At 49.6% G+C, this 142884-nt stretch overlaps 1 protein-coding gene and 3 non-coding genes across 4 annotated transcripts; all 4 read right to left on the reverse strand.

Annotated features, from left to right (window-relative positions):
- Positions 1 to 7090: 7090 nt before the first annotated feature.
- TRNAS-GGA (transfer RNA serine (anticodon GGA)) lies at positions 7091 to 7162 on the reverse strand. Its single transcript has one exon. It is a non-coding gene; the product is annotated as a tRNA-Ser (tRNA).
- A 6054-nt stretch (positions 7163 to 13216) lies between these two features.
- On the reverse strand, positions 13217 to 98025 carry SMAD6 (SMAD family member 6). Its single transcript, XM_060260362.1, has 4 exons — positions 97401 to 98025; positions 87480 to 87536; positions 79782 to 79859; positions 13217 to 13988 (listed from the first exon to the last, which is right to left on the reverse strand). Exons 1-4 carry the CDS (start codon positions 98023 to 98025, stop codon positions 13447 to 13449), a joined length of 1302 nt encoding a protein of 433 aa, XP_060116345.1. The 3' UTR covers positions 13217 to 13446.
- On the reverse strand, positions 23900 to 23971 carry TRNAA-UGC (transfer RNA alanine (anticodon UGC)). The gene has a single exon. It is a non-coding gene; the product is annotated as a tRNA-Ala (tRNA).
- Positions 78855 to 78926, reverse strand: TRNAP-GGG (transfer RNA proline (anticodon GGG)). The gene has a single exon. It is a non-coding gene; the product is annotated as a tRNA-Pro (tRNA).
- Positions 98026 to 142884: the final 44859 nt, after the last annotated feature.

Below are 142884 nucleotides of genomic sequence, written 5' to 3' on the forward strand. Positions count from 1 at the left end.
ATAGAATCTAATATAACTCTAAGCCAATGGAGGATGTTCTCTCCCCCCCCCCCCCCTTTATTTCAGAGCAACCCCAAGCTGTTGCCACAGCAGAGATGCTCCTTGGCCGATACAGCCGTCAATCAAACATGGAGGAGGGATCAGTCCAGAGGTACGGGGTGATTTCGCTACCTTTTATGACATAAGGATCTCGAGGGAGGGAGTCCCGGGAATGGGGGAGAGGGCTGGGCTTTAAGGTAGGCACGGTGGTTTTGGAAACAGGCAGCTGTTACACTGGCAGAGAGGCAGCGTGATGTAGCGGTTAGAGCAGGGATTGCCAAATGTTTTGCCCCTGTGGGCACCTTTGGGATTCTGGCAATGCGGTGGGCACAGCTGCAAAATGGCTGCTGCAAAATGGCTGCCGCAGAAGGCAGAGCCAGCCACAAAATGGCTGCCCTGACTTACCGTCAGTCACACAGCAAAGAGCCTTGCGGCACTGTCTGCCAAAGCAACGTTTGCAAATATCTGTGCAGCCAACCAAATCTCCAAATGGCCAATCAAAAGCCTTGCTGGGCAAAGCCCCACCCACTTTCTAAAAACACTTGGTGAGCACCACCAGCAAAAGTGTCAAAGGGCAGCATGGGGCCCCTGCAGCCTACGTTAGGGATCCCTGATCTACTGTGTTAGCACATATACAAAACCTATTGCAAAATTGGCGCATTTTTAGTTACCCTGTAAGCGGGGAGATTATGGGAAAAACCGTTCTCTGCCTGCGATCCTGAACAGCCGTGGCCAGTTAACAGTGCAATCCTAAAAAGGGTAACCGCCCTTCAAAGTCCATCAAAGACAATGGGCTTAGGAGGGCAGCAATAACTGCACTGGAATTATTGGACTAATGTGCAATGTGTAACCTGGATAAGGCAGGTTGTTATTATTATTATTCTTACATTAAATTTCTATCCCGCCCTCTCCGCAAGCGGACTCAGGGCGGCTCACAACATTCATTTACACAATTAAAATCAACAAAACATCATTACAATTAAAATTTTTAAGAAAGCTATTTCATGGTGCTGTATCATTACTACATTGGCGGTTCTGCTTTTCAGACGGTGATCCCCGAGTACTCTAACTGATGTCAGGTTGCAGCTCTCTCTCAGTTAAATATCGAAGGCCTGTCGAAACAATTCGGACTTACAGGCCCTGCGGAACGCAGAGAGGTCCCGCAGGGCCCTTATGGCCTCCGGGAGAGCATTCCATAATTCTGGTGCTGCCACCAAGAAGGCCCTGGCTGCCAGATCCGGACCATTCTGAAGAAGAAGATGATGATGACATTGGATTCATATCTAGGGTTGCCAAGTCCCCTGTGGCCTATGGCGGGAGTTTTCGCGCACTCAAAGTAGCATGATCATGTCACTCAGAAGTGACATCATTGCATTGGCGATGTCGCGCGCCGGCTGCTCTAGGAGTTTCTGGGAAAACTCTATGGTTTTCCCGCTCTAGTAATTTGGGAGGGAAAACTCTATAGAGTTGTGGGGCAGCAGGTTGGGAACCTCCACGGTGGGAGAACCCCCGCCCGGCCTGGGAACTTGGCAGCCCTATTTATATCCCACTCTTTACTCTGAGTCTCAGTGGCTCACAATCTCCTTTACCTCCCCCACCCCTACAACAGACACCCTGTGAGGTGGGTGGGGCTGAGAGAGCTTTTACAGCAGCTGCCTTTTCAAGGACAACTCCTATGAGAGCTCTGGCTGACCCAAGGCCATTCCAGCAGGTGCAAGTGGAGGAGTGGGGAATCAAACCCGGTTCTCCCAGATAAGAGAGCTCTGGCTGACCCAAGGCCATTCCAGCAGGTGCAAGTGGAAGAGTGGGGAATCAAACCCGGTTCTCCCAGATAAGAGAGCTCTGGCTGACCCAAGGCCATCTCAGCAGGTGCAAGTGGAGGAGCGGGGCATCAAACCCGGTTCTCCCAGATAAGAGAGCTCAGGCTGACCCACGGCCATTCCAGCAGGTGCAAGTGGAGGAGTGGGGAATCAAACCCGGTTCTCCCAGATAAGAGAGCTCTGGCTGACCCAAGGCCATCTCAGCAGGTGCAAGTGGAGGAGCGGGGCATCAAACCCGGTTCTCCCAGATAAGAGAGCTCTGGCTGACCCAAGGCCATCTCAGCAGGTGCAAGTGGAGGAGTGGGGAATCAAACCCGGTTCTCCCAGATAAGAGAGCTCTGGCTGACCCAAGGCCATTCCAGCAGGTGCAAGTGGAAGAGTGGGGAATCAAACCCGGTTCTCCCAGATAAGAGAGCTCTGGCTGACCCAAGGCCATCTCAGCAGGTGCAAGTGGAGGAGCGGGGCATCAAACCCGGTTCTCCCAGATAAGAGAGCTCAGGCTGACCCACGGCCATTCCAGCAGGTGCAAGTGGAGGAGTGGGGAATCAAACCCGGTTCTCCCAGATAAGAGAGCTCTGGCTGACCCAAGGCCATCTCAGCAGGTGCAAGTGGAGGAGCGGGGCATCAAACCCGGTTCTCCCAGATAAGAGAGCTCAGGCTGACCCACGGCCATTCCAGCAGGTGCAAGTGGAGGAGCGGGGCATCAAACCCGGTTCTCCCAGATAAGAGAGCTCTGGCTGACCCAAGGCCATTCCAGCAGCTGCAAGTGGAGGAGTGGGGAATCAAACCCGGTTATCCCAGATAAGAGAGCTCTGGCTGACCCAAGGCCATTCCAGCAGCTGCAAGTGGAGGAGTGGGGAATCAAACCCGGTTCTCCCAGATAAGAGAGCTCTGGCTGACCCAAGGCCATTCCAGCAGCTGCAAGTGGAGGAGTGGGGAATCAAACCCGGTTCTCCCAGATAAGAGAGCTCTGGCTGACCCAAGGCCATTCCAGCAGGTGCAAGTGGAAGAGTGGGGAATCAAACCCGGTTCTCCCAGATAAGAGAGCTCTGGCTGACCCACGGCCATTCCAGCAGATGCAAGTGGAGGAGTGGGGAATCAAACCTGGTTCTCCCAGATAAGAGAGCTCTGGCTGACCCAAGGCCATTCCAGCAGCTGCAAGTGGAGGAGTGGGAATCAAACCCGGCTCTCCCAGATAAGAGAGCTCTGGCTGACCCAAGGGCATTCCAGCAGGTGCAAGTGGAGGAGTGGGGAATCAAACCCGGTTCTCCCAGATAAGAGAGCTCTGGCTGACCCAAGGCCATTCCAGCAGCTGCAAGTGGAGGAGTGGGGAATCAAACCCGGTTCTCCCAGATAAGAGAGCTCTGGCTGACCCAAGGCCATTCCAGCAGCTGCAAGTGGAGTGGGGGATCAAACCCGGTTCTCCCAGATAAGAGAGCTCTGGATGACCCATGGCCATTCCAGCAGCTGCAACTGGAGGAGTGGGGAATCAAACCCGGTTCTCCCAGATAAGAGAGCTCTGGCTGACCCAAGGCTATTCCAGCAGGTGCAAGTGGAGGAGTGGGGAATCAAACCCGGTTCTCCCAGATAAGAGAGCTCTGGCTGACCCAAGGCCATTCCAGCAGCTGCAAGTGGAGTGGGGGATCAAACCCGGTTCTCCCAGATAAGAGAGCTCTGGATGACCCATGGCCATTCCAGCAGCTGCAAGTGGAGGAGTGGGGAATCAAACCCGGTTCTCCCAGATAAGAGAGCTCTGGCTGACCCAAGGCTATTCCAGCAGGTGCAAGTGGAGGAGTGGGGAATCAAACCCGGTTCTCCCAGATAAGAGAGCTCTGGCTGACCCAAGGCCATTCCAGCAGGTGCAAGTGGAGGAGTGGGGAATCAAAGCTGGTTCTCCCAGATAAGAGACCTATGGCTGACCCAAGGTCATTCCAGCAGGTGCAAGTGGAGGAGTGGGGAATCAAACTCGGTTCTCCCAGATAAGAGTCCGTGAACTTAACCACTACACCAAACTGCGCTGCAGGGAAGGAACCATATTAGAAACCGGGATTCTTCCTGGGGCCATAAGTTATCATTGGCATTTCATCTGAACATGGCCCTCTGAAACTAGAGAAGAGGTCCTCGTGCCATTTCTTAACCGAAGAAGATTCACTTGCTGGATCATTTCCAGGCAGGTCCGCCAACCTCCAGGGGGGAATCTGGGATTCTCCCGGAATTGAAATGTACCTCCACGCTACGCAGATCAGTTCTCCTGGAGAAAACAACACTTTTTTTTAGGAGGGTGGGCTCTGAGACCCAGCTGTGGTGCAGCGATTAAGAGTGGCAGGCTCTAATCTGGAGAACTGGGTTCAGTTCCCCCACAGGAAACCGTCTGGGTGACCTTGGATCAGTCCCAGTACTCTCTGAGCTGCTCTCTCAAGAGCAGTTCTCTTGGAGCTCTCTCAGCCCCACCTCCCTCACAGGGGGTCTGTTGTGGGGAGGGGAAAGGAAGGAGATTCCTGCCCCTTCCTCAGGCAAATCTCCAGTATATCTCCAGGCCACCCCTGGAGATTGGTAACCTTATGCATGGTGCGGCCTCCCCAAACTTCCTTCAAAGGATCTTGGATGGATGGATGAGGTTAGGGCGGGGGGGGGGGTCAGGTCACATAGGAGGGGGAGCAATACTCCCTCTAAGCTAGGGATGTCAAACGTGTGGCCCAGGGGCCGAATGAGGCCCCCACAAGCAACTGGCCGTCGTCTGCTTCCTTCTCCCTCTCTCTTGTTTCCTTCCGCATCTTAGCTTGCTTTGCCAGGCTTGCTCAATCGCACAGCAGAGCTATTGAGCCAAGCCTCTCTTCCTTCTACTGGCTGAGGCTCCTCTCCTTCCTGATCCCCTGGGGAAGGAAGGAAAGAGCCAGAGCTTCCTTTGCCCAGTTTTCTGGGTCACACAGGAGAGATACAAAGAAAGCACCAAGACCAACAAGTGCTAATATTTTAAGCATGCTTTAAGTTTTAAAAGAATCTGTAATTGTGTCTGTGTCCTTTATAAAGTTTCTCTCTCTGCTACCTAATCTTCAATAGGAACGCACACGGCTCAGCCTGACCTGGCCCCACAAGATCTCATTTATGTCAGATTTGGCCCTCATAACAAATGAGTTTGCCACCCCTGCTCTGAGTTGTCGAGTCCTGTGAGCAAAAATTCTACTCTGTGAGCTCCTGCATCAATTAGTTTGCTCTGGGGCCATTTTTCCGGAGCTCGGGCTAAAATGAGCTGGAGGCTAAAAAAACTGTGAGTCAGCTCACACTAACTCAGCTTCGAGGGGACACTGGAGGGAAGCTAGCCGGGGGCGCCTCCCGTCTCCCCTTTCTTCCCAATTTGAGGGCAGAGATGAAGGAGGAGCTCAGAGGCCACGACACCTCCACACCCTCCCCAGCGACGCAGGAACGACAACGGTAATGAAACAAATACACGGGGGTCATTTCTGTCTGCCAGATGTCCTCACAGTTCACGCACCACGAACGGGCTTGTATGCCAAACCTTTGTTTTCTTTAAAGAATCAGTTCAAGTCCTCTCTCCCTTCTTTGTAGTTTCCTGAGTTTAAGGGCCCCATTTGAAGTTAATAATTTATTAATCCTTCCCAACCAAAGGGAATAAATAAAATGCACCTGTGCTGAAACTGAAACTTGGTTTGGGAAGAGGCAGATGGTCTTTTGGCACTGCCGGAGGACTCGTGGAAAGACCCAGCAGCGGCATGGCTGAAATGGTGTTGGAGCCTGTCTATGCTTGGAAGTCTTCATGGCCACACACACACATGTGCGCGCACACATGCACTGCTTTTAAGGAGCCCCTCGTGGATTCCTGGGAAACTATAGGACTGATTTTGCACTAGACTCGTTGTGGGCGGAGAGCCCTTTTGCTCCTGGCACTTCTGTCTGTTTTCGAACAAGCTGCCCCTGAGTTGGCACGCCACTTTTCTGCAGCAAGCGAGATCCTCTTACAAATGGTTTCTGCTTGCCATGGAAAAGTGGCGCACCAACTCACAGCTCTGGGGCAGCCTGTGTGAAAACGGACAGAAGCGCCAGGAGAACAAGGGTTCTCCACCTGGAACAAGCCCTAGTACGAAATCAGTCCAGGTCTTGCACAGAGAAGAAGAATTACAGATTTATACCCCGCCCTTCTCCCTGGAACAGAGCGGCTTACAATCTCCTATATCTTCTCCCCCCACAGCAGACACTCTGTGAGGTGGGTGGGGCTGAGAGGGCTCTCACAGCAGCTGTCCTCTCAAGGACAACCTCTGCCAGAGCTATGGCTGACCCAAGGCCATTCCAGCAGCTGCAAGTGGAAGAGTAGGGAATCAAACCCGGTTCTCCCAGATAAGAGTCCGCACACTTAACCACTACACCAAACTGGCTCTCCTCATCAGTGCAGAAAGAAATAACTACTTCTTACATGAGGCAGCACAAATGCTGATACATACATTTATTTCCAGTCTTGAGAATGCGACGATCTTTCCTTTTAGTTTTTAACAGGGGCTTGTGTCAGGAATTGTGTGTTGCAAACTGTGCTGAGATGTTCTGAGAAAGATTTTTTAAGACACTGGGGGTTGGCACTATGATTCCTATGAGGCTATGTGAGTATGCATGCATGCAAATTCAGACTGAGGTGGATAGTTCAGGAAACAAGGGTGGACACAGAATAGCACATGTGGACAATGAAATAGTAAGTTTCATCTCAAAACAGTTTTGGGAGCGTAGTCATGTTGGTCTAGCCAGTCTGGTGTAGTGGTTAAGAGTGCAGACTCTTATCTGGTAGAACCAGGTTTGATTCCCCACTCCTACACTTACAGCTGCTGGAATGGCCTTGGGTTAGCCATAGCTATTGCAGGAGTTATCCTTGAAAGGGCAGCTGTTGTGAGAGCCCTCTCAGCCCCACCCACCTTACAGGGTGTCTGTTGTGGGGGGAGAAGATATAGGATAGGGGTGGCCAACAGTAGCTCTCCAGATGTTTTTTGCCTACAACTCCCATCAGCCCCAGCCATTGGCCATGCTGGCTGGGGCTGATGGGAATTGTAGGCAAAAACATCTGGAGAGCTACCGTTGGCCACCCCTGATGAACATATGAACATATGAAGCTGCCTTATACTGAATCAGACACTTGGTCCATCAAAGTCAGTCTTGTCTTCTCAGACTGGCAGCGGCTCTCCAGGGTCTCAAGCTGAGGTTTTTCACACCTATTTGCCTGGACCCTTTTTTGGAGATGCCAGGAATTGAACCTGGGACCTTCTGCTTTCCAAGCAGATGCTCTACCACTGAGCCACCACCCCTCCTGATATATATCCCTGATATAGGAGATTGTAAGCCGCTCTGATTCAGAGAGAAGGGCGGGGTATAAGTCTGCTGTCTTCTTCTTGAGTTCAGAAGCACCTTAGAGACCAACACAGTTTTCAGGGTATACATTTTGGAGGGCCAATGAACATATGAAGCTGCCTTCTACTGAATCAGACCCTCAGTCCATCAAAGTCAGTCTTGTCTACTCAGACTGGCAGCAGCTCTCCAGAGTTTCAAGCTAAGGTTTTTCACACCTATTTGCCTGGACCCTTTTAGTTGGAGATGCCGGGGATTGAACCTGGGACCTTCTGCTTACCAAGCAGATACTCTACCACTGAGCCACCGCCCCTTCCTTTGTCTTGAAAGCTCATGCCCAGAAAATCTTGTTGGTCTCCTAAGGTTCTGGATTCAAATTTCGTTCATCTCAGAATGTCAAATTTAAATAAAGAACAAGTTCTGTTAGAATGGGGGGCTGTGGAAGCAGACAGGAGACAGCTGTGGCATGGCAACACATCTGGTTCAGAGGATTGTTGCCAGCGAGTAGGGCGAGAGCCAAACCAGGAGCAACTGGAACCAAAAAGATGCCGTTTCTGGACCTTACCGATGGCTTCTTTAATTGCCTAATTCAGAGGAGGGGGCGAATCGGGGGTCCTTCCTGCGCCCTCCTCTCCATCCGTGCAGAAAGAGATCGCTATCAACAAAGAGCCGGCTTTGTAGGCAGATTTGGTAATGCGTTTCAGATGTTACAGTAAAGCCTTCATTAAAAGGGGATTTGGTGAACTTGCTCGTGGAAGCGGGGCAGCGAAAAGAGTGCTCGTTAAATTGCTGTACTGGGGGGGAGGGGAAGAGAGAAGCTTGTAATACCAATCAGGGGAGAGAGGAGGAGATTCTGGATCTCCAGTGACCTAGAGGAAGAAGATGATGATGATGATATTGGATTTATATCCTGCCCTATGCTCTTAATCTCAGAGCCTCAAGAAACTCAGAGCGGCTCACAATCTCTTATATCTTCTCCTCCCACAACAGACACCCTGTGAGGTGGGTGGGGCTGAGAGAGCTCTCTCAGAAGGTGCCCTTTCAAGGACAACTCTGTGAGAGCTCTGGCTGACCCAAGGCCATTCCAGCAGCTGCAAGTAGAGGAGTGGGGAATCAAACCTGGTTCTCCTGGAAAAGAGTCCACTCACTTAACCACTACACCAAGCTGGTGTATTGGGAATGAGCAGAGAAGAAAGGCAAAGAATCCAGGTCGAGGACCTCAAAGGAGGGAGGGAGGGAGGGAGAGAGAGAGAAAGAAAGAAAAAGAAAGGAAGGAAGGAAGGAAGGAAGGAAGGAAGGAAGGAAGGAAGGAAGGAAGATGGGGAGGGAGGGGGGAGGGAAGGGGGAAGGAAGGGAGGAAGGGAGAGGGAGGGGGAAGGGAGGGAGGGGGGAGGGAGGGGGGAAGGAAGGGAGGGAGAGGGAGGGGGAAGGGAGGGAGGAAGGGAGAGGGAGGGAGATGGGGAGGGAGGGGGAAGAGGGAGGGAGGGAGAGGGAGGAAGAAAGATGGGGAGGGAGGGGGAAGGAAGGGAGGGAGGGAGGGAGGGAGGAAGGAAGGAAGATGAGAGGGAAGGGAAAGGAAGGGAGGGAGGAAGGAGAGAGGAAGAGGGAGGGAGGAATAGGGAGGAAGGAAGTTGGGGAGGGAGGAAGAGGGAGGGAGGGAGGAAGAGGGAGGGAGGGAAGGAAGGAAAAAATGGGAGAGGGAGAAGAGGTGGAAAGAAAGCAACTTTAATGTGAAATGCATTCTCCAAACTGCTGGCCAATGGGGCTGGTGAGGGCATCAAGAGCCTCACAATATGTGTGAAAGAGCCACACATGGCTCCTGAGCCACAGTTTGGACACCCCTGACTTAGGGCAACCCAGCAGAGTTTTTAAGGCAAGAGGCGAGCAGGGGGGGGGGGGTTGCCCTTGCCTGCCTCTGCGCAGCAACCCAGGTCTTCCTCGGGGGTCTCCCATCCAAGGACTAACCAGGGCAGACTCTGCTGAGCTTCCAAGCTCTGACATATAAACAAAACGAAAGCATCACAGAGAGAAAGAACTGTGGGGTACTTTCCAGATGACGTGCCATGCAGTTAATTCCTCATCTCTTGACATCATGTAGTGACTCCAACCCTATATCTGATCTCCAACACCCCAACAGTATCAAGTGGTTGTCTGTATCAAAAGATCCAGAAGAAGCAATGGGGAGAGGCACTTCCTTTTTTCTAAGTGGAAACAGAGATTGTCCACCAGAGCTACTAAAGCCTTTGCAGTCCCAAAGCCGAGTTTGAATCCAGACATAACCAGGTCCAGAGCTGATGCGTCACCCTGGGATTTCCAGAAAAGAGCAAGAGTCCAATAGCAACTTAAAGAGTAACATAATTTGTGGCAAGATAGCTTTTATGAGCAGCCCCGTGGCGCAGAGTGCTAAAGCTGCAGTATTGCAGTCTGAAGCTCTGCTCACGACCTGAGTTTGATCCCAGCGGAAGCTGGGTTCAGGTAGCCGGCTCCAGGTTGACTCAGCCTTCCATCCTTCTGAGGTCAGTAAAATGAGTCCCCAGCTTGCTGAGGGGAAAGTGCAGATGACTGGGGAAGGCAATGGCAAACCACCGCATAAAAAGTCTGCCGTGAAAACGTCATGATGCAAAATCACCTCACTTCTTCAGATACCTGAAGAACATCTGAAGACCCGGGCAGTGACCCACGAAAGTTCCTGCCCTGCCAAATGTCTTGTGAAGCCTTTGAGGCTCTTTTCTGCAGCTAAAAACAGATGATCTTGATCTTTCTCCAGGTTTTTTCTGTAACTGCTCCATCCCCACCTATTCTGAAGTTTGATCCGGCTTCCCAAAAAATTATATTTATGCTTCTAACCCCCAAAAGTGGGCAAAGAATCAAGTGTGGACTTGCATACTCATCCTCAAGATACGTGGTCCTCATCATCAGAATGTGTTACTTCGCTCGCAAGGGCTATGGATTATTCCATTTGTTCCAAAAGCTGCTCAGAAATCAACTTTGGGACCGAAATATATGACGCAAAGAAGCGCAGTTCACTGATGCAATTGCAGAGCCGTTAAAAATTCCAGTACTGGACAACATCTACACGCCTTATCCTGATTCAGACCACCAGCTGAAGGAGGAAGATGATTTATACCCTGCCCTTTTCTCTGAATTAGAGTCTCAGAGTGGCTCACAATCTTCTTTACTCCCCCCTCCCCCCCGCAATAGACACCCTGTGAGGTGGGTGGGGCTGAGAGAGCTCTCCCAGAAGCTGCCCTTTCAAGGACAACTCTGCGAGAGCCATGGCTGACCCGAGGCCATTCCAGCAGCTGCAAGCGGAGGAGTGGGGAATCAAACCTGGTTCTCCCAATTAAGAGTCCACACCCTTAACCACTACACCAACACTGGCTCTGTATTGTCTAGTCAGACCAGCAGCACTTCTCCAGGGTCTCAGGCTGAGGTCTTTCACATCACCTGGGCCTTTTAACCTGAGATGCTGAAGACTGAACCTGGAATCTTCTACATGCCAAGCAGATGTTCTGCCAGCAAGCCACAGCCCCCTCCCCATACTGTGTTTGTGGCAAAGTTCGCGTTTAGGTTTTAGCAGGAGCTGAGCTAAGTTTCCTTAAGATTCCAAATAGAAAAAAGTTTTCGTCCAGCGGCACCTTTAAGACGAACAAAGTTTAATTATACCCAGAATTAAACTTTGTTGGTCTTAAAGGTGCCACTGAACTCATACTTTGTCTTGCTGCTTCAGAGCAGGGGTGCCTACACCATGGCTTGAGAGTTACTTGTGAATCTTTCATACAGATTGTGTTTCTCTTAAAGCCCCCACCGCCCCGTTGAGCAGCTTTGCCTGCCTGCCTTCCTTTCCTCCCTCCCTCAAACATCTGACATTCAAGTCTTACAGCTCTCAAACATCGGACATTTTATTCTATGTGGCTCTTGTAGGAAGCAAGTTTGTCCACCCCTACTTCAGACCAGATGGCTACCCACCTCAATCTGTCTTCTCAGATAAATGAACTGTTTCTGGGCAACAATAACTGGTATTTTAATACGACCAAAGAGATAGATGTTCACCAGTCTTCCTGACCATTCCAACGTCTTTGAGGAGAATCCCAAGACAGGAAAATTCCCAGACTCCTCTGACTTGCCTGATACATTTCCATATTACAGTGTAAAGGTCTCAATGGTTCATATTTTCTCATCTCCATAATTTGCAAATGTCACATTAAAACGATAGCTATATACACCTCAGCTGTGCAATTTCTGTAGGATGCCTGATGAAATATAAGAAGTGAGGAACATGGAGGGAAAGGCAGGACAGATTTTTGTTACGACAAATTAACGTTAGTCCACTGTGCTGCCAGCCGTAACAGAAAGTCCAGCTCTGGAAACCACGCAATCTGCAAACGCAGACAATCCTGGAACACACAAAATAACCCTTCACCGGTTTTTCAGATCCCTGGCAACTGTTCAAATGTATAATCACTATCGGGGTGGAATTCTAGCAGGAGCTCCTTTGCATATTAGACCACACCCTCCTGATGTAGCCAATCCTCCAATAGCTTACAAAAAAAGAGCCTTGTAAGCTCTTGGAGGATTGGCTACATCAGGGAGTGTGTGGCCTAATAGGCAAAGCAGCTCCTGTTAGAATTCCACCCCTGATCACTATAAATATATAACCTGAGAAAACTGTGAAATATATAAACGGTAAACCTTGGTGTTGTTTTAATGTTTAACATCTCTAAAATGCTCCGATCAGACTGGCGGAACATTTGGGAAAATGTGACGATGGAAAACATTAGGCTCGCTGATCGGACAAATGCTTTTGCTGCAGTTGGCCAGATTCTGGATGATGCATTCAAGAGCCAGGAATAGTTCCTTTTCTTGAATATCACCGTTTGAGGAAGAGGAATGGAAGGTAAAGGGGTTGGACTGGGGGGGAAGAACTGGCAGAGATGCAAATATGCAGTTGCTGCTTTGGAACCTCTTTGTACGATTACAGAATGCCGGAACATAAGAACATAAGAGAAGCCATGTTGGATCAGGCCAACGGCCCATCCAGTCCAACACTCTGTGTCACATAAGAACATAAGAGAAGCCATGTTAGATCAGGCCAATGGCCCATCCAGTCCAACACTCTGTGTCACATAAGAACATAAGAGAAGCCATGTTAGATCAGGCCAATGGCCCATCCAGTCCAACACTCTGTGTCACACAGTGGCAAAATTTTTATATATATATAAAATCAGCTAACTTAGCAATTATATATATATATATATATACACACACACACACACACACACACACACACTGTGGCTAATAGCCACTGATGGACCTCTGCTCCATATTTTTATCTAAACCCCTCTTGAAGCTGGCTATGCTTGTGGCCGCCGCCACCTCCTGTGGCAGTGAATTCCACATGTTAATCACCCTTTGGGTGAAGAAGGACTTCCTTTTATTCGTTTTAACCTGTCTGCTCAGCAATTTCATCGAATGCCCACGAGTTCTTGTATTGTGAGAAAGGGAGAAAAGTACTTCTTTCTCTACTTTCTCCATCCCATGCATTATCTCGTAAACCTCTAAAATTCAGAGCTGAGAATTTTTAGTTATAGTCATGAGCAATGTTCCCTCTAAACTGAGTTAGCGTGAGCTAGCTCAGTTTTTTTTCACAATTTTTTGTCTTAGCCCACAAAAATGGCCCCAGAGCAAACTAATTTATGCAGCAACAACATTAAAACAACTTTCATGCCAGTAGCTCACAAAGTGGGATTTCTGCTCACAAGACTCCACAGCTTAGAGGGAACATTGGTCATAAGAGGAGCCCGGTCGTTGGCTTTCTTTGGAAAAAACACGATTTGGGGGGAAACAGCTATAATGCAAATACTTTATTATCAATGAGTGACTGGCTGGGATTAGCTTTTTGTCTGGGTATTTGGTACTTTAGGGGAAAAAAACTATACAGCCATAGCAGGGCGCTATTCTTTTGCTGTATGATTCCCCCCGCCATCCTTTAGGTAAACCCCCCCCCAAAGATCTGTATTGAAAGACTTATAAGCCAAAGTGCATTTTTTTTCTTTTTTTGTCCATATATAGAATTGCACCGTACATAAATAATTACATTGTAAAAATGACTCCATAATTACAAGTATAATATATATATATATTTCATATAATATATAAAACTTTTATATTAAATCTAGGTAGATGATAATTTGGGGGACTGTCTCGTATGGGGCGGCGGTGCTCCTCCCTCCGAGGCCCACCGCTATCTGTTGTTCCGGAGCAAAATTTCCAGCCAACATGGGCAAGAGGTGATGAACTGTCTAGAGTAGCTGGGCCCCCAGCCCTTGGCAAAACTAATCCGGACGCTGTTCGGGTCGTAAGGCCCGTCTGGGTATTCCAGGTCAGTGGAGTGCTGCAAGAGGCAAGACTTCTCGTAGTCAAAGACCTTGATCGAGTAACCTGGCATCACTTTGCGCACCATCAGTGTCCGACAGTTGGGAATGTCCAGCGTCGGGGAGTTGATGAAGATCGGGTGCTCGCTGCGGTTGTACGCCCACACGCCATCCGGTTCTTTGCTGAGCAAGATCCCGTAGCCGATCTTACTTCGAGTCCTCCGGACAGTCTCGCTCCTGTTATCCAGGTTTAGCTGTCCCAGGCAGAAGCCGTTCCCTTGAGGTAGGTCATAAAAGATACTGACAGATTGTTCGTACACGGGATAGAGGCGCCCCACGCGAGTCCGGTGCTCCCAGTAAGCGACGCTGCACCAGTGGCTTCTCTGAATCGCGTCCGGCGATAGGCTGCCGTCTAGGGAAAAAGAGACACCAAAAAAAGGCAGTGTGCTTAAAAACAGCCAAAAGGAATGTAGGCTTCCAGTCGCTGCTCCCCAAACGCTATTTTTCCCATGCATTTACATTGCTTTATTTTACATCTCGCTTTTCTTCCCAGTTGGAATTTCAAAGTGGCTGAGAACATTATTCTCCCCTCCTACATTTTCTCACAACAACCCTGCCAGGCAGGCCAGGCTGAGAGTTTGCAGTGGGCCCAAAGTCACCCAGCCAGCCTCCATGGTCGAAGAGGGAATTTGAACCTGCGTCGTCCAGTGTCATAAGCCTGCCACTCTATCCACTACACCAGGGATCCCCAACCCCCAGTGAGTCCTGGAGCTCAAAGGAGAGAATGACCCATTTCTCACTAGGCTTGTTCCGGTCTCAGTGCCCTTTCACCCCTGGCGCTTCTGTCCGATTTCGCACAAGCTGCCGCGGGGGTGCAACTTTCCCCACCCATTTGGTGTAGTGGTTAAGTGTGCGGACTCTTATCTGGGAGAACCCCACTTCTCCACTTGCACCTGCTGGAATGGCCTTGGGTCAGCCAGAGCTCTCTTATCTGGGAGAACCAGGTTTGATTCCCCACTCCTCCACTTGCAGCTGCTGGAATGGCCTTGGGTCAGCCAGAGCTCTCTTATCTGGGAGAACCAGCTTTGATTCCCCACTCCTCCCCTTGCAGCTGCTGGAATGGCCATGGGTCAGCCAGAGCTCTCTTATCTGGGAGAACCAGGTTTGATTCCCCACTCCTCCACTTGCAGCTGCTGGAACGGCCTTGGGTCAGTCATAACTCTCACAGGAGTTGTCCTTGAAAGGGCAGCTTCTGGGAGAGCTCTCTCAGCCCCACCTACGTCACAGGGTCTCTGTTGTGGGGGAGGGGGGAAGGTAAAGGAGATTGTGACCTCTCTGAGACTTTGAGATTCAATATTGGGAGGGATATAAATCCAATATCATCATCAGAAAGCAAGCAGAAACGGTTTTCAGAGGATCTTGCTTGCCACGAGAAAGAGGCGGGGCAAGTCACAGTCCCATGGCAGCTTGTGCAAAGTTGAAGTGCTGGGGAGAAAAGGGCTGTGAGATCAGAACAAGCCTCGAGAAATCGGTCAATGTCTTCTTCCCCTCCCTTCTCCTTCCAGCCTTCACTGAAACGGAGAGTTACAACAACTTGATTCTAGTCCAGTGGCATCTTATTAGAGAACAACCTGATTTTCGGGGTATAACCATTTTATTATATAATTTTATTTTAAAATAGAAAAACAATACATGAGCAATGAAAGGAAGCCCTGTCACATATACATATTTGTGTACATTTGAAAAAGAGAAAAATGAATAAAATATTTACCATAAATGTAAACTTGAAAGTATCTCCGGGATTTCTTTATAAATTTGCAAAATACTTTAAAATTGGATACCAAATCGCAAAAAAATTGTCATTTCCTATCTCCACTTGTTTTTTATTCAAATCAGCTAACTTAGCAATTATATCTATCTATCTATCTGTCTGTCTCTCTCTCTCTCAGATCTTCAAGTGCCAAATATTTAAAGGAGGAGCAATTTTTGACTTCCATTTATGTGCTATTGCTAATTTAGCTGCAAAGATCAGAAGTGCTATTCTCTTATTATTAACAGGAGATATTTAAAGTCCTATCCTAAGGCTTAAAAGAACAAACTCTGGTGTCAAGTATAATGTCAAAACTGATTTTATCCAATATCTATCTTGGGGTATAACCTTTTGAGAGGCAAAATTCCCTTTGCCAGACACAGAAGAGTAGAAATGCAGATTATTTCCATACAAGATCAGTAATAAAAAGGATAAAGATTTAAAAAATAAAATAAAGACTAAAATAAGGGGCAGTGCAATGGTCTCAACTGATTGTAGATTTTAAAAAATCTTTATCCTTATTACTGTGCTTGTAATCCAAATAAACTGGAAATGAAATGGTACCATAGAGTTTTCCCTCCCAAATCGCTAGAGCATCTGGGGAAACCACAGAGTTTCCCCGGATGCTGCTAGAGTGGCTGGTGCATGATATTACCAGTGCAATGACATCACTTCTGAGTGACGTCATCGCGCCACTCGTGCAAAAACAGCCCGCCCCCTCCGCTGGGGACTTGGCTACCCTAACATATGGCACGGCTCAACATGGCCCGACAAGGTCTCATTTATGTCAGATTCAGCCCTCATAACAAATGAGTTTGACACCCCTGAGATGATTTTGAACTCCTTCTTTTAAAACAACAGCAGAGAAAGACACTAAGATGTCCGATAATGGATTAGAACACAGGCCCCAACCTAGTTCCCTTCAGGAACCTGAAGCCTGGGTCTCGTCCACTGCCAAGGGCGCTGAGCACCAAGCGCCTCCCTTCGGCTGGTCGACACTGCTCCAAGTTCCCTGCTTCACCAAACAAGCCGCGCCTCAGAAGACAACAACAGCTGCCCATCCAGACTTGGGTTTTGTCTGGCTCCAGCCCCAGTTGGCTTCCTGGGCCGGCATTCAGCTCCCTGACAGTCGATGGCCAGGAGGTGGCCTCCCGACCCCGCTAGGCCTTCGTGCCGTCAACTCCGATTAACTTGCACGCATGCTGATGCCATCGTTTGGCTGGGCTGCCTCCACTGACTCACCAGATTTCAAAAACAGAGGCCCAATTCCTCACCCTCTCCCGCCTTCCTTCTCAGATTACCCTGGCAAGGGAAGCAGACCTCACTGGCCCAGGTCGCATAGGTTTTGTTAAAGGGTTCCACTTGCGTCGCCCTTGCACAGTTTAAAAAGGAACCAAGCAGGAGTCCAGTTGCACCTTTAAGACCAATGAAGTTTTATTCACAATGTAAGCTTTCGGATGCACGCACACTTCATCAGATGATGGGATGGGGGAAAGGGTGAGAACGGAGCTCCCCCCTCCCAATTCTCACTGCCGACAGTGCGAGGGGCTCAAAAACTGCCTGTTCCAAGGGGAAGACTCCACATTTGTAGATCGCACAAGTCCTTTCTCTGTGAACAGCAGTCATGTGGAAAAGTTCAGGAGTTTGACGAAGTTCGAGTCCAGTGTAGGGTTGCCAGAGGCAGGGGATCCCCTGCTTTGGAGCCCCCCCACCCCCGCTTCAGGGTAGGGTTGCCAAGTCCAATTCAAGAAATATCTGGGGACTTTGGGGGTAGAGCCAGGAGACATTAGGGGTGGAGCCAAGATCAAGGCTGTGACAAGCATCATTGAACTCCAAAGGGAGTTCTGCCCATCATATTTAAAGGGACGGCACACCGCTTCAATGCCTTCCTTCCATAGGAAATAATGAAGGATAGGGGCACCTTCTTTTGGGGTTCATAGAATTGGACCCCCTAGTCCAATCTTTTTGAAACTTGGGGGGTATTTTGGGGAGAGGCACTAGATGCTATACGGAAAATTTGGTGCCTCTACCCCAAAAAACAGCCCCCCCCAGAGCCCCAGATACCTGCAGATCAATTCTCCATGATTTTCTATGGGAATAAATCTCCATAGGGAATAATAGAGTTCCCAGCAGACATTTCCCTCCCCTCCCCTCCCCCCGCTTTCTGATGACCCTGAAGTGGGGGGAGGGCCTCCAAACCGGGGGATCCCCTGCCCCCACCTGGGGATTGGCAACCCCGCTTCAGGGTCATTAGAAAGTGTGGGGGGGGAGGAAATCTCTGCTGTGCACACCATTATTCCCTATGAAGACCGATTCCCACAAGGAATAATGGAGAATTGATCTGCCGGTATCTGGAGCTGGGGGGGGGGGCTGTTTTTTTTTGAGACAGAGGCACCAAATTTTCAGTATAGCATCTGGAGGAAAGGAAAGGTCCCCTGTGCAAGCACCAGTTGATTTTGACTCTGGGGGTGACGTCCCATCACGACGTTTTCACGGCAGACTTTTTTATGAGGTGGTTTGCCATTGCCTTCCCCAGTCATCGCCACTTTCCTCCCAGCAAGCTGGGGACTCATTTTACTGACCTTGGAAGGAGGGAAGGCTGAGTCAACCTGAGCCAGCTACCTGAAACCAGCTTCCGCCGGAATCAAACTCAGGTCATGAGCAGAGAGTTCAGACCGCAGTACTGCAAACCTGACCGCTCTGCGCCAACGGGGCTCTGTACATAGCATCTGGAGCCTCTCCTCAAAACAGAAAGAAAAAAAATCCATCTCCCACTTTTTCTCCAAGGAGCTCTGTTGTACTGGCTATCCCCATTTGATATCCTGAGGGTGTCTGTCCCGTGTTCACACGGCGAACTTTACAGCGGAGTGCAGACTGGATTTAAAACTCTTACATCCCACTAGATTGCAGGTTTTGACATCTGAAGCATATCTGCTAGACTAAGCAACCCTGGCAATGGTAAACCACCCGATAAAAAGTCTGCCAAGAAAACGTCCTGATGTGACATCACCCCATGGGTCGGTAAGGACTTGGGTGTTTGCACACGGGGCTATCTTTACCTTTTTCAGCAACCCCAAAGGTTTGGGAACACTAGCACCCCTGGTGAGAGAATGCCTGCTTATAGCACATACATAAGCAAAGCTGCCTTACAGCAAATCAGATCATGATCAGTATTGTCTACTCAGACTGGCAGCCGCTCTCCAGAGTCTCAGGAAGAGGTCTTTCACCACAATTATTACCTGATCCTTTCAACTGAAAATGCCAGGGGTTGAACCTGGGGCCCTCTGCCACGCAGATGCTTTACCACCGAGCCAAAGCCTTTCCCCAAAAGTTTATAACATGCACACAGCTGCATTATACTGAGTCAGACCACTGGTTCATCGGGGTTGGTATTGTCTACTCAGACCGGCAGCCGCTCTCCAGAGCCTCAGGAAGAGATCTTTTGAATCCAGTTGTTTAACTGGAGATGTGTACCCGGGACCTTCTGCATGCCAAGCAGAAGTTCTGCCAGTCAGCCACAGCTCCTCCTCAAAATTCCATAACACACACACACACACACACACACACAAAGCTGCCTTATACTGAATCAGGCCCTTGGTTCATCAAGAAGGAGATGACGACTGTAGATTTATATCCCATCTTTCTCTCTGAATCAAGAGTCTCAGAGCGGCTTACAATCGCCTTTATCTCCTTCCCCCAGAACAGACACCCTGTGAGGTGGGTGGGGCTGAGAGGGCTCTCACAGAAGCTGCCCTTTTAAGGACAACTCCTATAGAGCTATGGCTGACCCAAGGCCATTCCAGCAGCTGCAAGTGGAGGAGGGGGGAATCCAACCTGGTTCTCCCAGATAAGAGAGCTCTGGCTGACCCAAGGCCATTCCAGCAGCTGCAAGTGGAAGAGTGGGGAATCAAAGCCGGTTCTCCCAGATAAGAGTCCGCGCACTTAACCACTACACCAAGGTCAGTATTATCTACTTTGATCGGCAGCTGCTCTCCAGGATTTCTCATCACCTGCTACTTGATCCTTTCAACTGGAGATGCAGAGGATTGAACCTGGGACCTTCTGAATGCCAAGCAGATGCTCTACCACCAAGCCACGGTCATTCCTGTTCAAGCACACGGTGCTAGCTTAGACTAGAGCGGTGGAGAGCTTCAGCCCATATTAGCTTCAAAGGAATACTTGGCTTGACTCCATATTACAGGAGGCTTCCTCCAAAAGCCATTTCTCCCCTCTAGTCTAGCATATGAAACTTTTGGGATGGGCCGATGGGTTGGACAGGGAAATAAGTGGGTGCAGAAATCCTAATATGTGACAAATCAAAGTATTCTCTTATCACTACCCATAGCTCCCCCTCTCCATACTTCCCCAAGAGCACCAGAAACCTAACTCTTTTCGTCAGTGAATCCCAAGAAGTTCAGGATCCCAACCCGATCTCCAGCTTCCAAGCCAGGCAGGCAGTACTAGCCCATCCTGCCAAGCCTGAACTAGCAATTCAATAAATCACACAGTGCCACTTAATGTCATAGGGTGACTGGGAGTTCTGGTATTTCAACAGCCTCTGGAAGATGAGAACTACATTGAGCTAGCTTAGAAAGGCAGGATAGAAATATTGTAAAATAAGTGAAGGACTAGACAAGACAAAAGACCTTCAACTGAACTCTGCGTGTAGCTCAAGAACACCCCCGCTCTCTTACAGGCATTCCATCATTGTTTTCCTAAGCTAGTCTCCAAAAGGACTTTGCACCAAAGTTATCCAATACCAGGGCAAAAAAGGAAGAGGAATCAAAATTTGAGAAGAGAGAAAATGTGGTTTTCTGGACTTTTGGAAGGTTAGACAGGATCCCAAAACATGTTTCAAAATAGGCATTGACAAAAGGTCCTTTATGCAAGCACCAGTCGTTTCCGACTTTGGGGTGACGTTGCCTTCACAATGTGTTCATAGCAGACTTTTTACAGGGTGGTTTGCCATTGCCTTCCCCAGTCATCTACACTTTCCCCCCAGCAAGCTGGGTCCTCATTTTACCGACCTCGGAAGGATGGAAGGCTGAGTCAACCTCGAACCGGCTACCTGAAAACCCAGCTTCTGCCGGGGATTGAACTAAGGTCGTGAGCAGAGCTTAGGACTGCATTACTGCAGCTTTAACACTCTGCGCCACAGGGCTCTTGACAAAAACGACAAGCAAAACAGCCTCTCTGCTTCAAGGGGATGACAAACTTAACTGGTTGTGTCTTCAAAAGGATGATGTTTGTTATGGAACTTTTGGGGGAAAGGGAGTCCACCTCCAGTTTGAAGTAAATTATGCTCTGCACTGAAACAGGAAGTGAGACTTGGGAAAGCTTTCTGAGAAAAGGTGACTGTTTCTATGCCATTTCTCTCTCCCACTCCCGATGCAAAATAAAAGCGTTCTGGATTCGGTGCCATTCTTTCAAGAACGCAAGAGAAGCCATGTTGGATCGGTCAATGGCCCATCCAGTTCAACACTCTGTGTTACACAGTGGCCCAAAAACCCAGGTGCCATCAGGAAGTCCACCAGTGGGGCTAGGACACTCTACAAGCCCTCCCACTGTTGCCCCCCCCCCAAGCACCAAGAATACAGAGCATCACTGCCCCAGACAGAGAGTTCCATCAATATGCTGTGGCTAACAGCCACTGATGGACCTCTGCTCCATGTGTGTTTGTATATGTGTGTGTGCATCTATGTACACACACACACACACACACGTTTCCCAGCATGTCCAAACAAATCCAGAAGAGATTAGCTTGGTCAAAAAGCAAGCACCCTGGCCAGCCCAAACTAATCACCAGCTGAGAGGAAGGAGGCAAAGAGTTGCTCCATTTCCTCCATCTAATGTCGAGGATGAATCTGCTTTTGGCCCCTGGAGCAGCAGAAAACGGCAGTCTATCACTTATTCCGCCACCCCAACCTTGTCAGTTGCAGGGGTTGCCACCTCCAAGTTAGGAAATTCCTGGACATTTGAGGAGAGTGGGGTTTATGGAGTGGAGAAGAAGAAGAAGAAGAAGATGATATTGGATTTATATCCCGCCCTCCACTCCGAAGAGTCTCAGAGCGGCTCACAATCTCCTTTCCCTTCCTCCTCCACAACAGACACCCTGTGAGGTAGATGAAGATATTGGATTTATATCCCGCCCTCCACTCCAAAGAGTCTCAGAGCGGCTCACAATCTCCTTTCCCTTCCTCCCCCACAACAGACACCCTGTGAGGTAGATGAAGATATTGGATTTATATCCCGCCCTCCACTCCGAAGAGTCTCAGAGCGGCTCACAATCTCCTTTCCCTTCCTCCCCCACAACAGACACCCTGTGAGGTAGATGAAGATATTGGATTTATATCCCGCCCTCCACTCCAAAGAGTCTCAGAGCGGCTCACAATCTCCTTTCCCTTCCTCCCCCACAACAGACACCCTGTGAGGTAGATGAAGATATTGGATTTATATCCCGCCCTCCACTCCAAAGAGTCTCAGAGCGGCTCACAATCTCCTTTCCCTTCCTCCCCCACAACAGACACCCTGTGAGGTAGATGAAGATATTGGATTTATATCCCTCCCTCCACTCCAAAGAGTCTCAGAGCGGCTCACAATCTCCTTTCCCTTCCTCCCCCACAACAGACACCCTGTGAGGTAGATGAAGATATTGGATTTATATCCCGCCCTCCACTCCGAAGAGTCTCAGAGCGACTCACAATCTCCTTTATCTTCCTCCCCCACAACAGACACCCTGTGAGGTAGATGAAGATATTGGATTTATATCCCTCCCTCCACTCCAAAGAGTCTCAGAGCGGCTCACAATCGCCTTTATCTTCCTCCCCCACAACAGACACCCTGTGAGGTGGGTGGGGCTGGAGAGGGCTCTCACAGCAGCTGCCCTTTCAAGGACAACTCCTGCGAGAGCTACGGCTGACCTAAGGTCATTCCAGCAGGTACAAGTGGAGGAGTGGGGAATCAAGCCCGGTTCTCCCAGATAAGAGTCCGCACACTTAACCATTACACCAAACTGTCTCTCCGCACCAAACTAGAGGAGGAACCTCAGCACGGTATAACATTACAAAGTTCACCCTTAAAAGTTCACCAAGGGAAAGATACCTAGGTTAGCAACCTTCCACAACACTTTTCACTTATGGATCAATTGACCCAATATTACAGGCACATTTCTACTTTCCTAGTATGGTTTGGGTTTGCAGCTCTCTCCACCCTGATGGTTGGTACAGGTGGGCAGCCATGCTGCCTTTGTTCTGAAGCAACGGAACAAAGTTGGGAGTCCAGTAGCACCTTTAAGACCAACAGAGTTTTATTTAGAATGTCAGCTTTCGTCTGCTAGAAGCACACTTCATCAGACAATGAAATGGGGTACAGCGAGCACTGTTATATATAGCTTGTGGGTAGGGTTAAGCATGCAAAATAGTACAAAGTTAGAATCCAACGGCGAAATGGTGAAATTAACAAACTGAAAGGATAACAGTTTGGTCTGGATAGTGTAAGTTGTGTGGGAAAACAGAGAAAGGCAATAAATGTGTCGGAATTGGAGAATGGAGAATTGCAGTAAATAGAAAGAAAAGGAAAGGTCCCCTGTGCAAGCACCAGTTGTTTCTGACTCTGGGGTGACGTTGCTTTCATAACATTTACACGACAGACTTTTTATTGGGTGGTTTGCCATTGCCTTCCCCAGTCTTTTACACTTTCCCCCCAGCAAGCTGGGAACTCCTTTTACCGGCCTCAGAAGGATGGAAGGCTGAGTCAACCTGGAGCTGGCTACCTGAATCCAGCTTCCGCCAGAATCGAACGCAGGTCGTGAGCAGAGAGTTCAGACCGCAGTACTGCGGCTTTACCACTCTGCACCACGGGGCCGCTGACAGTAAATGAGGAGTCTGTTAATGGCTCTATTTCTCCTCAAGGCTGCGTTAAACTGAGAATGTATTTTTCTCTGACGGCTAGAATGCACAATGCACATCCCGCCCGCCCTGGTCTTGGCCAGCATCCAGTTGTCCTAAGGAGACATAAAGCTGCCTTACATGGAATCAGTCCCTTGGTTAATCAAAGTCAGCATGGAGACAACGTCTGTGCTGTAGCAGTCCTGAGTATGCTGTCCAGGTCATTTCAAGTGTGTATCTGCAAGCTGCAAACCTATTTTAGATTTACTGACATCCGTTACAGAAGTCTCATGGTTAATGCTTTGAGCCTAAGGCCCAAAGGAAAACATGAAATGGCTGGGGCATTGTGAGTTTTTGCACATATACTGCTTCATGTGCTGGTCAGCCAATGGAGAAAACAGAGGCTTTGCTCTGTAGCTCCTGTGTGATTGAGGAAGCCTAGCAAAGCAAACTGTGATGCAGAAGGAAGCAAGAGAGGGAGAAGGAAGCAGATGAAAGTCAGTTGCTCACAGGCCTGAAAAGAGCCCTCCAGGGGCCTGATCTGGCCCTCAGGCCACATGTTTGACACCCCTGCTCTAGGGTATCAAGAAGAGGTCTTTCCAATCACCTGTTTTCTGGTCTTTTAACTGGAGATGCCAGGGATTGAACCTGGGACCTTCTGCATGCAAGGCAGATGCTCTACCACTCAGCTACAGCCCCTCCCTTATTTGCCACACTGGCCCAAATCTTGCTGGTCTACGTCACTTTTGTCTACTCAGACCGGCAGCGACTCTCCAGGGTCTCAAGCTGACGGTTTTCACACCTACTTGCCTGGACCCTTTTTAGTTGGAGATGCCGGGGATTGAACCTGGGACCTTCTGCTTACCAAGCAGATGCTCTACCACTGAGCCACAGCCCCATTCATGGCTCTCCAGGGTCTCCAGCTGAGGTTTTTCACGCCTCCTTCCCTAGACCCTTTTTAGTTGGAGATGCTGGGGATTGAACCTGGGACCTTCTGCTTACCAAGCAGATGCTCTACCACTGAGCCACAGCCCCATTCATGGCTCTCCAGGGTCTCCAGCTGAGGTTTTTCACGCCTCCTTCCCTGGACCCTTTTTAGTTGGAGATGCTGGGGATTGAACCTGGGACCTTCTGCTTACCAAGCAGATGCTCGACCACTGAGCCACCGTCCTTCTGTTGTGTATGTAGACTAATGTTTCATTTCACTAGTGTTCCTGCCTGGCTCATTGGAGCCTTTAGGACTGAGCTTGGGAACAATGGGCAGGAGGATCCAAATCCCTGCTGCCCTGCTCCAATCAGGGTCCCCCTGCTGCTATGAATGATCCAACGGCATCCTAGCGTGTGAACCTTGAACTGTATATAGCTGGCCCCATTGGCCCAGTTCAGCAGTCTTCTAAGTTCAACCATTACCATGCTGTGACTCAATCAAGAGCTATGAGCACTGCAACCTCGTCTCCTCCTTGCATTGAACCCACCATGTTATAGTTTCTCTTTTGCAATGAGCCCAACTACTTAACATACCTGAGCCCTACAAGTTGCAGCTGGAAGGCCTCGCTATAAAACCCAGCCTCTGACACTGAGCCACTGCTTTTCAAAGCTCTGGCGGAGCGAGCGGAGGGGGGGCGAGTTATCTGGCGGTGGAAATTTTTACCAGAGGCATGCCCCCCCCCACCAACTCGCTCCCCTCCAGAGCTGCCCTCCCCACGGCGGCTTCGGACTCACAAAGCCGAACCAGCAGCACAGGGCAGGGGACGAATGGGGAGTTTCCTTTCCAAACTCCCCAAGCGCTTGTTTGTACAAGCCCACCCCTTTGGAGACATACCTGCCGGGCGATGTAATTTTGAGCTCGAGTTTGCTCTCCCGCCCCTTCTCCAGTGCTCCACCTCCCCCTTGTAAATTTTCTTGAGTCAAACGCAGGGAGAAACCTGACTCCGGCTCATTTGCGCGTGACAGAGAGCACAGAGGGCAAGGTTGCCAGCTCCACGTTGGGAAATTCCTGGAAACATAGGAATAGTGCCGGAGGAGGTTGTTCAGAGAGGCGTAATGCTGCAGCATCCACACTGCGAGAGCCAGTTTGGTGTAGTGGTGAAGTGTGTGGACTCTTATCTGGGAGAACCGGGTTTGATTCCCCACTCCTCCACTTGCAGCTGCAGGAATGGCCTTGGGTCAGCCAGAGCTCTCATAGGAGTCATCCTTGAAAGGGCAGCTCTGGGAGCTCCCTCAGCCCCATCTACCTCACAGGGTGTCTGTTGCGGGGGAGGAAGGTAAAGGAGATTGTGAGCTGCTCTGAGACTCTTCGGAGTGGAGGGCAGGATAGAAATCCAATATCTTCATCTACCTCACAGGGTGTCTGTTGTGGGGGAGGAAGGGAAAGGAGATTGTGAGCTGCTCTGAGACTCTTCGGAGTGGAGGGCGGGATATAAATCCAATATCTTCATCTACCTCACAGGGTGTCTGTTGTGGGGGAGGAAGGGAAAGGAGATTGTGAGCTGCTCTGAGACTCTTCGGAGTGGAGGGCGGGATATAAATCCAATATCTTCATCTACCTCACAGGGTGTCTGTTGTGGGGGAGGAAGGTAAAGGAGATTGTGAGCCGCTCTGAGACTCTTCGGAGTGGAGGGCGGGATATAAATCCAATACCTTCATCTACCTCACAGGGTGTCTGTTGTGGGGGAGGAAGGGAAAGGAGATTGTGAGCCGCTCTGAGACTCTTCAGAGTGGAGGGCGGGATATAAATCCAATACCTTCATCTACCTCACAGGGTGTCTGTTGTGGGGGAGGAAGGTAAAGGAGATTGTGAGCTGCTCTGAGACTCTGAGATTCAGAGTACAGGGTGGGATATAAATCCTTCTTCCTCCTCCTCTTCCTCTGCTTCTTCTCAGCCCTCTTCTCCAAGGGAACTGATCTCTGGAGACCAGATGGAATTCCAGGAGATCTCCAGGTCCCTTCTGGAGCTCGGCAGGGTGTCAATGCACCTGCGCTTGCAACTAAAACCTCCCCCTGAAATGAAGCTGAAAATCAAATTCGAAGGGAGCATCGCATACGTCCTTTTCAGGGCCGTCGCTGAAGTTTTTCTCTGAAACGTCCCTTCTGCCCCAGAAACTGGGAACTGGATGGGGAAGCATGCCAAAGTCCCATATAGCCATCGAGCCGGACAAAATCTGCCACCTCCAGCTGCAGAGCCAGAGGTGTGAAGCTTTTTCTGTCTTGAAAAGTCTACGCATTGTTATGCTAATTTTTTTTGCAGGAGAATCTGCCTTGTGGTAAATCATCTCATTTTTAAAAACTTCCCTTCCAGCCCCAGCAACCGTCTACACTCTTCCTTCCCCCACTGTGAGCCGTCTTTTGTTAGCTTTATCTCTCCGCTGCTACTCAGGAGGTGGCCTGGAGCCAGGGTGCAGTTATTAATTAATCTTGAGGGTGCAAGCTGCATTCCTGGCCAGTCAAACCACTTCCTCTGCCGGCCGAGACAGGGGACATGGCTTGGGCCTGCCAGCTCGCCTTCTGCTTCTGAACAAAAATGGAAGCCCCAAGATGCAGGGAGAGACATCTGCAGAACAGTGCCCACACTGAAATGGGTTGCAATTAAACCAAAAGAGTTTCCAACTCAACATTAGGAAGAACTTCCTGACGGTTAAGAGTGGTTCCTCAGTGGAACAGGCTCTCCCTCCTTGGAGGTTTTTAAACAGAGACTAGATGGTCTTAGGGAGGGGCTGCGGCTCAGTGGTAGAGCATCTGCTTGGTAAGCAGAAGGTCCCAGGTTCAATCCCCGGCATCTCCAAAAAAGGGTCCAGGCAAATAGGTGTGGAAAACCTCAGCTTGAGACCCTGGAGAGCCGCTGCCAGTCTGAGAAGACAATACTGACTTTGATGGACCCAGGGTCTGATTCAGTATAAGGCAGCTTCATATGTTCATGGTCACCTGACAGCAATGCAGATCCTGTGAATTTAGGGGGAGGTGTTTGTGAGTTCCCTGCATTATGCAGGGGGTTGGACTAGATGACCCCTGGAGGTCCCTTCCAACTCTATGATTCTAACCCCAACCCTTTTCCATATCTACCTCTCTCTCTTATTAAAGTATTTCCTAATGGAAATCCCACTATTCAAAATTAAAACAAGGACCGAGAAGTGACCTAGAAAGCTTAATTCTGGAATGCCTAGATTTGAATATGTATGGTATGCCAAAGTTTATTGCCCATAGTCAAAGGCCATTACCACCTAACACAGGGGTGCCAAACACGAAGCCCATGGGCTGAATCAGGCCCTCAAGCAACTGTCTCTTGTCTGCTTCCTTCTCCCTCTCTCTCTCTTGCTTCCTTCTGCATCTCAACTTGCTTTGCCAGGCTTGCTCAATCCCACAGGAGCGACAGAGCAAAGCCTCTGCTTTCTCTGTTGTCTTCCTCCCCACCCCTCGTCCCCTGAGGAGGGCGGGAAAGAGCCAGAGCTTCCTTTGCCCAGTTCCCTGGATTCTGTGGGAGAGATACAAAGAAAGCACCTTTAAGACCAACGAGTGAATGTTTTAAGCACGTTTTATTTTAAGGGTTTTGTTTAAAAAAAAAAAGAAAAGCTTTAGTCGTGTTTCTGTGTCCTTTAGAAAGTTTGTATCTCTTGCTACTTAATCTTAAATAGGTACACACACGGCCCGGCCCAAGAGCCGACAAAGTCTCATTTATGTCAGATCCAGCCCTCATAACAAATGAGTTCGACACCCCTGATAACAGATACAATATAATTGCAAGCCTCCACATGAAAACAACCTGAGAGAATTGTGACTACCGGCAAGTGCACACGGTGGAGGAGTGGGGAAGCAAACCGCCACTCTTAACTGCTACAAAAAACTGGCTATTTAGCCGAGAGAGGCAATATGGTGAGATGGCCCAGAGGACAGGGGATCAAATACAGGGTGACCAGCCTCTAGTCTAAGTCAAGAGCCCCGTGGCGCAGAGCGGTAAAGCTGCAGTACTGCAGTTGGAGCCCTTTGCTCGTGACCTGAATTCGATCCCAGCGGGAGCTGGTTCAGGTAGCCGCTCAAGGTTGACTCAGCCTTCCATCCTTCCGAGGTCGGTCAAATGAGTCCCCAGCTTGCTGAGGGGAAAGTGTAGATGACTGGGGAAGGCAATGGCAAACCACCCTGTAAAAAGTCTGCCGTGAAAACGTGAAAGCAACGTCACCCCAGAGTAAAAAATGACTGGTGCTTGCACAAGGGACTGACTACCTTTACCTTTTAGCCTCTAGGTCAGATGGGGCCAAACTTGTTTAATGTAAGAGCCACAGAGAAAAATGTTTGAGAGCTGTAAGAAAGGAAGGAAATGGGGGAAGGAGGAGGGAGGGAGAGGTGGAAAGAAAGCAACTTTAACTTGAAATGCATTCTCCAAGCTGCTAGCTAGCTTGGCTTGGAGAAGCGATTTAAAGAGACAAATGCCTTCTCCAAGCCAGCCAACAGGGCGGTAGGGGCTTCAAGAGCCACGCAACGTGTGAGAGAGCCACAGTTTGGCCTCCCCCTGCTCTAGGTGGCAGCTGGAGACCTCCAGACGACAGAGATCAGTTCCCCTGAAGAAAATGGATGCTTTGGAAAGTAGCTTGTGTGGCATTTACACCCCACTGAAGTCCCTCCCCTCCCCAAATCCTGCCCTCTTCAGGCTCCACCCCTGCCCCCCTTCCAATTCCAGGTATTTCCCAACACGGAGCTAACAACACTAGATCAAATGATTTCTTGGCAGCACTGGGGTGGGTGTGGGGGAGTGGAATCTTCTCCAAGCACCACTTTTTTGCAGCCATCCTGAGCCCCCTGAAGGAGAATAATAACGTGTGAGAGCCAGTTTGGTGTAGTGGTTATGTGCGCGGACTCTTATAACGGAGAACCTGGTATGATTCCCCACTCCTCCTCCACTTGCAGCTGCTGGAAGGGCCTTGGGTCAGCCAGAGCTCTCTTATCTGGGAGAACCGGGTTTGATTCCCCACTCCTCCACTTGCAGCTGCTGGAATGGCCTTGGGTCAGCCAGAGCTCTTTTATCTGGGAGAACCGGGCATGATTCCCCACTCCTCCTCCACTTGCAGCTGCTGGAAGGGCCTTGGGTCAGCCATAGCTCTGGCAGCACTGTCCTTGAAAGGGCAGCTTCTGTCTCTCAGGCCCACCTACCTCACAGGTCTCTCTCAGCCCCACCTACCTCACAGGGTGTCTGTTGTGGGATGGGGGGGGGGGGAAGGTAAAGGAGATTGTGACTGCTCTGAAATTCAGAGTATGGGGTGAGATATAAATCCAATATCATCTTTTTTCTTCTTACTCCTCCTGCCACGCTGATAAAACAGAAATGCCAAGCCATATCCCGCGTAAGTGGTGTGGAGCACCCCCAGCCTCGATTTAGGAAATGTGAACGGTCTTAGGAGTTGGGAATGTTCCGGACAAGGGTTCATTCATAGCCCCGGCTCCCATGACCTCCATCCACCAAGGCCTCAGAGCAGGGCAGGTGGCAGAGTTAATCCGCATCAGCTGCACCAAGACGCCCAGAAGGGAAACAGAAGCACGGCTCCGTTTTGCTGTCTGAAAGCGGCAGGGTTGGAGGAGAAGCCCTGCGACTGGACGGGGGCAACACTGAGACAATTCCTACTTTTAAAAGGTAAAGGTAGTCCCCTGTGCAAGCACCAGTCGTTTCCGACTCTGGGGTGATGTCACATCACGTCTTCATGGCAGACTTTTTACAGAGCGGTTTGCCATTGCCTTCCCCAGTCATCTACACTTTCCCCCCTGCAAACTGGGTACTCCTTTTACCGACCTCGGAAGGATGGAAGGCTGAGTCAACCTGGAGCCGGCTACCTAAGCCAGCTTCCGCCGGGAATGAACTCAGGTTGTGAGCAGAGGGCTCCAACCGCAGTACTGCAGCTTTACCACTCTGCGCTCTTACTTACTACGGTTTATTTTCCGTACACCCCCCTCTCGCTTTTTGGAAGAGGAGGATGAAGAGCAGAGAGAACGACTGGGGCAGAGGAGGCAGGCGGCAAATCAACCGGGGGGGGTCTCTCTTTCACCGTGGCAGGCCGACAGGTTTGTGAGAAGTCCGGGGTTCCCCTGCACAAGCTGGGACAGGCTCCCGAAGCTGTTAACAAGAAAAGAAACTCTCCGTTTTGTGTTTTAGAAAAGCAGGGCAACAAAACCCAACCCCCCCAAAAGCTGGGTTAAATCAACATCTGCAAAAGATATCCCCACCGAACAACATAGCAGGATTTCATTAAGTAAATTGCAACTTGGCAAAGACTCTGAGAGGGGGGGGAAGGAGGGGGGGGCGGAAAGAAAGCCGCAGTCAGGCCTGTAATTTTCAACTGGGCTGCAAGAGAGACTGCGTTTCCAAAGCTGAAATTTTAAGAGGGGGAAAAAAAGAAATCTCACTCCCTGGCTTCTGCCGTTCTCACCTCCGAGAACCACAATGTTTGCAGGTAATTATACCATTTAGGAAGAGTCTCCCTGCTGGGGAGATAAAGGGGGGGGGGGATAAGGGGAGAGGAAGAGGTCTCTCAAAAGACTCCATTGTAATCTAGAATACAACTCCCCAGGGCGCAATGCCCAGGGGAGGGGTTTGCCCAGAGTGGTGGGCTAGCTGCCGGCTTGGTGGCGTGCAGGCCTGGCGCATAGAAAATCTGAAAATGCAAAAAAACCCCAACCCCCAAAAAACCAGTAAAACAGAAGCTAGTAACAGGAGTGATGCCCCAAGATGAGTGGCCGTGCCAGTCTTCCTGTAGCTGCAGTCCAAGCTCTCTGCTCACGACATGAGTTCAATCCCAGCGGAAGCTGGTTCAGGTAGCTGGCTCAAGGTTGACTCAGCCTTCCATCCTTCCAAGGTCGGTCAAATGAATCCCCAGCTTGCTGTGTGTGTGTGTGTGTGTGTGTGTGTAGATGGCTGGGGAAGGCAGTGGCAAACCACCCCGTAAAAAGTCTGCCATGAAAACGTTGTGAGAGCAACGTCACCTCAGAGTCGGAAACGACTGGTGCTTGCACAGGGGACCTTTCCTTTCCCTTTTTTTAGCAGGAGAAAAGAGCAAGAGTCCAGGAGCACCAGAATTTTGAAGTCCCTGCTCGTTTCTTCAAAGTTTGGACACTGGTTCAATTCCTTTGCCTGCTCCCCACAAGCAATGCCACCAGGCTGGGAAATCTCTCATGGTTTGGGGGGTGCAGCCATGAGAAGTCAGGTTTGGGGATGGGAGAGACCTCAGCAGGGTGTGGCGCCAGTTTGGTGTGGTGGTTAAGTGTGTGGACTCTTATCTGGGAGAACCGGGTTTGATTCCCCACTCCTCCACTTGCACCTGCTGGAAGGGCCTTGGGTAAGCCAGAGCTCTTACAGAGCTGTCCTTGAAAGCGCAGCTGCTGTAAGAGTTCTCTCTGCCCCACCTACCTCACAGGGTGTCTGTTGCTGTTACTATTTGCAATGAAAGCCAGTTTGGTGTAGTAGTTAAGTGCATGGACTCTTATCTGGGAGAATCAGGTTTGATTCCCCACTCTTCCACTTGCACCTGCTGGAAGGGCCTTGGGTCAGCCATAGTTCTCATAGGAGTTGTCCTTGAAAGGGCAGCTGTAAGAGCTCTCTCGGCCCCACCCACCTCACATGGTGTCTGTTGTGGGGGGAGAAGATATAGGAGATTGTGAGCCGCTCTGAGTCTCTGATATATATAAATCTGCAGGGATATAAATCTGCAGTCTTCTTCTTCCCCTATGGAGTCCACCCTCCATAGCAGCCCATTTTCTCCAGGGGAACTATCTGTGGTCATTTATAGTAATTCCAGGCCATACCTGGAGGGTTGGCAACCCTAAAGCACATTCTAGCCCAACCAGGAGTTCTAGATGGTGAAAGCCTCCCCTTCCAGTGACTCAGCAAATACTCTCCACCAGAAGACCCAGCGCTTGCAGAAGGAATAAACACATGTGCATTCTAAAATAAATCTCTCCGAACTGCCCAGTTGCAGTCGGTAGATACGAGCTTCCCCCCTCAACACAGCAGCCTTCCAACTTCGAGTTAAATGGTGAACTGGGAAGACCAAAAAAACCCCTCCAGCCCGCAGCTCCAATTATTTGCTTAGACAGGGCTTGGCTCCTTGCAATTTTCCTGGCACTCGAGAGTACGGTCTGTTATTTTGGAAGACTCTCCTCTGTATACAGAGCCTGAGAAACCAGCGAGCTGACTTCCTCCGTGGTCTAAACATCCGCATGCCGTCCTTCTCTGGATAAAAACTGCGCGCTGCAGGAAATGGGACGAGAACCCTCAATAACTCTGCGCGCAGAGAACAAACAGGCAATCTCAGCAAAAAAACCCAACAAAACAACAACAACAACCCAGAGCTACAAACTGGAGCCTCTTGAAATCCGGCCACCAGTGGCAGCGACCAGGATGCAAACGTCAAAAGCCAGCTGCTAACGAAGTATCTGACGCACCTATTCGACTCTTAAGAATCTTGACATCTTGTCCTGGCCTGAAAGGACACACACCTAGCATTTGTGGAGCTGCACTGAACAGGCCAAATGTGGTGATAGTTATCATAGCAAAACTGGGTTTTGCAGAGAGGTCCAGGGTGTCATGAGTTAGCCAGGGCTCAGCAATAGCGATGACTCCTCAGGAAAAGAGAAGCCCCGTGTTACCAACCTTGAGTCAACTGAAGCTGACCAGCAGGAAACAGAGCTGCAGTCTTCTCAGGATGCAAAGCCAACAGCTGGTGAAGAGCCACCAACACCCTCCTCCAGCCATGGTTCAGCAGGTGAACCTCAGTTGGCCATTCCCAGCCCACCAGTATCACCCACCTCCTTAGAGCACCACAGACAAAGACTAAAAACAGAGCTACAGACAAGACAGCAAAGTGCACGCCTCCTGGCCTGACGCCAACTGCTTCCTGATAACGAAGATGAGTACCTGCAGAATTCCTTCTGAGCAGCTGGTTGCCAGCCTGACCCTTAGGCATGGGGCTATAAAAACAGCCAAGACAGGCTGCTAGGTGTGGATGCAATATATACCTTAGGTGCTCAGCCACCAACTCTGCCTTGCCTGATTCTTGGAACCTGACTTGGAACTTAACTCTGCGTCGCCTGACTTCGGGAACTCTGACCTGGGACTGAGTGACCCTGTCTTGCCTGACCCCTGGCACCTGAGACTCCGAGCCTGTAAGCCAGCACAGTTTGTGTCCACCGTACTTCAAAACAGCATGGACGATGCAGCTGAATCCTTGACTGATTTGGTTACCGCTCCCAACATGTGTGATCCCTGCTGCCATTTCCCCAAGAAAATACTCAATAAGTCCTCCAAAGGAGCTTGGAGGGAGTCATGAAGAATTCCCTGCCTTTTTGGTGTAGCGGTATAGAGAGACAGTTTGGTGTAGTGGTTAAGCGTGTGGACTCTTATCCAGGAGAACCGGGTTTGATGCCCCACTCCTCCATTCGAAGCGGCTGGAATGGTCCTGGTTTAGCCACAGCTATCGCAGGAGTTGTCCTTGAAAGGGCAGCTGCTGTGAGAGCTCTCAGCCCCACCCCCCTCACAGGGTCAGGGTGTCTGTTGCGGGGGGAGAAGATATAGGCGATTGTAAGCGGCTCTGAGTCTCTGATTCAGAGAGGAGGGTGGGGTTTAAACCTGCAGTCTTCTTCCTCTTCTTCTTCTAGTGCAAACTATATATCAGGGGTGGCCAAGCTTGCTTAACGTAAGAGCCACACAGAATGGACATCAGATGTTTGAGAGTTGCAAGATATGAACATCAAACGTGGAAGGAAGGAAGGCAAATGGCCAGGGGAAGGGGGAGGTAGAAAGAAAGCAGCTTAAATGCATTCTCCAAGCCGCCAGTTGGCTTGGCTCAAATAAGTGATTCAAAGAGAGAAATACCCTCTTCTAGCCAGCCAATAAGGCAGTGGGGGCTTGGAGAGCTTCACAATGTGTGTGAAAAAGCCACGTGTGCCTCCTGAGCCATAGTTTGGCCACCCCTGCTATATATGAAGCTTCAAGCAAGGGATATCGTCAACTTCAAACTGAGCCTCTTAAAAGGGAGAGCTGCCAAGTGGGCGATGCCACCACTTCTTTCCTCCTCTCCACTCCTGACAAATTTCTCGGACTTTGCTACTCACACGAGTACTGCGTTAACTGATCCCCAGAAAGCTGAGCGAGCCAATCTTGCATCAGGGAAAAGGTTCCCTACCTGACTGCACCAAACAGTTCCAGCGATTGGCCCAAGATTTGGGTTGGAATGAGGCTACCCTGCTCAACCAACACCTGGAAGAGTTATCGGAAGAGGTGCTGGGCAAAGAGGGATCTACAACGAACCTTTTTGCAACTCAAGTGCCCACCTGATGAAGTTAAGAAATAGATTTAACAAAGCCAGAATGGTACCCCGAGAAAACCTGTTGCAAGACAGGCCCAAAAGAGACAATCACAGATCACCACTAGTGGTCACATACAGTACTCAACTTAAAACAGTTCAACGCATCATCAGTCACTTACAAGGGTGTCAAACATGTGGCCCAGGGGCCAAATCAGGCCCCCGGAGGGCTCCTATCAGGCCCCTGTGCAACTGGCTCTTGTCGGCTTCCTTCTCCCTCTCTCTTGCTTCCTTCAGCATTTCAACTTGCTTTGCAAGGCTTGCTCAATTGCACAGGAGCTACGGAGCAAAACCTTGATTTTCTCCACTGGTTGAGGATCCTCCCCCTCCTCGTACCCTGGGGAGGGAGGGAAAGAGTCAGAGCTTTCCCTGGATCCCATGGGAGAGATACAAAGAAAGTACCTTTAAGACCAACATTTGCTAATATTTTAAGCATGTTTTGTTTTAAGATTTTTTTAAAAAAAAATCTTTAGGCATGTTTGTGTCCTTTTAAAAGTTTATATCTCTGCGACCTAATCTTAAATCGGTACACACATGGCCTGGCCCAACATGGCCCTCAGAATAAATGAGTCCGACACCCCTGCTCTACTGGATAATGACAACTCTCTTTCACAAGCACTGGGGGACAAACCTTTTCTTGTGCACAGACAGCCACCGTGTCTTAAACAGCTCCTCAACCACAATAATACAACTTCTAATCCAAATATGAACACTGGTGCCAGAGTTTGCAATAAACCGAGATGCCAACTTTGCAGCCACGAACACCTAGACATCACAATCACTGGACCTAAAGACATCAACTACACCATCTCAGGATCATTCATTTGCTCATCTTCTAACACTGTCTATGCTTGCTAAATGCCCTGCAGTTCTCTACATAGTGCAAACAGGTCAAACCCTATCCCAAAGGATAAATGGACAAAAATCTGACATCAAGAATCACAAGACTGAGAAACCTGTAGGGGAACACTTCACCCTTCCAGAACATTCAATGGATGACCTCAAAGAAGCTTTTTTATTGCCAAAGGAACTTCAGGAACAGTAATTGCAAGTTATTACAACACTCAGAACAACTGAATCCCCAGGACTTAATAGGGATACTGGTTTCTTATCTTGCTACACATGCTAACATCATTAAGCCCTTACATCTGTATTCTCACTAATCCCCCAGAAGGGCCATATGGTCACCTTTCTTTTATTTCTTATTAGTAATAACAGATTAGGAGATTGTAATGTAACGTAATGAAAAGCAGAATGTTATGTTATTTGGAATGCTAGACTGAAATTTATTTCTCTGGTTCAGGGATAGGCAGGCCTCGGATTCAGCAGGAGCTCACACAGCAGCACAGCTCCTGAACCCTTTTGAGAGTTCCACCTCCTCCTTCCCACCTTGTCCACTGAATCGTAAGTGCAGCTGCATAACAATTCCGGATGAGCTCCACCACCTATTTTTCCACAAAATGACCCTTGGAATATAACCAATCACTCCACTGCAATGAAGATACGGTAAGGTCACACCCATGCTTGAAAGGAGATGGACGGAGTGGAGTGGCAGTCTCAGTTAATTACTCTCAGCATTCCACAATTAACACTGGTATATTTACACATCAGTCTCCGATTTTGACATACTTATTTCCTTCACTATGTTTCTCCCCAGAATTAAACCCAAACAAATTATAACCAAATCAACTAAGCTTGTTAGCCCTGTTTGATCCTTGAATCTGTTAAATGTCTTCATTATGCTGATTTATTGCTCATAATCTATCTATATGTATGGACTGGTAATTTCCATTCCGTTGTATTTGAAGAAGTGTGAATGCACACAAAAGCTTATACTTTGAATACCTGGGTCTTAAAGTTGCCACTGGACCCAAACCTTGTTCTGCTGCTTCAGACCAACACAGTGACACACCCCTCCCCCCCAAAAAATCTATTCCATGAAGAGTCTTTTTCCATGCATAGGAGGGCTAATGCCCTGTTCTGCCCCTAGATGTCGCTAGTGCATAATTTGCCTAGTGTAGACCTCTTTAGAGGCAACACGGAAGAAATAAAAATAAACAAAAGCTTGGGTGTACTTAGTTTGCTTAAATGGATTAGGATACTTCAAAAACAGTTCTACTGGCAGCAAGATCTAGGCTTACCAAGGGTGAGAAAAGCATACGCAGCTCAAGGAGACTCAGCTGAAAAATCTTGCACATTCTCCATTAAGTTTGGCCTCCTAATAACGCTATGAGGGAGGTCACAGCTGTTCACGGGTTGGGTCCAGATGTTTCTGCAGGCCCACCTAGGGGAGCATGATTTTTCCAGATCCCACCCCCCCATGGGAGCCTGAAAAGCCCCCAAAATGCTGTTCTTGAGGAAGAGTACCCATAGAAACAAATTCCAGGGGGCACACTGGGCTTCCCTGGGAGGAGGAGACAGGAAAACAGTGCTCTCTGGGTGGAAAGCCTTACACCCCCAGACACGTCTAGCCTGGATCCAAGCCCTTGAGAGCCCGATGCTAAAAGACAGCATTTTGCCCAAAGTCACACAGCAAACCCGCAACCAGGGGTAGAATTCTAGCAGGAGCGCCTTTGCCTATTAGGCCACACACCTCTGATGTAGCCAATCCTCCAAGAGCTTACGAGGCTTTTGTTGGTAAACTCTTGGAGGACTGGCTGCATCAGGGGGGTGTGGCCTAATAGGCAAAGGAGCTCCTGCTAGAATTCCACCCCTGGCCGTAGCAGAGGCAGGACTTCAAGAGGGGATTGGATAAAAATATGGAGCAGAGGTCCATCAGGCAGGCTAGCTCTCAGTTCAAGGGTGGAGCCTATTATGGCCACTGGGACTTTTCCCAGTGGACCAGTGACCTCTCCCATACCGGGGCTGGGCCACCCATGACAGGTGGGCAGTGCTAGCCCACCCAGGCCTCACATGGCAAGGGGAAGGCTTTGCCTGGGCCCCTGGGAAGGCAGGCAGCCCCCTCCTCCTCTCTCCCTCCTTTGTGTAGGCATGGCCAAGGCAAGCTGGACTGACCTCTAAAGCCCTTTATGGTCAGGGGCCTGCCTATCTATGGGACCGCCTTTCTCCGTATGTTCCCCAGAGAGCACTGCGTTCAGGGACACAAAATCTACTGTCCATCCCTGGACCAAAGGAGACTAAGCTATGCTCTACACAGAGTAGGGCCTTCTCGGTGGCAGCACCAGGAATGTGGAATGCTCTCCCGGGGGGCCATAAGGGCCCTGTGGGATCTCTCTACTTTCCGCAGGGCCTGCAAAACTGAACTGTTCCAACAGGCCTTTAAGATCTAACCGGGAGAGGACTGCTGCCCCACATCATTATAGAGCCATTGGAAAAGAAGAACTCGCTTCTATTGAAGTGGTAGAGCACCACATAATGGATTTAAATTGTAACTGTATTTTATTGGGTTTTAAATTGTAAATGTAAGTGTTGCTAGCCGTCCTGAGTCCGCTCGCGGAGAGGGCGGGATAGAAATTTAAGGCAAATAAACAAATAAAATAGTGGATTTATATCCCACCCTATACTCTGAATCTCAGAGCGGTTCCAATCTCCTTTACCTCCCCTCCCCCACACAAACAACAGACACCCTGTGAGATTTATACCCCGCCCTTCTCTCTGAATCAGAGACTCAGGGCAGCCTACAATCTCTTCTCCCCTACAATCTATATCTTCTCCCCCCACAACAGACACCCTGTGAGGTGGGTGGGGCTGAGAGGACTCTCATAGCTGATCTGGAAGTTGGGTGTTAAGCCAGAATGCCTCTGGCAATAACATTTTACTTCCGGCCATGACCATGCGATGCGTGTAGCCAGGAATGGAAGTAGATCCCCCTATGGCCATAAGGATAATTGGGAGTTTTTCATCCCAATCTCTGCCTGAGGACTTAACCCTTTTGCGTAAGGTTTCCTTAATAGTTCTATTAGTCCGCTTGATGGCACCTGGCACTTGCAGGTGTCCGGCAATATGAAATCGCTGCTCTACTCCGAGGGCTTTGGTCATCATGGCTTACACAGCAGTTGCCCTTTCAAGAACAACCTCTGCCAGAGCTATGGCTGACCCAAGGCCATTGCAGCAGCTGTAAGTGGAGGAGTGGGGAATCAAACCCGGTTCTCTCAGATAAGAGAGCTCTGGCTGACCCAAGGCCATTCCAGCAGCTGCAAGTGGAGGAGTGGGGAATCAAACCCGGTTCTCCCAGAGAAGAGAGCTCTGGCTGACCCAAGGCCATTCCAGCAGCTGCAAGTGGAGGAGTGGGGAATCAAACCCGGTTCTCCCAGAGAAGAGAGCTCTGGCTGACCCAAGGCCATTCCAGCAGCTGTAAGTGGAGGAGGGGGGAATCAAACCCGGTTCTCCCGGATAAGAGTCCGCACCCTTCACCACTACACCAAGCTGGGGACACAGCCGTCCCCCAGGGCCACTTCCCTGACACCGTCTGTCCCTGCCTTTGCTTGCTGCCACACGAGCCAGCACAGGTCCCAACTTCAATCACCTCCCTCCACACTGTGTCTCCTTTGTATCAGCATCCGAGAGAGCAGAAACAGACACCTGTATTTGCAGAGTTCTTTCAAAAGGGCCGGAAAACGTAACAAGCCGATTGGCAGGGAGAACAGACTGGCCCCTGTGCAGTCCCCGGCGCTCCGAGTCAGACGAAAGAAGCTTTGAGTGTCCGGAGACCGTTTCCCCTTTTTTCCTCCGAGCCGGGCGGATTCCAAGAACATCACTCCGATGGCAGGGGGCACTAGGTTACCACAATATATAAAACACGAGCAGTGCCCAGAGAAATGCGCGGAATGCCAGAAACACTGGAACGATTTAGCCCGAGAAAACATTATGGGAGCGCATAATCGAAAAGCAGGCCTTTCATCTCTCTCTGCACTGAGAAAGCCTTCCAAGTCTTCCCCCAACTCTTTTTCTTACACTTCATCATCTTGCAAAGGGAAACAAAGTCGTAGTCTACAGGGCAAATAAACACGGTCGCGCTCCCCGACTGCAGCTTTTTCATAAAAAAAATTATCTCCCCCTCTTTTTTTTAGCTTTAAACTTGAATAATGAAGATGCCACATGCTACTTGAGACTACTGGCATTTGCAAAAAAGGGATCGGAGGGCACCCAGTCTGACTGAGTCAATTGCTCCAGATGGAAACCTCACCCGGTGCAGACGTATCTGTAGATGTAGCATCTTTCCCCTTTGACACACATGATAGCGCAGTCGTGGAAAAATGTCTCTCTGACTGTTGCACCCCCACTTTGCAGTTCTCTGGGGAAAGCAGGGGTTTTCTGCAAACAAATCTTGTGCGGCAAGTTAACATGACCTGGTCAAACGCTGCAGGGGAAACTGAGAGCCATTTTGGTGCAGTGGTTAAGAGTGGAGGCCTCTAATCTGGAGAAGCAGGTATGATTCCCCACTCTTCCTCTGCATGCAGCCATCTGGGTGACCTTGGGTCAGTCATGGCTCTCTCAGAGGTCTCTCTCTGGAGAAGGAGAAATTGGATTTATATCCCGCCCTCCACTCCGAAGAGTCTCAGAGCGGCTCACAATCTCCTTTACCTTCCTCCCCCACAACATACACCTTGTGAGGTGGGTGGGGCTGGAGAGGGCTCTCACAGCAGCTGCCCTTTCAAGGGCAACCTTTGCCAGAGCTATGGCTGACCCAAGGCCATGCTAGCAGGTGCAAGTGGAGGAGTGGGGAATCAAACCCGGTTCTCCCAGATAATAGTCTGCACACTTAACCACTACACCAAACTGGCTCTCCGGTTTGGTGTCGTGGTTAAGTGTGTGGACTCTTATCCGCTCCTCCACTTGCAGCTGCTGGAATGGCCTTGGGTCAACCATAGCTATCACAGGAGTTGTCCTTGAAAGGGCAGCTTCTGGGAGAGCCCTCTCAGCCCCACCCACTTTACAGGGTGTCTGTTGTGTGGGGAGAAGATATAGGAGATTGTGAGCCACTCTGAGTCTCTGATTCAAAGAAAAGGGTGGGGTATAAATCTGCAGTCATCTTCTTCTCAACCCCACCTATCTCACAAGAAGCTGATTTTTCCCTTGATTTGCTTCCAAGCTGAAGGTAATCCAAAAGCATAGAGATTCCCTCGGGTTCCCCCCTGTCCTTTTGCCACCCATTGAAGGTCACTCTCTCACCCACCTCAAGGTCATTTTGTCCACTCTGTACCTTCCCCCACCCTCCCCCCTTCATGTTGTTAGCCGCCTTGAGCCTGCTCCGGCGGGGAGGGCGGGATATAAATAAAATTACCTACCTATTGGTGCACAAGCTCCATTTTCTCCTTGTTTTTTTTTTTTTACAAGCAGCATGAGTCTAGCAATATGAGTCTATTGCTAGACTTGGATCACTGAATAAAAAAAATCAAAATGATGGGAGGAAAGCTTAAAAGGAGCTGCATGAGGTTCGGTTCCCTGCTGGTATTGAATGGAAAGGGGTATCGGAGAAGAGGCAAACAACTGTGTCCTCAATGCAAAAAAAAAAAAGGACTTCTGTGCTGCATGCAAACAAAATAAGGGGGAGGGGGATCTTCAGTGCAGAATGAAAGTGACACGAGATGTAAAGAAAGAGAGACACATGCACACACACTCCAATGGGAAGCCAAAACTTTGAAAACATTTTCCCTTTCATGCTTTAGTGAACAAAGTTTGGGGGAGGAACCATTTTGGCAGTCTCCGGAAGCCTAGCAATAAAACGGTGGTTTAGCCACAAGGACCTTCTGCAAACGCTGAACTTAAGAATCACTTGGAATCAATCTGTTTGGAGGACAGAGTGCAATCCACACAGGACAGGCTCTAAAAAAGCGCCAAGATCACGACCAGCAGGATCAAATCAGAGGACCACAGAGAGAAAACCACTCACATTTGCAAGGAAGGGCAGGAGAGAAGTATCACTACGCAGCTGTGCTTGGGCATTCGTGAAAGTACCTCCCCTACTTTTTCTAAGTTTAGTGACACAAAACTAAGAAAGCTCTCCAAAGATTCTGCCTGAAGACTCTTTTCCCTGTACAGACCATGGTGGAGTTGCAGCCAACTTTACACAGGTGAGTGTACACACGCACAGCCAACTATCACAGCTTGCAATGTCAGTATCAGTGGGTTCTTCCGTGCATTCTATACACTCAACATGTTCCCCCATATTATGAGACTGTGCCAATCTTTTCCATTTTTCATACTGGCCGATAACACAGCAGAGAATCTCCCTTGTCAGTTTCAAAAAAAAAAAAAAAAAAGAGTCTGGCCAGTTTCAACACTGCTTTTTCCCCTTTGCCTGGGTTACTTTCTCTTCCCATTCCTGCAACAAACTAATGCTAAAATGCATGTGCAAAACCTGAACCGCAAGGATTTAAATGGAAGGCTATTGCACCGCTGCAATACAGCAATTGCGTAATTTAAAAAAAAAATTGGACGCCACCCACGACACATCCCGAGTGACACTCAGCCTCAATTTAGAAAAGCGTGTTTTTAAAATTGTACCTGCAGAATAAATACACCAGGGGAAAAAGAATGGTGTGCAAGACAGACACATAATCTGAACTCAAGATTAAAGGCTTACTGCTTTGAAATGTGCAATAAGATGCGCATGCATAATGAGCCCCTGTTGCATTGCTTATTGAATGTCCCCCTCAGGGCTTTTCTTTTTTGGGGGGCAGGAACTCCTCTGCCTATTAGGCCACACGCCCCTGATGTAGCCAAGAAATTAAAGCAGAAATGAAAAATGCAGCATTGGGAATGCTTTGCCTGTTGAATTGCCACCTGCCGCAGCGTCTAGGGGCATAAATAACTGTCCAGTTTTATTTTTTTATTGCCCAGTCTTAGAAGTTTAGCAAGTTACTCCCCCCCTCAAAGAAGGAGAAAATAAGAGGGTAGGTCTCACCTGATAAGACAGCCTGTCATAGCTGTTAAGAGTCCCGCCTCACCACACACACACACACACACACACACACATAGATGACCTGAGTTCTCTGATTTAAGCCACTTTGCATGGGGAAGGTTGGGTGCCAATGTATTATTATAACAAAGCAGGAGTCAAGTACCACCTATAAGACCAACAAACTGTTATTCAGAATGTAAGTTTTCGTGTGCATGCACACATCTGAAGAAGTGTGCATCCACATGAAAGCTTATATTCTGAATAAAAGCTTGTTGGTCCTATAGGTGATACTTGACTCCTGCTTTGTTCTACTGCTTCAGACCCAACACAGCTGGCCACCTGGATCTATCTAAACATATATTATATGCAAATAAATGCCAGCTTTTGACATTATTTTTTCCACTGTCATTTTGAGAACACCAGGCAGGAGGGATAAAAAAGATCCAAAACAATGGACTGAAATTTTGAGTTCTAAGACCAGAGACTGCAGCTTACGGGGGCTTGGGATGAAACCAAATATATGAACATATGAAGGTGCCTTATACTGAATCAGACCCCCCCTCGGCCCATCAAAGTCAGTATTGTCTACTCAGGCTGGCAGCGGCTCTCCAGGGTCTCAAGCTGAGGTTTTTCATGCCTACTTGCCTGGACCCTTTTTAGTTGGAGATGCCGGGGACTGAACCTGGGACCTTCTGCTTACCAAGCAGATGCTCTACCACTTAGCCACAGCCCCATTCATGGCTCTCCAGGGTCTCAAGCTGAGGTTTTTCACGCCTACTTGCCTGGACCCTTTTGAGTTGGAGATGCTGGGGATTGAACCTGGGACCTTCTGCTTACCAAGCAGATGCTCTATCACTGAGCCACAGCCCCATTCATGGCTCTCCAGGGTCTCAAGCGGAGGTTTTTCACGCCTACTTGCCTGGACCCCTTTGAGTTGGAGATGCCGGGGACTGAACCTGGGACCTTCTGCTTACCAAGCAGATGCTCTACCACTTAGCCACAGCCCCATTCATGGCTCTCCGGGGTCTCCAGCTGAGGTTTTTCACGCCTACTTGCCTGGACCCTTTTGAGTTGGAGATGCTGGGGATTGAACCTGGGACCTTCTGCTTACCAAGCAGATGCTCTATCACTGAGCCACAGCCCCATTCATGGCTCTCCAGGGTCTCAAGCTGAGGTTTTTCACGCCTACTTGCCTGGACCCTTTTTAGTTGGAGATGCCGGGGACTGAACCTGGGACCTTCTACTTACCAAGCAGATGCTCTACCACTGAGCCACCATCCTTCCCTTTAATGGCTCATAAAAAAAAAATCTGCAAGTTAAGTTATATTGGACAGGTACGCAGGATTCTAGAATCACCAGTCCGCAAACGGACAGGCAGACAAGGTTTTTCCAATGGGACCAAGGGGAGTAGTTGCCAGAAACCAAAGTGTACGCCATGCACAGTTTCATAATGATGCACTAAAGCAATCGCACAGGGGACTCTTTGTGACTGATAGGGAGACCTCGTGTGCACGGCTGCCTAACAAAGGACTCGCAACCACAAAGGCAGTATTTATTTGTGATTATTTGGTTACTTATTTACTTTGTTTACACCCCTCCTTTCTTTTCGGTGGGGCCCCAAAGTGGCTGAAAAGTGCGCGGGCTGCAGAAACTTTACTGATGATTAACCCACATGACAAAGATCAGCCATCTGTTGCTCTGAATGTAGATTCAGGTGGGCTGGTCAAAAGGCCCTCTGAGACGTGACGGGACTTTCATATGCACACCCAAATTACTGGGAGGTTGCTACCACCATGATACTTGCTAACAGGTCCCATTTTGGGTCGGAGCTCACGGGAGTGGCGCTATGGACGGACCCTCTACATTTTATTGCACTCTTTCTTCACCCCCCCCCCCCAAATACTTGCTTCTGGGCTCCATTGTTCAAACCCCCTGTGAGAATTTTGCTCCACTCTAAAATCTGACAAACTTTCTAATGTTTTTCCTCACACAAATAAGGGGGAAATAAGCAAAACAAATAAAGCAGACAGATAGAAATCTACCTCGCGCCACTGTGGCCACATAGGAGAAAGTAATTGAAAAAGAAGACGACTGCAGGTTTATACCCCGCCCTTCTCTCTGAATCAGAGACGCGGAGTGGCTTACAATCTCCTATATCTTTCCCTCCCACAACAGACACCCTGTGAGGTGGGTGGAGCTGAGAGGGATCTCATAGCTGCTGCCCTTTCAAGGACAACTCCTGAGATAGCTATGGCTGACTCAAGGCCGTTCCAGCAGCTGCAAGTGGAGGAGTGGGGAATCAAACCCAGTTCTCCCAGATAAGAGAGCTCTGGCTGACCCAAGGCCATTCCAGCAGCTGCAAGTGGAGGAGTGGGGAATCAAACCCGGTTCTCCCAGATAAGAGAGCTCTGGCTGACCCAAGGCCATTCCAGCAGCTGCAAGTGGAGGAGTGGGGAATCCAACCCGGTTCTCCCAGATAAGAGAGCTCTGGCTGACCCAAGGCCATTCCAGCAGCTGCAAGTGGAGGAGGGGGGAATCAAACCCGGTTCTCCCAGATAAGAGAGCTCTGGCTGACCCAAGACCATTCCAGCAGCTGCAAGTGGAGGAGTGGGGAATCAAACCCGGTTCTCCCAGATAAGAGAGCTCTGGCTGACTCAAGGCCATTCCAGCAGCTGCAAGTGGAGGAGGGGGGAATCAAACCCGGTTCTCCCAGATAAGAGAGCTCTGGCTGACCCAAGGCCATTCCAGCAGGAGCAAGTGGAGGAGTGGGGAATCAAACTCTGTTCTCCCAGATAAGAGAGCTCTGGCTGACCCAAGGCCATTCCAGCAGCTGCAAGTGGAGGAGTGGGGAATCAAACCCGGTTCTCCCAGATAAGAGAGCTCTGGCTGACCCAAGGCCATTCCAGCAGCTGCAAGTGGAGGAGTGGGGAATCAAACCCGGTTCTCCCAGATAAGAGAGCTCTGGCTGACCCAAGGCCATTCCAGCAGCTGCAAGTGGAGGAGTGGGGAATCAAACCCGGTTCTCCCAGATAAGAGAGCTCTGGCTGACCAAGGCCATTCCAGCAGCTGCAAGTGGAGGAGTGGGGAATCAAACCCAGTTCTCCCAGATAAGAGTCTGCACACATAACCACTACACCAAACCAGCAGGAGTCCTCAGCATGGTGCTCTTGGGTACCCATTCCTGGGGCTGGCCAAGTGCTTTTAGAAAGTAGGCAGGGCCAGAAAGTGCCCAGTGAGGCTCCTGATTGGCTGCCACCACCGCATAAGGAGCATTCCTGAGTGACTTAAGCTGCGGGCAGCCATCTTTTGCCCATGACCACCACGCTGTCTCAGCATTTCCAAGGTTACCTGCAGGCTCAAAAGCACCAGGGACCCCTGCTCTGGTGTGACTCCACTCGTGCTGCCTAGAAGCCAAGCCCTGGGGTGGATCGGGGGCTTTTAAACCCAACTGGCCATTCATGGGAACACAACCCGGGACAACGACCCATCAGGGTCGAGGCCACAAGCAAAACTGTGGTCTGGTTTGCCGTTCCCTGACCAGGGAGACCTTAAGAGAGGAGCTGTTCATTCATTTCGCGCCCTCTTCAGGGTTCACGGCCAATTCAATTTTCCACTCATTTTCACAGTGGGGGGAACGGCATGGCGTGTTTTCTTTAAGGAACAGCCGTTGCGTGTTGTAATTTGACCTACATTGTGGGAGGGGGGGGGAAGAAAGGAGGAGTGGGGCAGAGAGGAGGGCAAACTCACGGGATTCCAGGTGAAGCCAAAAATAACCCCGTCTCAGGTTTCCCTTCCAAACCGAGAAACACGTTGGCTGTTTTCACGTCGTCCCTTTCCAGGTTTGGGTAGATCAGAAGGGCAGAGGCGAAGGCGCCCGATCGTCAATGTGGTGTTGCGGGTAGAGTCAAAGGCTAGGAAGACCCTGGGCGACCCAGGTTCGAATCGCTTTTTCAAACATGGAAGCTCGCCGGCTGCCCTTGCGCCTATCTCAAACTCTCAGCCTGGCCTAATTCACAAGGTTGTTTTGAGAGAGCAGAGCCGGGGAGAATGAGGAGATACAAATTTTAAAATGCACACGTGAACAGCGTTCCCTCTCAGCTGAGTTAGTGCGAGCTAGCTCACGGGTTTTTAAGCCTCCGACTCACACATTTTTGCCTTAACTCAGGAGAAATGGCCCCAGAGCAAACTAATTTACGCAGTAGAATTTTTGCTCACAAGACTCCACAGCTTAGAGGGAACGCTGCACGTGAAGTGCATGATCTCACAGGAAATGGCTTAAGAGCTCTTGCCCGTTTTGCTGGATCAATGTCCCAGATGAAGTGAGGACTTCTAGTGTCCTGGCCCCACTGATGGACCTTCTGATGGCACCTGGGGGTTTTGGCCATTGCGTGACAGAGTGTTGGACTGGATGGGCCATTGGTCTGACCCAATATGGCTTCTCTTGTTATGTCTGGGGCAAGTGATGCTCTGTATTCTTCGTGCTTGGGGGGCACAGTGGGAGGGCTTCTAGTGTCCTGGCCCCACTGATGAACCTCCTGATGGCACCTGGGGTTTTTTTGGCCACTGCATGACACACAGTGTTAGACTGGATGGGCCATTGGCCTGATCCAACATGGCTTCTCTTATGTCTGAGGCAAGTGACGCTCTGTATTCTTGGTGCTTTGGGGGCACAGTGGGAGGGCTTCTAGTGTCCTGGCCGCACTGATGAACCTCCTGATGGCACCTGGGGTTTTTTTTGCCACTGTGTGACACACAGTGTTGGACTGGATGGGCCACTGGCCGGATCCAACATGGCTTCTCTTACGTTCTTGACGTTTGGTCTTTTGGGCTCATTGTCTCCTAAGTTCCACTCAACATTTTACTAAAAACAACAAGCAATATATATATTTAAATGCTGCCTGACCTGGGGGAGCGAGTCTGGGGCTATCGCAGAAAGAATCCCCGTTTACTTCAGCATTCTTCACCTGCCAATCCCAGCAGAGCTACAGAGCGCAGTCTCCATTTCCTCCATTGGCTGATCAGCACATGAAGGGAGGGCCCCGCTTGCTGCGAGGTCAAGAGAGGCCAGACCGCAAACCAATCCGCACGTATGCAAAGGCCGGAGATCCATCAAGGCTGCGCTGCCAGAATTGCACAAAGCAGGATGCCAACGGGGGCTTCTCTTCCCTTGGATAAACAAGCCACGCTAAGTGGAAGTCTGAGACTCAACACAATTCCCATTTCCCAGTTTCTAATTCGTCCGTCACCCAAACAGGGACCGATTGCTTAGCGAGGGGGGTGACCCTCGGGGCCGCCAACAGCCAGGTGAGTAAAGGGAGAGAGGTCACTCGTAGGATAAAGACAGCACTGAAAAGGAATCTTGTGGGTTCTGCAGCTTTTGGCAACTTATCGATGCATCAGAAACGCTTTGATATTATTTCTGAGCTTTTACCTTTGGTTGAGATAAGCGGTTGGAAAGGTAGCCCCCTGAGCAAGCACCAGTCGTGTCCGACTCTGGGGTGACGTTGCTTTCACAGCGTTTTCACGGCAGACTTTTTACGGGGTGGTTTGCCATTGCCTTCCCCAGTCAGCTACACTTTCCCCCCAGCAAGCTGAGGACTCATTTTACAGACCTCGGAAGGATGGAAGGCTGAGTCAACCTCGAGCTGGCAACCTGAAAACCCAGCTTCCGCCTGGGATCGAACTCAGGTCTTAAGCAGAGCTTAGGACTGCAGTACTGCAGCTTTAACACTCTGCACCACAGGGTTCTTCTGGGTAGTGAAGGGTGGGGTGTAAATCCAGTCTCCTCCTTCGTCTTTTCCCCCCACATTAGGTGGGTTTCAGTTTCCAAGAACTCTCCAGTTGCCAACTCTGGGCTGGAAAATTCATGGAGGTCTGGATGTAGAGCTTTGGAAGCGTGAAGTTTAGGGGGAGAGACAGAGCTTCTGAAAAGACTAATGCCACTCTCCAAAGCAGCCTTTTTTCCAAGGGAACTGACCTCTATGGTCTGGAGATCAATTGTAAATCTGGCAGATCTCCAGGCCCCATCTGGAGGTTAAAGGCAACACAACTGAAGTTATAGTGACCAAATAACTAAGGATGTATTGAAACAAAATCATACAAATATGTTCAATAGAAGACTAAATAGCAAAAGGAAAGGAAAGGTCCCCTGTGCAAGCACCAGTCATTTCCGACTCTGGGGTGACGCTGCTTTCACGTTTTCATGGCAAACTTCTTATGGGGTGGTTTGCCATTGCCTTCCCCAGTCTTCTACACTTTCCCCCCAGCAAGCTGGGCACTCATTTTACTGACCTCAGAAAGACAGAAGGCTGCATCAACCTTGAGCCGGCTACCTGAACCAGCTTCTGCTGGGATCGAACTCAGGTCGTGAGCACAGGGCTCCGACTGCAGTACTGCAGCTTTACCAAGCTGCAGTACTGCAGCTTGGTAAAGGGGCTGCCAGCCTGAGTAGACAAGACTGACCTTGATGGACCAATTCATGCGTTCCCCTCCATTTTCTTCCTGCCAAACTATACAAGGGATGGGCCACTGGCTAATTCCTGCTCTGGAAGCCCTCCCAGGCATCAGGCACACCTGAATGCCACAAAAACTCCTGGATACATTCCTATCAGGATGAGAAAGAAAGCAATCTGCAGCCTTCGAAAAAGAACCCCTCTGGGTGCTACATCATCTCTGATTTCTAGAGAGCTGGAATCTCCCACTGACGGCTCTGCGAAAGGGACTTTCCCTCCCTTCTAATCAATCTATAGCTGTTGAACCCCAGTCAAAAACCTGCCTTGTGTTGTTTTTTTTAATTATTATTATTTCTTACTGAGTCAGAGTGCCAGCTTGTACATGCAAATGAAGCACAGAATTCCACAAAAGATTCCAACGCACAAAACCCTAGCTTTGGAAATTCTCTCGCTCACGGACACACGCACTCTCTCTCTCTCCCCCCCTCTTTTTGCCCAAGGGAACATGTGTTTACATAAATGTGAAGGGGGGGTGGGGAGAGAGAGAGAGAGAGAGACGGCACGGAAAAGAGTTTGTATTTCAAAAAGCAAGAGGCCCGAGAGCAAAGTGAAGCGGAGAACTGAACGGCTGCCAGGCGACATTAAGAAAGCAGCGAGGAACGTGCAGCGGGGAATGCCAGTCTGAGAGTGTGTGCCGAGGAAAAATTCATTGTCACAGCCAGGGTTGTGCTTCTTCTACAGCCTGCCTAAATAAGCGCTGGGGGAAGGAAGCAACAGGAGTGATGGGAATGGTGGGGTGGAGGGTGGGGTAGCAGGATTACAAATAAAAGTTGGCCTTTACCCAGCGACTGTCTGGCACCCTAAGAAAGGCTGTCTTCTGGTCTCCCCCCCCCCACACTGATAACATCACCGAGTCACATGGGAGGCACCCAATTCGGCGCCCCCAGAAGGCCAGCGCCCTAGCCGATCGCCTAGTTTGCCTAGGGGCAGGGTGGCCCTGCCTTTACCTCTGCGTAAGGAATGTCAGGAAGGGAAGACTCATGGTGTCAGAGGGCACAAAGTATCACATTTTTTTATTATTATTTCTTAAAACTTTTCTCATAATTTTATTAAATTTAAACGAAGTATCTCAATTCCAGGGCTTTCTTTGAGCAGGAAGGCAGTTTTGACCGGCTTCGCAGCAGGGGTGTGCGGCCTAGTATGCAAATGAGTTTCGTGCAGTGGTGAAGTGTGCGGACTCTTATCTGGGAGACCAGGTTTGATTTCCCCACTCCTCCACTAGACACCAGGACACTAGAAGTCCTCCCACTGTTGTCCCAAGGATCAAGAATACAGAGCTCCAGATGTTGCTTCAATCCCCTCTTGAAGATAAGAACAGAAGAGAAGCCATGCTGGATCAGGCCAATGGCCCTTTCAGTTCAACACTCTATCCCACAGTGGCCCAAAAAAACCCAGGAGGTCCACCAGTGGGGCCAGGACACTAGACACCCCCCAAACACCCATAATACAGAAAGAGCATCACCGCCCCAGACAGAGTTCCAATGATACACAGTGGCTAATAGCCACTGATGGACCTCTGCTCCATATGCTTATCCAATCCCCTCTTGAAGCTGGCTACACTTGTAGCCACCGCCACCTCCTGTGGCAGTGAATTCCACGTGTTAATCACCCTTTGGGTGAAGAAGGACTTCCTTTTGTCCCTTCTACTGCTCAGCAATTCCACTGAATGCCCACGAGTTCCTGTATTGTGAGAAAGGGAGAACAGCACTTCTTTCTCTACCTTTTCTATCCCGTGCAGAATCTTGTAAACGTTCCAATGCATGCCTCTTCACAAGTCAAAGAGAGAGAGAAACCACTGTCGCGCTGCCGCCGCTCTCACTTCTGTGCCCGGGGTAATCTCATATGGCCCAGGAGAGAGGCGAGGGGCAGCCAAGGATCGTCAGGAACAATAAGAGTTCTTCAACAGTGGAATCAGCTGCCAAGGAGGATGGTGAGCTCCCCCCTACTGGCAGTCTTTAAGCAGCAGCCGGGCAAACACCTGCCAGGAATGCTCTAGGCCAGGGGTGTCAAACATACGGTCCGAGGGCCAGATCAGGCCCTCAAAGGGCTCCTATCAGGCCCACGAGCAACTCACTGTCATCGGCTTCCTTCTCTCTCTCTCTCACTTCCTTGCGCATCACGGCTTGCTCTGCCAGGCTTGCTCAACCTCACAGCAGAGCTACAGAGCAAAGCCTCTATTTCCTCCATTGGCTGATCAGCACATGAAGCAACTTACGTAGAAAACTCGCCATGCCCAGCCATTTCATGTTTTCCCCTGGGTCGTAGGCTCAAAGCTTTGCCCATGAGATTTTTGTAATGAATGTCAACAAATGAAAAGTAGGTTTTCAATGTACAGGCACGGACCTGGGCAACACCTGAACAGCGTACTCAAGATTGCTACAGCACAGACATTGTCTCTGATGCAATCATTCAGAACCAGAGGTGACCGTTATCAGATATTGCTAAACAATATGTTGCAAGAGTGCCAATCTTTTAAGTTTTTTTTAAAAAGCTTTTTGTTTGTCTGTGTCCTTTATAAAGTTTTATCTCCACCACCTGGAATTACATTTATGACAAACGTGGCCCGGCCCAACAAGGTCTCATTTATGTCAGATCTGGCCCTCCTAACACATGAGTTTGACACCCCTGATTCTAGGCTGATTCTGTATTGAGCAGTGGGGGGGTTGGACTAGATGGTCTCTATGGACCCCTCCAACTTTGGGATTCTGCAATTCTATGACTCAAGTCTCCTGAAGCCATCTGGGGCCCTTGGAAGAGAGGCAGCCTCTCAAGCCAGGGAGGTTCTTACCCAAATTCCACGCAGCCACAGCCAAGCTCTTTCGCCCGGGCCTCTTAGAAGCGCACGTCTCAGCTCTTTCCACCACACCTGAATCAAATTTCAGACCGCCAGATTTCTATCGGTGGCGCTGAAATGGAAAACACTAACGGCACTTTCGAATACGTGTGTCTGCAATTATCAGAAAGCTCGGCTGCAGAGAAAGGAGGGGAAAGGCGATGTGGAGAAAGAGCATGAAACGTTTCTACTGAAAAGAACGAGCCACCCATGCGCTCTCTCACGCTCCACCTGACTTTTTGGTAAACGGTGTCACAAACGGGGGCAGGGCAAGAGAGAGCGAGAGGCAGGATTAAGAATGGGGGGCTTCAGAATCAGAGAGCATTCACACAGACCACAAAGAGGAGAGTGAAACACAAGCTTGTACTCCCATTTAGTTCAGATATTACACGAGGGCATTTAGATTCAGGTGGCCAAACTGCGGCTTGGGAGCCGCACGTGGCTCTTTCATACATAGCGTGCGGCTGTCGAAGCCCCCACTGCCCCATCAGCTGGCTTGGAGGCGGCATTTAAAGTTGTTTCTTTCCACCTCCCTCTCCCCATCTATTTGCATTCCTTCCTTCCTTGTCTTGCAGCTCTCAAACATCTGATGTTCATGTCTTGCAGCTCTCAAATATCTGATGTTTATTCTCTGTGGCTCTTATGTCAAAAGCAAGTTTGGCCACCTCTGGTCTGAAGCAACAGAACCAAGTTTTCTGTCCGGTGGCACTTGGAAGACCAACAAAGTTTAATTCTGGGTGTAAGCTTCCATGTGCATACACATTTCAGAATTGACCTTCTCGTGTGCATGCAAACAAAAGCATAGATCCCGAATTGAACTATGTTGGCCTTTTATTTTATTTTTTTTTATATTTCCTTTATTAAACCCATAGTGTTTTCCCATGTACAACAATCATTAACATAAAACAAAGCAAAAACCACAGAGAATTAACATGTCATTCGTACATAAAGAAGTTATTTGTGGATTATATCAAAACTTAGAAAAAAGACTACTGTCTACTTTAAAGTTAAAAAATATAAATAGTATAGATAAGTCATTATATAACTATGTTGGCCTTTAAAGGTATCACTAGATTCACAATGCTGATTGGTGTGAATCGCTGAATGCAAGCCGCTCCACTAACGGCAATTATTTAGGATACATCAAACCAGGATCTGAAACTATGCTCTGAACTTAATCCCAATGCACTGTACAGCTCCACACAACACACAGGGCGAGGGTATCCTAGCTAACCTGTGGCTACGCAGGCCACAATCTCAGCCAAGTTGGAGCAAACCAGGATTCAAATGACCATCTGCAAATCAAATTCTAGTTTCACAAACCAACCCTGGTTAAGACAGTTTGGAGTAGTGGTTAAGTGCGTGGACTCTTAACTGGAAGAACCAGGTTTGATTCCCCACTCCTCCACTTGCAGCCGCGTGAATGGCCTTGGGTCAGCCATAGCTCTTGTAGGAGTTGTCCTTGAAAAGGCAGCGGCTGTGAGAGCTTTCTGTGCTGTGAGAGCACTCACAGGGTGTCTGTTGAGGGGGGGGGGAAGGTAAAGGAGATTGTGACCACTTTGAGACTCAGATTCTGACCTGCATTGTTCAGGGGGTTGGACTAGATGACCCTAGAGGCCCCTTCCAACTCTATGATTCAGAGTATAGGGCAGGATATAAATCCAATATCTTCTTAAGAAAAACCATGGCAGCATGTGATGTCTGAACCGATCCTCTGACTAACTCAGCTTTTGTTCTTTAACCGCAGCACATCAAAAGCACATTTCTACCCTGGTTGCTAGTACGAGCTTGAAAACATGCAGGCAACGAATGCATCTTAAAATTCCTTGGTTCTCCCCAGGGCAATAAAAACTGGTAACTGCAGCTCTACACATATTCCCTATTACCTGTCCATCAGCTCCCCCCACGCACACCAATAACATTTCCTTTCTTTCCCTTCTCCACAACCTTTCCCTCCTGCGGCAGAATCTTCCAAACAAGGTGAGATCCCAAACACTTTTTTAAAATATATCACACAGTAAACACTGTACACAAACTGTAGACATTGTTAGAAAGGATATTTTAAAAATAATAATAATAGTTTTAGATCAGGGTTGTCAAAAACGCAGCCCAGGGGTTGAATTAGGCCCCTGGAGGGGGTCCTATCAGGTCACGAGCAACCGCTTCCTTCTCCCTCTCTCTTGCTTCCTTCTGCATCGCAGCTTGCTTTGCCAGGCTTGCTCAATCACACCAGAGCTATGGAGCAAAGCTTCTATTTTCTCCATTGGCTGAGGCTCCTCCCTCGAGGAGAGAGGGAAAGAGAACTTGCTTTACCATGCTCCCTCAGTCGCACAGCAGAGCTACTGAGCCAAGCCTCTCTTTCTTCTATTGGCTGAGGCTCCTCGGGGCAAGAGTTGTCAGTTATCAGAGACTGTTAAATAAACAAAATATTGCAAGCGTGATAATGTTTTTGACATGTTTTATTTGAAGGGTTTTTTTTAAAAAAAATCTTTGTGTTTGTCTGCATCCTTTATAAAGTTTCTCTCTCCACTACCCTGCCGTTGCGTTTTATGACAGACGCGGCCTGGGCCGACAAGGTCTCAATTATGTCAGATCCAGCCCTCCTAACAAATGAGTTTGACACTCCAGTTTTAGATGAAATCAAAACCGCGGCTGCCAATAAGGGACTTCCGTGCTTGCATCTCAGTGCTTGCGCCAGTGAGAGGCACGCCACAGTGCCTGAAGTTGGCGGCTGACAAGCCATCGAAGAATAGAGATACAGGCCAAGTGGCAACCGATTACTCCAGCAGTGCCAACTGAAGACAGCTGCCTCTGGGCAAGGCGGAGAAGCAACGGGCACAAAAACCGCGTGGGAGGTAATGCTCTCGCGAGCGACAAGAAACCATTGTGAAAACATCGATCAGTGTGCCTGGTTTGCACAGTAGAGAGGCTTCCTACCTTCAGGGAACGTTTTCCACACAGAGCACTTGCTCTGGGACTATGACACATTCCTAACGGCTTCTCGTTACCCACGGTGCCATTTCAACTAATGCCCCATTCCTCAGGACAGCCCATCTCCATTTTCCAGTGAGCATGAAATGCTCTACGGATGGAGCCCATGTCAAAAGAACATAAAAGAAGCCATGCTGGATCAGGCCAATGGCCCATCCAGTCCAACACTCTGTGTCACATAAGAACATAAGAGAAGCCATGTTGGATCAGGCCAGTGGCCCCTCCAGTCCAACACTCTGTGTCACATAAGAACATAAGAGAAGCCATGTTGGATCAGGCCAGTGGCCCCTCCAGTCCAACACTCTGTGTCACACAGTGGGCAAAAAACCCAGGTGCCATCAGGAGGTCCAACAGTGGGGCCAGAACACTAGAAGCCCTCCCACTGTGCCCCCCCAAGCACCAAGAATACAGAGCACCACTGCCCCAGACATAAGAGAAACCATGTTGCATCAGGCCAATGGGCCATCCAGTCCAACACTCTGTGTCACACAGTGGCCAGAAAACCAGGTGCCATCAGGAGGTCCATCAGTGGGGCTAGGACACTGGAAGCCCTTCCACTGTTGCCCCCCTCAAGCACCAAGAATACAGAACATCACTGCCCCAAACATAAGAGAAGCCATGTTGCATCAGGCCAATGGCCCATCCAGTCCAACACTCGGTCACACAGTGGCCAAAAAACCCAAGTGCCATCAGGAGGTCTAACAGTGGGGCCAGGACATCAGAAGCTCTCTCACTGTTGCCCCTCCCAAGCACCAAGAATACAGAGTATCACTGCCCCAGACAGAGAGTTCCAATAATAGGCTGTGTCTCAAAGCCACTGATGGACCTCTGCTCCACATGTTTATCTAATCCCCTCTTGAAGCTGGCTATGCTTGTAGCGGCCACCACCTCCTGTGACCTCCATAGGGTATAATGGAGTGCCTGGGAGACATTCAACCCTCTTTCTGATAACGTAGAAGCGGGGGGAAGGCCTCCAAACCAGGGGATCTCCTGCCCTCAACTGTGTAATAAGAAGCTGCATTTCATGTTTTAGCTGTTCAAAACTTCTGGGTTCCTAACTTGATTTTCAGGTTAGGTTCTCCCCCCCCACCACCACCTTTTTGTTGTTTCCTGGCAGAGAGAGGCTGACCACCTCCGAGCATCTCTTGCCCTAAAAACCCAATGAGGTCATTGTTAAATCAGCCAGGCCTTGACAGCCCATTGCGCACACAAGCCCAGAACATTTTAAACAAAATGTTTGGAGCATAAGGGGTGCGTTTGACTAGGAAGACACCACTCTTCTCTTGTGAAACGTATCTTGGCCCTGAAGTATTTAGAGCAACAGGGGTGTTAAACTTCTTTGTTATGAGGGCCAAATCTGACATAATTGAGCCCATGTGTGTCATAACATGTAATGCCAGGGAGCGGAGATACCAACTTTATAAAGGGCACAAAAACAAAGATTTTTTAAGAACTTAAAACATGCTTAAAACATTACGACTCCTGCAATATTCTGTTTAACAGTCTCTTATAACTGACAACTCTTGCTCTGAGGCGCCTCAGTCAATAGAAGGAAGAGAGGCCTGGCTCAGTAGCTCTGCTGTGTGATTGAGAGAGCCTGGCAAAGCAAGCTCTCCCTCCCCCCCCCTTCCTTCCCAAGGGAGGGAACTCACCAATGGAGAAAATACAGGCTTTGCTCCGTAGCTCCAGTGTGATTGAGCAAACCTGGCAAAGCAAGCTGTGATACAGAAGGAAGCAGGAGAGAGAAGGAAGACGACAGCCAGTTGCTCGGGGGCCTGATAGGACCCCTCCAAAGGCCTGATTTAGAGGATCAGTTAAGATTCTGGGTGACGGAAAAGGTGTCTGCTGGATCAAATCCTACCAAAAAAAGGGGAACACACTGGATCTTTACCTTACAAACTTCGGAGCCTCAAAGTTTCAATGAGGAACCTGATTGGCTGTTGGTGGCTCTGAAAGTTCTGCATTGCCTACCTTTGTAGGATTAAATTGGACAAAGAGAAAAAGGCCAGGATTGTTTATCTCCAAAAATTGGACTTTGCACAAGACAGTCTGGGTGACAGACTTGAGAAAACCCAAGACTTGGGGGGGAAAGCAACAGCTACAAAGAACGGAGTCAAAGGTTCAGGGAACAAAGCGTGAAGTTTCAGGAGCCGCATGAATCATCGCCGCACAATTTAAAGGAGCTGCTGGCCCAAGGAAAAGCACTCCCTCAGGAAGAAGCTTGTGTTGGCACATCATTTAACCCAGGGGTATCAAACGTGCAGCTTGAGGGTCAGATCAGGCCCCTGGAAAGCTCCTATCAGGCCCCCGAGCAACTCATTGTTCATCTGCTTCCTTCTCTCTCTCTTGCTTCCTTCTGCATCACAGCTTGCTTTGCCAGGCTTGCTCAATCACACAGGAGCTACAGAGCAAAGCTTCTGTTTTCTCTATTGGCTGACCAGCACATGAAGCAACTTAAGTACAAAAGCTTGCAATGCCCAGCCATTTCATGCTTTTCCTTGGGTCTTAGGCTCAAAGCACTGACAATGAGATTCCTGTAATGAATGTCAATAAATCAAATGTAGGTTTGCAATTTACAGACACACACCTGAATGACACCTGCCCGGCATACTCGACTGCTATAGCACAGACATCGTCTCTAGGTTTTGAAAAAAAAAAATACTGCATGAGTGCTAATCTTTTCAGTTTTTTTTTTTTAAATCTTTGTGTTTGTGTCCTTTATAATATTTATCTCTCTGCTGCCTGGCATTATACTTTATGACAGACATGTTCCGGCGCAACAAAGTCTAATTCATGTCCGATCCGGCCCTCCTAATGAGTTCGACACCCCTGATCTAACTGAAACTCTGCTTGCCCCCTTAAAGCAAGCTCAAATAACCCTCGATGAGATTACCCTCCAGTCCAACTCAGCGAACAAGATATCTGTCCATTTCATCATGGGTATTCCCAGCATTCAATTTCCCCTCGTTCTGAACGAGGAGAAAGAGAGCTCTGAAGATACTCCACAGAACCAGTTAGCCAATGTTTTCCACAACATTTGAGTCAGCTAAAAAGCGGACTGACAGGAGGGAAAACACACACACCCTGCTTTTAGAGAAAGGCGAGTGACGTCCAAGAGCATTTCCCAACTGTAAAACAAGGTTCGCTTTATTTATTATTTTGAAAATTACTTCCAAAAGCAAGAAAGCGGAAGGACACAGCCTGCCGGAATTGGCCAGCCGGCGCTGGGCCAATCCCATAAATGTTTGGCACTCGGAATACAGAACCCTCTTCTATTGAAAGGGAAGCTACTTGCTGCTGGGTTCTCTCCCCCCGCCCCCCTCCCCCCCCCCCCATATTCCCAGCGGATTCATAAAACACTTTTCGGATTTCAGAATGCACTTCCTGAGTCTCTCCAAACTAGAAAGCGAGCCCCATAGGAAGTTAACTCCTCTTTTTATTCACAGCAAGAAAAGGTTAACATCTCCCCCTTTACGCTTGGGATGACAAACATTAACCATTGAACATATATGGACATATGAAGCTGCCTTATACTGAATCAGACCCTCGGTCCATCAAAGTCAGTATTGTCTACTCAGACTGGCAGCAGCTCTCCAGGGTCTCAAGCGGAGGTTTTTCACGCCTATTTGCCTGGACCCTTTTTTGGAGATGCCAGGGATTGAACCTGGGACCTTCTGCTTCCCAAGCAGATGCTCTACCACAGAGCCACCGTCCCTCCCCTTTGTGACTAAGAACCCCAACCTCTGTGCTCTTTCCTAGGTATATTGGGAAAGACATATTTCCTATGGCTAGCCTGTCGCTAGTTTCTGTAATGGGGTTCTTAATCACAAAGGTTGGGGTTCTTAGTCACAAAGGGGAGGGACAGTGGCTCAGTGGTAGAGCATCTGCTTGGGAAGCAGAAGGTCCCAGGTTCAATCCCCGGCATCTCCAACTAAGAACATAAGAACATAAGAGAAGCCATGTTGGATCAGGCCAATGGCCCATCCAGTCCAACACTCTGTGTCACACAGTGGCCATAAGAGCATAAGAGAAGCCATGTTGGAACTAAAAAGGGTCTTCCCAAGCAGATGCTCTACCACTGAGCCACAGCCCCATTCATGGCTCTCCAGGGTCTCAAGCTGAGGTTTTTCACTCCTATTTGCCTGGACCCTTTTTAGTTGGAGATGCCGGGGATTGAACCTGGGACCTTCTGCTTCAAGATGTCACAGCAGCTGCCGCCTGACTCTTTTTGACTGGAGAATCTGGGGACTGAACCTGGGACCTCCGGCATTTAAAGCCGATGCTCTGCCACTGAGCCACGGCTTCACCCCAAACAGACCCTTGGTCCATAAAGAAGACAACAAAGACCGTAGATATATACCCCGCCTTTCTCTCTAAATCAAAGTCTCAGAGTTGCTTTAAAAAGGTAAAGGTAGTCCCCTGTACAAGCACCAGTCGTTTCCGACTATGGGATGATGTTGCTTTCACAACATTTTCACGGCAGACTTTTTACGGGGCGGTTTGCCATTGCGTTCCCCAGTCATCTACACTCCCCCCGCCCCGCAATCTGGGTACTCATTTTACCGACCTCGGAAGGCTGAGTCAACCTTGAGCCGGCTACCTGAACCCAGCTTCTGCCGGGATCGAACTCAGGTCATGAGCAGAGCTTAGGACTGCAGTACTGCAGCTTTACCACTCTGTGACACGGGGCTCTCACAGAGTCACTTACAATCTCCTTTACCTTCCTCCTGCACAACAGACACTCTGTGAGGCGGGTTGGGCTGAGAGCTCTCTCCCAGAGCCTCCCTTTCAAGGACAACTTCTGCAAGAGCTATGGCTGACCCAAGGCCATTCCAGCAGCTGCAAGTGGAGGAGTGGGAAATCGAACCTGGTTCTCCCAGATAAGAGTCTGCGCACTTAACCAGTACACCAAACTGTCTACTCGGACCAGCAGCAGCTCTCCTGGGTCTCAGGCTGAGGTCTTTCCCATCACCTCCTGCCTGGTTCTTTTAGTTGGGAGATGCTGGGGCTTGAACTTGGGACCTCCTGTATCCAAAATGGACACTCTGCCACTGAGCCACGGCCCCTGCCCCTCAGCTGAGGAATCTGCCCCGAAGCCAATCCCTTTGAGGGCACGACGCTGTCTCTTCGGAACCTGATGTCTGCCCTCAAATGGTCTCAGGGTTTAACAGGCAGGTAGGAAGAGGACCAACAGCCCGGTCTGTATTTATGGCCTCCCTTCCCCTTTGTGACTAAGAACCGGGATGTTTTATGGAAGCCCTGCGAGCAGCCTTTGCTGTTCAGATATTTCTTGAATTGGACTTGGCAACCCTAGTGCTAATGTAGGATTGGTGGGCTGCAAACCCACCCCCCAAGGGCTATGCAGTGCGGGGCGAGACCTGGTAAACCAGCCCTGTGCTGGGAGGTCTGCCTCACTTTTGGTTTAAACCGGAAGGGGCCAAGGGGGTGGGCTCTAGCATTTTGCAGAAGCTCTACAGCAGGGGTGCTGGACTCATTTATTATGAGGGCCAGATCTGACATCAATGAGATCTATTGGGGCAGGGCCCAGCCATGTTGAACTGAGCCATGCGTGTCCCTGTTTAAGATGAGACAGCAGAGATATAAACTTTTACAAGGACACAGACAAACACGCCTAAAGCTTTTTTTTTTTTAATCTTAAAATAAAACATGCTTAAAATATTAGCAGATTGTTGGTCTTAAAGGTGCTTTCTTTGTATTTGTTGGAAAGCAAGCTATACACATTTCAGACATTATAGAGTTAACTGTTTGAGTTTACCTAAAAGACAGATGTGATGTTGTTGTTCAGTGCACAGTGAGTCCAACTCTTTGCGACCCCATGGACAAAGTCACGCCAGGCCCTCCTGTCTTCCACCATCCTCCGAAGTCTGCTCAAATTCGTGTTAGTTACATCAGTAATGCTGTCCAGCCATCTCCTCTTTTGCCGTCCCCTTCTTCTTTTGCCTTCTGTCTTTCCCACCATCAGGGTCTTCTCCAGTGAGTGCTCCCTTCTCATTTGGTGGCCAAAGGATTTGAGCTTCAGCTTCAGCATCTGACCTTGCATGGGAACAGTCAGGGTTGATTTCCCTTAGGACTGAATGACTGGATCTTCTTGCAGTCCAAGGGACTCTCAAGAGTCTTCTCCAGCATCACATCTCAAATGCATCTATTCTTCCGCGCTCGGCAGAATGTACTGCACTATAACTTAGATCCAATTAGGATCTTTCTGTTCCAAACTGGAAAAGTTGTGAGCACAGTATTGGTCAGAAAGCACTCTAGATGTGAAAAGCTTTGATCTCGTATTCAAGATCCATTGCCTGGTTTCCTGTCCCAAATTGCTCTCTGGGAACAAGAAGCCAGGAGACAAAGACTCATAAATTAGCCATGTAGCTGAGGAGATGTAGTTAACCAACTAGTGAGCTAAGTTTTATTTCTTTTACTCCCAAGTACCTTTTCCTGGTGTTTTATGCTAGTAAACTTTTATTTCTTCTGATAAGCAATAGTCTCTGACTCCTTTATGCAAACTCCATGCCTCAAATTTAAATGAATCCCAACAGTATTTCTCTCAGGGGATCCAGGGAAAACTCTGGCTCTTTCCCTTCCTCCCCAGAGGACTAGGGGGAGGAGCCTCAACCAGTGGAGAAAATCAAGGTTTTGCTCTGTAGCTCCTGTGCAAGTCTGGCAAAGCAAGCTGAAATGCAGAAACAAGAGAGAGGGAGAAGGACGCAGACAAGAGCCATTTGTGCAGGGGCCTCATTCGGCCCCCGGGTCGCATGTTTGACACCCCTGCTCTACAGCTATGCCATCAAGTTTGCAAAACGCCAGGGGTGTGCATTTGCAAAACGCCAGGGGTGTGCATTTGTTACAAAGACTAGATCTGACATAAATGAGACCTCGTTGGGCCGGGCCATGTGCATAAAATGTGAATAAACAATTTTATTAGTAACATATGGTAGGAATATCTACAACTTATAAAAACTTAAAGTAAAAGAAAAAACTTTCTACCCCATATCTTACTTTTCCCCCACCCCTCCCCCCGTTACTTGACCCCCGCCAGTGTTATTTACTTAAAGGAAACAAATATTAACGGTACGCTTAACTATTAAAGAAAAAAAAAAACCCAAAAGTTATATTCTTATTTTAAAAACCTTAATCGTTATCAAAGATTGTCCAATGTCCTTTTATTTTCCACTCTTTTTCTACGTATCTTCTGAATTTCTTCCATTCCAACTTAAAAAGTTCCAAAACATAGTCTCTTAATTTTCTTGTTAATTTGTCCATTTCACTCCATGACATAACTTTTGTAATCCAATCCCATTTCTCTGGTATTTTTTCTTGCTTCCACAGCTGCGCATACAATGTCCTAGCAGCTGAGAGCAAGTACCATATTAAAGTTCTGTCTTCTTTTGGAAATTTTTCCATTTGTAATCCCAGCAGAAAAGTCTCTGCCACTTTATTGAATTCATATCCCAAAATCTTAGAAATCTCTTGCTGAATCATTTGCCAAAACTTTTTAGCCCTTTCACAAGTCCACCACATATGGTAGAAAGAACCTTCGTGCTTTTTACATTTCCAACACCTATCTGGCATCTTGTTGTTCATCTTTGCTAATTTTTTCGGAGTCATATACCATCTATACATCATCTTAAAACAATTTTCTTTAATGCTATGACATGTTGTGAGTTTCATAGAATTTTTCCACAAATATTCCCAAGATTCCATCTTTATTTCTTTATTTACATTAATTGCCCATTTTATCATTTGAGATTTCACTACTTCATCTTCTGTAGACCATTGTAAGAGTAATTTGTATACTTTTGAAATTAATTTCTCATTATCTCCAAGCAGAACTCTTTCCATTTCTGTTTGCTCCTTCCTTATTCCTTCAATTTTGATATCATTCTCCACCAAACTTTTTATTTGTTGCATTTGAAACCAATCATACTTGTAACTCAGTTCTTCTGCAGTTTTCAGTTCTATTTTTCCACTTTGTATTTTTAATAGCTGATTGTATGATAGCCGTTTTTCTTTGGCTGTTTTAGCCGTTATCGTTATCACTTCAGCTGGCACTATCCACAAAGGTCTCCTCTCATCACCATATTTCTTATACTTCATCCATACATTTAATAGATTACTTCTTATATAATGGTGAGAGAAAAGGCCATCCATCTTCTTTTTCCCATCCCATCTTCTTTTTCCCATGTGCTTCATAAAATGTAATGCCAGATAGCAGAGATATAAACTTTATAAAGGACACAAACACAATTAAAGATTTTTTTAAAAAAACATTAAAATGAGACATGCTTAAAACATCAGCGCTTGTTGGTTTTAAAGGTGCTTTCTTTGTATCTCTCCCACTAGATCCAGGGGACTGGGCAAAGGAGGCTCTGGCTCTTTCCTTCCTTCCCCAGGGGACCAGGAGGGGGAGGATCCTCAGCCAACAGAAGGAAAAGAGGCTTGGCTCAGTAGCTCTGCTGTGCAATTGCAATAGCCTGGCAAAGCAAGCTCTTCCTCCCCCCACCCCTTCTTTCCCAACGTTGGAGCTTCAGCCAATGGAAAAAATAGAGGTTTTGCTGTGTAGCACCTGTGTAATTGAGCAAGCCTGGCCAAGCGAGCTGTTACGCAGAAGGAAGCAAGAGAGAGGGAGAAGGAAGCAGATGACGGCCAGTTGCTCGGGGGCCTGATAGGAGCCCTCTGGGGCCTGATTCAGCCCCCAGGTCAGATGTTTGACACCCCTGTCCTACAGCGTTCCTGGCACAATAACATCGCTTCTGGGTGACCATCGTGCCGGGGATGGCAAATGGCAACGGGACTCTTCAGGGGCAGGGATTCCCCTGGCGGCCTGCTCCCTGTGGTGGGTTGGGTTAGGGTCCCTTGCCCCCCGGCGGGAACGTGTCAACCATCTTCCAGAGAGACAAGCACATCCCTCATGGGAAAAGTCAAGGTTCGCACGGGGGGAACACTGGACAGGTGGGAGGAGGAGGGGGTTGCACCAGAGCAAGCCTCCCAGGCCTCCAGAGATTGGCTTTTCTCCGGGCCGCTGAACCAGCAAAGAACAAAGCGCCAGGGAAAGGCAACCGCCAACACGCCGCCACCGCTGCTGATCCTTATCCTGCGCCGTCGTCTCCTGGATGCAAATTACGCCCGAGCTATCTGCCTCTGGATCTTCCGGGGTTGTTTGCTTTGGCATGGGCTGCCGCTCCTAATGCCAGGGCGTGCCAAGATGTCACGGGCTTCAAAGCCCTCGTCTGCAAAAGATCTCAGCTGGCAACGCTCCCCAAGACAATCGCGGGTTCAGCGGGTTCGTCGGATGGCCCCACCAAGGCCGCCCTGCCTAAGCGCTTTGGGGTACACGCCGCAAGAGCCGAGGATCATCGCTCCCATGGACACGCAAAGTGGCCTTCTGTGGAATCAGACCTTTGGTCATCCAAACTGGTAACAGCTCGTCAGGCCAGCAGAAGCTCTCCAGGGTCTCAAGCGGAGATCTTTCATGGCACCCATCGCCAGATTCTTTTAACTGGAGATGCCGGGGATTGAACCTGGGACCTTCTGCATGCCAGTCAGGTATTTTACACTGAGCCATATTTCCCTGGGGTGAGTAGAAACAGTCCCTGGGCAAACGCAGATGCATGGAGGGATCCACCCTCAGATGTAAAGCACCGAAAAGGAACGAGCAGAACAGGCTCTTAATACATTCTAGCTGCTTTGACGGCCGCAAGGAAGCACATCTTTCCAAACAAGAGGGCTGCTGGGATTCAGGATTTTGCAATTCTCAAAAGGTCAACCAGGACGGGCATTTCTATGCAAAGCACTTTTGTTCTTGCACAAAAGCTAAACATCAACTCCACGCATTTCCATTCATTAAGCCGCCATCCCCGAAGATGGAATTTCTTCTCATCTGGAACGGGTTACTCCAGACCTCCCCCTCTGGTGTATTCTCTGTTAGGTATCTGTCTTCTTTCGGATTAACCGCTTTCTTTCCAACCCGTTCTCTGAAGGAGGGTCCCAGAGATGAATCAGGTGGCGGCCAGACGGCCAGGGAGCCTAGTAGCACTACAACCTATTCCCCATCGTGGAGAAACACTTATTCCCTTAACAAGCTAAGGGGCAGGAAGTGTAATTTTCTCTTTTAGGCTGCGATCACACGCACAACAATACACTTTCAATCCACTTTCCAACTGGATTTTGCCAGTTCACACAGCTGGAAACTTGCACTGAAAGCACATGTGATTGCAGCCTTAGGTATGTCTCTTCCAGAGAAGACCCCATTGCTCCTCCTTCTCCCGTTACCTGGAGAATCAAGAAAGACCTTCTTAACAGGAAGCAGGGCTCATTTTTTAAAGCAGGAATGCACCAGAATGCAGTTCCGGCCGGCTTGGTGTCTGGGGATGGTGGCCTAATAGGCAAATGAGTTCCGGCTGGGCTTGCTCTACAAAAAAAGCCCTGTGTGAGACAATGGTGAGCTCAGGGGGTGTGACCTAATATGCAAATGAGTTCCTGCTGGGCTTGCTCTTAAAAAAAAGCCCTGTGTGAGACAATGGTGAGCTCAGGGGGTGTGACCTAATATGCAAATGAGTTCCTGCTGGGCTTGTGCTACAAAAAAGCCCTGTGTGAGACAATGGTGAGCTCAGGGGGTGTGACCTAATATGCAAATGAGTTCCTGCTGGGCTTGTGCTACAAAAAAGCCCTGTGTGAGACAATGGTGAGCTCAGGGGGTGTGACCTAATATGCAAATGAGTTCCTGCTGGGCTCGCTCTACCAAAAAAGCCCTGTGTGAGACAATGGTGAGCTCAGGGGGTGTGACCTAATATGCAAATGAGTTCCTGCTGGGCTTTTTCTACAGCTGCTGGCTGGCTTGGCGAAGTGATTTAAAGAGAGAAACGCCTTCTCCAAGCCAGCTTGGAGAGCTACACAATGTGTGTGAAAGAGCCACAGTTTGGCCACCCCTGATATAAAGTAAACAAATAAATAAGTTGTGTCGCTGAGCAGGTTCGGGGGGGAAAGGGTAACTTTCGCTTGCATAAACCGTCTCCGTCCGCAAAGGATCGATTTTCTTGTTGCAAACATTCTAACTCCTTTGGTGGAAAAAAAATTCCCTGAAAGGGAGGAGGGGGAGGAAGGGAGGGGAAAACAGAATAGTAATAGTTCCCGTTAAATAGTTCAAACGGCTCTGCCAGTAACCCAACCTGAGGTTCCTCGGCAGTTCAAAGCCTCAGACGGCATAACCAGAAATGGCAGATGCCGCATTGGAGTCCACACAAACAAGCCAGTGTTTCCAGGGCAGGGGCCCTTCGCTCAGCAGAAGGGCTTGGAAATCATAGATGTTTTTCTGAAGTTCCTTCCCACCAGGTTGTCTTGGGAAGCTTCAAGTTCTCTTCCACTGCTCCCGGCTCCCCAAACTATGGCTTCCCCGCCCCCTCCCCCCACCTCCGCTCTGCCACACTTTTCAAGACTCCTGGCGGTCTTCAAAAAAAGCTGCGTTTGGAGTCAGCAACTCCAGGAGGCACTTTTTGATGAATCCGGCCGACTTCAATTGCCTCAACAAGCACCGCGTATTTAATAAGTTATTTCCGTGGAAAAAACTCGGTCACACCATTTGGAAGCAAAACTTATAAACACCTCCTGCTCGGCCAGGCAGCATAAGAGTTGGGAAGGGGGGAAGGCATGTCGGTCTCTTACTGTAACTCCGAAGAATCGGCCTCAACAGGTTCCCAGAAGAGGCCAGTGCTTCTCTGATGTTACTGATCTCATTCTCAAACGTGGCAATTGCACCACATGCACCTTTCAGACCTCTGTCCCCCAAAGCAACCACCCCCACACACAAGTAGGTGGATCGGGAAGTGATCTGAGAGCCCTCATAAGGACATAAGAAAAGCCATGTTGGATCTGGCCAATGGCCCATCCAGTCCAACACTCTGTGTCACATAAGAACATAAGAGAAGCCATGTTGGATCAGGTCAATGGCCCATCCAGTCCAACACTCTGCATCACAGAAGAACATAAGAGGAGCCATGATGGATCAGATCAATGGCCCATCCAGTCCAACACTCTGTGTCACATAAGAACATAAGAGAAGCCATGATGGATCAAGTCAATGGCCCATCCAGTCCAACACTCTGTGTCACATAAGAACATAAGAGAAGCCATGATGGATCAAGTCAATGGCCCATCCAGTCCAACACTCTGTGTCACATAAGAACATAAGAGAAGCCATGATGGATCAGGTCAATGGCCCATCCAGTCCAACACTCTGTATCACATAAGAACATAAGAGAAGCCATGTTGGATCAGGCCAGTGGCCCATCCAGTCCAACACTCTGTGTCACATAAGAACATAAGAGAAGCCATGATGGATCAGGTCAATGGCCCATCCAGTCCAACACACTGCGTCACGCAGTGGCCCAAAAAAAACAGGCACCATCAGGAGGCCCATCAGTGGGACCAGGACACTAGAAGCTTTCCCACTGTGCCCCTCCCCAAGCACCAAGAATATAGAGCATCACTGCCCCAGACATAAGAACATAAGAAAAGCCATGTTGGATCAGGCCAATGGCCCATCCAGTCCAACACTCTGCGTCACATAGTGGCCCAAAAAAACCAGGCACCATCAGGAGGTTCATCAGGGGGCCAGGACACTAGAGGCCTTCCCACTGTGCCCCCCTCCCCCAAGCACCAAGAATACAGAGCATCACTGCCCCAGGCAGAGAGTTCCAACAATACACTGTGGCTAAGAGCCACTGATGGACCTCTGTTTATCCATTCCCCTCTTGAAATTGTTTATGTTTGCAGCCGCCACCACCTCCTGTGGCAGTGAGTTCCACGTGTGAATCACCCTTTGGGTGAAGAAGGACTTCCTTTTATCCGTTCTAACCCAAATGCTCAGCAATTTCATGGAGTGCCCACGAGTTCCCGTATGGTAAGAAGGGGAGACCCATCCCACTCCTTCCCAATTCCACCCTTCTGGTGCTGCATTCAGCCCATTTTAAGGCCGTCAGAGACCCACAAGAGAGCTCTCATTCCATACAAACGTGCCTTTTGCTCAACAAACATTTATTTTATTTTTATTTATTTATTCATGATTTGTATCCCGCCCTTCCCACAAGTGGCTCAGGGCGGCTTCCAGAAATTGGTCAAACATAAAAATTAAACAATTTTAAATATATAAACAATTAAACATTTAAAACAGTTAAAACCTTAAAAACCAGTAAACATTCCAATTACATATAGAACAGACGTCTGGCCAAGCTACATTGAGTTCTCATCTTAGCTAGGTGTAGGCTAGCCGGAAGAGGGTCGTCTTACAGACCCTGCATAACTTTCCAACATGAACATATGAAGCTGCCTTATACTGAATCAGACCTTTGGTCCATCAAAGTCAGTATTGTCTTCTCAGACTGGCAGCGGCTCTCCAGGGTCTCAAGTGGAGGTTTTTCACACCTATTTGCCTGGACCCTTTTTTGGAGATGCCGGGGATTGAACCTGGGACCTTCTGCTTCCCAAGCAGATGCTCTACCACTGAGCCACTGCTGTAAAAGACCACCAATCTCACACTTCTCTTCCCCCCAGTACAAAGCAACCTTATGAGACAGTTAAACACTCAAGCTGCTCGAACCTACCCGATATCCCCCTATTCGAAGATGCAACCAAAAGAAGCTATATCAAAGACACTTTTGATAACCTGCAGCATCTGATTCCATTCCCACCCACCAGCATGGGGAAAACTGAATGTTTTGGCTACAGAGATGTTAAGTCGCTTTGCTTAGGATTTTTTACCCCTCTTTAAAGGAAGATGATAGGAGACCTGAGATGGAAAAACAGGGGAAGCGATTAAATTAGGTTTTAAAGACAAACGTTATAACAGCTTTGTGAAACTGAAAACCTGGGGGGTTAGATCAATTCATAGAAAACAGGTCTATCAATGGCTAAAAGCCATTGCGGCTGAGGGGAACCTCCATCTTCAGAGGCACTAAACCTCTGAATCCCAGAGCCAGGAGGAATGCCTCAGCCTCTCTGCCCTGCTGTTGGCCCTCCAGAGGAACTGGTTGGCCCCTGTGTGAGACAGGAGGCTGGACTAGGTGGACCCTCCCTGGTCTGACCCAGCAGGGCTCTTCTGAGGTTCTTATGAAGGCCTTGGCCTCTCTGCCCTGTTGTTGGCCCTCCGGAGGAACTGGTTGGCCACTGTATGAGCCAGGAGGCTGGACTAGATGGACCCTCCCTGGTCTGACCCAGCAGGGCTCTTCTGATGTTCTTCGTAGGGGAAGGCCTTGGCCTCTCTGCCCTGTTGTTGGCCCTCCAGAGGGACTGGTTGGCCACTGTGTGAGACAGGAGGCTGGACTAGATGGACCCTCACTGGTCTGATCCAGCACTGGGCTATTCTGCTGTTCCTATCAGGGGAATGCCTTGGCTTCTCTGCCCTGTCGTTGGTCCTCCAGAGGAACTGGTTGGCCCCTGTGTGGGACAAGATGCTGGACTAGATGACCCTCACTGGTCTGATCCAGCAGGGCTCTTCTGATGTTCTTCTCAGGGGAAGGCCTCAGCCTCTCTGCCCTGTCGTTGGCCCTCCAGAGGAACTGGTTGGCCCCTGTGTGGGACAAGATGCTGGACTAGATGACCCTCCCTGGTCTGATCCAGCAGGGCTCTTCTGATGTTCTTCTCAGGGGAAGGCCACGGCCTCTCTGCCCTGTTGTTGGCCCTCCAGAGGAACTGGTTGGCCATTGTGTGAGACAGGGGGCTGGACTAGATGATCCAGCAAGACTCTTCTGATGTTCTAAACCCACCTGCACAATGGAAATATGAAAGTCAACTAATGGCATGAACAACACTTCTCTTTTTTTCTTCCCCAATACAGCAACCAGGACATGTCCTACATTTGCTAAATTAACCCGAGAGGTTCTCTTCAAAAGAAAGCTGCATCCAAGGTACAGAGGCTTTGAACAGCACCGAACGGCAGCATGCGAAGAGAGGAAGAAAAGCCCTCCTGTGGCCCTCCCCACTCCCCCTTCCCTGTTCACCCCACAGGAAGTGAGGCTGAAGGAGCAGAAGGGAAGAAGAAAGGAGTCGCAACTTCTCCTGCAGCATCTTGCTCTTTCCCTCCCCTTCTGGGAACTCTATTATTCCCTATGGAGATTTATTCCCATAGAAAATCATGGAGAATTGATCCGCGAGTATCTGGGGCTCCGGGGGGGGCTGTTTTGGGGGGTAGAGGCACCAAATTTTCAGTATAGCATCTAGTGCCTCTCCCCAAAATACCCCCCAAGTTTCAAAAAGATTGGACCAGGGGGTCCAATTCTATGAGCCCCAAAAGAAGGCGCCCCTATCCTTTATTATTTCCTATGGAAGGAAGGCATTGAAAAGGTGTGCTGTCCCTTGAGATTTGAGATTCAAATGATAAAATGGGCAATTAATGTAAATAAAGAAATAAAGATGGAATCTTGGGAATATCTGTGGAAAAACTCTATGAAACTCGCAACATGTCATAGTATTAAAGAGAACTGTTTTAAGATGATGTATAGATGGTATATGACTCCAAAAAAATTAGCAAAAATGAACAATAAGATGCCAGATAGGTGTTGGAAATGTAAAAAGCATGAAGGTTCTTTCTACCATATGTGGTGGACTTGTGAAAGAGCTAAAATGTTTTGGCAGATGATTCAACAAGAGATATCTAAGATCCTGGGATATGAATTTAACAAAGAAGCAGAGACTTTTCTGCTGGGATTACAAATGGAAAAATTTCCAAAAGAAGATAGAACTTTAATATGGTACTTGCTCTCAGCTGCTAGGATATTGTATGCGCAGTTGTGGAAGCAAGAAAAAATACCAGAAAAATGGAATTGGACTATAAAAGTTATGTCATGGAGTGAAATGGACAAATTAACAAGAAAACTAAGAGACTGCGATTTAGAACTTTTTAATCGGGAGTGGAAGAAATTCAGAAGATATGTAGAAAAAGAGTGGAAAATAAAAGGACATTGGACAATTTTTGATGATTAAGATTTTTAAGACAAGAATATAACTTTTGAAGGGGGGATCTTTTTCTTTATTAATTTTTGTTTTTTCTTGATAGTTAAAGGTACCTTTAATATCTGTTTTTTTTTTAAAAAAAATAACACTGGCGGGGGTCAAGCATTGGGGGGAGGGGTGGGAGAAAAGTAAGATGTGGGGTAGAATGATGGGTTTTTTTTCCTATCTTAAGCTTTCTATAAGTTGTAGATATAGTTCTACTACCATATGTTACTAATAAAATTGTTTATACAGGAGAAAAGGTGTGCTGTCCCTTTAAATGTGATGGCCAAAACTCCCTTTGGAGTTCAATTATGTTTGTCGCAGCCTTAATCTTGATCCCACCCCTAATGTCTCCTGGCTCTACCCCCAAAGTCCCCAGATATTTCTTGAATTGGACTTGGCAACCCTAGGCTGTCCTATTAAAAGAAAAGTCTCAGGGTCAAAATAGAGTCTTCGAGTCGGGCCAGTTGGTGTCTGTCTGGACCAGATGGTATAATATCTGTTGTCATAGATTTCCGTTCAGAAATGCCTGGCAGAAGAGCACCGCTTTGCAGGCCCTGCAGAACTGTGTGAGCTCTCACGGGGCCCTGACCTCTTCCGGAAGCTTGTTCCACCAGTAAGGAGCCGCAACAGAATAGGCCCTGATTCTGGTCATCTTGAGCCTGGCCTCTTTGATGCTGGGGATCGAGAGCAGGTTCTGAGACCCTGACCAAAGTGCCTTCTGGGGAAATGCGGTCCCTAAGGTACGCAGATCTCTGGCCTTATAGGGCTTTTAAGGAGATAACCAGCACCTTTTAGTGAATCCGGTAAGCAATAGGTAAACAATGCAGCGCTTTCAGCACAGGTTGAATAATATATTTGTTAAGCCTTAAAGCGCCACAGCACTCTCTGCTTTTGTTTCCCGCTGCAAGAATAAAAACAGTTCCCACCCTTTAAGAAATCTACATTCGACACACCCACCCACCCAGTTGCGCAGGCAGAAATTGGATTTGTCCGTTGAGAAAAAGAAGACTGCTGTTAGCTTTGCAAGTCTGCAACGCTGCGTTTCCTTCAGGGTCCAAAAAAAAGTTAAGAGTTTCACAAAACAAAGGAACAAATAATACTGAAGGGAGGGGCGGGGGAGCTTTTTAAAAAAATGATAATAATACAATTGCTCTGTCATGCTGCTGCTCTGAGATTTTTTTTTTCCATTTGAAAGTTTAGAGCAGGGGTCCTCAACCTACGGCCCGTGGGCCAGATGCGGCCCGCTGAGGACGTTTATGCGGCCCGCCGGGTTATGGCAAAATCAGACCGGAAGTGACGTTCGACCTAAACTCGCGTTAGCAACGCACACTTCCGGCACTGGGCTGAGGCGGCGGAGACAGAGTGTGAGGTGATACCGAGGTGAGGTGAGTTCCCAGGCCGGGGTGTGTGGTGTGGGGAAAGGAGAGAGATGCAGAAGACAGAGAACTGACGGCCCGCGGCCTTGTACAGTAACGGCAGTCCGGCCCTCCAACAGTCTGAGGGACAGTGAACTGGCCCCATATTTAAAAAGGTTGAGGACCCCTGGTTTAGAGAATCATACAGGCCACATTTTTTATGGGAGGAGGGGAGAGAATCACCAGAGTAAATAATTTTTTTTTAAAAAAAAGTGAAATCAAAGAGAAATACATTTTTATCTCCCGTCAGCAAAATAGGTTCACAGAGGAAAAATGTTTAATATAAAAACATTTGACTACGGCGCTGCAGAATGTTGGTGGTGGTGGTGGGGGGGTGTCTTTCCCCCCTCTTTTTTTGCATCCAAGTAATACTTTTTGGCACAAGACTCATAGACCTGACAAGGAGATCTTTTGGCGCAGGCTTAGTAAATCACTGCCTTTTTGGTGTAGTGGTGTAGAGAGCCAGTTTGGTGTAGTGGTTAAGTGCGTGGACTCTTATCTGAAAGAACCAGGTTTGATTCCCCACTCCTCCACTTGCACCTACTGAAATGGCCTTGGGTTAGCCATAGCTATTGCAAGGGTTGTCCTTGAAAGGGCAGCTGCTGTAAGAGCTCTCTCAGCCCCACCCACCTCACAGGGTGTCTGTTGTGGTGGGGTGGGGTGAAGATATAGGAGATTGTAAGCCACTCTGAGTCTCTGATTCAGAGAGAGGGGTGGGGTATAAATCTGCAATTCTTCTTCTAAAAAACTAAAGATAGGGTCAGGGGAGGAGCCTGATGCCCCCCCCCCGAAAAAAATAAAGATTTGACCAGGATGAAACCACTTGCACAAAACTACCTCTCTCTCCACAAAGGTACATGCCTTCTGAAACCAGATGAAGTCATATGAGACAGGGGTCAGACTGCCAACCCCCAGGTAGTTGACAAAAACACTACACACTAGATGCCAGATTTTAACAACATTACCAAAATTACAGCAGCAGCAATGGATTGCCTAGGTAACTAACCATTTCATTTGCCTTCTTCAGGATGCAGTACACTAGGTAAAGCCTCAAATTCAATAATGGAACGCCCAGTATTTCCTTCAGCACAGAGAGATTTTGAATCTGACGAAGGGGAACCCCTAATGGAAGACTGTTGCTCTCTGAGGCCCCGACTGCAACTATCTATACAACAATTGTAAAAGCTGGAGAGTGTCTCAATATAAATCTGAAGGAAATACTGGGCATTCCATTGCTGAATTCGAGGCTTTACTTAGTGCACTGCAGCCTGAAGAAGGCGAATGAAATGGATAGTTACCTAGGCAATCCATTGCTGTAACAGCAACCTTCTATTGTAAGTTTGCCAATGCTGTGAAAATCTGGCATCTAGCGTGTAGTGCTTTTTGTCAATAATATTGATAATCAATGGTTCGTTTCAAAATATAGAGTAGCAAGCCGAGACTTGTGTCAACAGGTTTTTTTCCTTTTGTTACAATAACCCCTTGAAGTGGCTGGAGATTTCCTGGGATAACAAACGGTTTCCAGGTGACCGAAATCGGTTCCCCTGGAGAAAATGGCTGCTTTGGAAGGTGGACCCTCCGGTATTATAGCCCACTGAGATCGCTCCCTTCCCCAAACCCCACCCTCTTCAGGCTCCACCTCACCCCGCCCCCCCAATCTCCAAGTATTTCACAACCTACAGCTGGCAATCCTAGGCCCCCAAAATGGCTGCTGTGGCTTGCCGTAACGGTCTTGTCAAGGTCCCCAGATATTCCTTCTCCCCGACAAATTTCTTCGCTCCCCCCGCTCCGCCCCCCCCCCAACTTCTGCATTCTTTCTGGTGTTTCCCCCCTTTCACAGCAGTGACCTGTCTTCTTCTAATCCAGGGGTCCCCAACCTTTTGGACTCTGTGGGCGCCGTTGGAATTCTGACAAAAAATGGCAGGTGCGGTCACAAAATGGCTGCCGCAAGAGGTGGAGCCAGTCACAAAATGGCTGCCACAGGTCAGCTTCAGTCACACAGAGAAGGTCCCTTTTGCTGTGGTGGCAGCTGCGACATTTTTAAAAATGGGCACCGCCAATCAAATCTCAAGTGGCCAGTCGGAAGCCTTGTTGGGTCAAAGCTCCCCCTGACGCTGCCCACTTTCTAAAAACATCTGGCAGATACCAGGAAAGGCTTCGGTGGGCGCCTGGTATTGTGGACCCCATCACCACCTAGATCCTGCCACCCATGTGCTTGGCACTTTACAAATAAAAAAAAATAATGAGGGCTGAAGGAAACTGGATAGGCTCTAGGGTTGCCAATCCCCAGGTGGGGGCAGGGGATCCCCCGGTTTGGAGGCCCTTCCCCCGCTTCAGGATCATCAGAAAGCGGGGGGAGGGGAGGGAAATGTCTGCTGGGAACTCATGATTCCCTATGGAGACTTATTCCCATAGGAAATAATGGAGAATTGATCTGCGGGTATCTGGGGCTTTGCGGGCCCTGTTTTTTGAGGTAGAGGCACCAAATTTTCAGCATAGCATCCGGTGGCTCTCCCCAAAATACTCCCTAAGTTTCAAAAAGATTGGACCAGGGAGTCTATTTCTATGAGCCCCCAAAGGAGGTGACCCTCGCCTTCATTATTTCCTATGGAAGGAAGGCTTTTACAAGGTGTGCAGTACCTTGATATGTGATGGCCAGAACTCCCGTTGGAGTTCAATGATGCTTGTCCCACCCTTGCTCCTGGCTCCACCCCCAAAGTCTCCTGGCTCCACCCCCAAAGTCTCCTGGCTCCACCGCCAAAGTCCCCAGATATTTCTTGAATTGGATTTGGCAACCCTAATTGGCTCCTAGAATCACCAGATCCCTGCTGAGCTGCTAACTTCAATACTGCTCTCTGACCATCTCGAGTGGTGGCGCTGAAGAGCAGCTAGTCAGTGGCTCCCTAGTTTGGCACACTACCTCAGTCACTCAAGGAGTACAGCTCTCGGGTTAAGTTTTAGAGTAGGGGTGTTGAACTCATTTGTTATGAGGGCCGGATCTGACATAAATGAGACCTTGCTGGGCCGAGATATGTCAAGTTGGGCCAGGCCACGTGTATACCTATTTAAGATTAGGTAGTAAATATAAACTTAATAAAGTATACAGACAAATATATATTTTTTAAAAAATGTAAAACATGCTTAAAACGTCAGCACTCAGTCTTAAAGGTGCTTTCTTTGCATTTCTCCCATAGGATCCAAAGAACAGGGCAAAGGAAGCTCGGGCTTTTTCCTTCCTTCCCCAGGGCACTGGAGGGGAGCCTCAGCCAATAGAAGGAAGAGAGGCTTGGCTCAGTAGCTCTGCAGTGCGATCGAGAGAGCCTGGCAAAGAAAGCTCTGCCTCGCTCCCCTTCCTCCCCAAAGGAGGAGCCTCGGTCAATGGAGAAAATAGAGGCTTTGCTCTGTAGCTCCTGTGTGATTGAGAACGCCTGGCAAAGCAAGCTGTTCCGCAGAAGGAAGCAAGAGAGGGGGAGAAGGAAGCAGACAAGAGCCAGTTGCTCTGAGGCCTTATAGGACTGGTTGGCCTGATTCGTCCCCCGGCTTTTTCCATCCTTCCCCAGGGCACTGGAGGGGAGCCTCAGCCAATAGAAGGAAGAGAGGCTTGGCTCAGTAGCTCTGCAGTGCGATCGAGAGAGCCTGGCAAAGAAAGCTCTGCCTCGCTCCCCTTCCTCCCCAAAGGAGGAGCCTCGGTCAATGGAGAAAATAGAGGCTTTGCTCTGTAGCTCCTGTGTGATTGAGAACGCCTGGCAAAGCAAGCAGTTACGCAGAAGGAAGCAAGAGAGGGGGAGAAGAAAGCAGACAAGAGCCAGTTGCTCTGGGGTCTTATAGGACTGGTTGGCCAGATTCACCCCCCGGGCCGCACCCTTGTTCTAGAGCTCACGGTTTATGAGGGGACAACTTTCCAGCAAAAAGCTCTCATTGTACAGCAGAGGCTGCAGTAGATCCTGAGTCCTCAGGATTTATTTGCGGCCCTGGTCACAAGAATAAGTCTCATACGGTTGCTCGCAAGGCACAGAAGTCCCTGGAAATCTCTCATCAATTGCCCCCCAAAGAATTCAACACCAGCAAGGCAGTTTGGAGAGCTGTGGGTTAACGACGGCGAGTCGCTTATCCTATATATGTAATCTCAGCCCACTGGGGAAAGATAAATAACCAGCATTACACTCTTACGAAGAGGTTGCGCCACTTCAAATTCCACAGTAGGAGATGGGAATATCCAATTACCCTGCAATCTTGGTCACAAAGTGATAGTTATTTTGTCCGAGTAAAAAGTTTAAACCCCCTTCTTTTCCAGCCTGCTCGGCGAGAGCTCGGATACCAAAGAAAGTAATCCACCCCCACCCTTCGCTTTGACAGTGGACAGCTATTGCATTTTTTTTTCTCTTTTCAAGAGAAAGAATGAGAGAATCAGCACTGCGCCAGTCTGGGCATTATTTCCGTGCTGAAAGCACAAAGTTTCTCGGCTAAAAATCATACCCATGACCTTTCCAGCATCAGAAACTAAACTGATCGAAATGCCACGGCTGAGCCAGAAGCCGAAACGAACCAGGCCCCAGCCTGACAACGTGTTCTCCTTCCCAGGAAATGGGGCCAGAAAAATATCTCAAATTCCTACATGCCAAAATGCCAATTTCTAGAGGCCCTAAAACTTCCTCCCCGTTCCTTGGGGTTCGCATGAGTTCCACCCTGAGCAAAACTAGAACCGAAGACAACAGCAGATCTCTGCACTCTTTGTAGGTGACCTGGAAGCCGCATGAGGAATTCCGTAGCAGGGGGGGTGTCGAATTCATTTGTTAGAAAGGCCAGATCTGATATAAATGAGACCTTCAGGCCAGGCCTTGTGTGTCATAAAATGTAATACCGGGTAACAGAGACACAAACTTTATAAAGGACACAAAGTAAAGGTAGTCCCCTGTGCATGCACCAGTCGTTTCCGACTCTGGGGTGACGTTGCTTTCACGTTTTCACGGCAGACTTTTTACGAGGTGGTTTGCCATTCCTTCCCTAGTCATCTACGCTTTCTCCCCAGCAAGTTGGGGACTTATTTTACCGACCTCGGAAGGATGGAAGGCTGAGTCAACCTGGAGCTGGCTACCAGAACCAGCTTCCTCTGGGATTGAACTCAGGTCGTGAGCAGAGGGCTCCGACTGCAGTACTGCAGCTTTACCACTCTGTGCCATGGGGCTCTTATATAAAGGGCATAAACAAACGCAATTAAAGATTGCTTTTTAACAAAACTTGCGTAAAAACTTAGCACTCTTGCAATAGTGTGATCTAAGAGCCCCATAGCGCAGAGTGGTAAAGCTGCAGTACTGCAGTCCTAAGCTCTGCTCACGACCTGAGTTCGATCCTGGCAGATGCTGGGTTCAGACAGCCGGCTCGAGGTTGACTCAGCCTTCCATCCTTCTGAGGTAGATGACTGGGGAAGGCAATGGCAAACCACCCCGTATAAAAGTCTGCCGTGAAAACGTCATGATGCGATGTCACCCCAGAGTCGGAAACGACTGATGCTTGCACAGGGACTACCTTTATCTTTTTAATATTGTGATCAGTATCAAAGCAAGCTCCCTCCCCCCCCCCTACTTCCTCCTCAAGAGAGGACCCTCAGCCAATGGGGGAAATAGAGGCTTTGCTCTGCTGGAGAAATCCTGGCAAAGCAAGCTGTGACACAGAAAAAAGCAAGAGAAAGAGAGAAGGAAGCAGACTTGCTTGCGGGCCTGATAGGAACCCTCCAGGGACCTGATCTGGCCCTCGGGCTGCATGTTTGACACCCCTACTGTAGCAAGTTCCGTCACTAGCTTACAGCTCTTCCACTCTGCTAGAAAGTCTCAACAGTCCACCTGAACAGGCAAAGGACACCAGCAAGATCAAGAATGCCCCCATTTGGCCCAAGAGCCAAATCTCTCTCTCTCTCTTTCTCCCATGTCCAAGATAATACACTACACCTCCTTTGCTCAGCCTGTAGCAACATAAGCATAGCTAACTCCAGGACTTTTTTTGAGCAGGAACACGACAACTGCAGACTTATACCCCACCCTTCTCTCTGAATCAGAGTGGCTTACAATCTCCTGCATCTTCTCCCCCCACAACAGACACCCGGTGAGGTGGGTGAGGCTGAGAGGGCTCTCACATCTGCTGCCCTTTCAAGGACAACCTCTGCCAGAGCTATGGCTGACCCAAGACCGTTCCAGCAGCTGCACATGGAGGAGTGGGGAATCAAACCCAGTTCTCCCAGATAAAAGTCCGCGCACTTAACCACTACACCAGACTGGCTCTGCACAGGAATGCAGCTCCAGCTGACTTGGGGTCAGGGGGTGTGGCCAAATATGCAAATGAGTGCCTACTGGGCTTTTTTTTTTTTTTTTTTTTTTTTTTTTACAAAAAAGGCCTGTGTGAAACCGTGGTTATGTCAGAGGGTGCTGCTGGGATTTTCCTACAAAAAAGGCCCTGGCTAACTCTTCCAAGCCCAACTGGGGACTGGCTAGTGAACATATGAACATATGAAGCTGCCTTATACTGAATCAGACCCTCAGTCCATCAAAGTCAGTATTGTCTTCTCAGACTGGCAGCGGCTCACCAGGGTCTCAAGTTGAGGCTTTTCACACCTATTTGCCTGGACCCTTTTTTGGAGATGCCAGGGATTGAACCTGGGACCTTCTGCTTCCCAAGCAGATGCTCTACCACTGAGCCACAGCCCCATTCATGGCTCTCCAGGGTCTCAAGCTGAGGTTTTTCACACCATTTTGCCTGGACCCTTTTTTGGAGATGCCAGGGATTGAACCTGGGACCTTCTGCTTCCCAAGCAGATGCTCTACCACTGAGCCACCGTCCCTCCCCTAGTGCCAAGGAAAGGAGTCAGAAGGCCCACTGTGAATAGACCAAGCCCGGCCCTGGTTGCCAGTTTTCATCCTCCGAACTGTTACAGCACAACTGAAAATCCGGTCGACTGTCTTCCTTCCCAGCCGCCCCTCTGCTCCGCCAACAACAACATATTTCACTTGGACTTTCCGGCATCAGGAAAACAACGACGACGCCTCCGGCCTCATTCTGCCCTTCGCAAACTGCACCCTTCTCACCCCAGAGCGGATGGCGGGCGGGAGACCAAATGTTAGCACACAAACAAAAGCAGCCAGGATGGCTTAAAACGAGCTGCGCCTTTCCAGACACTTGGTTCCACAACAAACCACAAGAGGAGTGTGAGAACTCACTCGTCAGAAGTTCCCTCAGGCAAATCCAAGCCCTGCAAAACAGGCGAGACTATTGCAAAAGGGAACACCTCACTTTTGAACCGAGCGGATAGGCCAGCCCAACAGCGGCGGTTGCGTAAGCCGGTAAAGATGGCGCAAGAGAGATTCTCAAGAGATCTCCAACAGGTAAGGCCATCGACCAAACCTCTGGTCTTACTCTGAGGCCGCAAACTCCTCGCCGGGACAATTGTCCCGTCTCGGTTTCCACTTCTGAGATCAAGGCTTCAACGGTTTATTTCCTAAAACCATCTCGCTAAAACTGTCATCAAAAGGGTCCCTCGGTTTCAAGAAATTACAGTTGCCAACCTGAGAATTCTCCGGGTGTGATGCAAGGAGAGTTCGTCGCCTCTGTTTCAGTGTAGGACAACGTGGAATCGGAAAGATCTGGGAGAGGGGAGAAAAGACGAGAGCGTTATTCCACAGGATGAGGTCGGAGCACCACTGTGCACATGAGTTGCGGCCCACCCAGAGAGCAAAGACACATTCACACAAACAGAATACGCTCAAGCAAATTCCGCTTTTAATTCCTGCTTTATTCTTATTTGGATCAATTTGTGTGTTACCTCCTATGGAAGGCAAGCAACAACCTTCAGGGGATTCCCTCTACTTCAGGATTCCCCAGCATTGTGCCCAGGGGTGGAATTCTAGCAGAAGCTCCTTTGCATATTAGACCACACGCTCCCGATGTAGCCAATCCTCCAAGAGCTTACAAAAAAGAGCCTTGTAAGCTCTTGGAGGATTGGCTACATCAGGGGTGTGTGGCCTAATATGCAACGGAGCTCCTGCTAGCATTCCACCCCTGATTGTGCCCATGGGCACAACACCACCTGTTGACACCTTTCTTGGCCCCCGTCGACTGTTTTTAGAAAGGAGGGCGGGGTTTAGTGAGGCTTTTGCCCAGCAGTTTCTGATTGGCTCTGCATTTTTTTTTTTAAAAGCATCCTGTTAAACAGAGCTTCTGCCTGAAATGCTGAACAGGCACTATTAAAGTTACGTAGAACTTTGCTCCCTAACGTTAAGAACATAAGAGAAGCCATGTTGGATCAGGTCAATGGCCCATCAAGTCCAACACTCTGTGTCACACAGTGGTCAAAAAACTCAGGTGTCATCAGGAGGCTCACCAGTGGGGCCAGGACACTAGAAGCCCTCCCACTGTGCCCCCCCCCCCAAGCACCAAGAATAGAGAGCATCACTGCCCCAGACAAGAGAGTTCCAACAATACGCTTTGGCCAATAGCCATTGATGGATCTCGGCTTCATATGCTTATCCAATCCCCTCTTGAAGCTGGCTATGCTTGTAGCCACCGCCACCTCCTGTGGCAGTGAATTCCACATGTTAATCCCCCTTTGGGTGAAGAAGGACTTCCTTCTATCCATTCTAACCCGACTGCTCAGCAATTTCATTGAGTGACCACAAGTTTTCGTATTGTGAGACAGGGAGAAAAGTACTTCTTTCTCTACTTTCTCCATCCCATGCATTATCTTGTAAACCTCTATCATGTCACCCCGCAGTCGATGTTTCTCCAAGCTAAAGAGTCCCAGGTGTTTTAACCTTTCTTCATAGGGAAAGGGTTCCAACCCTTGAATCATTCCAGTTGCCCTTTCCTGCACCTTTTCCAATGCTATATCTTTGTTTGAGGTGCGGTGACCGGAATTGTGCACAGTACTCCAAATGAGGCCGCACCGATTTATACAGCTTTGTGGTTGGCTCCACCTTCTGCGTCAGTCACTTTGCGATTTTGGCCGCCGCTGTGCGTCAGGATTCCGAAGGGGCCTGCAGGCTCAGAAAGGGATGAGGACTAACAAAATTGGTGGCAGGGGAGGCACTGCTCACTTCTTCAGATACGCGAAGAAGATACCTGAAGAAGCAAGCAGCGACTCCCCAAAACTCCTCCCCTGCCACAAACTGTGTTAGTCTTTCCGGGGCGCCTGGACTCTGGCTCTTTTCTACTGCTTTGTTGTTGTTCAGTCGCACAGTCGAGTCCGACTCTTTGCGACCCCATGGATAAAGTCACGCTAGGCCCTCCTGTCTTCCACCATCCTCCAAAGTCTGCTCTAATTTGTGTTTGTTACATCAGTAACGCTGTCCAGCCATCTCTTCTTTTGCCGTCCCCTTCTTCTTTTGCCTTCTGTCTTTCCCAGCATCAGGATCTTCTCCAGGGAGGGCTCCCTTCTCATTTGGGGGCCAAAGGATTTTGAGTTTCAGCTTCAGCATCTGACCTTCCAGGGAACAGTCTGGGTTGATTGCCCTTAGGACTGACTGACTGGATCTTCTTGCAGTCCAAGGGACTCTCAAGAGTCTTCTCCAGGGAGGGCTCCCTTCTCATTGGGTGGCCAAAGTATTTGAGCTTCATCTTCAGCATCTGACCTTCCAAGGAACAGTCTGGGTTGATTTCCCCTAGGACTGACTGATTGGATCTTCCTGCAGTCCAAGAGACTCTCAGATTCTTCTCCAGCACCATGGTTGTCTGCTACAGAGAGACGAACATGGCCACCCATCTTGAAATATATACAGGTTATTAGCAGGCCCGGTGCTAGGAGTTCTTGCACCCCAGGCTGAACACTGCACCCCCATCCCCACCCCAAGGGTTCTATTCACACGTGCCCCAATGACGACACGCCCCCTGGACTTTGCCGAGACTTCCCAAGCCTGAGAGGCCTTGGCGAAGTTAGGAAGGCAGTGGGCACAGACAGAGCTGGGCGCTGAGTGCACCCACTGCCGTACCTCTCTGGACTTTGCCAAGGCTTCCCAAGCCTTGAGAGACCTTGGCAAAATTAGGAAGGCAACGGGGGCGCTCAGAGCTGGGTTCTGAGCACACTCACTGCCATGCCACCCCCCCCCCAAATTCACTGAGACTTCCCAAGCCTCGGTGAAGTCAGTAAGGCAACAGTTGTGAGGAGAGAGGGCACCTCGTGGCACCCCTACGCCAAATGGCGCCCTAGGTGGCCGCCTACTTAACCTACTCCCATGCGCCAGCCCTCATGAGCAGCCATGTTGGCCTGAAGCAGTAGAACAATTCTTCACTGCCACTGCATAGTATGCCCTACGACAAACTCCAAGGTGTTGGGTCAGATTCACCTCTGGTCTTCTGCCAACTCCGCTCATACCACGACCCCTTCCGCTCAAAGCTCCTTCAGGTTACCAAGAAACTGACTGGGGTCTCTTAGGCAACGGTGGATGACCCTCAGCTAATGGAAGAGAAGGCAGGGAGAGCTCTCACCTTCCCTCCCAAACTACGTGTCCTTACAGATGCTCTACCTAAGCAGGCAGGCCTTCCCAATTCCTCAACCAGAGAGGCTCGCTTCCTTCCTAGAAAAGGAGAGTTGGAATCAGGGGTGAAATTCTAGCAGGAGCTCCTTTGCATATGAGACCACACCCCTAGATGAAGCCAATCCTCCCAGAGCTTACAAGGCACTTTTTTTGTAAGTCTTTGGAGGATTGGCTACATCAGGGGTGTGTGGCCTAATATGCAAAGGGGCTCCTGCTAGAATCCCACCCCTGGCTGGAATACACCTCTGAGAGATGCTCCCACAATTCCAGTGGGCACTGCCCTCCTCGAGAAGCGGGCAAAGTAAAGCATGCCTCGCTAGCAAAGGACACAGCCACCTGAACAGCCGCGACAGTAGACAGCGGACTCTCCTCCGTTCCTATGAATGCCGGACCCTGAATCGTTCCCCTTGGCTTTCCTGACGTGCCAAACCCAAGCAGAGAGCCTCAAAACAATAACCAAGGCTGAGGGAACGAAACAAGTAGGAACTTGGTGCTCTGGGGATAAGGTTACATTAAGCCTCCAAACAATTCATCGTTACTATACTTAATTATCACTATTAAAATTCTTGAAGCTGTTTATTCTTGTTTCCTTCCTTCCTTCCTTCCTCCCTCCCTCCCCCTGCTGAAACGAAGAAAACTTTGTTTTAACAAGTTAAAAGCCCTTTGTTGGTCTCCCTCCCCACCCTGCGCTGAGGCCCCTTTAATTAAAATTGTGCTCTAAACGTCTGCTCCAACATCAGCCTGGGATGCGTTGTCTCACTTTGCAATCGCACCAGCCCCAAAAGCCAAGTTCCATTCAGCTCACTGTCCGGAAGAATGCAAGGAAGGAATCGAAGTCAGCCAGGGAATCCAGAGTAGCAGCGGCAGCCTGCAGCAGAACAGCTAGATTCGAACCCAGTAGCACCTTAAGAGACCAACAAAATTCTCCGGGTAGGAGCTTTAGAGCAGAGGCGTCAAACTCATTTGTTATGGGGACCAGATCCGACATAAATGAGACCTTGTTGGGCCGGGCCATGTGTGTACCTATTTAAGATTAGGTAGCAGAGATAGAAACTTTATAAAAGACAAAAACGATTAAAGGTTATTTTTAAAGCCCTTAAAATAAAACATTAGCACTCGTTGGTCTTAAAGGTGCTTTCTTTGTGTCTCTCCCAGGGGATCCAGGGAACTGGGCAAAGGAAGTTCTGTCTCTTTCCTTCCTTCCCCAGGAAACCAGGAGGGGAAGGAGCCTCAGCCAACAGAAGAGAGGCTTGACTCAGCAGCTCTGCTGTGTGACTGAGAGAGCCAGGCAAAGCAATCTATCCCTCCCCTCCCTTCCTCTCCAAGGGAGGAGTCTCAACCAATGGAGAAAATAGAGGCTTTGTGTGATTGAGCAAGCCTGGCAAAGCAAGCTGTGATGCAGAAGGAAGCAAGAGACAGGGAGAAGGAAGCAGATGACAGCCAGTTGCTCGGGGGCCTGATAGGAGCCCTCTGGTGGCCTGATTTGGCCCCTGGGCTGCATGTTTGACACCCCTCCTTTAAAGAGTCAAAACTCCTAGCTCATACCCTGAAAATCTTCTATCTACAAGGTGCTACTGGACTCAAATGTAGTAGATCTCTGCTTTGTGGCTCCAGCAATACCACGAGCCGGTGTGGACCAAATTTCGAGGGGCAATAGTCACCTCGGGGAGGTACAAGGCTAAGTTCTGGCCCAAAACAGATCACAGGAGGGACGGATGGAGAGGACCTGACTTCTCTCCATTCTTGCGACAGAAAGCATCCTACTGCGACCAGGGGATTAGCCTTGAAAGAGCCCAAGCGACGTCCGCTGCAGCACTCTACAGTTCTCCTCTGTACCCCAACCCCTTTTTTTATCCCACAAGATGGGCTTTGGGAGTCCACTCACAGCTCAGTTTAGTGTAGCGGTTAAGCGCGTGGACTCTTATCTGGGAGAACCGGGTTTGATTCCCCACTCGTCCACTTGCAGCTGCTGGAATGGCTTTGGGTCAGCCATAGCTCTGGCAGAGCTGTCCTTGAAAGGGCAGCTTCTGTGAGAGCTCTCTCAGCCCCACCCACCTCACAGGGAGTCTGTTGTGAGGGAAGATAAAGGAGATTGTAGGCCACTCTTGAGTCTCTGATTCAGAGAGAAGGGCGGGGTATAAATCTGCCGTCTTCTTCTTCGTCTCAAGAAAACTTCCCGAGATGCTGCTGAAACAGCTCTGCTTTTTCGTTTCCGACAGGAACGCCCTTGGCCACCGACTCAAAGGATCGAACGCTTTGGCCTTAACGGTGACCAGCGAACTATTCCCTCTTCTGTCCAGCTGCAGTGCCCTCCTTTTCACCCGACTCTCCCTCGCCCTTTACTCCTGTGCTAGCACAAGCCAAAGTTCAGAGCTCCGTCACCTCAGCCCAACTTCGATCCGGTGGGTCTGCCCAGGATTCCCGTCCCCCTGAACCGCTGCCAAAACAGCGGGCCAGTCATCACATCCACCGGGAACGATGTTTAAATTCCTCAACGGCAATATATACTTTGGAAGGCGACGCGCCGTCGGATTCTGCCAGCTTTTAAGTAGGTCACCGTTTTATGCCCAGTCTCTCGGACCATGCTTCTTTGGATTTTTTTTTCTTTTAAAAAACCAGAAGTCCTTAAAGGAGGAGAGGAAGACCAAAGTGGCACTCAAAAGCGTCTTGAAAAGTATTTGGCAGGAAGACCTTCCAGAGAATACCAGGAGTCGGGAGGCTGAGGCAGGCTATCAAACCACTTGTCTAAAGATCCTCTATGCCCCAATAGAGTTGCCAGAGGCCGCCATGACTTCTAGGCATGGGGGGCAGGGGCGTGTGCACGCATGCGCACGCACACACACACACACGGAAGGAAAAAAAATCCCCTTGCAATACAGCACTTTAAGTGGGGTTGGCACAATTCCCACAGAAGGGGTTTCAGCGCGAACACAGCAAAAAATACTGCTACAAACTGAACCGCTGAAAACAATACCAAATGCTTCAACCCTCACGTAATTAATCCAGCGTAGACAATGTCATCATAACTTCGCTGCAAAGAAATTACAATTACAGTTCATTACGACTCGGTTGCTTCCACGGTTTCCAATAGAGGGATCAGTCGTCTTCAACAATTCCTTCCCTCTGTAATTAAAATTCATAAGAGAGTCCATGAAATGTTCTGAAATGCTTCCCAGTAGGAAAGACCAGGAAATCCTTGCAGCCTTCATAAGACGTCCCCTCTAGGTTTCAAGACGTTTCAATACCGGTCTTCGTCAATTCAGAAAGGATTTCAGAACTTTTCATGGACTGTATTATGTTTAATTGCTGAGGGAAGGGACTGTTGAAGAGGACAAATCCCTCTATTGGAAACTGTGGAAGCAAATGAATTGTAATTGTAATTTCTTTGGAGGGAAGATATGCTGACTTTGAGAGAGCCAGTTTGGTGTCGTGGTGAAGTGCGCGGACTCTTACCTGGAAGAACCGGATTTGTTTCCCCACTCCTCCACTTGCACCTGCTGGAATGGCCTTGGGTCAGCCAGAGCTATCGCAGGAAAGGGCAGCTGCTGTGAGAGCTCTCTCAGCCCCACCCACCTCACAGGGGGGGGAAGAAGGGAAAGGAGATTGTAGACCGCTCTGAGACTCTGTCCTTGAGAGGGCAGCTTCTGGGAAAGCCCTCTCAGCCCCACCCGCCTCACAGGGTGTCTGTTGTGGGGGTAGAAGTTGCAGGAGATTGTAAGCCGCTCTGAGTCTCTGATTCAGAGAGAAGAGCGGGGTATAAATCTGCAATTTTTCATCTTCTTCTATACACTGGTTTAAATTATATGAGGATTGAAGCATTTGTATTGTTTGCAGAGGTGCTGTTTGTAGCAGTATTGTTTGCTCATCTTTGTTCCACTGGCAAAGGTCCTTTTAAAAGAGATGTAATTTGCACCATTCCCTGGAAGACAGAAGCGTCCCCGCTGTCAACAAAGAAGCCTGTGAGAACGCATCCCAGCTATGGCGCTGGATGAGATACCAGAAAGCAGAAACGGCCAAGAGCGCCGCCCTAAACAGAAGTCAACAGGCTTGTTATGGCATCACTCTCCTTAGGAACACTCCGGATGAAAACGCACATCGCGGGATGCGCATGCCGTGGCGCACATCTGGAAAAGAAGCCATCGAGGGTGGTCACTTTCCTTTCGCATCTCCCAGCAGGGGAGGATGGCAGGGCACCAGCAGCTGCTCGACATCTCGGCCGTCGCTCCGCAGGAGAGCATCTGCTCGACATGCAAGAGGTGCCCGGTTCGATCCCCAGCGTCTCCGGTGGAAAAGGACCAGGCAGGAATGTGAAAGACCTCAGCCAGTGATCCTGGAGAGCTGCTGCCAGTCTGAGTAGACAAGACTGACTTTGATGGACAAATAGCCTGATTCGGCATAAGGCCGCACACAGCCTATGCGCTCCAAGACCAATGCTCACTTCTAGCTAGAAGCAAACTCTTTGTTTAATGAAAAGGACAACAACAGTATCCTGAACTCAGCACCGACTTCTGCACTTCCATTTGTAGCATCTAGGAAGAGATGGCTTTTGCCACTGGCATCCCGTGTCACTGCAATGCAGGTATGCCTCAACGCCATCCCAGCACCTGCTGCCCCTCATCTTTCTAGTTCCAAACATTTTATGCACTGACAAACAACACACGCGTGCGCAAACTATGGTCTTCTTTCTGCCTTGCTAGCTGCAGAGAAAAGTCTATACGGAGGAGATATACCTACCCAGCGGCTTTTGTTCGTCGTTCGGAGACAGCCGAGAATACGGAGGGGGTGGAGATTCTGCAAAAGAAGAAGAACTCACGTTAACACTGCTGAATGGTTTACACAGCGAAAAAGAAAAATTGCGCTTCCACACTAAGGATGCAGAAGCTGGGCTGAAACCGGATGGAAATCACACTGATGGCGACGCCCCCCAAAAGATCAAGAGCTCAAGAACGATGCCCAGAAGTATCACAAACTTTTAGATTAACTTCCTTCCTTTTTTCCCTCCCTCCCTGCTTGTCTCCTAGGGGTGGCCAAACTTGCTTAACGCGAGAGCCGCATAGAATAAACATCAGATGTTTGAGAGTCTCAAGACATGAACATCAGATGTTTGAGAGCCACAAGCAGGAGGAAAGGCAGGAAGAAGGAAAGAAAGCAAATAGATTGGGGGAGGGAGGGGGAAGGAGAGATGGAAAGAAAGCAACTTGAACTTTAAATGCATTCTCCAAGCTGCCAGCTGGCTTGGTGAAGTGATATAAAGAGACAAATGCCTTCTCCAAGCCGGCCAATGGGGGCAGCGGGGGCTTTGAGAGCCACACGATATGTGTGAAAGAGCCACGTGTGGCTCCTGAGCCACAGTCTGGCCACCCCCGTGCTAAATACTCTTAACAGGTGGAAACCGGGTGGCAGAAGGCCTCTGCATGGCTCCACTGATTCATTTGCCATTACCCTCCATTCCTCCAGCCCCAAGGAAACTTGGGAATTTTAGTTCGCCTGGGCAATTAGGTCTTCCCAGTTCCAAGACCTTTAGTCCATTTTTGAAAGCCCCAAATTCCAGGGCTTCCTGGAGAGCCAAGACAGTCGAACTGGCTTATGTCTGCAGAGCAAACCTGGTTTCATTCTGTAGTAGAAACATTCCCTGCTCGTGCTGTCATGTTTTTGGAAGGCTCTGCGCTCCTTTGGAGGTGGCTACAGCAGTGCCCGTTCCACACAAACTTGTGTGCATTTGTTACAAGGAACACGGTACTCGGCGTTCCAGTAATATTTGGGGAGGGAGAGAAAAGAATTCACTCCCTCTCCGTAGGAAAGACACAAAGCAAACGAATTTGAAGCACAACGGGAGGAACTGGAATTGCAAAACAAATACAATTAAAGAAAGCTCTCTTGCCAGAAAGAAGGGGGGGGGGGTCATTAGCTTTCAATATCCTGAAGGATTTGTTCCTCCTAATTACATGCAAAAAAAAAGTGGGGGGGGGGGAACCAAGCTGCTCCCATGCCAAGCTAACGACAGCAGGGAGATTCCGTGTCCAAAGAAAACCTTGGTCTTTTTGTTTTTCCATCTTTGAATTTCAGAATTTGGGGAGGGGGGGGGGCAGCTCTTTTAAAGTCAGATGTCGAGGCCGGAATCCCTGGTTCTGGTAAGGAAGGGTTGAGGAGAGGAACTGCTTTTGCTACTTTTAATTTTAAAAAATTTCAAAACCAACAACAAACAAGAGAATCCCACTGGCTACAGGAAAAGGAGTCTGGGGAAAAGAGGCACTGCGGCTTTAAGGGCGGCTTCCCTGCTCGGCAGTCTGGCGCCAGCCAAACTCAAACTGCATATTATCACCACTTCTTTGCTGAAATAGCTGAGAGGGGGAACCTCCGAAGGCAATAGGGGAGGAAAAAGGAGGAGGAAGCGGGGGGGGGGGGAGCTTTTTAAGCACAACATGACACCAATCTCGCTTGAAAGGGGATCATGCTAGGCCAAAGGAAAAGGGATTTGTGGGTGTGTGTTTGTGTGTTGCTCTCTCTAATTCCCATCTTCTTCTGCTTCAAGAAACCCAGTTATTTTATAGACCTCTCCTCTCTCCCAGCTCCCCCCCCCCCCAAAAAAGTTGTGTTTCCTCCAGCATAAACTGAAACCATAGCAATTTGGTGGGTTTGGTGACAGCAAAAGAGATGCGGCTGGAAGGACCACCCCATGGCACTGGAGGCTGCAACCTCTGGCACGTTTCCTGGGGAGGGAGGGAGTCCTTCTCCCCCCCCCCCCAAAAAAAAACATGTGCACACAGAAACGTGGGCAGCTCCAAGCCCCCTCCGGAGGAAGAGCCCCTTTTGCACAGTTCACCACCAACGTTCCCTCTAAACTGCAGAGCCGTGTGAGCAAAAATTCCACTTTGTGAGTGACCGGCCTTACAGTGGTGAGCTGCTGCGTCAATTAGCCTGCTCTGGGGCCCTCCTTCCTGACCTAAGACAAAAATGTGCAAACCGGAGGCTAAAAATCTGTGAGCTAGCTCACACTCACTCAGCTCAGAGGGGACACTGTTCACCACCCACTGCCAAAGACTTTTCTTTGGCATTCGAGCCCCCTCTCTGGGACACTTTTGCTCCTGAACTCAAAGTGGATGGGGGGGGAATAAAAGTCAAATTCTGTGGTTTTTTTCCCTTCCTTTCCAACAGCTCATTTGACAAACAACAAGAAGTCAAAATGCCTGTTGCGGGAGGAGAGGAAAGAGGCCAAAGCGACTCTCTGCCCCCCCCTTCCCCACCGGGGAGGGTGGATTCTCACAGCATGCTCCAGCGAGCGCCAGCTATTCCCAAAATGTGGGCAGAAATGGGGGCGAGTCCACGCCGTTGCAAGGGGGGTGGGGTTGGCCCAAGGGGAAGCCGCTGACCCCTCGAGACAGGCACCCTTTCTTGCTCTCTGGTGCCCAACTCCTTCCAAACCATGCCAAGGCACTGCCTCCTGTTGCCAGCTGACCCACACCAAGGGGGTTAAAAGAGGGAGGCGACTCTCTAGGCAAGCGAGGAATCTCACGGCTGGAAGAGAACCTCGGGAAGAGGAGAGCTTGATTTGGGATTAATTCACAGGCAGCCGAGGTTGGAAATCTGGGTGTAATCCTATCCCTTTTTCCTGGCACCCTGTAGATCCCATTAGCACAGGGGGCTGCCAGCATACCAAAGGAGTTCCAGAAGGGGGAGGCCCACGACAGAATGAGGCTTATCTTTTCTTTCGCCCACCCATCACCAAAGCAAAAATTAACCTATGGGTGGCCAGAGCTGGGTTTCCACGACTCTCAGCTTATCTCTTCCTCTTAAACCAGGAGTGGCCAAAGTTGCTTGACGTAAGAGCCACACAGAATAAACATCAGATGTTTGAGAGCCGCAAGACCTGAATGTCAGAGGGAGGGAGGGAAGGAGGGAAGGAAGGAGGGAAGGAAGGAGGGAAGGAGGGAAGGAGAGAGGGAAGGAAGGAGAGAGGGAAGGAAGGAAGGAAGGAAGGAAGGAAGGAAGGAAGGAAGGAAGGAAGGAAGGAAGGAAGGAAGGAAGGAAGGAAGGAAGGAAGGAAGGGTGATGTGGAAAGAAAGCAACTTTAATTGCATTCTCCTAACTGCTGGCTGGCTTGGCTTGGAGAAGTGATTTCAAGAAAGAAATGCCTTCTCCAAGTCGGCTGCTGGGGCAGTGGGGGCTTCAAGAGCTACACAATGCATGTGAAAGAGCCCCACTTGGCTCCCAAGCCACAGTTTGGCCACCTGTCTTAAACTGTAGCTGCAGAAAACTCAAAAAGGGGACCTGGGAATCTGCCCCCTCCCCCAGAGACAGTGGTCAAGCCAGTCCCAAGGACAGTGGAAAAACTCGACACTCAAAACCAAGCGTCTTCCCTGTATTTTGGCCTGCTTCTTTATTGACTTCAAACCAGGGCTTTGTTCCCTCTCCAGATATTTGCTCCATGGCTAAAAACAGCCATTCCCTTCAGCCATCAACGCTACAACTGAAAATACCTTTGAAACCAAAGCACCAGGGGAAATGACAGGTTTCTCTACAGAGCTGGATAAAAATATCTACCCCTGTTCTCTGACGTTTCCCCATCTGCATTAATGAGGGTTCCTTCACCCAGAGAGAGAGAGAGAGAGAGAGAAACCCTGAAGTCAGAAGAAAGCCCTACCCTTTCCTATCTTGCAGGGAAAACTAACTTCCCCACCAGTTTCCAGATGCAACCACCCCGGGGGGCCTCCATGGAGACAATCCGCCAGTCCAAAGCACATGTGCATGTCATGGATGCAAATCCTGCAACCCAAGACTCACAACGCAAACCGTAGAAGCCAGATGGCTCTGGAAGGAAGTCTGAAAGTTGGGCAAGCCATGCAGGGAAACCAGAAGGGGACTGTATGGGATTTCTGTTGCTATTAATATATTCCGTTTGAGTTCGGTGGCACCTTTAAGGCCAGCAAAGGTGCCACTGAACTCGAATTCTGTTCTGTTGCTTCAGACCAGCATGGGAGGGACGGTGGCTCAGTGGTAGAGCATCTGCTTGGGAAGTAGAAGGTCCCCAGGTTCAATCCCTGGCATCTCCAAAAAAGGGTCCAGGCAAATAGGTGTGAAAAACCTCAGCTTGAGACCCTGGAGAGCCGCTGCCAGTCTGAGAAGACAATACTGACTCTGATGGACCAAGGGTCTGATTCAGTATAAGGCAGCTTCATATGTTCATATGTACCCATCTGAATATACTATGTTGCGCTCATTCTTTTGTGCGTCAGGTGCTGTACAAAAGAGCAGCCGAAGTCCCAATCCATGCCTAGGAGAAGCAAGTGAAATAGGGGAGCTAGGAAATGAAGGAAGGAAGGTCAAAAGTCCTCCACACACCAGCTCCACACACAAAAGGAATTTGATCCTAAAAAGAAACATTCCACCTTGCAACCCACCACCAGTCTGGAGTCCCCACACAGGCTGACCTGTTCCCTAGCCAAGAAAACGTCCTGGAACCAGATAACACAGTATTGATGCTCCAAGCCCCAACCCACAGTGCGCCGACAGCTTTCCATTAATACAAATGTAATCCCCAACAAATACCTAGCAAACATGGCCGAGCATGCAGGTGGAGCAGCTTCAGAGCCCACCCTGGTTCACTCACGGGTGCTCAGTACACACACACGCAAGTGCAAACGAGGCAGCACTGCAAAATCTCAGGAGCTCGAACGAGTTGTTTCCCACCTCTCCAGTAGAGACCATGCACAGAATCGCACACTGCACTACCTTCAAAGGCATCTCCTTATCAACTTTCAGCCAGAGCAGCCCGATGAAGGCCCTGGATGTCAACGTTACTGCATCAAACCTGCACTGTTCTGCAATCCTAAAGGTAAAGGTGCAAGCACCAGTTGTTTCCGACTCTGGCGTGACATCAGATCACGGCAGGCTTTTTACGCGGTGGTTTGCCACTGCCTTCCCCAGTCATCTACACTTTCCCCTCAGCAAGTTGGGTACTCATTTCACTGACCTCAGAAGGACGGAAGGCTGAGTCAACCTGGAGCCGACTACCTGAACCCAGCTTCCGCCGGGATCTAACTCAGGTCGTGAGCAGAGAGCTCGGACCGCGGTACTGCAGCTTTACCACTCCGCGATCCTGCAAAAGGGTAAAACGAAGCAAAGCTCTTCTTTCATTTAAAAGTAAATCTACAAGAGCGCTTGTGTGCACCTAAACCTAACGCTGCACAAGAGAACACTGCGCATATAAATAGACCCCAACAGCTTTCCCTAATTTAAGCTGCGATCTATTCCAAAAAAAAAAGGAGGAATGGAAATATGAGCAAAAGTGTTCCACCGACAGTCTTGCTCTGCTTCCAAACATTTCTGGCGGGGAGATCCTGAACAACCTCTACACCTTCTGTTCAGCTCCAGGGTACCTTCAATGCTCGGGCACTCCAAGATCTGTGTGTTCTAGATGATGTGTTGGCCTCTAAAGGCACCTCAGCAAAATCTGCCCAGCCACCCTAGGAAGCCCAACCTGGTGCCTACAGATGCCAATTTAGAGGCAAAAATGGGGGATTAAAATGAGCGGTCACTGCAGCCAGAAGCGTCGGGTCAAGCTTCTCCTGTCCCCAAAACCAATCCGGGAGGACAGAGGAATGGAGTTTCGTCCTTCCCTCTCTTACCCCCTTTCCCAAAGGGGCCCAACAGGAGCCTAGACACAAAAGCAGAGAAGAGCAGTATTGAACACCCTGATCCTAAACACCTTGACTTGGAAATCAACTGCACTGGCTTTAGGTCCAGCTTTGAAGCAAGGGCGGCCAAACTTGCTTAACATAAGAGCCACACAGAATAAAGGTCAGATGTTTGAGAGCCACAAGACATAAATGCCTGATGTTTGAGGGAGGGAGGGAAGGAAGGAAGGAAATAGATGGGGATGGAGAGGTGGAAAGGAAGCAACAAACTTTAAACGTGTTCTCCAAGCTGCCAGCTGGCTTGGAGAAGTGATTGGAAGAGGCAAATGCCTTCTCCAAGCCAGCTGACTGGGTGGTGGGGGCTTCAAGAGCCACACAATTCCTGTGAAAGAGCCACATCTGGCTCCCGAGCCACAGTTTGGCCACCCCTGGTCTGAAGGAAAAGAACAAAGCTGGAGTCAAGTGGCACCTTTGAAGGCCAATCAAGCTTAATTCTGGATATAAGCTTTCATGCGCGCGCGCACAAAGCAAGCATGCACCTGAAAAGACTTTGTACGCAGAATTCAACTTTGTGGGTCTTAAAGGTGCCGTCGCCTGAAGCATCGCACGGACTTTAGTTAGTCTTCTAGGAAGGCAACGAATTCAGTGGAACTTTCTTTGCACACGCAGGAAGGATTCTCAGGTTTTTGCCCTCGCTCCCAATAGGCCATCCCAGATTGTCATGACAACCCTAAGCAGGGTTATGCCTTTAAACTCACTGGGCTCAGAAGGGTAAAACTTTGCTTCAGGTGGCAAGCACCATGTGTCCAAGAAGAATGCTGGGAAATATTCCAGGAGGGGGCCTGTGGCTCCGTGGGAGAGCATCTGCTTGGCATGCAACGGGTTCAATCCCTAGTTAGATCACACTAATTGGGCGGCTGACAATGAAGCCAACTGATACAATTCAGATCAGCACCCGGACCGAAAAGGAAGTTATTTCTGGTGCATCTGGCCTGCGACGGTCATTGTTCCATTCAGGGCTTTTATTGTAGCAGGAACTCCTTTGCATATTAGGCCACGCACCCCTGATGTAGCCGATCCTCCTGGAGCTTACAGGGCTCTTCTTCCAGGGCCTACTGTAAGCTCTTGGGGAATTGGTTACATCAGGGGTGTGAGGCCTAACATGCAAAGGAGTTCCTGCTACAAAAAAAAAAAGTCCTGGTCTCATATGTTTGCAACTCCCTTCACAAGCCAGCTTTTGGAAGCTGAAGGCGAGGCATTGGCTTCAGCAGACCAAAGGCAAAGCCCAGTTCTATCCGCCATGTTGGAGTTTACACAGTCAAGTCCCCATTTGATGCCACCATCACGTATCTGGACGCTGACTCTTGCCTGCTCCCATGGCTTGCAGGGGCAGCGGCTCCTGGGAATGATCCGGCACCTCAAAGAATGCAGCCCACTTCCTCACGGTTCCTTCTGCAACTCAAAAGGAGTGTTGGAGGAGGTGAAGTGACATGCTCCCTCCCTTCCACCTGAGGAGTATTTGGGTCAGCAAATTCTAGGAACATAAGAGAAGCCCTGTTGGATCAGGCCAGTGGCCCCTCCAGTCCAACACTCTGTGTCACATAAGAACATGAGAAGCCCTGTTGGATCAGGCCAGTGGCCCACCCAGTCCAACACTCTGTGTCACATAAGAACATCAGAGAAGCCCTGTTGGATCAGGCCAGTGGCCCATCCAGTCCAACACTCTTGTGTCACTTAAGAACATAAGAGAAGCCCTGTTGGATCAGGCCAATGGCCCCTCCAGTCCAACACTGTGTCACACAGTGGCCAAAAAACCCAGGTACCATCAGGAGGCCCACCAGTGGAGCCAGGACACCAGAAGCCATCCCACTGTGCCCCCCCAAGCACCAAGAATACAGAGCATCACTTGCCGCAGACAGAGAGTTCCAACGATAAGCTATGGCTAATAGCCACCGATGGACTCTTCTCTCTAAAACACTCCAAAACTTCTCTTCGCTCCGAAACAACTGCCCCTCTCGTGGTCTGAAAACAACCCCAATCCCTACATGCACAGGCCCAAATAAGTTGAGACCAACATTCCGGGCATAAAGAAACAAGACAAGGAAGCAGCCGTGGAGGGGTAATGGGGGGGGGGTCAAAATTCCCCAGGGCACACAAACCATGCCCATTGTCCCACAACGCAGACTGCCTATGCTCAGACAGGCTCTTCCCAAAATCGTTTGCACCCAACGCTTCTCTCAGAAGATAAATCCAAGTGGGCAGCCATGCTGGTCTGAAGTAGTAGAACAAAATAAGAGTCATTGCACCTTTAAGACCAACTTAGTTTTATTAGCTTACGTTCTGAACAAAACTAAGTTGGTTTTAAAGGTGCGACTCGACTCCTATTTCGATCCCGCAGAAGAATTAACTTTTCTGCCCCAGTCGGGTCACACATTCTACGCCTACGATTCAGCACCAGAAAACAGGTTAGGGGACTGACCACCCACACAAGCCGAGGGCTCCAACGTTCCACTCCTTCTAGGCTGGTCAGGGGACCAACTCCGTCGTCCTCTTCACTTATTCGACTCACAATCCCGGTCACAAGAGTAAGATTCGACTCCCGTAGCCCCTTCCAGACGAAGCAGATTTTCAGGGAAGGAGTTCCCTTCAAGACACTTTTGACTCCCCAGAACAGGTCCCCACAAAACCTTCTTGGCTTCTAAGGCTTTCCTGAGCTGGAAGCCGCCAGCTTTTCTAATGGAGACCAACAGATCCGGGAAGAATCTCTGCACAAATCAACCAGCCTGTTCTGCTGGAATCTGACCCTGGGCCTGAACCTGGCTACAGCAGCGTTTACCCGCAAAAAAAATGAAAAGGTCCCACTTAACATAAGAACAGAAGGGAAGCCATGTTGATTCAGACCAATGGCCCATCCAGTCCAACACTCTGTGTCACACAATGGCCAAAAAAACCCAGGTGCCATCAGGAGGTCCATCAGTGGGGCCAGGACACTAGAAGCCCTCCCACTGTTGCCCCTCCCAAGCACCAAGAATACAGAGTATCACTTGCCCCATATATAAGAACGTAAGTGAAGCCATGCTGGATCAGGCCAATGGCCCATCCAGTCCAACACTCTGTGCCACACAGTGGCCAAAGAACCAGGTGCCATCAGGAGGTCTATCAGTGGAGCCAGGACACCAGAAGCCCTCCCACTGTGCCCCCCAAGCACCAAGAATACAGAGCATCACTTGCCCCAGACAAAGAGTTCCAACAATACACAGTGGCTAAAAGCCACTGATGGACCTCTGCTCCATATGTTGATCCAATCCCCTCTTGAAAGTAAGAACATAAGAGAAGCCATGTTGGATCAGGCCAGTGGCCCCTCCAGTCCAACACTCTGTACACACAGTGGCCAAAAAATCCAGTGGCCATCAGAAGTTCCATCAGTGGGACCAGGACACTAGAAGCCCTCCCACTGTGCCCACCCCCTCGCACAGCACCAAGAACACAGAGCATCACAGTCACTTGCCCCAGACAGAGAGTTCCAACAATGGACCTCTGCTCTGTATAAGAACATCAGAGAAGCCATGTTGGATCAGGCCAATGGCCCCATCCAGTCCAACACTCTGTACACACAAAAAACCCAGGTGCCATCAGGAGGTCCATCAGTGGGGCCAGGACACCAGAAGCTCTCCCACTGTGCCCCCCCCCAGCACCAAGAATACAGAGCACCGCTTGCCCCAGATAAAAGAATGTAAGGCAAGCCATGCTGGATCAGGCCAATGGCCCATCCAGTCCAACACTCTGGGTCACACAGTGGCCAAAAAAGCCAGGTGCCGTCAGGAGGTCCATCAGTGGGGCTAGAGGCCCTCCCAGCACCAAGACTCCAGAGCATCACTTGCGGCAGACGGAGAGTTCCAAGCATAGGCTGTGGCCAAGAGCCACGGATGCGCTCCGCTCCGGGTTCTGTTCCCAGCAGCGGCCTCTGGGAGGACGCGGGCGCTTTGGCGCAGCGGGGCTCCCCCGGGGCGCAGGGGCTTACCTGGGCCGCAGAGGCGGCTGAAGTGGTAGGGGTTGCAGCACATGGTGGGCGCGTCGGGCAGGAGGCCGAAGCTGCGGCACTGGCAGAGGGGCTTGAGCTGGGCCGGGTGCCGGAGGTCGGGCCAGCGGAAGAGCTTGCCCAGCAAGAGGTGGGGAGGGGCGGGCAGGCGGGCCTCGGCGCGGGGCACCAGGACGCAGCCCCCCGGCAGGCCCCCGCGGGACTCGACGGCTTCCAGGAGGCTGTCGAGGGAGCGCTCCTTGAGGCGCTTGAGCAGCGCGTAGGTGCCGGCTTGGAGCTCCTGCTCGGGCCGCGGGAGCGCAGGAGGAGAGGAGGAGGAGGAGGCGGCGCCGCCGTCGGGGAAGAGGCAGCAGCTCACCGCGGCCTTGCAGGCGCCCTCGGCCGCCGGCGCCGCCTGGGCGGGCTCGCCCTCGCCGCCTCCGCCGCGCCCCATGCCCCGCTGCTGCGCCTGCTGCTCGACGGCGCCTCCTTCTTCTCGCCGGCGGCGGCTCCTCACCGGCCCCTCGCCGCCGCCGCCGCCATCCCCGCCGTCGCCGTCGTCTTCGGCCAGCAGCAGCCGGCTCCTCCACAGGCGCCGCACCAGCCCGGCCCGTTTGGACCGGAACATGCGAGGAGGCTCAGAGCCGCCGCGGCCGCCTCCCCGGGGCGCGCCGCAGCTGCATCGGGGCGCCCCGGGGCCGCCGCCGCCCGCTCGCCCGCCAAGCCCCGCCGCGCTGCAGCCGCATCAGGCTCTCCGGGCCGCTCAAGGGCGCTCGGCCGTCGGGGAGGGCGGCATCGCGGACGGGGAGGGCAGCAGGGCCGCCCCCGCCTCGCTCCGGCTGCTTTGTGTGCCTCGCGCGGCCCCCGCCGGGGAGCAGGAGGAGGAGAGCGGCGGCGGAGTCATTGGCTCCCGCCCATCATGTGCCAGTCTAGACACTTTGGCGGCGCTCAGCTGCTCCGCGCCTTGCGCAAAGCAGGGCTCGGGTTTCGGGACTCTTAAAGGCGAAGGGACGCCTCCGGCTCTGCCCCCGGCCCGGGAGGAGGGAGGGCGCGCGGGGTGCCAGCTCCAGGCCGGGAGCTCCCGGGGAGGGTTGGCGCTCAGAGGCTCCGCGCCTTGCGCAAACGAGGCCTCCTGATGGCGACGGGACGCCTCCGGCTCTTGCCCCCAGCCCGGGAAGAGGGAGGGAGCGGGGTGCCAACTCCAGGATTGGAGCTCCCGGGGAGGGTTGGCGCTCAGAGGCTTCTCGCCTTGCGCAAATGAGGGCTCCTGAAGGCGATGGGATGCTTCCAGCTTTTTCCCCCCAGCCCGGGAGGAGGGAGGGCGCGGGGTGCCAGCTCCAGGACGGGAGATCCCGGGGAGGGTTGGCGCTCAGAGGCTTCTCGCCTTGTGCAAACGAGGCCTCCTGAAGGCAACAGGACGCCTCCGGCTCTTGCCCCCAGCCCGGGGAGGAGGGAGGGCGCGGGGTGCCAACTCCAGGACGGGAGATCCCGGGGAGGGTTGGAGCTCAGAGGCTCCTCGCCTTGCGCAAACGAGGGCTCCTGAAGGCGATGGGATGCTTCCAGCTTTTTCCCCCCAGCCCGGGAGGAGGGAGGGCGCGGGGTGCCAGCTCCAGGACGGGAGATCCTGGGGAGGGTTGGCGCTCAGAGGCTTCTCGCCTTGCGCAAACGAGGACTCCTGAAGGCGATGGGACGCCTCCGGCTCTTTCCCCCAGCCGAGAAGGAGAAGAGAGGAGGAAGAGGGAAGGGCAAGGGATGCCAACTCCAGGCCAGGAGGTCCCGGGGAGGGTTGAAGCTCAGAGGCTCCGCACGTTGCTCAAACAAGGATTCCTGAAGGCGATGGGACACCTCTGGCTCTGGATGCCAACTCCAGGCCGGGAGGTCCCAGGAAGGGTTGGAGCTCAGAGGCTCTGTGCATTGCACAAACGAGGGCTCGGCTTTCGGGACTCCTGAAGGCGATGGGATGCCTCCGGCTCTTCTCTCCCTCCCCACCCGAGAAGGGGAAGAAAGCAGAGGAGGAGGGAGGGCGGGCGAGGGCTGCCAACTCCAGGTCGGGACTCGGAAGGTTCTGGGGTGTGTTGGACGACGGACCTCTGCATGGCACCGTGCCACGGGACCCGCCCTTTGAAGCTGCCCTTTCTGCTGGCGCAAAGGCCAGCTAAGTCTTTATTCGGCAAGTCTGGAGACCAGGTTGAATGCTAGGCCTCACCTGGAGGTTGGCAACCCTCCTTCCCGGTGGCCAGAGAGGGTATCGCCCGGAGACTGACAGTGGGGAGAGACTTCCTGCTGTAGTTTGGCACACCCTGAGACCTGGGCGGTTGGGGCTTTGTCTCTCTCTGTGATTTAGAACAAAGTTTGAGTGCAGCGGCACCTTTAAGAGCAACGAAGTTTAATTCTGGGTATAAGCTTTTGTGTGCGTCACACTTCTTGGAATTCTGGGTATATGCTTTCCTGTGCATGCTTATCCCTAGAATTAAACTTCTTTAATCTTAAAGGTGCCACTGGACTCAAGCATTGTTCTATTGCTTCAGGCAAACAGAGCAACCCACCTGTGTGTGATTTAATTACCAGGGTTTTAATTCTGGTGTATTCCTCTATACCAGGGATAGCCAAACTATGGCTCAGGAGCCACATGTGGCTCTTTCACGCATATTGTGTGGCTCTCAAAGCTGCCGCCACCCCATCAGCCAGCTTGGAAAAAGCCTTTGCCTCTTTCAATCACTCCTCCAAACCGAGCCAGGCAGCAGAATTTAAAGTTGCTTTCTTTCCACCTCTCTCTTCCGCCATCTATTTTCCTTCCTTCCATCCTTCCTGGTCTCAAACATCTGACATTCATGTCTTGCAGCTCTCAAATATCTGACGTTTATTTTGTGTGGCTCCTACAATAAGCGAGTTTGGCCACCCCTGCTCTACACAATCAGCTCTTGCTACACTTCTGGCTTGGACACCTTTTCATAGAAGTGAGCCCTACTTAAGTCCACTGTTCCAGCTTGGGCCCAGGTAAGGGTGCCTAAACTGCCCCGTGACACAGTGTGGTAAAGCCGCTGTACTGCAGTCCAAGCTCTGCTCACCGCCTGAGTTCAATCCCAGTGGAAGCTGGGTTCAGGTAGCTGGCTCAAGGTTGACTCAGCCTTCCATCCTTCCGAGGTCAGTCAAAGGAGTTCCTGGCTTGCTGGGAGGAAAGCGGAGATGACGTGAAAGAGTCCCTGGAGAGCTGCTGCCAGTCTGAGTAGACAATGCTGACCTTGATGGTCTGATTCAGTAAGAGGCTGCTTTACGTGTGTTCAAGTTGTGACATTTTATAAGGGAAGGGGCCGTGACTCAGTGGTAGAGCCTCCGCTTGGCATGCACAAGGCCTCAAGTTCAATCCCCGGCATCCCCAGTTCAAAAGGAACAGGCAGGAGGTGATGGGAAAGACCTCTGCTGAGACCCTGCTTGCCTGAGCAGACAGTATGGACTTTTGACGGACCGACGGTCCTATTCAGTATGGGACAGCTTTGTGTGCTGATGTGCTCCCGTTCAGGATGCAACACAAATCCCAAAAAGCAGCAGAGTCCAAGGAGAGCCAAGAACGAGGCCATTTTGCTGGTCCACAGACACGAGGAGCCAGATTTTTATTTTGAGAAGCAGGGGGTTTTTTGGTAGAAAGAGCCCAGCAGGAACTCATTTGCATATTAGGCCACACCCCCTGATGTCACTATTATTCCACATACGCTTTTTGTCGAAAAAGCCCAGTATGGATTCATTTGCATATTAGGCCACACCCCCTGACACCAAGTCAGCCGGAACTGCGTTCCTCCTCAAAAAAAGAGAAAAAAACCTGTTGAGAAGTAACTCTTTGTTTCAGAGAAGCCGGCTCCAGGTTGACTCAGCCTTCCATCCTTCCGAGGTCGGTCAAATGAGTCCCCAGCTTGCTGGGGGGAAAGTGTAGATGACTGGGGAAGGCAATGGCAAACCACCCCGTAAAAAAGTCTGCCGTGAAAACGTGAAAGCAACGTCACCCCAGAGTTGAAAACGACTGGTGCTTGCACAGGGGACTGCCTTTACCTTTTTAAGCTTTCATGTGCTAAAAGTTCTCTGATGAAGTGTGCTTTTAGCACAGGAAAGCTTACACGGCGAATACAACTTGCTTGGTCTGAAAGGTGTTACTGGACTCCCAACTTTGTTCTGTCGCTTCAGAACAACACGGCTGGCCACCTGGATCTTTCTGGCTTACGAATCTTTCAGATCCCTGGATCAGCTAGATCTCAGGAGGGAACAAACATCACAACACCACATGTCTCTTTTAGGAAATGCTGCTCCCGTGCCCCAAAACCCTCTGAAGCTGAAGCTGAAGTGGCAAAGGCCTGGCAGGGCCCCTCGGCTTGTTCCAGCTTGTAAATACAGGCTTGCCATCTTTACGACATCCACAGCATCTCATTTCCGAAAAAGGCATTCCAAACAAAAAGGAAACTGACAACCGGGGGGCCCATTTGAAGATCCCAGGCTGGTTAAAACTCCCATTTTGTAAAAGCAAAACTCTGCAGCCGGTGCCCTACAAAGTACCCAGATTCAAGTCCTCCAGGAAGGAATGGGTTTGCTTTGGTGGACGGCAAAAACAATTCTTTTCAAAATCATTTTAGAGCTTTGTTTTGGGGTAAATTCAGCCTGCAAGCCCAACCCTCCGCTGTTCCTAGGTCGCATAGCAGACGTTTCTATCATACCACCAGATCTTAAATACTGTCTGATAGTGTTGGCATTCAGCTATAGAACTGGCTCTTTTTTTCCCACCGGACCCAAACAGCAGAGACTGTAAGAAACCCGTTGCGGAGCAATGAATGCTTGTAGTAGCAGAACAAAGTGGGGCTGTAGAAGACCATGAACCTGGCAAGAAAGGCTACTGGGCAGGGAGACTTGTTCTTACCTTCTTGCTCCTTCCAGCATATTGTAAGACACATAGAAGGTAAGACACATAGAATCCGAAAGTTGAAGGGATCTCCAGGGTCATCTAGTCCAACCGCCTGCACAATGCAAGGAATTCACAAATACCTCCCCCACCCCACACCCCAGGTGACCCCTTCTCCATGCCCAGAAGATTGGAGGAGGGGAGAGCCTCCAGGATCCCTGGCCAAATTGGCCTGGAGAACAATTGTTCCCTGACCCCCAAAGGAGCAACCAGCATTTTCCTGGGCGTGCAAGAAAGGGCCACCAGGAGTAAGCACTGATGCAACCCTTCCTGCCCTCCTTCTGCTGATCTGCCTTTAAAAGCTGCTGTACACACACACACAAACAGCTGTGCTACTGGATGTAACTGACACTTGCATGTGAATGTGAGATGAAACCCCCTCCCCCCCTTTTTTTATGGCAGGAAGCTGCCTTACACTGAATCAGGACCATCCAGAGTGAGTATTCTCAGACTGGCAGTAGCTCTCCATGGTCAGGTGGAAGTCTTTCCCATCCCCCATCGTTCGCGAAGTCAAGCCGAGAGATGCTTGTCACAACCTTCCTTCTGGCTCCACCCCCAAAGTCCCCAGATATTTCTTCAGTTGGACTTGGCAACCCTATATGACAAGCAGATGCTCCACCACTGAGCTAGGCCTCTTCCTACAGTGCAGGAACTGCCATTTGTAAACATGTCTTTATCTCAAGCAAAGACTTGTAGACTCCACCCCCACCCCCGTGCACACATACGAGGTTCCTTTAACAGCCGTGGTACGGTTGCCACCTAACCGGGAAAGGCCCTGTGAGCTGCACGAAAGGAGATGGTGAATTGTTCCCAAGCATGGAGATAAGAATAAGCACGCTGCTAATGTCGGCTTATAAAGCCCCTGCTCCATGCACAAGCACAAGGGCCAGGAAGGGAGTTGGCAACCGCTTCCCAGCGTAGCCTGGCTGGGAAAACTCAACCCGCCCCGGCACGTGAAGAGTTAAAGCGGCCTCTGCTCGGCCGGAGACAAAGGCTGGCCACGCCCTCTGGCTGGAGCAACTTTTGTTTAGGGTAGCAAAAGTTCATGCTCCGAAAGCCCTGATTGGTCATCAGCGGAAAGGCGGCCCCGCCTTCCCGGGCGCTGATTGGTCCGACTGAGGCGAGGGGGCCACTCGCCCGCGCTCGCTGATTGTCTCTGAATGAAAGACATTCCGTGGAGCTGATTGGCTCCCGGCGGCAACATTCATGCCACGTTACCCCGCCCCCCCTGCCGCTGTTCTCAATGGGGGGGAAATGCAGCTAGCATTTCGTGGCTGGAGCAGCGTTGCCAATCCCCAGGCGGGGACAGGAGATCCCTCGGTTTGGAGGCCCCCACCCCACTTCAGGGTCATCAGAAAGCGCGGGTGGGGGGGGGGAGGTCTGCTGGGCACTCAATTGCTCCCTATGGAGACCCATTCTCATAGGGCATAATGAAGAATCGATCTGCGGGTATCTGAGGCTCTGGGGGGGGGGCTGTTTTTTGAGTTTTGAGTTTTTTGAGGCACCAATTTTTAGCATCGCATCCAGTGCCTCTCCTCAAAGTACCCACCCAGTTTCAAAAAAATTGAACCAGGGGATCCAATTCTATGAGCCCCCAAAGAAGGTGCCCCTCTCCTTCATTATTTCCAGTGGAGGGAAGGCATTTTAAAAGTGCACGGTCCCTTTAAATGTGGTGGCCAGAACTTCCTTGGAGTTCAATTATGCTTGTCGCAGCCTTGCTCCTGGCTCCACCCCCAAAGTCCCCAGATATTTACTGGCCTTCTTCCTTGGTTTGTGTGTGTTTGTCAGTTGATGCCTGTGTTCTTCTGGTGTTGTTAAATATGTGTATGTACACTGTCTAAATACTGTTTTAAAGTTTGTAACGTTTTACTGCCTTGATGTTTGCTGCCTCGGGGACACTATTTGAGTGGAAAGGCAGCATATGGATGTTTTTAGTCAACAATACAACAAATAAATCTTTAGAGGCGATGCTCATTTTATAATGCTGCTGTTTTTAATATTCAGAGCCCTGTTTTTATGGGCAAAGTGGTTCTATATCAAATTTGCTTTTATGATGTTTTGTAAGCAGCCTTGAATGAAAGGCGGTATATACATTTTAAAAGCAAGCCTGTATGTTAGTCCGTGTCAGATAAACGACTGAGGGCAATCTAAATAAGCAATCCTGTCTATTTCACAGGCTATATTTTTATGACTGTCTGAAATGGGTGGACTCTGTGTTATCATTACTCTCCACTAGGAGGTCGGTGAGCAGGCAGATTATTTTCACACCATGTTGTGGCAGAACTCCGTTTAAAAAAAAATCCTTCTGCACAGAATTTTTAACAAAGACAAAAACTTACAGAAAACAACATTAAAGGCCTGAGGGCTAAAACATAATACGGCAAAAAATGTTCCACGCCTGCAATGCAGAACGAAGAGTGAGTCCAGTGGCACCTTTAAAACTCAACGAAGTTTTATTCAAGGTAGACGCTTTTGGGCCAAGCCCAAGTAATGCAGAACTTGATGCATTTGGCTCTCTCTCTCCCCCGCCCCCCTTAATATACTTAAATGAGTTAAGTATATGTAACGAGATAAACAGCCAATATCCCTTATTTGAGTATGTCAATATAAAAAACATTATTCTGATACACTATTCTAACAGAGAAATACATTGGAATACTGTGGATATGCTGTTGGACTGTGGATTATATTCTGTTGGACTGAATATTGTAATCGGTTTTTATTGTTATACTATTTATTTGTTATGTTGATTTTATTGTGATTTTAGTATTTATGTTGTGCTCCGCCCTGAGCCAGTTTGGTGTAGTGCTTAAGGGTGTGGACTCTTATCTGGGAGAACGGGGTTTGATTCCCCACTCCTCCACTTGCACCTGCTGGAATGGCCTTGAGTCGGCCATAGCTCTGGCAGAGGTTGTCCTTGAAAGGGCAGCTGCTGTAAGAGCTCTCTTAGCCCCACCCACCTCACAGGGTGTCTGTTGTGGGGGAGGAAAGTAAAGGAGATTGTGAGCCGCTCTGACACTCTTCGGAGTGGAGGGCGGGATATAAATCCAATATCTTCTTCTTCTATGGGGAATGGGTGGAATATAAATAAATTAATAATAATAATAATAATAATAATAATAATAATAATAATAATAATAATAATAATAATAATAATAATAATAATAATAATAATAATATACTTAGAGTGGGGTTAACATATGTAAAAAACCAATATCCCTGTTCAGTCCTGGAGAGGTGTTTGTTCCAAGTTTCATAATAATTTGTAATTCAGCAATTTCTCTCGCCATTCTGTTGGACTTGAAGTTCCTTTGCAGTAAAACAGCTCCTTTGAGGTCACCCATTGAATGCCACCTGGATCTATGCTAGTTTGCTGTTCACCTAGGTAGAGGCATCTATCTATATATAACAGCTGTTAAGTTCCATTTCTATGTATCTAAGGAAGTGTGCAGACACAGAAAAGCGCACCCCTTGAATAAATTTGGGTTGGTCTTAAAGATGCCACTGGACTCTGCTATATCGGGGCTGGGGGTGTGTGTGTTAAATTAGAGCGTAAATCCCACTTTTGGCAAGTAACTGCAAGCTGCAAGAACAGGTTTCCCTCCCCCCTTCCCTGCAGATGAATTTCATCTCTTGCAGGAAAGTTCCCCTTTCCTCTAACGCAAAAGCTTATTCAGGGCCGGATCTAAGGGGAGGTAGAGGTGGTGCTTGCCCCAAGCGCTGCCAGAGGGGGGGCGTCAAATTGGGTATGGAGTCCATTATATTCTAAGGGCCCATAAGGGGGCATCATTTTTTAATTTTGCCCCCCTCAAAAAACATGTAGATCCGGTCCTGAGCTTATTCATGCATTATGCTGGAATTTGCTTAGAGGAGCAGGTCGGAGCCAGTGAAAGCAGCCTTGCTTCAAAACACAACACAGAGAATCATTTCCCTCCCTTGGAAAACACAAAGCAGACGGGCTGGCTTGGCGACTTCTCCCCCACCCTCTCTCCTCTCTATCAGCTGCCTGGGGCAAGAAGTTCTGTCCTGGCAGCGCTGGCTGCAGAGGCCCGGTGTCTGGTACATTTCAGAGCCGCCGACGCCAGTCACTCCAGCAGAGAGCCGCTTAGACCAGCTCAGTAAATATTTTCTGCAGGACAGCTTTTCACCGTCTTAAAAGGCAGTGGCCCACGTCGCCTCGCCGGCCAGGAAAGAAGGACAGAACACCTTGATAAGGCAGCCAGTCGGGGAGGCAGCCAAGTGAGTCTGTTGCAGCAAAAAGAACTAGGGGTCACGTCCAGTGTTCCCTCTAAGCTGAGTTAGTGTGAGCTAGCTCACAGTTTTTTAGCCTCCGGCTCACCCGGAGCCTGTGCCTTAGCTCAGGAAAAATGCCCCCAGAGCAAACTATTATATGCAGGAGCTGACAACTTTAATGCCAGTCGCTTACAAAGAAGCATTTTTGCTCACAAGACCCCATGGCTTAGACACTAGGGAACACTGGGCATGTCATTGGGGAAGGACAGTGGCTCAGTGGTAGAGCATCTGCTTGGGAAGCAGAAGATCCCAGGTTCAATCCCTGGCATCTCCAAAAAAAGGGTCCAGGCAAATAGGTGTGAAAAGCCTCAGCTTGAGACCCTGGAGAGCCGCTGCCAGTCTGAGAAGACAATACTGACTTTGATGGACCGAGGGTCTGATTCAGTATAAGGCAGCTTCATATGTTCATACCTTACAAGACTTTTTTAGGGGGGAAACCCCCTGAATTCTAACCAGGGGTCGTTTTGTAGAAAAATAGGTGGTGGAGCTCATTAGCATAATTTATTAGCCTATGCCCCCCAGCCAAAAGCAACCTGATGCAAGAAAGGAGAGCCCCGGGCAAGCGAGGCCTTCTTGGGCTGGCTAGAGATCCGGTTAGCCCAAGCAGGCCTCACTCACCTGAGGGTCTCCTGGACTGCTCCCCCTCCCAGTCAAAAGGCCAGCAAGCCACCTGCCACCCAAAATCACATAAGAAACGGAGAAAGGGTGGTGCGGGATTCTCCAGGGGTTAATGAGGGCTGCTGGGGGTGTGGCAAAGCCCCTGGTGGCTGGCTGGCTGCCCGGTCTCCTAAATCCAGGGATTGTTATGCAGCTGCACCTCCTATTCAATGGATCAGGAAGATGGGGAGGAGGAGGGGGAACCCTCAGAAAGGTTCAGGAGCCGCGCTGCTGTGAGCTCCTGCTGAATCTGAGACCTGATTCTAACATAACATTTCATGGACGAGCCCCCTGAGGGAGTTCTGGAGGTGCTGTAAGGCTCCTGTTTAAATAGTTGACTTAAAGCAGCAGTCGGAAACAAAGGTCGAAGGGCCACCGGATGGTCCCTGGCACATGGCCAGGGCTTTTTGGGAAGAAAAAGCCCAGCAGGGACTCATTTGCATAGTAAGCCATACCCCCTGACACCAAGCCAGCCGGAATGGCGTTCCTGTGTGTTCCTGCGCATGGCTAATATCTCACAAAAAGGTGGTTACACCACCGACACCACCACCTTTCCGTGAGATATTAGGCATGCGCCAGGGACGCCACATGGTTCTCTGAAACAAGGGTCATTTCAGAGAAAAAGAGGTGCCAGAGCTCATTAGCACAACTCATTGGCATAACTCATCTGCATAAGCCACACCGCCCTAACATCACCGGAAGGGGTACTCAATTCCATCAGCTCAGCATCTACCTTAAAATGCTTCTTGAATTGCCATTGTCATCATAATACCTGACTCCCATCGTACTTTTAAAATGACTTTCTCCTCTGGGGCGCCAGTGGCATGAGGAAGATTTCCATCTGTCTGCTTTAGATGTTTGGGTTATTTTCCCTTTGTTTTGTGGGGGAAAATATTAGACACTTTGTCCAATCTTGTTGTTCAGTCATGCCGCTTGGTGGGGGGAAAGGGTAGACGACTGGGGAAGGCAATGGCAAACCACCCCATTAAAAATCCTCACGGGGGTTTGAACAATGGAGCCCAGAAGAACGTTTTTTTGGGGGGTGGGGGGTGGGGGGAGGGTGCAGGAGAGAAAGAGCACAATAAAATTTAGAGGTTCTAGTAGGGTTGCCAAGTCCAATTCAAGAACTATCTGGGGACTTTGGGGGTGGAGCCAGGAGACTTTGGGGGTGGAGCCAGGAGACATTGGGGGCAGAGCCAGGAGCAACGGTGTGACAAGCATAATTGAACTCCAAGGGAGTTCTGGCCATCACATTGAAAGGGACAGCACACCTTTTAAATGCCTTCCTTCCACTGGAAATAATGAAGGATAGGGGCACCTTCTTTTGGGGCTCATAGAATTGGACTCCCTGGTCCAATCTTTTTGAAACTTGGGAGATATTTTGGGGAGAGGCACCGGATGCTATGCTGCAAATCTGATGCCTCTACCTCAAACCATAGCCTCCCCAGAGCCCCAGATACCCCCGGATCAAGTCTCCATTATTTCCTATGGAAATGTCTCCATAGGGACTAAGAGTTCCCAGTAGCCATTTCCCTCCCCTCCCCCTGCTTTCTGATGACCCTGAAGCGGGGGAGGGCCTCCAAACGGGGGATTGGCAACCCTAGGTTCCAGAGCTCCACTCCTGTCAGCTCCAGCCCAAAATGAGGCGGGCTCTGAAATAAGGCCATGGGAACGCCCACGAACATCAGGGCATCCCGTTTCCTTCTAGGCAAGGACAGTAACTTGTTGGAGGCGGTGAAAAGTGCCCAGCAGGAACTCATTTGCATATTAGGCCACACCCTCTGATGTCACCATTGCATTGCGCAGGAACTCATTTGCACATTAGGCCAATGTGAGTTCAATCCCGGCGGAAGCTGGGTTCAGGTAGCCGGCTCAGGGTTGACTCAGCCTTCCATCCTTCCGAGGTCGGTCAAAGGAGTACCCAGTTTCCTGGGGGGGGGAGTGGAGATGACTGGGGAAGGCAATCGCAAACCACCCTATTAAAAGTCTGTCGTGAAAACATCGTGATGCGACATCACCCCAGAGTCAGAAACGACTGATGCATGCACAGGGGACTGCCTTTAGCTTTTTAAAAAGTTCTTGGGAGGATTGGCTGCATCAGGGGTGTGTGGCCTAATATGCAAAGGAGCTCCTGCTAGAATTCCACCCCTGGGCCACACCCCCTGACACCAAGCCAACTGGGATTACGTTCCTGTGTGTTCCTGCCCCCCCCCCCAAACGAAAGAAAAGCCCTGGACTCCACCCCCTAAAGCTGACATTTCCTCCAGGGAATCACTTGTAATTGCAAGAGATCTCCAGCCCCTTCCTGGAGGTTGGTAACTCTGCAACTGCTGCCTGAGCCAGAGATGAGAAGTGGTGTACCTGCAGCAGACAGCCCAGTCTGGTGGCGACCGAAAAGAAAGTCAACACCTGATGGCTTTTATCCACCTCCGTCCTTCGGTCTGCCTTCCCCAGCCCCATCTGTTAAGAGGAATTAAGGCCTCCTCGTCAGCCAGTCTGACTTTTTTTTTTTTTGTTTTCCAAGTCAGCGCCAATCCTTTGTTTAGTCAACAGAACTGGCCCAAAGGATGGAGCCAGGCTGGGTTAGTCCCTTTGACCATGGTCGCCGAAAACAGCCTGAGGTCATGTCCAAAATGTCCCCGCTCACAAAGCGAGAGAATCTCGGCCTTGGAGACCCGCAGGAAACAGAGCAGAGATGGGAGACACAGATAGAGCGGCCCACAAAAGGACACTGAAAGAATGAGCCTTGTGTTTCCATCGTGCGGGAGTTTCTTCCTCCTGGAAAAATTCTCTTTTTCTATTTTAGGTTTGTTTGCAAACCCCAAGTGGCTATTCACGGCAGTCCCTGGCCCACTCCATTCAAAGTCGGAGCCCGAGAGATCAAGGGAAATGAAACCTCCGACTGCCTTTTGTCAGTGGAATGCCTGGCACCAACTCCCTGGGAAAGCTCTGGAGACTTCTGAAATCACCAAGCTGGACTCAGGTTCGGCCCAAGAGGTCAGATGAGCAAACAGTGGCTTCCGGAGGTGTGTCAGGAGCTGCACAGAAGAAGAAGAAGATGGTGATATTGGATTAATATCCTGCCCTATACTCTGAATCTCAGAGTTTCAGAGCAGCCACAATCTCCTTTACTTTCCTCCCCCCCCCCGCAACAGACACCCTGTGAGGTGGGTGGGGCTGAGAGAGCTCTTACAGAAGCTGCCTTTTCAAGGACAACTCCTGCGATAGCTATGGCTGACCCAAGGCAGTTCCAACAGCTGCGTGTGGAGGAGAGGGGAATCAAGCCCGGTTCTCCCAGGTAATCACTACACCAAACTAGCTCAGAGGAAGAAGGAGGAGGAGGAGAAGACCACCTTGACCTAGATAGCCCCGGCAAGTCTGATCGTGTCAAATCTTGGAAGCTCAGCAGGGTCGACTCTGGCTAGTGCTTGAATGGGAGACTTCTTTGGAATACCAGCAGTCTGGAGGACAGTGGCAGGCTCTATTCAGCCACCTCTCTGAATATTCTCCAGGCCCCCAGTAGGGGTCAGTCACCAGAGGTCGCCAGCACTTTCAGGTATGCACACACACTCATGCATACACACATGTACTCATGCACATAAAAAAAAATACAGAAATCCCCCCCAAAACACGTAGCTTTGGCGCAGCTCCCCCCCACCCAGCACAAGGGTCTTTACTGTGTGACACTTTGAGCTACGTGTGTCCAAGACAGCGTCGTCTTTTTTTTTTTTAAGCAGGAATGCACAGGAAGGCAGTTCTGGCTAGCTTGGCATCAGGGGGTGTGGCCTAATATGCAAATGAGTCCCCGCTGGGCTTTTTCTACCCAAAAAAAAGCCCCGGTTGAAGATAATATTTTTTAAAGCGGCGAGTTTGTTTCAAAAGGCATCCTGTAAAGTAGATCTTCTGCCAGAAAAACTGAAGAGGTGCTACAGAGCTGAAGAGGAAATGTTGAAGAGATACAAGACAACCTTACTCCAGCTGATGGCTGGCTCTGCCTCCTACAATTTTGCGGTGGCACCCGCCACACTATTTCCAAATTCCAAAGAATTCCAAAGGTGCCTTGAGGCTCAAAAACTCTGCCATCTCCCGGAAATGCTGGAAGTGTGGATTAATGATCGGCTCGTTCTATCATTTGTGGTGGTCCTGCAAACTAGCTAAAAAATATTGGGTAGTTGTTCATAGAATGCTAACAGAGATATTAAAGATAAGTTTACAACTTAAACCAGAGATAATGTTGCTCTCCCTAGTCCGAAATGAAATACCACGAGAAGATGAGTACATTACAGTTTATATTTTGACAGCGGCAAGAATCCTTTTCGCTAAATTTTGGAGACAGAAAGACGGCCCACAACAAGATAAAGTAGTCCACAAAATATTAAAGGTCGCCGAAATGGACATCTTATCAAATTTAGTAAGAGGGATGTCGAAATGTGAAGCTATAAAGAAATGGGAAAAATTTTATAATTGGCTCGAGAAAAAGTGATATATTTGGTAGACTTTACGAAAATGTTATTGTTTAAAGAAATTTGTATATGTAATTTAAGTAAGAAGATGACGTAGATTTTGGAGTTGACCACCATCAACCCCTCCTAGTTTAATTTTTAGTGTATAAGTGCATTTTGGATGTAGACAATTGTCTTATTTTGTATTTTTTGTTGTTTTTCTGTATGAATAAAATAAAGTTTGACAATTAAAAAAAAAAAAAAGTTGGGGCCTCTGGGTCTAAGAAAAGGTGTTTGGGAAAGAGGTTCTTTGTGAGGCCTGAGTTCAGGCGCTGCAAAATGATCCCCACATTCAAACCCTGGCCAGGGAAAAACCATTCGTGCCACCGGGAGTGACCCAGCCTGCTTTCCTTCTGGCCTTTCAGGGTATCTGATCTCAAGGCACCGCTCTGCCTTTGGAGCAGCCAAACATTGTGTGCAGTCAGTTGCCCCCAGGGCTTTTTTTGTAGCAGGAGCTCCTTTACATATTAGGCCACACCCCCTTGATGCAGCCAATTCTCCTGGAATTTACAGTAGGCCCCGTATTAAGATTAAGACAGGAAGTGGTGGCGGCTACAAGCATAGCCAGCTTCAAGAGGAGACTGGATAAACATATGGAGCAGAGGTCCATCAGCGGCTATTAGCCACAGCTTATTGTTGGAACTCTCTGGGGCAGTGATACTCTGTATTCTTGGTGCTTGGGGGGGTGGGGGGCAAAGTGAAAGGGCTTCTAGCCCCACTTGTGAACCTCCTGATGGCACTTGGGGGGTTTTTTTGGCCACTGTGTGACACAGAGTGTTGGACTGGATGGGCCATTGGCCTGATTCCACATGGCTTCTCTGATGTTCTTAAGTTCCCTGTAAGCTCTTGGAGGACTGGCTACATCAGGGGTGTGTGGCCTAATATGCATAGGAGCTCCTGCTACAAAAAATGCCCTGCCTATCACTGTTGCTGGATCAGGCCATTGACAGGAAGGGAAGGAAAGAAGAAATGACTTGTGGCACATATCAGAGTCAAACACTTCCCATTCCCTTGGTGCAGTTGTGGGAGACAGAGGAGGCCCATGCTAGGTGTCTTCCAGAAAAAATGCTATATTTATTTATGTTTATACCTTGCCTTTCTCCCCAGTGAGAATGCAGATCATCACTGCCCCAGACATAAGAACATAAGAGAAGCCATGATGGAACAGGCCAATGGCTCATCCAATGTTCTGTGTCACACAGTGGCCAAAAAAACCAGGAGCCATCAGGAGGTTCATCAGTAGGGCCAGGACACTAGAAGCCCTCCCACTGTACCCCCCCCCCCAAGCACCAAGAATACAGAGCATCACTTGCCCCAGACATAAGAGAAGCCATTTTGGATCAGGCCAGTGGCCCATCCAGTCCAACACTCTGTGTCACGTAGTGGCCAAAGAAACCAGGTGCCATCAGGAGGCCCACCAGTGGGGTCAAGACACTAGAAGCCCTCCTACTGTGCCCCCCCAAGCACCAAGAATACAGAGCGTCACTTGCCCCAGACATAAGAGAAGCCATGTTGGATCAGGCCAGTGGCCCATCCAGTCCAACACTCTGTGTCACATAGTGGCCAAAAAACCCAGGTGCCATCAGGAGGTCCATCAGCAGGGCCAGGACACAACCAGCCCTCCCACTGTGTCCCCCCAAGCACCAAGAATACAGAGCATCACTTGCCCAGACAGAGAATTCCACAATACGCTGTGGCTAATAGCCTCTTTGCTCCAGATGTTAATCCAATCCCCTCTTGAAGCTGTCTCAGCTTGTAGCTGCCACCACCTCCCGTGGCAGTGAATTCCATGTGTTAATCACCCTTTGGGTGAAGGACTTCCTTTTATCAGTTCTAGTTCTAGAAGGTTCCTCTCACACCACAGACGGCATGTCAGTACCCTGCTCCCTGCGTTGCCCCAAGCAATCATGAGGTGGCTCGGCTGTCTTGGGAAAGAATTAGGGTTGCCAGCCTCCAGGTGGGGCCTGGAGATCTCCCGGAATTACAAAGAGTCTCTGCGTGGACAGAATGGTAGCTTTGGAGGGGGTGGGGCTCTTTGAATTCATATCCCTTTTGAGGCCTCTCCCCTGCCCTAACTCTGTCCTCCCCAGGCTCCACCCCCAACCCAAAACTGGCAACCCTGACATAAAACGTCTGTCTCTCTTTCCAAACCATCTACTCACCTGGCTATTGCCTAGGGTTGCCAATCCCCAGGTGGGGGCAGGAGATCCACCGATTTGGAAGCCCTCTCCCACTTAAGGGTCATCGGTAAGCAGGGGGTGGGGAGGGAAATGTCTGCTGGGCACGCCATTATTCCCTATGAAGACCCATTCCATAGGGTATAATGGAGAATTGATCCACAGGTATCTGGGACCCTGAAGGGCCTGTTTTTTGAGATAGAGGCACCAGATTTTCAGCATAGCATCCAGTGCCTTTCTTTCCTCAAAACCTCCAAGTTTCAAATGGATTGGACCAGGGGGTCCAATTCTATGAGCCCCAAACAAAGGTGCCCCTATCCATTATTTCCAATGGAGGGAAGACATTTAAAAGGTGTGCAGTCCCTTTAAATGTGATGGCCAGAACTCCCTTTGGAGTTCAATGATGCTAGTCATGACCTTGTTTCCGGCTCCACCCCCAAAGTCCCCAGATATTTATTGAATTGGACTTGGCAACCCTACTATTGCCGTGTCCAGTGGCAGGGAATTCCACAGGTGAGCAATGGTAGGCTTGAAGGGGGCTGCATTTTTGTGTGCAGATAGAGCCTTTGCACTGATCGTTCTCTTTGCATGACCCTCATCTTTGCAAATCGTCTGAGAAATGTCCTGTCTTGGGTTTTTTCCCCTCCCACCTCCATTGCCCCAAATCCATTTTATCTCCTGATTTCAGTGCACAATCGTTGGCGTGCAAATGGCCTGTCGAAAGAGCAACAATAACAAACAGAGGAAAGGGTTTTGTTTTGTTTTTCTTGCAAAGGAAAGGAGAGGAAAGAGGGATTGCACAGCAAACTGTTCTGAAGCACCTGCTGTACTAAAGAGACCAAGAAAAGCCAGGACGAGGACTTTGCTTTGGGAAAAAAGGCAGTAGACAGGGGTTGCCAACCTCCAGATAGTGGCTGGAGAACTCCTGATATTACAACAGAGCTCCAGGCAGCAGAGATCTATTCCCCTGGAGAAAATGGCCAATTTGAAAGGAAGACTCTGTGGCATTACACCCCCATTGAAGTCCATTTCCTCCCCAAACCTCAATCCCTCCCCAAACCCCACCCCTAAAATCTCCAGGAATGTTCCAGTCCAGAGATGGCAACCCAGAGGACACCCCTCCCAATGTGTGCATCACAGCCCTGAGGCACCAGAGAACTTCACAACAATGCAAGCAAGATAAGATTCCTGCCTCATTTTACTGGGCTTTTTGCTGAAGGAGAAAACTGGAATCATAGAATCACAGCGTTGGAAGGGACCTCCAGGGTTATCTAGTCCAACACCCTGCACAATGCAGGGAACTCACAAATACCTTGCCTTAAATTCACAGGATCTTCATTGCTGTCAGATGGCCATCCAGCCTCTGTTTAGAGAGAGCCCACCACATCCTGAGGAAGCCTGTTCCACTGAGGAATCGCTCTAACGGTCAGGAAGTTCTTCCTAACGTTGAACCAGAAACTCTTTTGATTTAATTTCAACCCCTTGGTTCTGGTCCGACCTCCTGCGGCCACAAAAAACAATTCCAAACCATCCTCTACATGACAGCCCTTCAAGTACTTGAAGATGGTGATCCTATCACCTCCCAGCCGCCTCCTCTCCAGGCTAAACATGCCCAGCTCCTTCAACCTTTCTTCATAGGACTTGGTCTCCAGACCCCTCACCATCTTCATCACCCTCCTCTGGACCCGTTCCAGCTTATCTATATCCTTCTTAAAATGTGGTGCCCAAAACTGAACACAATACTCCAGGTGAGGTCTTACCAGAGCAGAGTAAAGCGTGATCTGGACACTAGACTTCTGTTGATACAGCCCAAAATTGCATTTGTCTTTTTAGCCACCGCATCACATCGCTGACTCATGTTCCATGTATGGTCCACTAAGACCCCAAGATCCTTTTTGCACATACTACTGCCAAGACAAGTCTCTCCCATCCTATAGCCATGCATTGGATTTTTCCTACTTAAATGCAGAACTTTACATTTATCCCTGTTAAAATTCATTTTATTGGTTTTAGTCCAGTTTCCCAGCCTGCCAAGGTCATCCTGTATCCTGTTTCTGTCTTCTACTGTATTTGCAACCCCTCCCAATTTAGTATCATCTGCATAATCCTGGGGAGATAAACCTATGGGGACTGCAGCTGGGGGAAGGTTGGTGGGTGTTGGGATCTGGATGCCTTGACATGAGTGATGTATTATAGTCCAGAAGCCTGCAGCCAGAAACCAGCAAAGGGGGCTGCCCTCACAGTGGGAGGAGGGCTTTCTGGAAAGAGGGGGACTTTGACTTAGGCCTTATCTGCTGCTGGTCAGTTTGATGAAGAGGGCCGGCGTCTGCCTGGTTAAGCCGGACGGCTCCCATTTTAACCCCGCTCAGTAGGCCTTGGTGGAATGTGGAGGAAGATAGAGGCTGACCTGCTATCTCCTCGCATACCAAGAGGCCTCTGGCCCAGGAAGGGAGCTCAGGCCTGCCTGCCTGGATTTTCACAGGGGGGAAGAAAGAAACAACCTCGTCAACCACAGCCTTTTAAGGCTTCCCCGGATGGGCAAAAAGGTGCTCGAGCGCCAATTTGGGCAGACCTCTGTGCTCCGGCTTCCAGGCCAGCTGTTGGCGACTCCCTTTTGCGAGACTTTCAGGAGACACTTCCCTTTGGCTCTCTGCTGGACCACAGCTCAGCTTACCATTTTTGGTGTTGTTTTCCCCAAGGATTGGGCTTTAAGGCTGGATGTTGAAATGATGTGTGCATAGGTGCCAAATCCAATTCAAGAAATATCTTGGGACTTTGGTGGAGCCAGGAGACTTTGGGGGTGGAGCCAGGAGCAAGGTTCTGACTAGCATAGTTGAACTCCAAAGGAAGTTCTGACTATCACATTTAAAGGGTCCACACACCTTTTCAATGCCTTTCCTCCACTGGAAATAATGGATAGGGGAACCTTCTTTTGGGGCTCATAGAATTGGACCCCCTTGTCCAATCTTTTTGAAACTTGGAGGATGTTTTGAGGAGCATCATCGAACATTATGCTGAAAATTTGGAGCCTCTATCTCAAAAAGCAAGCCCCTCCAGGGCCCCAGATAGCCGCAGATAAATTCTCCATTATACCCTATGGGAATCGGTCTCCATAGGGAATCATGGAGTGCCCAGCAGATGTTTTCCCCGCACACCGCTTTCTGGTGACCCTGAAGCGGGGGGAGGACCTCCAAACCAGGGGATCCCCTGCCCCCACCTGGGGATTGGCAACCCTATGTATGCTGCTAAGCGGGGGCAGGGGGGGCTGCTGGAACTGAGCAAGTGAAAATTCTTCATGACGCAGAGGGACGTGTATTCTCACGGCTTTTGCAGTGAGCTCTTTCATGTTTCTTTGGATCCTGCATGTAGGCGGTTCAGGGTATTGGTCGCCTGATGCTGACCCGGAGACGAAAGCATTTTTCGGCAGCACCCTGAACAACCAAGCAGCCTTATCTAGGGACAGCACTGCTTGTTCCGCACGGAGAGGGGCCTAGAAAAGGGGGCCTAAAGAACACTCGTCTAAGAATCGCACTGCTACAGCACCAACCCCAAATCAGACTTTTCCCTGCAGCCACTGTGGCCGGATCTGCCTGTCCCGCATTGGTCTTGTCAGCCACCAGCGAGCCTGCAGCAGACGTGGACTACTGCACCCTTCTTAAATCTTCGTTCGCGAAGTCAAGCCGAGAGAGAGAGGATCATGGGACATCCCATCAACAACATAACGCAGTTTAAGTCCAGTGCCACCTTTCAGACCAATGAAGTTTAATTCCGGGTCTACGCTTGGGGGTGCATGCCCACTTCCTCAGCTATCCAGAATTCAATTTGGTTGGTCTTGAAGGTGCCACTGGAGTCAGAATTTGTTCTGTTGCTTCAGACAGCTGCCTGCCCACCTGAATCCACATACGATGGTCGTATTATTGGGATTGCCAAAACCTGAAACGAAGCAGAAGTCTGAGGAAAAGTGGAAACAAATCATGACACATTATGTGAGGCGGAAATTACACAGTAGGAGAAGACGTACAGTGGCAGATAGTCTGTACTGCACCGGCTCCCTTTTCTTTCTTTAAAGCACTTTTCCGAACCATTCAGGTATGGTCTCATTCCTATTACTTGTGTAAAGGAAGCCATCCAGAGAATCGATCTGCGGGTATCTGGGGCTCTGGGTGGGGCTGTTTTTTTGGTAGAGACACCACATTTCCCACATAGTATCTGGTGCCTCTCCTCAAAAAACTCCCCAAAATTCAAATAGATTGGACCAGGGGGATCAGTTCTATGAGCCCGAAAGGAGGTGCCCCTTTCTCCATTATTTCTAGTTAAGGGAAGGCATTTAAAAGGAGCCCGGTCTCTTGAAATGGAGAGCAAGTTTGGTGTAGTGGTTAAGTGTGTGGACTCTTATCTGGGAGAACCGGGTTTGATTCCCCACTCCTCCACTTGCAGCTGCTAGCATGGCCTTGGGTCAGCCAGAGCTCTGGCAGAGGCTGTCCTTGAAAGGGCAGCTGCTGTGAGAGCCCTCTCCAGCCCCACCCACCTCACAGGGTGTTTGTTGTGGGGGAGGAAGGTAAAGGAGATTGTGAGCCGCTCTGAGACTCTTCGGAGTGGAGGGCGGGATATAAATCCAATATCTTCTTCTTCTTCTTGAAATGTGATGGCCAGAACTCCCTTTGGAGTTCAATTGTGCTTGTCACACCCTTGCTCCTGGCTCCACCCCCAAAGTCTCCTGGCTCCACCCCCAAAGTCTCCTGGCTCCACCCCCAAAGTCCCCAGATATTTCCTCAGTTGGGCCTAGCAACCCTATGCAGGGGAGAAAAGGGGTACTTTTAAAAACACAGTGGGAACTGGGGAAAGAGGAGTGAGAGAGAATAAAACCAACTCCATAGTCGCAACTGCTGCTGAAACATTTTTTTTTAAAATCTGCACAGCCAATCGGATTGCAGTTGTCTATAAGATGCCCTGCTGGGCTCACCCACTTTCTAAAGCCCTTGGTGGGCATCAAGACAGGTGTTTGTGGGCAGCATCGCACCCATGGGCACCATGGTGGGGACCTCAGCCTTGCCCATGGGCGCCGACGGGAATTTGGAGCAACTTCACATAAGCAAAGTTGTTTTGCTCTCTGCTCTTAGCAGCTCTTTCCTAAACCCACCGTTTGCAAAGATGTTGTCTCTAACCAGGTGCTTTTTTTATTTAGAAAAATCCCAGCAGGAACTCGTTTGCATATTAGGCCACACCCTCTGACATCACCATTGTTTTGCGCAGGGCTTTTTGTAGCAAAAGGCCCTGGAAGAACTCATTTGCATATTAGGCCAGACCCCCTGATGGCACCATTGTTTCGCACAGGGGTTTTTGTAGCAAAAGCCCAGCAGGAACTCATTTGCATATTAGGCCTAGGGTTGCCAAGTCCAATTCAAGAAATATCTGGGGATTTGGGGGGTGGAGCCAGGAGACATTAGGGGTGGAGCCAAGATCAAGGCTGTGACAAGCATAATTGAACTCCAAAGGGAGTTCTGGCCATCACATTTAAAGGGACGGCACACCTTTTCAATTCTTTCCTTCCATAGGAAATAATGAAGGATAGGGGCACCTTCTTTTGGGGCTCATAGAATTGGACCCTCTGGTCCAATCTTTTTGAAACTTTAGAGGTATTTTGGGGAGAGGCACTAGATGCTATACTGAAAATTTGGTGTCTGTACCACAAAAAACAGCCCCCCCCAGAGCCCCAGATACCCATGGATCAATTCTCCATGATTTTCTATGGGAATAAATCTCCATAGGGAAAAATAGAGTTCCCAGCAGACATTTCCCTCCCCTCCCCCCGCTTCCTGACGACCCTGAAGCGGGGGGAGGGCCTCCAAACCCGGGGATCCCCTGCCCCCACCTGGGGATTGGCAACCCTAATTAGGCCTCACCCTCTGACATCACCATTGTTTCTCATGGGGGGGTTGTAGAAAGAGCCTGGGGGAAACTCATTTGCATATTAGGCCACACCTCCTGACACCGTGCCAGCCAGAACTGCGTTCCTGCTAAAAAAAAAAAGCCCTGTTTCTAACAAACATCCCAGGTATGTTTTTCAGCAGAGCTTGGAAGTTCACCTTATTCTCAAGGATGGGAAAGTCCCTCGCTAAAGCAAACGCAGAAAGGGCAACTGGGCTGAGGAGGAGTTCAGATGTTAATTTGATTTGCAGGGGGAGAAAGCAAACATATTAAGTTCTTTGCTGGGTTACAAGACGGGCAAAATTGAAAGAACAAGACGTTCGACCGTTGTGCCAATCGGCTGCAGAATTGTGTATTTAAAACCGCTTGTGACTATAAAGCTAACCAACTCTACAGGCTTGCTCCTGCCAGGCGAGAAACGTTTCCAAAGAAACCACCGAATGAGCACGGGGTAAACACCAGCCATTCCGCAGCTCCAGAAGCATGCTCGTTTGCGCATGATCCACCACCCTTCGGAATCTGTTAAAAAAAAAATCCAAAGAGCGACACGTTCTTTTTATCCCTTCCTTGACCAATGCCAATTCTGCCCACCTGCAAAAAGCATGCTAAGCTTTGGAGGAACCGGCGGCAAGTATGAAATTTGCTTTGGAGTCAAATGCAAAGAAAGCCATGGGGCTCTGTCATTTCACCCAATATGGCCGCAATTCCAAATGTTCCACATTTTCGCCCTTAGAAAATACATTTCTGAAAAAATACAAATATGAACAGTCTCATGGGGCTTCATGGGCGATTTTGCCAGCAGGTGCAGTTTTTTGTTTCATCTGGCATTCCTCTGAGAACAATCACAGTCCCTCCAAATGTGGCTTATTTATATGTTCTTAACTGAATTGTTCTATTAATTTTAACCATCTTTTAAATTGCTCAGAGGTTTTAATGTTTTTTTTTATGTACCCTGATCATGTGGAAAGGTGGCATAAAAATGTTTAAATAAATAAGTTATCTGCAAGTGGGTAGTGTGTTAGAAGAAGAAGAAGACTGCAGATTTATACCCCACCCTTCTATCTGAATCAGAGACTCAGAGTGGCTTACAATCTCCTATATCTCTCCCCACACACACAACAGACACCCTGTGAGGTGGGTGGAGCTGAGAGGGCTCTTACAGCAGCTGCCCTTTCAAGGACAACTCCTGGATAGCTATGGCTAACCCAAGGCCATTCCAGCAGCTGCAAGTGGAGGAGTGGAGAATAAAACCCGGTTCTCCCAGGTAGGAGTCCACACACTTAACCACTTACACCAGGGGTGTTAAACATGAGGTACAGAGGCCCCTGAGCAAATGGCTGTCATCTGCTTCCTTCTCCCTAGATCTTGCTTCCTTCTACATAACAGTTTGTTTTGCAAGGCTTGCTCAATTACACAGGAGCTACAGAGCCAAACCTCTATTTTCTCCATTGGCTGAGGCTCCTCCCTTTGGGGGAAGGGGGGGAGGCAGAGCTTGTTTTTCCAGGCTCTCTCAATCAAACAGCAGAGCTACTGAGCCACGGCTCTTTCCCTTCTAGTGGCTGAGGCTCGCTTCCAGTCCCCTAGGGAAGGAAGGAAAGAGCCAGAGCTTCCTTTGCCCAGTTTCCTGGATCTCATGGGAGAAATACAAAGAAACCATCTTTAAGACCAACAAGTGTTAACGTTTTAAGAATGTTTTAAGTTTTTTAAAAATATATTTAATTGTGTTTGTCTTTATCCTTTATAAAGTTTATATCTCTGCTACCTAATCTTAAATTGGTACACACATGGCCCAACCTGACATGCCCGAGCCCAATTCGACATGGCCCGGCCCAACAAGGTCTCATGACCTGGGAATTCAGTAGCACATGAAAGACTAGTGCTGTCAATCCCCAGGTGGGGGCAGGGGATCCCCCGGTTTGGAGGCCCCCCCCCCTTCAGGGTCATCAGAAAGCAGGGGGAGGAGGGAAACGTCTGCTGGGCACTCCATGATTTCCTATGGAGACTGATTCCCATAGGGTATAATGGAGAATCAACCTGAGGGTATCTGGGGCTCTAAGGGGCTGTATTCTGAGGTAGAGGCACCAAATTTGCAGCATAGCATCTGCTGCCTCTCCTCAAAATACCCCCCGTGTTTTAAAAGGATCGGACCAGGGGGTCTAATTCTATGAGCCCCGAAAGGAGGTGCCCCTGTCCTTCATTATTTCCAGTGGAGGGAAGGCATTTAAAAAGTGTGCGGTCCCTTTAAGTGTGATGGCGTGAACTCCCTTTGGAGTTCATTGATTCTTGTCACATCCTTGCTCCTGGCTCCACCCCAGTGTCTCCTGGCTCCACCCCAAAGTCCCCAGATAATTGGATTTGGCAACCCTATGAAAGATAGATGTGATTTCCCAAGTAGAAGAGTTCAAGAACCAAAGGTCCCCTCATCCGACATGAATCTACACCTGATGGAACACAATTTGAGTCCAGCGGTGCCTCAAAGCCCAGCCAAGTAATTCTGCCCAGAATTAAACTCTGTTGCTCTTAAAAGTGTAAGTGGACGCAAATGTCGTTCTGTTATTTCAGACCAGTTCCGCAGGGCCTGCAAGACCACCCTCTTTAAACAGGCATTTATCAACGACTGAATTATAGGTGCACAACAAAGGAAACGCCAAAATGGTCTGGTCTAGGGATCCACCACCATTACATCATCTGACAGACATAGCGTCAAACAATAATGTTTACTGCCAGACTTAATAGTGTTAGATTTAGAAATGTTTTAATTAATGATTGATTGGTTTTAATGTGATTTTAATGCTTTATTATTGTATTGTTCACCTTTAAATGTTGTTAGCCGCCCTGAGCCTGCTTCGGTGGGGGAGGGCGGGATACAAATAAAATTTTACTTACTTACTTACTTACTTACAACATGGTGACCCACCCAAATGTATCTGATGTTGGTCTTGGTGCTACTGGTGCTACTGGTAAGGTTGCCAATCCCCAGGTGGAGGACAGGGGATCCCCTGGTTTGGAGGCCCTCCCCCCGTTTCAGGGTCATCAGAAAGCGCGGGGAGGGGAGGGAAATGTCTGCCGGGAACTCCATTATTCCCTATGGAGACTTATTCCCATAGGAAATAATGGAGAACTGATCCACCAGTATCTGGGGAGGCTGTTTTTGTAGGTAGAGGCACCAAATTTGCAGCATAGCATCCAGTGCCTCTTCCCAAAATACCCCCCAAGTTTCAAAAAGATTGGACCAGGGGGTCCAATTCTATGAGCCCCCAAAGAAGGTGCCCCTATCCTTCATTATTTCCTATGGAAGGAAGACATCGAAAAGGTGTGCAGCCCCTATAAATGTGATGGCCGGAACTCCCTTTGGAGTTCAACGATGCTTGTCACAACCTTGCTCCTGGCTCCACCCCCTGTGTCTCCTGACTCCACCCCCAAAGTCTCCTGGCTCCACCCCCAAAAGTCCCCAGCTATTTCTTGAATTGGACTTGGCAACCCTAGCTACTGGCCTTGACGTTTATTCTGTAATTGTTGACCGCGCCAGAAGGGAACTTCGTTATAGGTTGTTGTCACCTAGGAGGTGAGAAGTTGCAGCAAGAGTTGGACAAAGTTTGCAGCAGGCCTGCACGGATTGTGACGTACTGTGTAGAACGTGCATAACTGCCCAGGCATGTCTTACAGGTTGCTTTGGACTTTCTCACACGCACACACAAACACACAGCGGTTCCGGCAGCCCCACGTAGGCATGAAAGACAGCTGATTTGGGGCTGGCGGATGCCGGCAACGCCGGTCCCTTTTTGGCTTGCAAGTCGCAAGCTGCGCAAGCCGAGTGACGCAGGTCTTCTTGCTTTGGAAAAGAACATCAGTGCTCCCTCACCACAACCGGGAGGAGGGGGGGGGTGCTCATTGCAGCATCTGCACATTGGCTCCAGGCCCACAGCTTTGGCAGGTTCTCCGCTGCTGAGGGTTCCGTCGTGTTGAATTGTCCTCCTTGTCTCCAACAAAAATACCCATTTAGACATGCAGAAAGTCTAGCCTCGCGTTCCAGAGACAACAAATTAGAGCATTAAGAAAAGCGTGAAAGATGGCTGAAATGTCCAATTCGATTCCCCTACAGAGCGGGATTAACAACAGTAGGCACTGGCCTAAGGGCCCCCACACCTTTAGGGGCCCTCAGCCAGCTCCCCCCTCTGTTTCCTCCCCGCTTGAAGCCCTCCCAGCCTGCACATGCAGCCAGCAACTGAGCTGCTCTTTGCCCGACTTGCCTGGTGTGGCTGCTGCTGGCGTTGTCGCCTCTCTCTGAGAGCCAGTTTGGTGTAGTGGTTAAGTATGCAGACTTTTATCTGGGAGAACCGGGTTTGATTCCCCACTCCTCCACTTGCAGCTGCTGGAATGGCCTTGGGTCAGCCAGAGCTCTCTTACCTGGGAGAACCGGGTTTGATTCCCCACTCCTCCACACGCAGCTGCTGGAATGGCCTTGGGTCAGCCAGAGCTCTCTTATCTGGGAGAACCGGGTTTGATTCCTCACTCCTCCACTTGCACCTGCTGGAATGGCCTAGGGTCAGCCAGAGCTCTCTTATCTGGGAGAACCGGGTTTGATTCCCCACTCCTCCACTTGCAGCTGCTGGAATGGCCTTGGGTCAGCCAGAGCTCTCTTATCTGGGAGAACCGGGTTTGATTTCCCGCTCCTCCACTTGCACATGCTGGAATGGCCTTGGGTCAGCCAGAGCTCTTATCTGGGAGAACCGGGTTTGATTTCCCGCTCCTCCACTTGCACATGCTGGAATGGCCTTGGGTCAGCCAGAGCTCTTATCTGGGAGAACCGGGTTTGATTTCCCGCTCCTCCACTTGCACATGCTGGAATGGCCTAGGGTCAGCCAGAGCTCTCTTATCTGGGAGAACCGGGTTTGATTTCCCGCTCCTCCACTTGCACATGCTGGAATGGCCTTGGGTCAGCCAGAGCTCTTATCTGGGAGAACCGGGTTTGATTCCCCACTCCTCCACTTGCAGCTGCTGGAATGGCCTTGGGTCAGCCAGAGCTCTCTTACCTGGGAGAACCGGGTTTGATTCCCCACTCCTCCACTTGCAGCTGCTGGAATGGCCTTGGGTCAGCCAGAGCTCTCTTACCTGGGAGAACCGGGTTTGATTCCCCACTCCTCCACTTGCAGCTCCTGGAATGGCCTTGGGTCAGCCAGAGTTCTCTTATCTGGGAGAACCGGGTTTGATTCCCCACTCCTCCACTTGCAGCTGCTGGAATGGCCTTAGGTCAGCCAGAGCTCTCTTATCTGGGAGAACCGGGTTTGATTCCCCACGCCTCCACTTGCAGCTGCTGAATGGCCTTGGGTCAGCCAGAGCTCTCTTATCTGGGAGAACCGGGTTTGATTCCCCACTCCTCCACTTGCAGCTGCTGGAATGGCCTTGGGTCAGCCAGAGCTCTGGCAGAGGTTGTCCTTGAAAGGGCAGCTGCTGAGAGAGCCCTCTCAGCCCCACCCACCTCACAGGTTGTGGGGGGAGAAGATATAGGAGATTGTAAGCTGCTCTGAGGCTCTGATTCAGAGAGAAGGGCGGGGTATAAATCTGCAGTCGTTGTCTTCTTCTCTGCCTCTCCCCTGCAGCTTAGTAAAAGGGGCTTTGATGAAGGTATTTTAATTACTTTGGGTAAGGGGGTTGACGCTCCTTATGTTGTATTGCTTGTCTTCTCCTACTATGTAATCCGGCACTGCCCTGCACCAGCCTCTGCATAGCGACCCTGCTATTCTTTGGAGGTCTCCCATCCAAGTCCTATCTAGGGCTGACCCTGTTCAGCTTCAGCTTCTAAGATCTGACAAGACCGGGCTAGCCTGGGCAACCCAGGAGAGGGCTAGGCCCGAAGAATGATTCTGCCTCTGACGATTGTCTCCGTTCCTCCAAGTCCTTTCTTCTCCTCCTCCTGATGCGTTTGTTTCTTCAGCCTGGTTGCCAAAAAGTTTCCGCTCGGCCTGCCACCGGAACAGCAGTCTTCTGAATTCCGAACCTTCGCTCAAAGAATAATTTAGGTTCGGGCGGCGGAAAAGACTTTCGCCATGCCTGTGGAGACAAATATGCTGGCTGAGATGCTTCATAGGACAGGAATCTTGGCCCCGAACTTTCAACAACTTGGAAAATGACCGGGGGCTATTTTCTGGGAATCCGATGAGATCATTCAAGGCATTCTAAAGTCACACTCCTTTCCCATCCGCCTGCCCAGAAAATGTAGGCATGCCCAGTCCGAATGTTGGCAAGGCTCAAGATGCCACTGGCGAGCATGAACCGACGGCAGGATTAACAGGTAGAACCTGGGACCACTTAAGAGTGATCCCAGAGCAGTTGAAAGAGGGTTGCCAGCCTCCAGGTGTGGCCTGGAGATCTCCCAGAATTACAATTGATCTCCAGCTTATAGAGCTCAGTTGTCCTGGAGAAAATGCTTGCTTTGGATGGTGGACTTGATGGCGTTGTTACCTGCCAAGGCCCCTCCCCTTCCTAAAGCCTGCCCTCCACAGGCTCCGCCCCCAACTCTCCAGGAATTTCCCAACCTAGAGTTGTCAACCTCCGTTTCAAAACCTCCAAAGAATATAAAAACAGAGACCGGGCAATTAAAACAGATGGCAGGAGAACCACACTCTCGCTGCTTCAGATAAACTCAGATCGCCGGCTCAGGTTGACTCAGCCTTCCATCCTTCCGAGATCGGTAGAATGAGTCCCCAGCTTGCAGGGGGGAAAGCGTAGAGGACTCGGGAAGGCAATGGCAAACCACCCCGTAAAAAGTCTGCCATGAAAACGTTGTGAAAACAACGTCACCCCAGAGTCGAAAATGACTCGTGATTGCACGGGGGACTACCTTTTTTTTTTTTTTTAACCTTTATGTGGGTTGCCAGTGCTAGGTTAAGAAATTCCTGGAGAAGCGGGAGGAAGCCTGCAGATGTAGAAGTTTGGGGGAAAGAAGGGACCTCAGCAAGGTAGAATTCCACAGTGTTCACCAGCCTACTTTCAGGACTGCCTCTCCCCATATATGCCCCAAAGAGAGCACTCCATTCGAGGTCTCAAAACCTCCTTAAGATCCCCGGACTGAAAGAGGCTCGACTGTCCAGCACTAGAGCCAGAGCGTCTTCAGTAATAGCCCCTGCTTTGTGGGACGCCCTCCTCGGAAACATGAGGGCCCTGCCACAGTTCCACAGGGCCTGTAAGACCGAATGATTCAAACTCGCTTTTAACGGTTGAAGGGAAGCAGCTATTACTCCGCGGCACCGATAATCTCACTGAGTTATTATAACTAAAACAAGAACGTCAGAGAAATCAGAAATGCCCATCTCGGTTTTAGGATTGAAAATTGTATGAAAGATTTTATTGTGTATTTTGTTTTTCCATGTTTATGTGGTTTAATTTGTTGTTGTTAGCCGCCCTGAGCCTGTCCGGGGAGGGCGGGATATAAATTTGATTAAATAAATATATAAATATCATCCAGGGGAACTGATCGGGAGATCAGATGGTACTCCAGGAGATATCCAGGCCTCATCTGGAGGTTGGCAACCCCATCTAAAGCCCATTTTCCTTGCCTGTCCGCTCAGGTTGTATCTGTATAGTTGCTTCCCTGCTTGGTATAGACAACACACCCTGTCCATAACATCTGTCTCTTCCCCATCCGACCAGAATTGCTTGTTTCGCACACAGAGCTTCTCTGGAGCATCTGGGGATTCAGAATGGGGCTCTTTCTCCACCCGCACGGTTCAGGATTCACTCCCGGTTACCGTTCTGACACAGGAGAACTGATAAAAGGAAGTCCTTCTTCACCCAAAGGGTGAATAACACATGGAATTCACTGCCACAGGAGGTAGTGACCACAGCCAGCATAGACAGCTTCAAGAGGGGATTGGATAAACATCTGCAGCAGAGGTCCATGAGTGGCTATTAGCCACAGCGTATTTTTGGAACTCTCTGTCTGGGGCAGTGATGCTCTGTATTCTTGGGGGAGGCAACAGTGGGAGGGCTTCTAGTGTCCTGGCCCCACTGATGGACCTCCTGATGGGACCTCGTTTTTTGGCCACTGTGTGACACAGAGTTTTGGACTGGATGGGCCACTGGCCTGATCCAACAGGGCTTCTCTTATGTTCTTATGTGACACAGAGTGTTGGACTGGAGGGGCCACTGGCCTGATTCCACAGGGCTTCTCTTATGTTCTTATGTGACACAGAGTGTTGGACTGGATGGGCCGTTGGCCTGATCCCACAGGGCTTCTCTTATGTTCTTATGTGACACAGAGTGTTGGACTGGAGCGGCCACTGGCCTGATCCAACAGGGCTTCTCTTATGTTCTTATGTGACACAGAGTGTTGGACTGGATGGGCCACTGGCCTGATCCCACAGGGCTTCTCTTATGTTCTTATGTGACACAGAGTGTTGGACTGGATGGGCCACTGGCCTGATCCAACAGGGCTTCTCTTATGTTCTTATGTGACACAGAGTGTTGGACTGGAGGGGCCACTGGCCTGATCCAACAGGGCTTCTCTTATGTTCTTATGTGACACAGAGTGTTGGACTGGATGGGCCATTGCCTGATCCCACATGGCTTCTCTTATGTTCTTAGGAGAAGCTCCTGGTGGATTGTGCCCGGAGCCTAGAAGGTGCAAAAGACTCTTCACAAAAACAGGTGCGGGGATGGTGGACTGGCTGGTTTCAGTGAGAAGGAGAGCTCTCCAATGTCAGGCAGTTTCCCTGGCTGATGGGGGATAAAACTGGAAAGAACAGGGAAGGCAAAAGGAAAATAAAAAAAAGGGGGGGGGAATCAGAAGCCAGAATCTTAAACAGGAAAAGCCCGGCGTCAGGACTGGTGGGCGATAACAGAGAGCTCTGCTAAATACACAAACACAACTCGGGGGCAGAGGCGGCCTGGCAAAATGGGACTTTTGAGCTGATGTCGCTGCTCGTGGGGGGGGGAGGGGACCAGTTGTGGGTCTGAAGGCAGCAAAGCAGAGTTGTTCTGGTAGGCCTGTAATCCTCCAGGTGGGGCTTGAAGTTTGCCCCAAATTACGAGTGACCTCTGGACTACAGAGCACAGATCCCCTGGAGAAAAGAGTGGCTTCAGAGATCTTGCGGCATCACACCCTGCTACAGTGCCTCCCCTCCCCTCCCCTCCCCAAACCCTGCCCTCCCAAGCTCCACCCCCAAATCTCCAGGTATTTCCTGGTTTCCTGCCACCTACACCTGGTTCCACTTTTCTGCTGGCCTAAGAGTCCCATCTTGGAAGAGGCAGGTGCAACCACAGTTTCGGTACTGCTGTCTCAGGAGGTAGGTGAGGCGAGAAGTCCAAAGTTCCTTAACAGCTGGAAGCAAGAACATCACAGCTAAAGGCACAGGAGGGAAAGGGGAGATGCCAGAAATCCTGGAGAGCCACTGCCCATCTGATGAGGCATGACTAGGGTTGCCAAGTCCATTTCAAGAATTATCTGAGGACTTTGGGGGTGGAGCCAGGAGACATTGGGGGTGGAGCCAGGAGCAAGGGTGTGACAAGCATCACTGAACTCCGAAGGGCGTTCTGGCCATCACATTTAAAGGGGCCGCACACCTTTTAAATGCCTTCCCTCCATTGGAAATAATGAAGGATAGGGGCACCTTCTTTGGGGGCTCCTAGAATGGGACCCCCTAGTCCACTGCATTTTTAAACGGGGAGGGCGTTTTGAGAAGAGTCACCAGATGCTATGCTGCTGGGTGACCTTGGGTCAGTTCTCTCAGAGCTCTCTCTGCCCACTTGCCTCGCAGGGTGTCTGTCTGTTGTGGGGAGAGGAAGGGGAGGAGATTGGAGTAAAGGGTGGGGTATAAATTAAATTTCTCCTCCTCTTCCTCCTAATCCTCTTCTTGTGTGTGAAAGCACTGACGTTGCCTTAAGCCACCTGGGAGGGGCCATAAAAACGGTAAAAAGGCAGTCCCCTGTGCAAGCACCAGTCGTTTTCAACTCTGGGGTGACGTTGCTTTCACAACGTTTTCATGGCAGACTTTTTACGGGGTGGTTTGCCATTGCCTTCCCCAGTCATCTACACTTTCCCTCCAGCAAGCTGGGAACTCATTTTACCGACCTCAGAAGGATGGAAGGCTGAGTCAACCTGGAGCCGGCTACCTGAACCCAGCTTCTGCTGGGATCGAACTCAGGTCGTGAACAGAGGGCTCCAACTGACTGATTGGATCTTCTTGCAGTCTCAAGAGACTTCTCCAGCACCACAGCACAAAAGCATCTATTATTATGTGTTGTACACAATCTTTATAATATATCTTTGCAAACTGAAAGACAGTGTATTACTTGGTGGCTTTGCTCAGCTCCCCTTGGAGAAAGCGGCTGCTTGGAAGGGGGACATTCTGGCATTGGATCCTGATGAGGCCCCTCCCTTCCACAAACCCCACCCTTTCCTGGCTCCGCCCCCAAAGTCTCCAGATATATCCCAACACAGACCTGGCAACCCAGGTTGGTAGGGAATGGCGAAGGCCTCTGCTTGCGACCCTGCACCCTGAGCTCTTGCGACCCTGAGCTCTGCTTGCGACCCTTGCGACTCTGCTTGCGACCCTGAGCTCTTGCTCAGGAGTAGACAAGGCAAACCTTGATGGACCCAGAGTCCAGCTTCATAGAAGGCAAGTAGCTTCATGCGTTCGAGCCATAAAAACAAAGTAGGGGGATGAAACCAGGGTAAAGCAACATTTAGCAGCCTAAGACAATATCTGTGTAACAGCCTCCAGGCTGGATAAATGCGAACAGTTAACAATTGGGGTGTTTGTTTTTTAAACTTTTCCCTGAGAACTGCAGCATAAGGGTGGTGCCTGGTGAGTCTCAAAGGGCGGGGCATTCCAAAGGTGAGGAGACACCACCAAAAAAGCCCTGTCTGTAGTAGCCACCCACCTTGTCTCTGCAGAGGGGGCCACAAAGAGCATGGCCTATTAAGTGGCTCTTCCTGGGCAGGCCGGGGAGAGACAGTCCTTCAGGTGCACGTGACTCATGCCATTTAGGGCCTTAAAGGTAAAAACCATCTTTGAATCATGTCCAGAAAGAAGAAAAATTGCAGATTTATACCCCGCCCTTCTCTCTGAATCAGAGACTCAGAGCAGCTTACAATCTCCGATACCTTCTCCCCCCACAACAGACACCCTGTGAGGTGGGTGGGGCTGAGAGAGCTCCTACAGCAGCTGCCCTTTAAAGGACAACAACTGTCAGAGCTCTGGCTGACCCAAGGCCATTCCAGCAGCTGCAAGTGGAGGAGTAGGGAATCAAACCTGGTTCTCCCAGTTAAGAGTCCGCATGCTTAACCACTATACCAAACTGGCAGCTAGCTAGGCTGAGGCTATGAAACACCCCCCCCCCAAAAAAAAAAAACACAACACGTTTCTGGACAGTTATACATGGTTGAGACCGAGACACCCCTGAAAAATGAGTCTCAGTAGAAAGCCAAAGTTCCATTCATAATTGATACAAATTCTACAGGAAGAGGTTAAACGATTGTTTTGTTTGCCCAGCTAAGATTAAAATAAATCCCCCAAATTTCCTCGTTTCTCTGTCCCACATCACTGGCCCGTCCACGCTGTAATCAAGCGCATACTTTTGTGATTTGGCGGCTCTCGTGCCAAACCGACAGAAAGCCATCTCACTCCACTGCCTAGTCCCAAAATACCCAGCGTGTAATTTATGTCAAAGCAACAAAACTCATCTTTCCACCGCCTCCCTGTGACCACATGAAACACAGGCCGTCAAGAGGGGCAAATGTTAAAAGTTCGGAGAGAGGAAGGGTCGGTTTTAAACTATGGGGACAGGTATATGCTTCAATTTGGCCACAGGTAAACCTGTTCCTCGAAACAAAATTGGGAGGGGGTGGTCTGTTTCCCTCTGGGATTAGCCGTTTTTTCCCTGCTGCAGCAAAAAAATAAACCACGACCCAAAATCGAAAAGGGAATGCATCAAACAGCACATACGTAACTACGAGCAAGACTGCTATCCAGGCTGGGATCTGAAGAAGGGAGAGCAGGAAGGGCTGTATCAGGGCTTAGTCCTCGTGGCCCCTTCTTACATGCCCAGGGAAATGCTGATAGCCACTCTGGGGTCATGCAGCAATTTTTCTCCAGGCCAGTTTGGCCAGGAATCCTGGAGGGGTCTTTTTGGGACCGTCTTCTGGGCATGGAGCAGGGGTCAATGGGAGCGTGGTGGGGAGTAATTTGTGAATTTCCAGCATTGTGCCGGGGGTTGGACTAGATGACCCTGGAGGTACCTTCCAACTCTATGAAGCTGCCTTATACTGAATCAGACCCTTGGTCCATCAAAGTCAGTATTGTCTTCTCAGACTGGCAGCGGCTCTCCAGGGTCTCAAGCTGAGGTTTTTCACACCTATTTGCCTGGACCCTTTTTTGGAGATGCCAGGGATTGAACCTGGGACCTTCTGCTTCCCAACCAGATGCTCTACCACTAAGCCACCGTCCCTCCCCTATATGAAGCTTCCTTATACCAAATCAGACCCTCGGTCCATCAAAGTCAGTATTGTCTTCTCAGACTGGCGGCGGCTCTCCAGGGTTTCAAGCTGAGGTTTTTCACACCTATTTGCCTGGACCCTTTTGGGGAGATGCCAGGGATTGAACCTGGGACCTTCTGCTTCCCAAGCAGATGCTCTACCACTGAGCCACCGTTATGGTGGTGGTGGTGGTATTGGATTTGTATGCCACCCTTCACTCTGAATCTCAGAGTCTGGGAGAACCGGGTTTGATTCCCCACTCCTCCGCTTGCAGCTGCTGGAATCGCCTTGAGTCAGCCATACCTCTTGTAGGAGTTGTCCTTGAAAGGGCAGCTGCTGTCAGAGCTCTCTCAGCCCCACCTACCTCCCAGGGTGTCTGTTGTGGGGGAGGAAGATAAAGGAGATTGTGAGCCGTTCTGAGACGCTGAGATTCAGAATGTAGGGCAGGGTATAAAGCTAATATATTCTTCTCCTCCTCCTCTATTATTTGAGGTTTCTTTTTGTTCTCTTTTTTCCCCCCCAACAGCACACTTAGGCCGTTTTCGCACTCACGTTTTACTGGCGCCACGACCCTCCTCACGCCGGCGAATCTGCATGGATTTCGCACCAGAAGCGCCGGCGCACCCAGAAGCGCCGGCTACTTCCGTCGCTAAGCCAGCGCAAATGGCACCAGAAGCGCCGGCTACTTCCGTCGCTAAGCCAGCGCAAACGGAAATCGCAAAGATGCAGGAAAACGTTTGCGCTGGCTTAGCGACGGAAGTAGCCGGTGCTTCTGGGTGCGCCGGCGCTTCTGGTGCGAAATCCATGCAGATTCGCCGGCGTGAGGAGGGTCGTGGCGCCAGTAAAACGTGAGTGCGAAAACACCCTTAGTATCTTGAATGAGGAGACACAAAGTTATGTCTTCATAGTAAACTCCAGATAGAACACTGTGAGCAAGCAGGGACCCCTGGGGTAGAAATGCGCTGCCTTCATAGGGTCACCACATCCCCTTGGCCACCAGATGGGGGGGTACAGTTGCCAGATCCAGGTTGGGAAACTCCTGGAGATTTGGGGACGCATCCTGGGGAGGACAGGGACTTCACTGAGGGGCAATGCCACAGAGCCCCCCTTCCAAAACACCCATTGTCTCCATGGGAACTGATCTCTGTAGTCTGGAGATGAGCTGTCATTCAAGGGGATCCCCAGGTCCCACCTGAAGGTTGGTATCCCTAACTTTGTGATCCTATTTGGGTGAAAAGGAAAGGAAAGGTCCCCTGTGCAAGCACCAGTCATTTCCGACTTTGGGGTGACGTTGCTTTCACAATGCTTTCACGACAGACTTTTTACGGGGTGGTTTGCCATTGCCTTCCCCAGTCATCTACACTTTCCCCCCAGCAAGCTGGGGGCTCCTTTTACTGACCTCGGAAGGATGGAAGGCTGAGTCAACCTTGAGCCGGCTACCTGAGAATCCAGCTTCCGTCGGGGAGCGAACTCAGGTCGTGAGCAGAGCTTAGGACTGCAGTACTGCATCTTTAACACTCTGCGCCACGGGGAGGAAAGACGGTATATAAATGTTTTAAATGCCTGAAATGAAATGAATAAAGTATTCTGAGTTATCAGGCCCGGCTGGAGAACCTTGACCATGTTCTGAACAGGCATGGAATGGGTGCGCGGTGGGGGGGGGCAGAGAAAAGGTGTGCTTCTCACTGGCCATTAAGTTTTCCACCCTGAAGAATGTGTTTTAATTAGAGGTTCCAGCATTTGGTTTTCATTTGGCCCAGAGAACAAAAGGGGTTATTTCCACATGCAGCATATTTTCACGCTCGGTGAAAGAGCTTGCCTCTAGGCAGAGATTGTTTTGTAGAAAAATAGGTGGCAGAGTTCATTAGCATAACTCATTAGCATATGCCACCCCCCACCCCCACCCAGTCGACAGCAACCCGAAAACCCAAGAAAGAAACCCAAAGAAACACAAGAAAGGAGAGCCCCGGGCAATCGAGACCTGCTTGGCTGGCTAGAGATCCAGCCAGCTCAAGCAGACCTCACTTACCTGGGGCTCTCCTGGGCTGCCCCCTCCACCCCCTGTCATGTATTGGAACTGGAGTTTAGCCTTAGGGCCACCAGAGACTTGGCTGAGCTGGAGACCCTGAAACAAAAGCCACCTGGATTCAGGAAGGAGGCCCATCAGGGATCGTTAGGCCAGCTATTAACCTATAGTTGTGTGTAATGGGATGATGGTAATGGGTTTTTGGGTGGGGAGGTGTTAGTCCTGCCAGACAGTTCTGTCCCTATCTCACTACGCTGAATCACTGAATAAAGAGCTGAACTCACTATCTTTTGGGCATCATGCTTTGAACCCAGTACATTTTACACACACACACCCCCAGTCAAAAGGCCAGCAAGCCATTCCCCACCCAAAATCACATAAGAAGTGGAGAAAGGATGGCGTGAGCTTCTCCAGGGGTTAATAAGGGCTGCTGGGGATGTGGCAAAGCCCCTGGTGGCTGGCTGGCTGCCCGCTCTCCTAATCCAGGGATTGTTATGCAGCTGCACCTACCATGACATTTAAAGCCCTATATGGCCGAGGACCTGTCTATCTAAGGGACCACCTTTCCCCATATATACCCCAGAGAGTACTGCGTTCAGGAGGTCAAAATCTATTAACCAACTCTCTTACAGCACCTAATATTTTAGTTTTTAAAATTGCTTATATATATATATATAAGCTGGAACCTCTAATATATATATATTATTCCTTTATAATTGTAATTTAAATTGTTTTTTATTATGACTGTAAGCTGCCCAGAGTCCACTTGCGGAGTGGGCAACATATAGATCTAAAGTAAAGAAAATGAATATTCAATGGACAAAGTAGGTGGGGAGGAGGAGGGGGAACCCTCAGAAAAGTTCAGGAGCTGCACTCCTGTGAGCTCCTGCTGAATTCAGGATCAGTGCAACAGTGATCCATGCTACGGTCACCTCGAGGTTGGATTACTGCAATGCCCTCTACATGGGGCTGCCCCTGTGCCGGACCCGGAAATTGCAGCTGGTGCAGAATGCCGCGGCCCGGCTGTTATTGGGCCTCCCAAGATGGGGGCACATCCGGCCGGGTCTTCGGGCTCTGCACTGGCTTCCAATAATATACCGAGTCCGGTACAAGGTGCTGGTCATTACCTTTAAAGCCCTATATGGCCTGGGACCTGCCTACCTGAGGGACCGTTCTCCTCACACGTTCCCCAGAGAGTACTGAGGTCTGGGACTCAAGATCTTCTCACCATCCCCGGGCCCAAGGAAGTGCGCCTCAAAACAACCAGAGACAGGGCCTTTTCCACAACGGCCCCTATGTGGTGGAACCAGCGACCGGAAGAGGTGAGGGCCCTGCGGGATCTTACTCAGTTCCGCAGGGCCTGTAAGACGACCCTCTTCCGGTTAGCCTACGCCTGACTAGACAAATGTAGCTTTCTAGATCTTAGATTTTTGTGATTATACTGTACAGTTTTAATGTAAAATGTAAAATTTTAAGGTTTTTAGGTTTTAAATGTTTGAATTTAAATGTATTAATTTGTTCCGATTTTATTGTTTTATTGTTTGTTGTAAGCCGCCCTGAGCCACTTGTGGGAAGGGCGGGATATAAGTCATGGAATAAATAAATAAATAAATAAATTCAAGGCCTGCCTCTAGGAAACACACCTGCGGATTTTGCAGAAAGCAGTTGTGAAGGGCGCACATGTGTGGAATGGCAGAGCTATTGACTGGATTTGCCACAGGAGAAGTGCAGTTAATTAAACATGCTTTGCGCGAGTCGATTAACAAGCACGAGACACAACGGCAGCAAACCAAGCAGCAGCAATCTCTTCGCGATGTACATCAGCTAAAAAAACATTGCACTCTCCTTGGGTTATGTATTGGGCTGGAAAGAGGCAATGATTTGGAAGGGCTTCTGGTGAGAGCAGCGCACTGAAAACTGGGCCAAGAATAAACAGGATTCAGCCCAAGGTGACCACTGAAATACTCTCATCCAGTATGGTCCGTTTCCAGGGACCATAAGAAGAAGACTGCAGATTTACACCCTGCCCTTCTCTCTGAATCAAAGCCTCAGAGCGGCTCACAATCTCCTATGTCTTCTCCCCCCACAACAGAACCCTGTGAGGTGAGTGGGGCTGAGAGGGCTCTCACAGCAGCTGCCCTTTCAAGGACAACCTCTGCCAGAGCTATGGCTGACCCAAGGCCATTCCAGCAGGTGCAAGTGGAGGAGTGGGGAATCAAACCTGGTTCTCCCAGATAAGAGTCCGCACACTTAACCACTACACCAAACTGGCTCTCTCATACTGACCATACCGGATGGAAATGATTGCAAGCATCAGCATTTAAATTGTAAAATGTTTTTTGGGAGCTCGTAGGAGCAAGTGCAAAACGTGGGACAAAGTACAACCGCACCGCATATGATTCTTGGTGCCTTGTTGTCCTGAAGAAGTCGTCTGGAGCACTGGTCTCGGTGAAAAACTTTACCATTGGAATTGTCACCTGCACCCATCTGATAAGCATACACAGACATTTATGTGAATTTGAATTACTTTGGGTAAGGGGGTTGACGCTACTTATGTTGTATTGTTTGTAAAGTTTTATTTATTTATTTATTTTCTTAGATTTCTATCCCGCCCTCTCCGCAAGCGGACTCAAGGCGGCTCACAGTCAGATCAGACCAATTTTATTTACAATTAAAACCAATAAAATACAATTTCAGTTAAAACATTCCATGGTGCTGTCCAATTTCAATATTGGCGGGCTCTTCTTTCCTGATGGTGATCGTAGCTCTTTAGTGATGTGGGGTGGCAGTCCTCTCCTGGGATAGCTGCTAAAGACCTGTTGAACAGTTCAATTTTGCAGGCCCTGCGGAAAGTAGAGAGATCCTGAAGGGCCCTTATGGCCTCCGGGAGGGCATTCCACATTTCTGGTGATACTCCGAATGTTGAGTATCAGTGAACAACTTTTGAGTATCATATTTTTGTAGTAAAATTCTGTTTATATTATTGGAGGCTGGACTTCACGAAGGTTTATGTAACCTTTTTTCCCGCCCCACCTGGGGATTGGCAACCCGGCGGCCTAATATGCAAAGGAGTTCCTGCTACAAAAAAAGCCCTGATTATTACTAACAACAATAGAGGAAACAGTGCAGCCCTTGGAAAATACAAGGAAAGGTTTAAAAGGCACCCTTTGAGTCAGGTGGAAGATGAGAAGTGTTTGCCTGCTCTGGAACCACTAATTTTGGAAGGGGTGTTGAAAGACCTGAGTCAAATTGAGGGGACAAGAGAGGAGGTCCTACAACTGACTGGCGAATTAAAAACTAATAAGGGTTCCAGAGGAGATCCGGATGGCATACATCCGAGAGTTCTGAAAGAACTCAAAGTTGAACTTGTGGATCTCCTGACAAAAATATGTAATCTTTCATTGAAATCTGCCTCCGTTCCTGAGGACTGGAAGGTAGCAAATGTCACCCCCATCTTTAAAAAGGGCTCCAGAGGAAATCCGGGAAATTACAGGCCAGTCAGTCTGACTTCAATACCGGGAAAGTTGGTAGAAACCATTATCAAGCACAGAATGAGTAGGCACATCGATGAACACGAGTTATTGAGGAAGACTCAGCATGGGTTCTGTAAGGGAAAATCTTGCCTCACTAACCTGTTACAGTTCTTTGAGGGGGTGAACAAACATGTGGGCAAAGGAGACCCAATAGATGTTGTTTACCTTGACTTCCAGAAAGCTTTTGATAAAGTTCCTCATCAAAGGCTCCTTAGTAAGCTCGAGAGTCATGGAGTAAAAGGACAGGTCCTCTTGCGGATCAAAAACTGGCTAATTAATAGGAAGCAGAGAGTGAGTATAAATGGGCAGTCTTCACAGTGGAGGACGGTAAGCAGTGGGGTGCCGCAGGGCTCAGTACTGGGTCCCATGCTCTTTAACTTGTTCATTAATGATCTGGAGTTGGGAGTAAGCAGTGAAGTTGCCAAGTTTGCAGATTACACTAAATTGTTCAGGGTGGTGAGAACCAAAAAGGATTGTCAGGCACTCCAAAGGGATCTGTTGAGGCTGGGTGAGTGGGCGTCAACGTGGCAGATGAGGTTCAATGGGGACAAGTGCAAAGTAATGCACATTGGGGCCAAGAATCCCAGCTACAAATACAAGTTGATGGGTTGTGAACTGGCAGAGACTGACCAAGAGAGAGATCTTGGAGTCGTGGTAGATAACTCACTGAAAATGTCAAGACAGTGTGCGATTGCAATAAAAAAGGCCAACGCCATGCTGGGAATTATTAGGAAGGGAATTGAAAACAAATCAGCCAGTATCATAATGCCCCTGTATAAATCGATGGTGCGGTCTCATTTGGAGTACTGTGTGCAGTTCTGGTCGCCGCACCTCAAAAAGGATATTATAGCATTGGAGAAAGTCCAGAAAAGGGCAACTAGAATGATTAAAGGTTTGGAACACTTTCCATATGAAGAAAGGTTAAAACGCTTGAGGCTCTTTAGCTTGGAGAAACGTTGACTGCAGGGTGGCATGATAGAGGTTTACAAGATTATGCATGGGATGGAGATAGTAAAGAAAGAAGTACTTTTCTCCTTTCTCACAATACAAGAACTCGTGGACATTCAATGAAATTGCTGAGCAGTCAAGTTAAAACGGATCAAAGGAAGTACTTCTTCACCCAAAGGGTGATTAACATGTGGGAATTCTCTGCCACCGGAGGTGGTGGCGGCTACAAGCATAGCCAGCTTCAGGAGGGGATTGGATAAAAATATGGAGCAGAGATCCATCAGTGGCTATTAGCCACAGTACATATATATATGTGTGTGTGTGTGTGTGTGTGTGTGTGTGTATGTGTGTGTGTGTGTGTGTATGTATGTATGTATATGTGTGTATGTATATGTGTGTGTGTGTATATATATATATACATACACACACACACATACAGTATATTGGTCACTGTGTGACAGAGTGTTGGACTGGATGGGCCATTGGCCTGATCCAACATGGCTTCTCTTATGTCCTTATCCATCGAGCCCAATTAATTTTGTTTTGATGAGGGATGGTGGCTCAGTGGTAGAGCATCTGCTTGGTAAGCAGAAAGTCCCAGGTTCAATCCCTGGCATCTCCAATTAAAAAGGGTCCAGGCAAATAGGCGTGAAAAACCTTAGCTTGAGACCCTGGAGAGCCGCTGCCAGTCTAAGTAGACAAGACTGACTTTGTTGGACCAAAGAGGGTCTGATTCAGCAGAAGGCAGCTTCATACATCACTATGTTTCATTTGCAGAGGCTATAGAAGGAGCTGGCACAGCTTTTTGCAGAGAAAGCAAAACTGGGGGCGGGTGGCCATGTTCTGAAGTGAATATTTTCATTGCAGAGCCTTTTGTGAGTCTTCCTCCCGGCCCTCTCCCCCTCTGGACTCTTCCTGATCTGCTCCATGCCTGTTTTTCCAGGCCGACAAAGAGGGTGTCCAGGCGACCCGAGAGTCCTGACTTCACGTCGCCCCAAAAGGTCTTTGTCCTGTTTCAGCCCTTCGGCTGTCAAAACAGCCTCCGCAGGAAGATAAGAGAGCTTCAGATATGAAGAGGCTCCTTCCTGCCTCCTGTCTCGAAGACACTCTCCTCTGGGAAACGTAGCAGACGCATGAACCCCCCCCCCCTCCAAGCGGGCCCCTTCCAAACCCATCGCCAGAAATGCTCTGACCCATTCATGACCTCTAGGTTATGATTATTTGTTAAAGTAGCCAGAAATTTGCGGGTAGAAAAGTCTCTGTTATTTTCCAAGAGCGGCTGAGACAGCCTCCCATTGGCCAGTCAGGAAAATGTGCATTTTCTGGCTTGCCTTATCTCCTGCTCAGAGCTCTTGGGCCTTCCCCAGCCGCCTTAGGATCTGTGGAGCCGCCTCCGCCTGAACCGAATTAATCTGAGGCTTTGGACTCGGCCCAAACCTGCCCCGCACAGATATACGAGAGGAAATATGATTATAAAGGGATGTGATTCGTTTGGTAAGTTCCCCCTTTTCAATTACTAAAGCTCTTCCTTTGAGAAGGGGGGGGGAGGGATCATCTTCATTGCAGAACTGGAAACTAACAGTAATTTCTTTCCTTTGGGTGTGTGTGTGGGGGGGTGAGAAAATGGAAAGAAAAAGAATGCGCCCCCCCCCCGCTTTAGCATCCTACTAAGCAGAAACTGGGAGGGAGGGGGACGCAATGAGAAGTCCTGCTCACTCCCAGAGCTCATGGATATTGCAGAATTGGGACCCTCAACCTAAAGTCTCTTCAAGGACACAGATGTTAAACCAGGGGTGGCCAAACTGCAGCTTGGGAGCCACACGTTGCTCTTTCACACATATGGTGTGGCTCTCAAAGCTTCCACTGCCCTGTTGGCTGGTTTGGAGAAGGCATTTAACATTGCTTTCTTTCTACCTCTCCCTCCCACCATCATCTATTTTCCTTCCTTCCCTCCCTCCTTCCCTCCTCTCCTTCCTTTCTTCCCTCCTTCCTGTCTTGTGATTCTCAAATATCTGACGTTTATGTCTTGCAGCTCTCAAACATCTTATGTTTATTCTATGTGGCTCTTACGTTACACAAGTTCGGCCACTCCTGTGCTAAGCCCTCTAGACTGGAATTGCAGGTCATCTCCAGACTACAGAGATCAGTTCTCCTGGATGCTTTGGAGGGTGGGCTTCATGGCCTCCTACCCCACAGAGGTCCCTGCCCTCCATCTCCCAAATCTCCAGGAGTTTCCCAGCCTGGATCTGCTAGGGTTGTCAAGTCCAATTCAAGAAATATGTGGGGACTTTGGAGGTGGAGCCAGGAGACTGGGGGTGGAGCCAGGAGATTTTGGGGGGTGGAGCCAAGAGCAAGATTGTGACAAGCAGGGCTTTTTTGTAGCAGGAACTCCTTTGCATATTAAGCCACACCCCTATTATGTAGCCCATCCTCCAAGAGCTTACAGGGCTCTTATTACAGGGCCTATTGTAAGCTCCAGGAGGATTAGCTACATCAGGGGTGTGTGGCCTAATATGCAAAGGAGTTCCTGTTACAAAAAAAAAGCCCTGGTGACAAGCATAACTGAACTCCAAAGGACACTCTGGCCATCACGTTTAAAGGGACCACACATCTTTTAAATGCCTTCCCTCCACTGGAAATATGAAGGATAGGGGCACCTTCTTTTGGGGCTCATAGAATTGAACCCCCTGGTCCAATCCTATTGAAACTTGGAGGATATTTTGGGGAGAGGCACTGGATGCTATGCTGAGGATTTGGTGCCTCTATCTCAAAAAACAACCCGCCCCCAGAGTCCCAGATCAATTCTGCATTATACCCTATGGGAATTGTTCTCCATAGGGAATAATGGAGTTCTCAGCAGTCATTTCCCTCTCCCCTCCGCTTTGCATTTAGATGACCCTGAAGTGGGGGGAGGGCCTCCAAACCGGGGGATCCCCTGCCCCGTCCCCCCCCCCCCGGGAATTAAGGCAACCAAACAGAGTATCACGGAAAAATGGAGCAGGAATAAAAGGCACACAAGCCTCCATGAAGAACCAGCCTCAGTTATTGCAACAAATATATCAAAATGTTTATGAAAATAGTAGAAAATTGCAAACTCATATTAAATCATACACCAACACTGAAAATGCTAACGATGCCCGTACCCAAACTCTTACACATAGCAATCAATGCCAAATTTCCACAGATTGCGGGTTCGAGACTATGGTGTTGAGGTTGGCTTTTAAACGGAGTCCAACTCTCCAATTCTTCTTTGCAAATGTAGTAATGAGAATATCCAATGCAGCAAGGCACAATCCAACACGACAGGGTTGTACGTGATGCCCTGTTTCACTCTAAGCTTCTACAAGCTTCAAATACCATTATACAATTTTCATAAGAGAGTTCAGCTTCAAAATTCTTCAACAATTGCCTTTGTGGAAAATATCAGCCTAAGACCCCGGAGAGCCGCTGCCAGTCTAAGCAGACAATACTGACTTTCTACCGATTGTACCATAGAGTTTCCCCTCCCAAATGGCTAGAATGTCCAGGAAAATCATAGAGTTTTCCCAGAAACGCCTAGAGTGGACGCCGTGCGACATCGCTGGCGCAATGACGTCGCTTCCAGGTGACATCATCGCGCTGGTGACGTCAGGGGAGGTTCCCCTCACCGGTGCAATGTGGGCCGGTGGGTTGGGAACCTCCCGGGCGGGGGGCCCAGACCATGTGAGGCCTGCAAGCCGTGATGGAATTATAAAGAATAGAGTTATATAATTGTGGGATCGTTCCATGAGTCTCTCATGGTATATTTCTGATTCAGGGCAAGGCAGGCTCGTGAACTGGTGCATGATCCCATCGCAGCCGTTGGTTTCACAGATGTAGGACATGAACCCAGCAAGGAGCATCCATTCTCACCGGAGAATCCCACGGCTCCAGAGGGCCAGGAACGTGTCTCTTTCGCACCCAGTGCCTTTCTCTGACGGCAGCCCTTTGTGGAAGCCAGGCAGGCTGTCCCGTTCCCATGCCAGCG

The sequence above is a fragment of the Heteronotia binoei genome, chromosome 19, assembly GCF_032191835.1.
Source record: "Heteronotia binoei isolate CCM8104 ecotype False Entrance Well chromosome 19, APGP_CSIRO_Hbin_v1, whole genome shotgun sequence".
Lineage (NCBI taxonomy): Eukaryota > Metazoa > Chordata > Lepidosauria > Squamata > Gekkonidae > Heteronotia > Heteronotia binoei.

What these genes read in the sequence shown, in the direction of transcription:
- SMAD6 (XM_060260362.1), bottom strand. Translation starts at nt 98,025, where the DNA reads ATGTTCCGGTCCAAACGGGCCGGGCTGGTGCGGCGCCTGTGGAGGAGC. An exon ending in CGACGAACAAAAGCCGCTGG is followed by an intron (nt 79,860 to 87,479) that starts GTAGGTATATCT and finishes CCCCTCTCCCAG; the next exon opens with ATCTTTCCGATTCCACGTTG. An exon ending in CACACCCGGAGAATTCTCAG is followed by an intron (nt 13,989 to 79,781) that starts GTTGGCAACTGT and finishes CTTTTTCCCTAG; the next exon opens with ACGGCAGCCTATCGCCGGAC.